The 139,496-nt window shown below is 46.1% G+C and overlaps 1 protein-coding gene across 1 annotated transcript; it reads left to right on the top strand.

Annotated features, from left to right (window-relative positions):
* The first annotated feature begins 25,839 nt into the window (after positions 1 to 25,839).
* Positions 25,840 to 139,144, top strand: FNDC1 (fibronectin type III domain containing 1). The gene is made up of 23 exons (XM_070461325.1): positions 25,840 to 25,951; positions 53,959 to 54,153; positions 56,514 to 56,600; positions 57,026 to 57,094; positions 75,738 to 75,944; positions 81,673 to 81,771; positions 83,365 to 83,485; positions 86,982 to 87,169; positions 87,903 to 88,010; positions 91,215 to 91,403; positions 92,917 to 95,562; positions 98,032 to 98,132; positions 100,027 to 100,138; positions 101,033 to 101,446; positions 109,624 to 109,692; positions 111,475 to 111,639; positions 113,837 to 114,067; positions 120,322 to 120,430; positions 127,279 to 127,358; positions 131,236 to 131,265; positions 132,257 to 132,418; positions 136,166 to 136,288; positions 138,358 to 139,144. The coding sequence occupies exons 1-23, from the start codon at positions 25,840 to 25,842 to the stop codon at positions 138,471 to 138,473; spliced, it is 5,733 nt and encodes a 1,910-aa protein (XP_070317426.1). The 3' UTR covers positions 138,474 to 139,144.
* Positions 139,145 to 139,496: the final 352 nt, after the last annotated feature.

Here is a 139,496-nt window from a genome sequence, read left to right as displayed (position 1 = left end):
TCAAAATCGATAATTTCTTCAAGTTCTCCGAGCAGCCTGACTTGGTTTCGGCTGCTTCCATTTACCCGGATGTTATATCATACTCTCTGCTCTTGCGTGCATCAGTGGGATTTGGTACAAAAGTAGCATTTCATGTCAGGGCAGTTTGTGTGCTGCACGTAAGAATGGGCATGAAGCAAGGGCAGACTCCAGTATGTTCATCTTTGCAGAGATTTACACCCATTATGGTAGTTTCAAAGTACAGAGAATCTATTAAAAATTTAAAATGAAACCCCTGTCTTAAGTTTGCATATTGAAAGCATCATGCCTCATCCATCTGAAAGTGAAAGTCGCTCAGTTGTGTCTGACTCTTTGCGACCCCATGGATTATACAGTCCATGGAATTCTCCAGGCCAGAATACTGCAGTGGGTAGCCTTTCCCTTCTCCAGGGGATCTTCCCAACTCAGGGATCGAACCCAGGTCTCCTGCATTGCAGGCGGATTCTTTACCAGATCAGCCACAAGGGAAGCTCAAGAATAATGGAGTGGATAGCCTATCTTTTCTAACTTTATTTAAATAATGTGGGAGGAACAGAGTGATGTCAGTGCAGGAAAAGAGAAACTGAAGTGAGCCAGGACAGGTTCTCAGCTCTGAGAGTTAAACAGCTTCCCTTCCAGCCTTTTCCACACAGCAGTATTAATGAGATTATCAATTGAAAGGTGAGGTCATCTGAATTGGCGTCTGGCCAATTAGTCTGTGTCCGCGTCTATTCTGGGATAGCATTTCCACCCCGTTCTTTGGGGCTCGTCCCCCAGGTTGGGGGGAGCAGCTGTTCTCCAACCTGGCTGCCGCTGTGGCTGGTCGGGTCTGGCTGGGCCAAAAGTTTTTCCACACGGCTCCTGGCCACAGTCAATTCTTGCTCCAGGAATAACCAGACCCAAAATAGGACTGAGTTGTTTCCCAGGAAATTTGCAAATGGTCTGAGGAGAAGACACCACCTCGTGGGCCTAGGGACTTTGAGAGGGAAAACTGGGGGTGTTTCAAGGGACCACTGACCCCCATGTGTTCTGGGGAAGAAGAGGGAGCCAGTCTGCAAAGGGGAAAGCAGAGTGAGGCAGACACAGAGGGTGGGCGGTAGATGGGGGACCCTCACGGCAGCGGCTGGTCCCAGGGGGCCATGTGCTTTCTGATTTGGGGTTTTGTGAGTCTCTCCAGAATCCTCCCGCCAAATTGACATCTCTAACTCCCATAAATCATCATACAAGTAGAGGGGTTAGGGCTGATTTCTACAAAATTATCTCGTTTGTACAAGGAATTCTCTGCCAAAGGAGATGTGGGAGACAAAACAAATCAAAAACTTTTCTTTGTGAGTTTAAACAACAACAACAACAACAGGCATAACCTACAGATGGCATTTACTCAGACAGCGGTTAATCACTTTTTACAACCTTTTTGAATGTGAATTCACAGGGAGAAAGCAGCCACCTACACCCCAAGGAGAGAGATCACTGTGAGGAAGCAAGCAGGCACCTTGATCTTGGACTTCGAGTCTCTGGAATCAAGAGAAAACAAACGTCTGTTGTCTGGGGTAGTCTGTTGTGGCAGCCGAGCAGATTAGCCCACCATCCAATCTGATCTGCTTCCCAGGCCATCTTTCTGCAGGGGAGCCAGGCTGTCGGCTTTGCGGGTTCTTGAACATGCCTTGCTTATCCCTAGGCCCGATTTATGAGCCGGGTCTGTTATTTATACCACCCGTTCCCTGGCATGTTTTGTCATTTGGTTAGGCATGATCTTTCCCCCTTCCCCTGACTGCTAAACAAAGATGCAGGAGGTTTGACAAGCAGCCCCTGGTCGCTTCCTCTCGGTCCCTGCTGGGTTTCATAGGGCACCACAGCTGTTATTCTATTCACAACTCACTAGAGTGTGGTCCTTCGGTCTATTGTCTGTCCTTAAATGTTTCTTATCCGAACCCTCAGGGTGCTGTCTCCATTTCTAGTGGCCCCTGATGCATACTTAGCGGCTCAGTCTTGTCTGACTCTTTTGTGCCCCCAAGGACAGGAGCCTGGTGGGCTACAGCCCAGGAGGTTGCGAAAAGTAGGACACAGCCGAGCGACTAACACATTCACCGCCTCCTTGACCTGCTGCATTTCCCAGGACAGGGACCACGCTGTATCTCTCCCTGTAGGTCCAGGCTCAGCAGGACGCCTGGCATTTTGTAAATACACATTTTTTTTTTTTGAAAGAATGGATGGATGTATAGTCTTGAGGGAATTGAAATTCCAAGTTTATAGACACAAAGCCATAATTTCTGACAATTTAAACATTACCAAACTTTCCTATCCAAAGGTAGGATTTCTCTCTTGATGCAAAGCTTTGCGAGTAAACTGGATTAGACATCATTCTTGGAGTAGGCTTGCTCGACACGCTGATTCTGACTCTTCACCCTGGTCTCTCTGCCTGACTCCTTTCACAGGGCACACACTCCTGTCAAGGTCAGAGTCATTTACAGAATCTGGGATCAGCCATCTTCCCAAGCGTTACACAGAAGAACAAGCTAGTTTGTGACTCCTCGTGTGCTGAAAAGGAGATGAGGTTTTCTTTTGTGGCTGGAGAGAGGCGAGAAGGTTTGGGTGGAGCAGTCTGGGTGGAGAGGGGAGGCGGGCAGCAGGATGACTGTGGGGACTCTTCTAGAGATAGATGCTTCAGGCTGATGCTGGTGGGTCAACGGAGCTGCTTCCTGTGACCTGCAGCCCGGGTGATGTGGCTTTTGGAGGCACAGAAGCTCAATCCCCCAAAGAATTAGGGGACCATTCTCTTCCCTGCCTACCCCATGCTCAGCTCAGCAGCAGGAAGCCCAAGGCATAGGATGTGGGAGGTAGAGATGCCATCACATACTTGTGGGCAGAACAGACTGGGGTGAGAGGCAGAGAGGGGTCCTGAAGCCTGGGTCCCGATGCCTCTAAGCCTCACTCTTCAGCTCAGTGAGGCCCTGGGACACTTCCCGTCCACAAAGGATATAATTTTTTTGTTTTTCAGGAAGGTCAAATGGTCTTAGAGATACATCTGATAAGGCCACATCACTTCACAGCATCTTGAGCGGCCTGCATCTCAGGTATGATTGTCCCTGTGTCTCCTCTCCTCCCGCGCCTCCTCCAAGGGTCCCGTCTCTCATAATTAACAATAGTGTCTTTCCCTTCCTCCCAACTCTTATTTCATTTATTTTCCCACCCCTCAGTTTAGTACTTTCTTCTCTCTCGTCTTGCATATTAGTTTTGTTTACTCCTCTAGGTTATGAGGGAGTCTTGAGGATGGGGACCCGGTTTCACTTTTTTTTCTCAATGCCCCAAACATCTAGCACATTCTGAGTGCATGCGGGCTCAGTTGCTCTGTCGGGTCCGATTCTTGGCTACCTATGGACTGTGGGCCGCCAGCACACAGCTTGATGTTCCAGAATTGTCTGCTCCCTGAATGAATGGCTGGAAACAGAGTGATTTCCTACAGAGACGGGCCCTGTGGCAGGAAGCAGGGCGTTTCCTTCTATCCGAGTACAGCCCCCCGTGGTACTCTTTGCTGTTCAGTCGCTAAGTCCTGTCTGACTCTTTGTGACCCCATGGACTGCAGCACGCCGGGCTTCCCCGTCCTTCACCATCTCCCGGAGTTTGCTCAAACTCAGGTCCATTGAGTCGATGATGCCAGTGGTGGGACTTCGTTATTTTCAAACAAGGCATTCTTTTCTCCTTCTACTGTATACTCTCTATGCTCCTTGAAGACTATAACTAGTGAATTTTGCAGAGAGAATCTCTGAGATCTATCAACTCAGCTTATGCTAGAAGTGTGTTTAGAGTTCTGTGAATAACTTTTTCTTCTCACATATCTTTTTCTTGCACATAGTAGGCATCTGATGGAAGTTTGTTCAATAGATGCAAATAAATAGAAACTAATAAAAAGAGAAAACTCTTCTTCTTTGAATAAAAGGATGAACTCGGATTATTTGAACCCCTATCAGGCTTAGTTGGGTTGAACTACCCTCTCTTTGGAACCCATGGGACGAGAAGGCGGAACAGTTGCCAACAGCTCTGCTCGCCCAAGTGGAGGCGGCGGCGGCTTCCCGGCTGTCTCGTCTTTACCGTGATGGCTCTGTACTTCCCCCTGGTGGCAGGTCTGTGCACTGCAACTGATGCTTCTGAGGCCCAGGGAGGTTCGATTTGACTGGAACCAACTTTAAAATCTTGAAGGATTTTTTAGAGGTTTTTGATTCCAGTATTTCTCCAGCTAGCGCTTATGACAGATTTGGGAAAGTCTCTGAATCCTCTATGAGATTAAGGCTTTGTTTTGACTTCAGTGGTAATCTAAAACAGGAGCATAGTCTGTATTAGGTGGATGGCCCCCTTTAAACACTATCTGGCTGTACTGTTTTCTCATTTGTGATTGTGGTCAGGCTGGGGCCAGGTGTTACGGCGAGGCCAAAGGAGACCCAGTGGGACTCAGGCTCCCTGCACCCACACAGGTTTTGCAGGCAGCTACTGGTGGCTCAGCGGTGAAGTGTTCACCTGCCAATGCAGGAGAACCTGGGCTTGGCCCCTGGGCTAGGGGAACATTCCCTGGGGAAGGAAATGGAAACCTATTCCAGAATTCTTGCCTGGGAAATCCCAGGGACAGAACGAGCCTGGCAGACTCCTGTTCACGAGGTTGCAAAGGAGTTGGACACAACTTAGAAACTAAACAACAATTACAGTGGAAGCAAGCCCGACATAAACGCACGTACTGTCAGCACAGGACGAGAAAAAGAAATGCAGAAAATCAACACGGCTGTCTGAGGAGGCCCTACAAATAGCAGTGAAATGAAGAGAAGCAAAAAGTAAAGGAGAAAAGGAAAGATAACCCATCTGAATGTAGAATTCCAAAGAATAGCAAGGAGAGATAAGAAAGCCTTCCTCAGTGATCAATGCAAAGAAATAGAGGAAAACAATAGATTGGGAAGGACTAGAGATCTCTTCAAGAAAACTAGAGATACCAAGGGAATATTTCATGCAAAGATGGGCTCAATAAAGGACAGAAATGGTATGGACCTAACAGAAGCAGAAGATATTAAGAAGAGGTGGCAAGAATACACAGAAGAACAATACAAAAAAGATCTTCACGACCCAGATAATCATGATGGTGTGAATCACTCACCTAGAGCCAGACATCCTGGAATGCAAAATCAAGTGGGCCTTAGGAAGCATCACTACAAACAAAGCTAGTGGAGGTGATGGAATTCCAGTGGAGCTATTTCAAATCCTAAAAGATGATGCTGTGAAAGTGCTGCACTCAATATGCCAGCAAATTTGGAAAACTCAGCAGTGGCCACAGGACTGGAAAAGGTCCGTTTTCATTCCAACCCCTAAGAAAGGCAATGCCAAAGAATGCTCAAACTACCACACAGTTGCACTCATCTCACATGCTAGTAAAGTAATGCTCAAAATTCTCCAAGCCAGGCTTCAGCAATATGTGAACCGAGAACTTCCAGATATTTAAGCTGGTTTTAGAAAAGGCAGAGGAACCAGAGATCAAATTGCCAACATTCGCTGGATCATTGAAAAAGCAAGAGAATTCCAGAAAAACATCTATTTCTGCTTTATTGACTCTGCCAAAGCCTTTGACTGTGTGGTTCACAACAAACTGTGGAAAATTCTTCAAGAGATAGGAATACCAGACCACCTGACCTGCCTCTTGAGAAATCTGTATGCAGGTCAGGAAGCAACAGTTAGAACTGGACATGGAACAACAGACTGGTTCCAAATAGGAAAAGGAGTACGTCAAGGCTATATATTGTCACCCTGCTTATTTAACTTATATGCAGAGTACATCATGAGAAACGCTGGGCTGGATGAAGCACAAGCTGGAATCAAGATTGCCAGGAGAAATATCAATAACCTCAGATATGCAGATGACACTACAAGGCAGAAAGCGAAGAACTAAAGAGCCTCTTAATGCAAGTGAAAGAGGAGAGTGAAAAGTTGGCTTGAAGCTCAACATTCAGAAAACTAAGATCATGGCATCCAGTCCCATCACTTCATGGCAAATAGATGGGGAAATAGTGACAGACTGGGCTAAAGTATTTATTACTTAATATTTTAATATTAATATTTGATATTTAATATTTTTCTGGGCTACAAAATTGCTGCAGATGGTGATTGCAGCCATGAAATTAAAAGACGCTTACTTCTTGGAAGAAAAGTTATGACCAACCTAGACAGCATATTAAAAAAGCAGAGATATTACTTTGCCAACAAAGGTCCATCTAGTCAAAGCTATGGTTTTTCCAGTAGTCATGTATGGTTGTGAGAGCTGGACGATAAAGAAAGCTGAGCACTGAAGAATTGATGCTTTTGAACTGTGGTGTTGGAGAAGACTCTTGAGAGTCCCTTGGACTGCAAGGAGATCAAACCAGTCCATCCTAAAGAACACCAACCCTGAGTATTCATTGGAAGGACTGATGCTGAAGCTGAAGCTCCAGCACTTTGTCCACCTGATGCAAAGAGCTGACTTATTGAAAAAGACTCTGATGGGAAGCAGGAAGAGATGGAAAGCAGGAAAGATGGAAAGCAGGAAGGATGGAAGGCAGGAGGAGAAGGGGGCAACAGAGGATGAGATGGTTTTGGAAGGCATCGCTGACTCAATGGACATGAGTTTGAGCAAATTCTGGGAGACTGTGAAGGACAGAGAAGTCTGGCGTGCTGCAGTCCATGGGGTCACAAAGAGTCGGACACGACTGAGCGACTGAACAAGAAGCAGAGGTTACCAAGTGCGTGAAAACTAGGGCAGTCCCTGTTCCTCTCACGTGTAAATTAGCCCCCGGTCTCCACACGCGGACATTTTACGATCGCTCACCTCCTCGCGCTGGTCTAGGGTTGATTCCCTCCTGAACCACCCATTAGATGCTACCATATGCTGTCCTCTGCCAGCCTGGCCTGGGCTCCTTCTGCTGATGTCCGATTGGCCCAGACGCACCACGTGGCCAAGCCTAGCGTCAAGAGCGTGGCGAGTAGACGCCACCTGGCCGGGCAGGAAGCAACCGCAAACTCGCAGCGCGAAGGGGTGCGTGTCCAGGGCTTGGGGACTCTGGGGGGAAATCTCCCCCACATCCCAAACGCAAGGACAGAGGCAGTGGGCCCATCTTCACAGGACTCGGGGTCTGCGTGGGGGGGTGGACAGACCGGAGATACACAGTCAGCATCATCCTGGGTCAGAGCTGAATAAACCCAACAGTGACCCACCTTGAGCCCCCGTGCGGTGGGCGGAGGCGCCAGCAGGCAGCCCCGGAAAGGTGATCTGCGAGGCGGAGACCGTGGCAGCTGAGCGGGGCAGGGTCTCCAGGGCCGGCAGCTACACTGGAGGGGTCTGGGGTTGGGAGCGGGGAGGCCCAGGGCGTGCCTGGTGGGTATCAAGGAAGAGAGGTGGCAGGTGAAGCCACCAGCTACAGCCGATTGACGTCACTGCAGACAGGGTGGTAGCACAGTACTATTATTTTTAGTCACTTTCACATTCTTGCTCAGGTAACTCGACATTTTACTTCTAATAGCCCCAGCCAGTTTACTGGGAAGCTCTGCAGTTGGCAGTTTAGCGGTGCAAGTGACACAATAGAATGGAAAATATGTGGATGAATTGGTATCACTGGTCTATGGATAATTCGTTTAACTTTTTTTTTTTCCCCAATTTCAGAGGCACGTTTCTATCCCCATGGGTGTTACCTTTCTTATCCCAATTATGTGGTCAAAGGGAAAACACGTTTACCGCTGAGGAGATTGCAGCCTCAGCTTTTCAGATTAAGTTCAGCCCAAGGACACTGCCAATGTCAGGAGCTGAAATTACTGGAGATGTATTTATGATGGCCGGCAGCCACGGCAGCAGGAGTGGAATTTTGTTTGAGGTTGTAAAGAAAAAACGCTGGAGGATTTATGGAAGCACGCATTGCCCGGGTATCTCTGTAAAATGTGTATAATGGATGCTCCGGCGATGAGGGCACCGGGTGGCAACTTTATTTTGCTCTGCACCTAAGGACCCAAGCCTGTGAAAGGTTCCCACCTCTTTTTCCACCCTTTAACTCTCTGCTCCTCTCTTCTCCTCAGCTTCCTTCTGTTCCTTATCCTCTCCCTGGCTTTACCCTAAAAGGGGACGTAGCTCTTTCTGCACCCTTGTGAGTCCTGTTCGTAAACTCTGAACAGAAATGGACAGGATCAGTTGTGGTTCAGTTGAGGAAAAATTATGGGCTGCTTTTCCAGAGAGGCAGGCAAGATTTTTCCATAGGAGGTAAAAAGAAAATACAAGGGGATGGATCAAAAGCTAGAGTTCTTAATATAATCTTTGGAACGAGTGTTTTTAATACAATCTTTTTTTATTTCTGTGTTCCCCTACTGCCCGTGTTCCTGGCATGTATTCTGGGGTTTGGCATAGAGGAGTAAGAGAGGGGGAAAGCAGCGGAGGCAAGACAGTTTCCTCATTTTTAAAGCTTCTGTTTGAGAGAGGCAGAAAGAGAGAGGGGAGACTGCAAAATATCTACTCAGCTAATTGCACAAAAATCTAGCATAAGGATGCTTCCTGACGCACTGTTCGAAATTGTGAAATGGGGACTTCCCTCATGGTCCAGTGGCTGAGACTCCGAACTTCTATTGCCGGGGCCCTGGGTTCCGATCCCTGGTCAGGGAACTAGATCCCATGTGCTGCAGCTTAGAGCCTGCAGACTGCAACTAAAGACCCCCCATGGCATAATGAAGATGCAGCCAAATATTTTTTTTTAATAGTGAAATGTTGGAAACAGCATATGTATTCAATACTAAGTATGTGTGTGCATGCTCTGTTGTGTCTGACTCTTTGTGACCCCACAGGATTGTAACCTGCCAGGCTCCTCTGTCCACGGAATTTTCCAGGCAAGAATACTGGGGTGGGTTGCCATTTCCTCCTTGGGAGGATCTTCCCAACCTGGGGATCAAACCTGCATCTCCTGGGTCTCCTGCATCGGCAGACAGATTCTTTACCTCTGTGCCAACTGGGAAGCCCAAGCCCATTGATGAGGCAGTGGGGTAAACTTATGGTGGGGGAGTGACAGCCCCCCTCTACAGGCCTTCCCAGCCCTCAGCATTTATGACTCAGCAGGTCTGGGCTTCCTCGTGGCTCAGCTGGTAAAGAATCCGCCTGCAATACAGGAGACTTGGGTTCGATCCTTGAGTTGGGAAGATCCTCTGGAGAAGGGAAAGGCTACCGACTCCAGTATTCTGGCCTGGAGAATCCCATGGACTGACTGAGTGACTTTCGCTTTTCAGGTCTGGGGTGGGACCTGAGAACCTTTATTTCTAACAGGCTTTCGGGTGAGCTGTTGCTGCTGACCTGGGAGCACCTTGATATCACTTTGAGAACCACTGTTCTAAATTAGGAGAGAGGTGCTTCAAAGTTAGAAGTAGTAGTCTTCCTCCAACTTTTCCGAGTTATCTAGAATAAATGCTCCTTTAAAATATTAAAGATAAAATATTGTAAAAGAATTCTGGAATTTTTTATGAGACCAGTTTTTTTTTTTCTTAAACTACGTAGCATATCTGCATGAATAAATATTATTTACATACTATCAATATTTCCAAATACCTCTAAATTGAATTTCAGATAAAATTCATTCTCTACTTTGTGTCCTAGCACCTGCCAGCTGACATTTGTGTGTGTTGACAACCATGATTTGCGTTATGTGACATTTTGCAGTTTTAGTTGATAAATTCTTGGCTCGAATCCATGGCTCAAAAAGTCACAGTACTGCTGACATGATCCATGAAAAGATCTCAGTGAACCGGAGGGGTGCACACCCTTGTCTGAAGTGTTTTTAAGCATTTTCTTCTCTTCCCTCTGTTTGTCTTACATTCACGGCCAGTGAATCGTGGGGCACTTCAGTGCACTTGGCCTCAGAAGTTCTTTCTTCACCTGTCAGGTCAGTGGGGGGCGCTACACTGGTCAGTGCTCACATCCTCTTGGGTCTTTTCCCTCCACGCCTGTGGGCTTCCCGACACTTTTTAAAGGATTACCCTTGGCTACGGGAACAGCTTAGCCCTGACACTCACAGACCCAGCTCCCTGGTTCCTGTGGGACCACCCTGAGGTGTAATTCATCCTCCGAGGTTCCTCTGAGGGATCAGGCTGCAGTGACCCTCTGTGTGTGATGGCTTGAGACTGAGCCTTTGCTGGTCCACCCACCCCTCTTCCATCTTGCCTTCCACACTTTCCATTGGCCCTGGGAGCAATGCTTTTACAATCAGCACATTTCTTGCACATGAGTCTTCATTATGGGGTCCACATCTGGGGTATTCTGTTTAAGTCACAGGTCCCTGCGTGGTGAAAGCATCAGACATACCTAAGTATATGTAATCTACACAGGATTATTGTCAAAGATAAAAATGCATTGGTTGATACTCTGCTGACCAATAAGGACATATAGAGTTATAAGGCACAGTTGATGGCCTGGAGGGAATCAAAATCTTCTTTGGGACATGTAATGCATGAGCTTCCCAGGTGGCATAGTGGGTAAAGGGTCTGTCTGCAAATGCAGGAGATGCAAGAGATACGGGTTCGATCCCTGGGTCGGTAAGATCCCCTGGAGAAGGAAATGGCAACCCACTCCAGTATTCTTGCCTGGAAAATCCCATGGGCAGTGGAAGCTGGTAGGCTACAGTCCATGGGGTCGCAAAGAGACTTCACTTCACGGCTATGCCATTCTTTTTAATGTTGTGGCCTGCCCACTTCCCTCCTGTTTCATTCCCACCTGTGGGGTGCTGGAGGAGCCAAGTGGTCCTGTGTCCCAAGCGTGGTGCAGAACTCACAAGGGAGACCCACTAGTGTGAAGGATGGTGTGGTCAAGGATGTGAGATGTCTCAGTGGGGCCTCATGTGGTTAGATGAAACAGTCAGGTGGCATCTTCCCAAAGGCGGTGCAGCCTCTGAGCTTCCTAAACTTTGGGAAATGAGGGGAGTTAACTGAGATTATGACCCTTCATCTTGATAGGAGGAGGCGTCAAAACAGAAATCCAGGTAACGTACAGAAAACAAGAACTGAGACCCAAATGCAGCACCAACACCGGGGGCAAGCGCCCAATCGATGATGCTGAGGCAGCTGTTATGCTGAGCATATGACACTTTTACGGGTGCAAGATCTGCAATGCATGTGTGCTCCAGAAAGTCTATCTTAGACCTTCAGGGATGTTTAAAAATTGATTAAACCAACAAGTAGGAAAAATCCTGTGCAAAAATCACACCCTTGTGGTATACTTTGCTTGGACTTGCTCCACTTTTAAGCTTGTCCAAGGCCAGGTAATCCCCAATTCAAGCCTGGTTAGAACTAATCACAAGAGTTTTGTCTAACAAAGCAGAGGGAGATCAGCCCTTTCACAGCAAAATATTCAAAGGATTTAGTTCTTATGCATATGAAGGCATCCTACTTACTGAGTTCCTGATCTGGCCCAGAGGTGTGATGGCCCTGTGACCTCTTCAAGGTAAAAAAGGGTGAGGGGCCCGTTTGCCTAGATAGTTATTCCTCCTTGTTATTTGCCTTGCTAATTATTAAGAATAGGAAATAGGTGAATCCTTTTAAGGACTTTGGCTAGTCTAGAGTACAACCTGAGAAAACCAAGGTTTTTATGGTAGATAATGTCAACAGTGATATTGACAATGACTTGTTGACAAGCCCCTTGTGTCTGTCAGGGTTTGATCAGAGAAGAACACCCACTAGGGGAGATAACTATATCTCCCTTCTGTCTGCCTAGCATCTGTTTGTATACTTATGGACGCCTATCTATAAATATAGAAGTACACATACATACAGACAGATAGAGTAATAGAGATATATACATAAATCATAAGGGCTCAGTTATAGAGATTTGACCATTGACCACAGGCAGTCCTGGGAGCTACTGCAATGATCTCTCTGGGAACTCTTGCCTATGTGTGATGCTAGAGCTTGAAGTCTGAAAGGCAGGCAGCAGGGAACTTCAGATGGGTGTAAAATCTTGGAAACCAAGAGCAAGTTGGAAGCCAAGGACGCAACTGGAAGCTGTATCCATTTTCAGGACTTCAGACCTTGATGGTTGGGGGCCTGTAGGGTCTGGGCCCTTTGTCACTCGGCTAGTCACTCTGGCCCAGGGGAGAAGCTGGAGGGGGTCTGGGGATCAGGGTTTTGGCAGGGGTCCTCTCCTTCTGGAAGCTCAGTGGAATAATCTTTCTCAGTCTCTAGAGGCTGTGCACATTCCCTGTTTGGTAGTCACATCACTCTGACCCCTGCTCCCCTGTCATGCATCATTCTCTGACTCTCTGTCTCATTTTTCCATTTTTAAGGGCCTTTTAATCACATTGGGTCCAAGTAACTAATCCAGAATATTTCCCCCATGGCAAGATTCTTAGTTAATCACACCTGCAGGATCTGTTTCTTCTCGGCAAGGTTTCACCCTCACAGGTTCAGGAGATGAGGACATCTTTGGGGGTCATTGTTCTGCTCCGGCAGGGGGTGGGTTTCAGCTGTCTCTGCCACACTCCCATAGAGAGCTCTGAATGGCCTGTGCTTAGCTATACATGTCACTGAGGTTTACTTAGCTCTAAATGCTGGTGAGCACTTACTGAGTAATGTAGGGCAGCGGTCCCCAACCTTTTCAGCACCAGGGACCGGTTTCATGGAAGACAATTTTTTCCACGGACTGGGGGAGGGAGGGATGGTATCAAGATGATTCAAGCACATTCCATTTATTGTCTGCTTTATTTCTATTATTATGATGTCAGCTCTACCTCAGGCACTAGATCCCAGAGGAGGGGACCACTGCTTCACTCTCCAACCTTTGATGGGAAGCACCAGGAGGAGGCTGGAGGGTGGGAGGTGCTGATGGCAGGCTTTTTACTCCTCCCTGTTGCCTCCCTGTTGGGTCACTGTGGGTTGGCTGCATCTCCACCAAATGCCAAAAGTTGACTTTCCCAAAAGCCGTCTTCTCCAGGTCCCTGAGGCTCCATGGTTCCCTGCTCTTGTTGATCCTGCATTCAACCCCATTCTTTCCCCAAATTCTTCCCTCCCTTTTGTAAGTAGTCTGTTCAGACAAATTCTCTTCTAATGCCAGGACCCTGGTGGATACAGACCATGTTCTTCCACATTGTTTTAAACAACTTTATACATGTACATGGGCTTTTCAGGCGGCTCAGTGGTAAAGAATCTGCTGGCCAGTGCAGAAGCTGCGGGAGAGGTGGGTTTGATCACTGGGTCAGGAAGATCCCTGGAGGGGTATTCTGGCTGGGAAATCCCATGGACATAGGAGCCTGGCAGGCTACAGTCCATGCAGTCACAAAGAGTTGGACATGACCGAGAGGCTGTGCGTGCGGGTATACATGTGCACATAGGTATACACATACATACTAAGCTTTGATCAGGGTGTGTGTGTATGTGTGTGGACTTCCTGGTGGCTCAGACGGTAACGCGTCTGCCTACAGTGCGGGAGACCCGAGTTCGATCCCTGGGTAGGAAGATCCCCTGGAGAAGGAAATGGCAACCCACTCCAGTACTCCTGCCTGGAAAATCCCATGGACGGAGGAGCCTGGTGGGCTACAGTCCATGGGGTCACAAAGAGTTGGACAGGACTGAGCGACTTCACTCACTCGTGTGTGTGTGTGTGTGTGTGTGTGTGTGAGAGAGAGAGAGAAACACAGAGGAGAGAGACGGACAGACAGGCACACACACAGACAGACGCTGAGAGTTCACAGAAGTCATAACCCTGCCCGAGTTTTCCCCTAAGACAGAAGAAGACCTGATCCCACTGGAGACATTTTAAAGAAACAGCGGAAGACAAAATTAAAGTCATCCTCTTATCAAATCTTATGAGGCTTCCCTGTTCCATATACGTCTTAACATTTTTTTACATCAACATTATTAGACTTTCCACGCTTTTCTGAAATGTCCTCTAGTCACTTACCAGCTTGTATGAGACATCACCCTGTGTCCATCTCATTTCAATCCATTGATATTCTTTGCTGCCTGGAATTCTGGGGTCTGGATTTACAATCTTGAACCAGTCCTGTATTCCTATTATGTGTATTAATTACTATTAAGAATAGTATTACAAAAATATTGTTTACCACCTTCGTGACACCTACGAATAGATTCTCTGGACGGATGACTGACACAGAGTTGCTGTCACAGAACACAGGTTGATCTCGTGTGTTTTGATCTTCTGACCCTTCATTCGTTGAGGGCGGGAGGAGAAGGGGACGACAGAGGATGAGATGGTTGGATGGCATCACCGATGCGATGGATGTGAGTTTGAATAAACTCTGGGAGATGGTGATGGACATGGAAGCCTGGCGTGCCCCAGTCCATGGGGTCACAAAGAGTCGGACATGACTGAGCGACTGAACCGAACTGAAGCCTTCATTCTCTTCCTTTCTGATAATAGCACCCCTGTTTTCCTTTGGGGAAATGGAGATACAGTAAGAAAACACCTCAAATGTTTGTCTTCTGCTGTTATTTAAAAGCAAATACAGAGTAGCATAGACATTAAAACAGAAAAAAAATCATTAAATATGGGGCGGAGCAGTCTTGCCAGTGTGGATCAGGAGAAAGATTAGCTCAGAATTAAGGTGCATACAGAGCATGAGTCGTCAGTAGAATGATGATGTGGGGATGAATTAGAGCTAGATTATGAAAGAAAAAAAAAATAAATAAAAGCAAATACAGTGGGGGCTTTGCCTGTCCTGTCAGGAAGAAGCTTGGCATCCTGTCCGCTTGTGGGGAGGTGGAGTCATGTGACAAAACCAAGCCAATCAGGTGCTGCCTCCTGAGAAACACAAAAAATGGAAAACAATTGGGGATGATCAGTGCCAAAAGGGGTACCTTAAAGAATCTGGCTAAATGTTTCTGCCCTAAGGCTCTGCTGTTCCATTTTTGTTATTTTTCAGTTGCTCAGTCGTGTCTGACTCTGTGACCCCATGGACTGGGGCACGCCAGGCTTCCCTGTCCTTCACTATCTCCTGAAGTTTGCTCACGTTCACGTCCATTGAGTCGGTGATGTTATCTAACCATCTCATTCTCTGTCACCCCCTTCTCCTCCTGCCCTCAATCTTTCCAGCATCAGGGTCTTTTCCAGTGAGCTGGCTCTTCACATCAGGTGACCAAAGTATTGGAGCTTCAACTTCAGCATCAGTCCTTCCAATGAATATTCAGGATTGATTTCCTTTAGGATGGACTGGTTTGATTTCCTTACTGTCCAAGGGACTCTCAAGAGTCTTCTCCAGCACCATAGTTCAAAAGCGAGAACTTGTTATTAATCCTATTCTCCTAATGCTGTGCTTTCTAGTTTTTCTTTCAGATCTAGCCTGGGCGTGTCTTTCTTGTTTGTCAATAATAAAAAGAATATGTGTATTTGATATTTTGGCAAATGCCTCTAGTTGCTCTCCAAGCTGAAGTAACAGGTTAAACTTCCACCGACAGTTGGAGGCTTTGGGGCTTCATTCTGATTTTCTTTGAACAGTTGGGTGGTGTTACTCAGTTTTTCTGAAACTATGGCACTTTGATTCCTGATAGAGTGATTTTATTTCCAAATGAGTGAATGAAATGTCACTTTCTCCAGTGGGTTGGCCAATAAGTAACTTATTTATTATTTCTAGAATGCGACAGGCTTGTATTATCCTGCCAGAAGTATAGCTGAAGAAATGGCCCAGGTTCAAGTTAATTTTATTTATAAGTGGAGTGGTTCACAAAGGATTTGAACCAGAAACTTGGACTTGAAGTATTCCAAAATTGAATATTCTCACATGGTCACCTTAGCAACTGTAAACAGTGACATAATCATCAAGTGTCAGCAAGAAGAATAGGCAAGTATTGTACAAAAAGTTCCTCTAATTCATATCATGTTTGCCAATTACTTTATTCTTATTTTAAATATATATTAAGAAAACTGTCTGTAGAAGCAGAAGGCATATGAATTTGAAGGCATTTGAAAAAATCAGATCCTCTATGTGGGCAAATACCATCACTAAAACAATACACATGGGGTTCATTGCCCCAGGTAATTTATGGGTAATGGGAACCATAAATAAAATTGAACAATATTGAGAACTTAACTACCAGGAATTGGATGTACCAGGGTGAGTATGGAGAAATGAAGTTATGCCTTGTATATTCATATACAATTACCACATTGGCTGTCAAATATTTTGAATAGCACTCCAGCTCTTAGGTAAAACCTTGCAAAGTCCCTGTGCCACTATTATAATTCTCTCTCCTCTGGACATTTTCCATTATTCTCTAAACTTCAACAAAAGTAGGTAGAGAGAGGGGAGGAGATAAAGTCAAATATGCTTTTCCCCTTTGACAGCCAATATGGTAATTGTATGTGAACAGACAAGGCAAAATTAAATCGATGACCACTGTGTGTTATATAGACTCTTAGAAAGGAGGGTCACTTGAGTGATGAAGTTGTGTTGTCTTGTTACTAAGATACGGGGAGAAGATTGCCTTTCACATGACAAGCAATGCAACTGACAACAGAGAAATTGCCAAGTGCCTGAAATAGATAAAGGTTAGTTGCCAAGTCTGCCCGTATAGAGAGCTGAGGAGAATGGAAATCCCATGCTTCTCATATTTCATGATCGAGAACGGTGTTTGCTGTGTGGAGCTTTTCATTTTTTTTTTTTAAACAAGAGGAAATCAGGCAAAAATTTAATAGCATGTATTTGTGGGAGAGACCCAGGAAAACTGAGTAACTCCGAGAAGATCTTTATAGATAGTATTCATCAGTTTCTGGACTCTGCCTTGTGTTTTGAGTTTCTTAAGACTTTTTAAAACATGAAAGGATATTAAGCTTTATCTAATACTTTTTTTCTGAGTCAGATAAGAAGAGCATATGTTCTTTCTCCTCTAATCTATTAATGTGATAGGTTGCATTTATCTGGAAGATAGTGAGGGATGGAGGAGCCTGGTGGGCTGCAGTCCATGGGGTTGGAAAGAGTCGGACATGACATAGCGACTGAACAACAACAATAACATTTATCCTAATGTTAAACCTCCGCCTGAATCCCTGGGATGGAGCATATTTGGACAAGATATATTTTTGTTTTTATGCTTGACTGAATTTGATGTTAAATGTTTTTTAGGATTTTTGCATCAATGTTTACCAATTATAATGTCTTTAATTTTCTCTTATCATGTCATTTTTTGTCTAGTTTTGGCATTTAGGTTAAATTAACCTCATGGAATTCTCCTGGAGGAGCAGCTCCTCATTTTACATTTAGAAGATAGGAATAATTTTCCCTGGAAAGTTATGTAGAATTTGCTCATAAAATTGGCTGACCTTGCTATTTTCTTTACAGGAAGATTTTAAACAACTGATTAAATTCCTCTAATAATTGTTTCAGTAGGACCATTTGGACCTTCTCTTTCTTCTTGAGTCAAGTTTAGTAAGATAGTTTCCCAGGAATCTATTGCATGTAAGTTTTCAAATTTATTACCATTATATTTATGAGCAGATCAAGTAATTATGATGAACAGATAAAACAATCATATAATTCATAGTATTTTCTTTTGCTTTAATATTTGCTGTTTACGCAATTGTGTCTTCCTTTTCTAACTCCTATTCACCCTTTATTTGTGCCTTCTTTGCTTTTTATTTGTCTGGAAATGCCTTTATTTAGTTTGATTCTTGAAAGATAATTTTGCGAGGCACACAACTCTAGACTTGAGGTCATTTTCTCTCAAAGTCTAAAGATGCTACTCCCCCATCTTCAGGCTCCTGTTGTTAAGATTGCCCTTCAGCTTAGTCCTTTTGTCCGTGTTCTCTTTCTTAGTATTTTTGCTCTTTGTATGGATGTGCTGCAAACTTGGTAACTTCTTCTGACCCGTCTTCTAGTTCTCTAATTGTCTCTTCTACTATTCCTAATCTGCTCTTTAACTATCCACTCAGCTTTTATTATCCATGGTAGTATTTTTCATTTATGAGTTATTTCACCTATTGATCAAATCATTATTCATTTTTTATTTTATTTTTACTTCTTTAAATAGATCACATATAATCATTTAACATTTTGAATCTAATCATCTCATATCTAAAGTACTTGGGAGCCTAAGTCTTGTTTCTGCTGACTCTTCTCAGGGTGTTTGGGGTGCACTTTTGTTTGGAGAGGTTTTGTGTTTGTTTTGTAGAGATGGAAGATATCTCTAACTATAGGCTGCTGTAGTGGTTGGGGGCACTTGAATTTAGTCTCTGCCTTTCGGTAAGCCCAAAGATTAATCTTGGGGCCCCATAAAAGCTTCTTATGCATCACCCCATACCACACTCTGTTAATTCTCACAGTATCCTCTCTACACATTTACTTCTTTCCTGAACCCCTCACCCAGACCTTTGTGCTTTCTTTTCTGGATTATGTCAGTAGCCTCCTTACTGCCACTCTGCCTGAGTCCCTGCCCATCCAATCCATTTGCCCAATTCATCTTTCTAGAGTACAATTCTGATTTTATAGTGTAAATCCCTTAGGATTGTATTGCTTCTCACTGTTTTGAAAGTCCTGCCCCTAGGTTATCTCACTTGTACCTCATAGTAACTTTGTAAAGATCAGCTGGCAGCTTTCTGTTTAGTGCCTTCCTCTGGCCTTCAGAGCAAATCCAAACCCCCCAGACTTGCCTTTACATCCTTCTATTACCACTGTGTCCTACCTTTGAAACTGTATGACTTAATCCCTTACACACATCACAGTCTAAACAACTTGAAATTTTCAGTCTTGAATGGATGATTCAGGCTTGGATGGATGAATGCAGCCCTGGCCTGGTAGCAGTGTCCACATCTGGTGGGCATCAGGGCCAAGGCAGGGGGTAGATAGTGAGGGGTGCAGCTCCTCAGTCCACCAGGGGAGCAGCCAGGGGACGTGTCTGCTCCCCCAAGCTGCGTCCAGATTCCTGACCCACAGACACTATGAAGAACACTTTAGGAGTATTGCTTTAAGCCACTAGCATTTGGAATAAGTGGAATGCAATCTTTCCAAAAAATAGACCAAAAAAAAAAAAAAAAAAAAAAACCAAGCAGAAATACAAAATATCAAGTCTGAAATATCCTTGGGTAACCATTCAGTCATGGGTATGAGATGGGGTCAGGCACAGGTAGGTGGAAGGTGGCCAGATACGTGTTTTCTTAGCACACGGCCGGGGCCAGCTTCTGAAACTGCCCACTGCAACTTGAAGACCATACTTTCTGAGCCCTTGTTTCACCCCCATTTATTAACACCTCCCCCCAGCTGGGCCCCTCCAATCACACAGAATTAGAGTGGATGCGCCCGATGTCTGCGTATGGAATGCACAAACAGGGTTTAAAGCATTGGGGACAAAAGGAAATAAGGTAGGGGTACAGAGAGGCAGGGCTTCCCTGGAGGCTCAGACAGTAAAGAACCAGCCTGCAACGCGGGAGACCTGGGTTCGATTCCTGGGTCTGGAAGATCCCTTGGAGGAGGGCATGGCAACTCACTCCGTATTCTTGCCTGGAGAATCCCATGGACAGAGGAGCCTGGTGGGTTACAGTCCATGGGGTCACAAAGAGTCAGACACGACTGAGCGACTAAACGCAGCACAGGGAGAAGCAACACTGAGAACAACTCCTGTGAGCTTCGTGGTCTAAGATCACGGCCCTCTGGATTGTGACTTGTTTCTCTCTGACCTAAGCATGAGCTCTTTGAGGCAAGGGCTGCCTGAATCTCAGCCACATTTGTATCCCCAGACCCTAACACATCACTTGACACAAAAATATCTGTTCAATAAAGGTCCTATAAAAGGAATACACATCGAAGAATTGATGCTTATGAACTGTGGTGCTGGCGAAGACGCTGGAGAGTCCCTTGGACTGCAAGGAGATCCAACCAGCCTATCCTAAAGGAAATCAGTCCTGAATATTCATTGGAAGGACTGATGCTGCAGCTAAAGCTCCAATACTTTGGCCACTTGATGCAAAGAGCCAACTCATTGGAAAAGACCCTGATTCTGGGAAAGACTGAAGGTACAAGGAGAAGGGGTGGCAGAGGATGAGATGGTTGGATGGCATCACTGACTCAATGGACAGGAATCTGAGCAAACTCTGGGAGATGGTGAGGGACAGAGGAGCCTGGCCCATGGGGTCCCAAAGAGTCGGACATGTCTTAGTGACCGAACAACAACAACAAAGGAATACATTAATGAACGATTTCCCTCAATAGAGCCCAAGCCCTAAGCTGGTTGACAAGAGATAGAGGACAGAATTGGAATATTTACCTGCTTCCATTTGTAGTAGATATGACTTATGACCCCATGATACAGGTCTGTCGGCTTGTCTATCATGGCAATAGAAACATTCTCAATTAGAATATTTAACAGTTTCTACACTAGGCTAGGTGTATGATGTCTTAATCCTTTATGTTTCATGAAGTCCCAGGATATCTGTATGAAGGAGAACTTGCCTTGACAGTGTTCTGACAGAGCAAGTCAGAACTTCTGTGCAGAGGAAGCAAGCTTCAGGCATTGATGGATTCATAACAGTGTGTTTAAGGAGCACCTTCCGAACTCCAGAAGATGAATGATGTAGTAGTCAGGTCTTGGTAAGTGCTGGCTCAGAAGGATCGCTCACCTTTTGGACGACAAGGAGGTGTGTCTGATAAATGTAGTGGACATGGGGCAGGCAAACGTATTTTTATCTGCACGCTCTGCCTTGGTCCTGATGAGACTCTGATGGTTGCCATGGAGATGCCACAGTGATGCCTTGGTGCCATGGCAAAGACATTCACTTGGGGTCAGATGCGTGAGCTGGACTCTCACCATCATGGGTCACTAGTGGGGTGGACAAGACACATTCCCTCTTGGGGCTTTGGTTTTCTCTCTGTAAAATCACAGTGGTGCCTCTGAGGTTACTGTGGGACGTGGAACAAAATGGTCACTGCTCTAGACAACTGGATGAAACATTATTTTACTTTGCTTTTCTCTTCCCCCCTTTCCCCTCTGTTTATGGAAACCAAGAGGCTGATGTTTTTCTCCAGGTCTGATGTGCTTGAATGAATACTCTCCCCGCATCACCCCAAGTGGGCATGAGTGTGTTTTCTCCTTCATTCTATTTCTGTGTTGAGTCTTTTAAACATCGTGTGCACATTGCCATTATGTAATAGGTATTGTACAATGTCACAGTGAAAATACACCGTCAAATGTACAGCTTAAAAAGGAACAAAAGAGCCACGAGCCAAACCGAAGCCAGAACAAGACTTGATGTCAGTCGACAGTCTGAGACACACACTGTCAACACCCTTCTGGAGTTGGTCCTGGATGGCATTTGAACTTGGTTTCTGTTTCTCCACACGAAACAGAAGAGCATTTTAATCTACTTTGCCACGTAAGAATGCCATGACAATGTGTACGGAGAGTGCTGAACTCTTTGAATGCATGGTTATTTAAAAAACTAACTAGAACCAGAGATGGTGTGTGTGGACACAGACTGATTTGCTTAACTAGGCATAAACCATAGAAATAACTTGGAGGCAGGCTAGTAAGTGATCGTAATTAAATAGCTGATGATCTGCCTAGCCCAAGAGTGACATTGCTCTGTTTTGCTTTGGTAAACAAAATAGAGCAACAACTAGGAGCTTGAGAAATTATGTGAAAAAATAATGAAGTCTATCTGGACAATTGCAACAATAGAATGGGCAAAGAAATGACCGGAAGGAAGGACACTGCAGACAGCTTATATATTTGAGACCATCACATTCAGGATAGATGACCATGGTTCTTAGGTCAGGTGTCTTGAGGTCTTTTAAAAGGTTTTAAGGAGATCAAACCAGTCAACCTAAAGGAAATCAACCTTGAAGATTAATTGGAAGGACTGATGCTGAAGCTCCAAAACTTTGGCCACCTGATGTGAAGAGCTGATGCATTGGAAAAGACCCTGATGCTGAGAAAGATTGAAGGCAGGAGGAGAAGGGGATGACAGAGGATGACAGGGCATCACCAGCTCCATGGACATGAATTTGAGCAAACTCCAAGAGATAGTGAAGGACAAGAAAGCCTGGTGTATCTGAAAGAGCCACATGCACCCCAATGTTCATCGCAGCACTGTTTATAATAGCCAGGACATGGAAGCAACCCAGATGCCCATCAGCAGACGAATGGATGAGGAAGCTGTGGTACATATACACCATGGAATATTACTCAGCCATTAAAAAGAATTCATTTGAATCACTTCTAATGAGATGGATGAAACTGGAGCCCATTATACAGAGCGAAGTAAGCCAGAAAGATAAAGACCATTACAGTATACTAACACATATATATGGTCTTTAGAAAGATGGTAACGATAACTCTATATGCAAAACAGAAAAAGAGACTCAGATGTATGGAACAGACTTGTGGACTCTGGGAGAAGGCAAGGGTGGGATGTTTCAGGAGAACAGCATTGAAACATGTGTATTATCTAGGGTGAAACGGATAACCAGCTCAGGTTGGGTACATGAGACAAGTGCTCGGGCCTGGTGCACTGGGAAGACCCAGAGGGATCGGGTGGAGAGGGAGGTGGGAGGGGGGACTGGGATGGGGAATACATGTAAATCCATGGCTAATTCATATCAATGTATAACAAAAACTACTGTAATGATGTAAAGTAATTAGCCTCCAACTAATAAAAATTAAAAAAAAAAAAAAAAAAAAAAAAAAAAGAAAGCCTGGTGTGCTGCAGTTCATGGGGTTGCAAAGAATCAGACACAACTTAATGAAAGAACAACAACAAAAGGCTTGAGAAAACTTTGAAGTTTCTTTTATGACTTTTAAGATTAAACACACTCTCAAGTTTGTAATCAAATCAGGATTCAGACTCATAAAAGTTAGTTATTTCATTTACTATTGAACAGTCCATGGCGAGTTGTTCTGATCCAAAATGGAAAGTTGTCATACAAATGGAGAGTTGGGGGTGATTTCACCTCAGACTTTACCCTGAAATGTCCACAGAAGAAAGTGACTCTAATAAGCTGGGGAGACAGGTGAATGCATGCGTGTTTCATGAGGAAGGAAGGAGGAGAGAGAGGAAGAAAACTGCCCTTTGGTGAGCCTTCCTTGTGAGCTTTGCTTCTCATGTGATCATTTTATTAAAACCAAATCCAAAATTGAAATCCTGAAATAACAAACATCCTGGTGGAGAATTAATAACTAGGGTAAGACCAGTAGGACTTTGGGTATTGCCAGTTCTCTTTTTCCCTCTGCTCCCTCTCATCCAGTCAGTCAGAAAATCATCCAACCTGCATCTTCAAGCTGTACCCCGAGTCTCACTGGTTCTCATCCCCTCCATGGCTGTCCTTTAGGTCCAAGCACCATCTTTCCTCACCTGGGTCATCAGAGCCTCCTTACTGCTCTTTCTGCTTCTATGTAAATCTTACAGTGTCACTCTTATGGTCAGAATCCTCCAATGCACCATTTCCCAGAATAAAAGCCCAAGCCCTTACTGTAGCCTGCGACATCCTTACTGTGATGCTCCTCATCTTTTAAAACTCATCTCCTGCTAACTTGTAATCACTGCTGTTTTTAGTGTTTTAGATCTGCAGTGCCTGGAGCAGTGTCAGGCATGAAGCAGATACACAATAAATATTGATTGAATGGACGAAATGAATGGCAACTGATCAATCAGCATTTCCTGGAAGTCAGTCTAGTCAAAGCTATGGTTTATCCAGTAGTCATGTATGGATGTGAGAGTTGGACTATAAAGAAAGCTGAGCGCCAAAGAATTAATGCTTTTGAATTGTGGTATTGGAGAAGACTCTTGAGAGTCCCTTGGACTGCAAGGAGATCAAATCAGTCAATCCTAAAGGAAATCAGTCCTGAATATTCATTGGCAGGACTGATGCTGAAGGTGAAACTCCAATACTTTGGCCACCTGATGTGAAGAACTGACTCATTTGAAAAGACTCTGATGCTGGGAAAGATTGAAGGCAGGAGGAGAAGGGGATGACAGAGGATGAGATGGCTGGATGGTATCACCGACTCGATGGACATGAGTTTGAGTAAGCTCCAGGAGTTGGTGATGGACAGGGAGGCCTGGTGTACTGTAGTCCATGGGGTCGCAAAGAATCGGACATGACTGAGCGACTGAACTGAACTGAACACTGTGCTTGGTACTGTGATGACCTTTTTGGGTGGCAGACAGGATATAAATAAAAATCTTTATTCTCATACTCCTGCAGATAGGGCCAGGTACTGGTCAGGACTCATAGGTTATGTGGGATAGAAACCCCACTCTAACTTAGCCAAAGGAAAATTTGTCTCCCGGAAGCAATCTTCAGGAAGGGCAGGGCAGAGGTTGGAGCCCAGGACTTGCCCACCTGCGCAATTCTTTCTCCCTAATTGGTTCTCCTCCATCTGGGCATCTTTGAGGAAGGGCATATTTCAGCCTACCTCAGACTTTTTCACCAGGTCCAATGAGAAAAGTCCTGACTTTGACTGACCTGCCTTGGGCCACCCGCGATCCTTGGACCAACTGGGGTGGGAAAGAAGGAGGTTAAGAGGGGACCCTACCGGAGCCCCTTGGAGTAGAGGAAGGGGTTACTGTTCCCGAAATAAAAGCAGAGAGGAGGGACTTGCTGGGGAGACAAATACCAAGGCTCCATGAAACAGTGGGGAAACATTTCAAATCATCAAAATGATTGCAAATTACAAGAGCTCTGGGAGCTCACAGACCTTGCAGAATAAAGGAAGAACGAATCCTCACTGGGACCCAGGGGAAAGTTTTCCGGAAATGCAAACCGTAGGATTCTGTCTTTGCTGGGTGCTCACGGGGGCAAGAGGTACCTGCCAGGGCTTAACGGCGTGGATGCGTTTCCTTTCAGAAAAGAGACGCTGCGTTTCACTTTTTCATCAGTCTAGAATTCGTCTGACAACCTTTCCCTCTCTGCAGAAGGACACGGGTCAGGGGACCGTCACAGTGGAGAGCTACCTCGACCTCAGGTTGTGAGCCGCAGCCCCACCGGGACGGCCAGGAGGCTGCTGGCGACCCCGGCACCTGCGCGCAGAGCGCGGAGCAGCCGGTTGCAGGCGTCCGGGTCACCTCCGGGGGCGCTCCCAGTCCGCTTCCAGGCGGGGAGCTGACCACAGACAGGTGGAAATCGGGATGGGGAACCCTAAGCCGTGTTACCATCACAGAGATCCCAGCAAGCGAGAACAGGCCAGCGCTCCGCCTCTCCGCGCGTTTACAGAACGCTTCCTTTGAACCCAGTTCACCGGCTCCGCACAAGACAGCCGGGAGCATTGGTGTCCAAGGACACGAACACCCCCTCTCTGATGCGGGGTGTGGGGAAGACGGGGGTGAGCCGCAGGGGCGACCACCGCGTGCTGATCGAGGTGAAGGAGCCTGGCCAGGGTCCCCACCGGGGACGCCAGAGGTCTTTATTTAAGGTGCAGAGGCACACCTGGGCTTGGCGACGACTGGACGTGATGGGCCCTTTCCTGAACCAGTAAACCCGAGGAGGTTAGACACCCGGGGCGCCCCGCAATCCCTGCGTTTTCAGACCCACCCAGCGGTTTTCCGCCGCTCTCGGGCACCGGGAGCCCTGGCCTCGCGCCCCGCCCGCCTCGGGCCGCCACCCCCGCAGCCCTCGCGCCGGCAGGGGGAGCCCGCGCGCGGCTAAAAGGCGCGGCCAGCGGCCGGCGGCCTCAGTGCGGAGCGCGGCGGCCGGGGCGCGGGGCCGGGAGCTGTCGGCCCGGGGCCAGGGGCGCGCGGGCGCGGCGCAGAGCGCTCAGACGCACACCGACGGCGGGGACCCGACGGCAGCCCCTCGGCGCTCCCGGACTCTAGCCCAGCGCCCGCCCGCCCGGCCCAGTTGGCCGCGCACCCCGGGGCTCGCGATGGCCCCCGAGGTCGGGGCGTCCCCGCGCGCGCGGCGCCCGCTGCCCTGGGCGGCGCTGCTGCTCCTGGCCGCGCTGTTGCCGGTCGTCTCCCCGGCGGGGGCTGCTCCAGGTACGCGCAGTCCCAGGCTCGGCCGCCGGGCTCTTGGCGCCCCTCTGTCCACTTTCCGTGCGCCCCTTGACCGCCTGTCGCTCCGGGCACCGCCGCCCTCCATGCTCTGTACTGGCTGCGTGTCGGGTCCCTAACCTGTGCGTCCTCATCGCTCGCGAGTCCCGGCGCGGAGGGGCGACTGGGGACGAGGGGTCTGGGTATTCGGTGCCTCGCGCGCGGGAGGCGAGCGCAGGGACACGGTTAGCCGCAGGGGACCTCAGCTTCCTCGGTTTCAACTTTGCCGTCGAATGCCCGGAATCGGGCATTCAGGCAAAGAATAGCTGAGGGGCGCGGGAGGAAAAGAAAAGCGACTTGTCGGCGCTGAGGTGGGAGTGGGGGCGATGCTTTCCTTCGCCCAGAATTTTCCCTCCGGGGGCATCCTTCTTTTCCTCCTGTTCACCTGCCCCCGAGACAAGGATGCCTGGTGTGTGGTGGACGGTTCCCCGGAAACCAGAGGGAGGCGGACAGGCGGGATACGTCGACGAGCGCTGGGAGAGCCGTGAGCCGCCGCGGGGCGGCCGGGTACCTTGGGGCCCAAGGGGAAGCCGCGCTCTTAGGGTGCATCTCAGTGGGAACTTTAGACCTGGGAGAGGACTTCTGTCTTGAGAGGAGAGAGAGGGAAATTTGGAGTCGGTTCGGGAGGACCTCACCCTTCCCCTAAGACCGAGGCTGGGCACGGGGTGGATGCTTTCTTCGGAGGCTGAAATGTGAGCAACTGCTTTTCGGAAAATGCCAGCGCGCTGTGTTCACGTTTCTCGTAGGTTTCCCGCAGAGAGAGAGGCAAGGTTTTTCGTCCCCAGGCCGTTGGTGGCCTTTGTTTCCACCTCCTGTGCAGGCATTTTCACAGGACACCGCCTGGCTTTTATTTATGCCAGCGGTTTGTAGGAATCCAAGAAATGGACATTTTTGTTGATACTGTTCACTCCCAGCTGGGTTATAAAAATGTCAGATGCGATTCCAAGGAGGGCTACTTGCTTTGTGAGACTATTTCGTGTCTCGACTGCCCTCTTACTACAAGTGAAAGGGGGAAAGGGCCACTCTGCTTGGTGACTTTTTGGTGGGTGCCTCACATGTAACGCTTGCTTCAGGATTATGCCAAGTGCTGAGATGCCAGAATGTCACTTGTTCATAAAAGGCAGCTCCAGCTGTGGGTTTTTTCCTCTCTGTTAGTTACTTCTAGGAAAGCATTGTCTGAATATTTTTTATAGTATTTTATCAATAATAAGACTATTTTAAAAGCTTTCGACTCCCCCACCTACAACCCATGGCTTTTGTTTCCCCCTCTAAATTAAAATTCTTTGAATGTTGAAAGAGTTTTTGTATCAGAAAACCGACCGAAACTGGAGCCGGTGCCATGCTGGCATTTTACAGCCTTGGACCTGCTAGACTGCACTGCCACCTGCTTGATGGGTTACGTTTGAGTGGGTCTGAAGTCGGGGTGGCTTGTGATTGCTGCCGGCACCCAGCTGTGTTCCGTGCGGCTTCTTCCCTCGCCTTCTGCTCTATAAATCACTGAGCTGTGGAATGTTGGAGCTGGAACGCTTGCTGGCACTTCTCTTTACTGTGTTGACGTGGGATTTGCAGGAAAATGATGACCAGACTAGAGCAGACAAAGGAGGACAAGCGTATTTTGAAATGCATATCCACTGATTTAAATGATAGAAGGAAAGGAACAGATGTAACCTGCCGAGAGCTCCCCATGCTGGGGAAGAAATCGGGGTCACAAAATGCATTTCATCTGCTTCTCCGGAAGGCTTCCTGTCTGTCTTGCTGTAATAGCTGCAGTCACTGCCCCAGACTTGTACTCTGGATGTTATAGCAGCGCTGTGAGCACACTGCTTCCTCTCTGGCTCAACTGATGCACTGGCTTAGCAAGCTTCTTGAGTCAGAGCCTCTCCTAGTCCCCAGACCTGTGGGACCAGAATCCCTGCAACGAAATCCCCCAGAAACAGATTCCTAGTGGTGGACCCACCACAGCTCAGAGGAGCTTTCTGTAAAGCAGAGATGATTTGCAGGGCATGCTGAAGACCTAAATAAACCGTTCATCTTGATGGTCAATTAAAATGTAAAATGAAATAAGCAAGTGATGCCTTTCACCCCCTCCGCCCTCCCTACAATAAAATACAACCCAACCATTAAAATTATGATTGCACTTGTCAGTCTGATAAGATAGTTTTCTAGAAACCATATGAGAGGACACACACACTGTTATATATTTATAATGGTTATCTTAGGGTGGTTTGGGGTGATTTATTTTTCTTTAAAGCTTGAAAACTCAGGGAATCCTCAAGGTCAAGCGATTTTCAAAGTAATACTAAGATACTATTTGCCTTTTTCACAGTGTTGGTATCTGTGGAGACAGTGCAAAAGTTTAGTGGGGAAACTGGTGGTGCTTTAGGGTGAATCTTGGCATTGGTCCCCTCATGAACTCAGGGTCATTGCATCTTTCAGACTTAGGGAGAAAGGATATGCTAGTTTCAGTGAAGAATGTCCTTGGTGCAAAAGTAAAAATGATAGATTTTACCAAATCTCTACCCTTGTATGCATGTCTTTTTAATATGCTGTGTGAAGAAATGGGAAAGGCATGATTAGTATTTCTGACAGCCCACATTCATCAGTGAAGTGGAAGTGTTAGTTGCTCAGTTATGTCTGACTCTTTCTCACCCCATGGACTGTAGCCCTCCAGGCTCCTCTGCCCACGGGGTTTTCCAGGCAAGAATACTGGAGTGAGTTGCCATTCCCTTCTCCAGGGGATCTTCCCGACCAGGGATCAAACCCGGATCTCCTGTACTGCAGGCAGATTCTTTACCATCTGAGCTACCAGGGAAGTTCATTGGTAATTGTGCAGGAAAGCAGTTGCGTGATAGCGTGAGGTGTGAGCTGAACTAGCTGCTTTTTTTCCCATGGAACACCACCTTAACTAGAAAGAATGGCTGCGAACAAGCCAGTTAGTTTGACTTGGGTATTTGGCAGACATCTCAAAAAATGAACAAAGGTGGGCTGCTGCTTCTGGTAAAATAGCTGCTCGTATGTCTTGCCAGTGAGAAAATTTGAGCTGTCAAGTGAAAATTAGAATTTTGCCAAGTCACCGCCAACATCCTAAGCTTGAAAGTGTCCCACTATTTAGGCAATTTTCTAACAAGATAGGTGGTGATGTAAGTGATTTTGGAATACTGTGTTATAAAGTGTATCAATGTTTAGTTGCTTGCACAGACAAGGGAACTGGTAAATCCAGGTGACTGATGCACAGAGTTACGAAAACTTGCCTGGCTAAAAGATCCATCGAAGTTCAAAATAGCCCAGTGGATTTTTAATGTTAACAAAATGTGAGAAATTCTTTATATGGTTTCAGATTATACACTGCAACTAACCTTTAAGGAACTACTACTTGATGAGTTTTGGTGTAGTATCAAAGACTTTCCAAAATTATCTGTAAGGCTATTGAAATACTTTTCCAATATCTGTATGAGGCCTGATGTTTTTGGAGGACTCCAGCGAAAACAATATACTGCAATAGGTTGCAATTGGATAGGAGATCCCACTGTCTTCCATGAAAGAGATTTGCCAACATGCCAAAAATGCCATTCTTCTCATTATTTCTTTTTGTTTTGGAAAACAGTTTATTATAAAATCCAGTTTGTTATGACAGCTTGTAATGGTTTACATTGCTATTTCAACATGAATTAGTAGGTATGTAGATTAACCTCTTCCAAGATTTAATTTCTAGTAAGTAGACATAAACATAACCTCAGTGAGATCCTCATTAATTTAAGCATAGAAAGGAATCTGAGAATAGGAAGTTTGATGACAACAGGTGTATAGAAAGGAAGTAGGTTCAAATCAAGGTGTGTGGATTTGTCTTCACGCTGTCGCCGTTCACCTCTCTGTGACCTCAGGCCAGTTAGTCAATCCCCATTAGACCAAGTAAATGGAAAGATTCCTTCTGCCCCTAGAAGCCCTCAGAGGCTCTCCTGTGACCCAGGCTCCATGTAGCTCTTAGAGTTTCCCTCCTCCTGTCCTCTGAAAGGAGGGGGTGAGCTCCCTCTTTCTTTTTATCTTGTGCATTGGACCCCCTTCCCTCAGATGAAAAAACTGTTTTTTGCCAACTGAGCACAGAATTCATTAGTAGTGTTTAGAGGCTGTGACGGAATTGCAGAGCGATAACTTGTGTCCCTGGAAAGTTATCACCGCTCAGTTCCAGGGTACCATCTTACCAAGACCGTTCCTAGCTCTGTTTAAGACCTAAGGGCCCGTTCCCTGAAAAGTGGCCTGGGTGGGGATGAGGAGTGGAGGGGTGCATTAGTTTCCTTTTGCTGTTGTAACAAGTTACCGCAAACTTAGTGGCTTTAAATAACACACATTTGTTATAGTTCTGGAGGTTAGAAGTCTGAAATGGGCCTCACTGGGCTAAAATCAAGGGTCGTGTTCCTTCTTGGTGCTTGAGGGAAAATGCATTTCTCATCCTTTCCAGCTTCTAGAAGTGCTGAGATCCTCAGTGGTGGCCTCTCCAGCAATGACCTCACTCTGCTTCCATCCATGCATCACTTTCTCTAAACTTCAATCTCCCTCTTTCGCTTATAGGGACCCTTGTGATTACATTGGATGGTCCTTAACTTAATCACATGTGCAAAGTTGATTTTGCTGTGTGAGGTCACCCATTAACAGGTTCTGGGGGTTAGAACATGCACATTTGGGGGGGGGCATTATTCTGCTACTGCATGGGGTGACAGTGGGGGGAGGTGATTAGACGCACTGATTTCAGGAAAGTCTACAAGACTTTGCTGATAAGAAGCAGGTCCTTTTCATTGGTCCCTTTGGAATTTAGGAGTTTCTTGAGTTACAATAAAACTTCTTATCAGAAGCTTTCATTTCAGTTAGAAAATATGGGGGTGAGTATTTAAATATATGAAGATAAAGGAGAGAAAAGAATCTGTATGTATATGTAATCAGATGTTTAGCCATAGAATATTTATGTTAGGATACACCTGAAATTGAAAACTTGGCTGCCTTTGGGGAGGACTGGGTAACTGGGGGGTGGGGATGGCTATTTCATTATTTTAGTAGACAACGTTAGAGCATTTAAAATCAGGGAGATACTGGTTAAACAGATGGCAAACATCCTTTTTTCCTTCTAAGACGTTATACTTGTCTTTTCATTTTTTAAAATCTTTTATTTTTTATATATATTTATTTTTTCTATATATATATTTATATATATTATATATATATATATATATATATATTTATCCTTGTCTTAGTTACAAAGAAGATGGATTTAATTTGGGGGAATTGTGTTACTATTATCATCTTATTAAGGAAAGTTCTCCAGTATGGATCAGATGGTTGAAATTTAGAAATTTTGAATAAGGAATTTTTGTGGCCCTGAGTATTAGGTGACGTCATGTGGAAGACACTTTTTTTTTTCTCGCAGTTTCTTTCCTCTTCGGCTCCCGGCCTGGCGTGCGGCAGTGTTTGCGGCCCACGGCCCTTAGAGGGCGCTCCGGACCTCCCGCCGCGCGGCGCTGCCCGCTGGCCCCTCGCTTTGCGTTCCCAGTGGTTGGGGGGCTTTATAGAACACACGTTCAGTTACCTGCTTTAGTTTTCCCTTAGTGTTTTGCCTCCCCCCCCCCCATTTCTGCTACTCACTGAAGTTTCCTTCAGATATTAAACTAGGATGGACACATCACTCATTGTGATGCCTGCAAGTTAGCAATTTTCACCTGACCGCTGGTGAGAAAGAACTTGAAGCCTACACCTAAAGCTGAGGTCAGCAGCACTTTTTAGCTGCTGGGGTACCCCTGGAACCTGCAGGTTCCAGCCAGAGCTGCAGCAGCTGGAGGATGGGTGAGGACCGGGGACCCCAAGGGGTGGTGCCTGCCTTCTGGGTGCTGGAAGTCAGTTTTGGGTGAGTTTTAGTGAAACTGTCTCTCTCAATATCCACCCCCGGCCACACTCTGCGGATTCTTTTTTTATCCAGGGAGACAGATGCAAATCCTAAGATGGGTTTAATAAGTGCACCGAAATAACTCAGTTCAGTTCAGTCGCTCAGTCGTATCCAACTCTTTGCAATCCCATGGACTGCAGCACGACAGGCCTCCCTGTCCGTCACCAACTCCTGGAGCTTGCTCTAACTCATGTCCATGGAGTCAGTGATGCCATCCAACCATTGCATCCTCTGTCATCCCCTTCTCCTGCCTTCAATCTTTCCCAGCATCAGGGTCTTTTCCAATGACTCAGCTCTTTGCATCAGGTGGCCAAAGCATTGGAGCTTCAGCTTCAGCATCAGTCCTTCCAATGAATATTCAGGACTGATTTCCTTTAGGATGGACTGGTTGGATCTCCTTGCAGTCCAAGGGACTCTGAAGAGTCTTCTCCAACACCACAGTTCAAAATCATCAATTTTTCGGCCCTCAGCTTTCTTTATCGTCCAACTCTCACATCCATACATGACTACTGGAAAAATTGTAGCTTTCACTAGACGGACCCTTGTTGGCAAAGTAATGTCTCTGCTTTTTAAGATGCATTTCAGGGTTAGAAGGCTGTTTTACGTGGCCAGATGGTTGGTCCAAGCCAGCAGACGTGGGTCGCAGATGCACCTGTGTGGCTTGTGGGAAAAGGGTGGACAGTGGGTCCCTGCGCCCCCAGGAAGTGGCTGGAACCAGTTAGCATCATGTTAAGCAATCCAAGCAACTGTGTAACCACGGCTCCTAACTTGAGATGACTCCACGTTTGTCCACCCATGCAGTCCCACCAACAGTCACTGCAGCTGGGCTGCCCAGGGTTGGGCAGGGCCAAAGAGGCTGGAGAGCTGAGGGGGCACGTGTGGTTTCCTGGGAGCTCAGAGGAACAACCCCAGCCCAGGCCAGGTCAGGCGAGGGCGGCTGGGGCGCGTGGGCCCCGCGAGCTGCCATATGAACCAGGCCAGAGTGCCTCTTAACACCAGTGGGTCCTCTGGGGCAACAGAGGGGAAAGCGGTCAGCACCATCTCCTGAGGCCAGTACCACCTCATCCTCGTAGAGTTTTATGAAAATAAAATCCTCTGCCGAGAAGGCTCAGCCTGTCCACACGGGTGATGGCCTGGCTGTGTGGCTGTCGCCGGAGGCTTCCACCTAGCACGTGGAGAGTGGAGGCCAGCCTGTCCCACTGAAGCTGGGACGGGGGTGGGTGGGTGCAGGGTGGGAGTGTGGGGGTGAAGGGGGTTGGGGGGCTTATTGTGCTCGCTGTGGGTCAGTTTAAAGAAAGCTTTAAGGGATTGTTGCCCTAGACAGGAATGTCAGGGCTGAATGGACTGTACCCGGTGGGTGGTCGATTTAGGGGGTGACTGTCAGTTCAGAGATTGCACGTTCACACCTAATGACTTTCCATCCTTATCTATCTGTAAGCGCTACTCTTGTTCCATCATATGTTCCATCTGCAGCATGTTTTAAAGGGAAATAACTTATTATTCTTAATAAATCTTATGAAGTCCACGTTTTTCTCACAATCTGCTTCTTGTTCACTCATGGTGTATAATTAAAACAAGCTGTGAGTTTCATCTATATTTCATAAACTCATATCTTACATGCAATCCATGCTTCATGCTTCATCCATTCTGTTTGTTTTTCTTGTGCTTTATGGCAGATTACAGTAGGGCTTTGGATGACATTATAGGTGTAAAAGATTCTTTTTTTTTTAATGGTTTTTAGAAGTTTTTGTTTTCAGGGAGTTGTAGATTCCCTTTGCAATTGTAAGAAGTAATGCAGAGTCGGTGTCTGTCTTCCAGTTTCTCCCCCAGGTAATATCTTGCAGGGCTGCAGCGCACTGCCCTGGGTGGGCAGCTGACGTTGGTGCCATGCGTCAACTTTATCCAGCATGCACCAGCGTCATGTTCTTTTGTGTGTGTGTGTAATTTCATCGCACGTGTAGCCTGTGCGACCATCACAGTCGAGATACAGAACGTTCCGTCAGAAAGACCCCCCCAACTCCCCTTCGGCAGCCACGCCCATCTCCCTTCTTCCCCTCCTTCTTGGCAACCACCAATCCATTCTCCATCTTTGTAATTCTGTCGTTTCAAGAATGTTATATCAGGGACTTTCCTGGCAGTCCAGTGATGAAGGCTCCACGCTTCCACTGCACGGAGTTCCGGAGAGGGTCTAATCCCTTGTTGGGAAACTAAGATCCCTAACTGTGTGCATACTGTGTGGCATGACCAAAAAAAAAGTCACATCATATCAATGGGCTCGTATATGTAATCTTTTGAGATTGACAAAAGTCTCTTTTTAAAAAGTGTATGTGTTAGCCCATTCTGCTTGAGATCACAGCAGTTAGTTTGCCCGTATTTTCTGTGTGTATTAGATATTCTGGTGAGGAATCTGGCAGGGAAGTACCACGCCCACCCTGGTCCACGCCATCTACCGGGATTACTGCAGTAACCTTCTCACTGGTCCCCCTGCTCCTGCCCTCTCCCCCTACACTTTGTTTTCAAACCCCCAGCACAGTGGTGCTCATGATGCATGAAGCCACATAACATTCTGTCTCTCTCAGATAAAAAACCAACCCCGAGCAAGTTTTCGAGGCGCTACACATAATCATCTTCTATACCAGGCCCTCCCTCACCTTCAGCATCCATCCCCGGGCCTCCTTGCTGGTTCCTTGTGTGGTAGGCACCTCCCGGCCCCAGGGCCTTTGCACTTGCAGTTCCATTGGTCTGAACAACTGTCCATAAACACATATGGGATAGCCCTCATCGTGTTCAGGTTCTTTATGGGATGTCATCTTCTCATGAGATCTCACTCCCCACCATTTAACAGTGTAATCTTACCCCTACCCTGCACCGCTTCTTCTCCCAGCTTTATTTTTCTCCACCACCTCTGTCTCTACCTGAGAGTGTGTCTGTTTCACGTGTGTGGTGGTAATTGCCCGTCTTCCTCCTCTGGAACCAAACCCTGTGTTAGGTCAGTTGTGTTCACCAAAGTCTCCCCATTGCCTGGAATGCTGTCTGGAAATAGGGGATGCTTAGTGAATATTCACTGAATGATCGATGTGCTTTCTCTGGTGTTAATTACATATGACATTTGTTGTTTGCTTTTCAGTCGCTAAGTCGTGTCTGACTGTTTGAGACCCCATGGGCTGCAGCACATTAGGCTTCCCTGTCCTTCACCATCTCCCAGAGCTTGCTCAAACTCATATCCATTAAGTTGGTGATGCCATCAAACCATCTCATCCTCTGTTATCCCCTTCTCCTCTTGCCTTCAATCTTTCCCAGCATCAGGGTCTTTTACATGGTAGGTATATTCATTTCCTAGTCCTTCCAGTGAATATTCAGGATTGATTTCCTTTAGGATTGACTGGTTTGATCTCCTTGCCATCTAAGGGACTCTCAAGAGTCTTCTCCAGCACCACAGTTCAAAAGCATCAGTTCTTCGGTGCTCAGCCTTCTTTATAGTCCAACTCTCACATCTGTACATGACTACTGGGAAAACCATAGCTTTGACTCTATGGACCTTTGTCAGCAAAGTCATGTCTCTGCTTTTTAATATGCTGTCTAGATTGGTCATAGCTTTTCTTTCAAGAAGCAAGTGTCTTTGAATTCCATGGCTGCAGTCACCATCCACAGTGATTTTGGACTCCAAGTAAATCAAGTCTGTCCTGCTTCTACTTGTTGTGTGTGTTGACCTGATGCCAGCTGGGTGTGTGAGGTTGGTGGGTGTGGGGCAGGTGCCTGCGCCCCTCTCGCCCGAACTGGTGGAGTCAGAGGTGGGTTTGGAGGCGTGTTGGAAGTCCCACCCGCGGTGAGAGAGAAGAACTTTATTTACACGGTTATTGTTGTTTAGTCACTAAGTGGTGCCCAGTTCTTTTCGACCTCATGGACTGCAGCACGCCAGGCTTCCCTGTCCTTTACCATTTCCCAGAGCTTGCTCAAACTCATGTCCATTGAGTTGGTGATGCCATCCAACCATCTCAGCCTCTGTCGTCCCCTTTCCCTCCTGCCTTCAATCTTTCCCAGCATCAGGGTCTTTTACATGGTAGATACACTCATTTCCTAGGGCTGCCGAGACAAAAGGCCACAATCTGAGTGGCCCTTTAAACAAGAGAAATTTATTCTTTCATAGCTCTGGAGACTGGAAATCTGAAATCTGCAGGACAAGGTTATATTCTCCCTGAAGACTCTAGGAAAGAATCCTTCCTTTTCTTAGCTTCAGGAGGTTTCCAGAATCCTTGGTGTTTCTTGGTTTGTGGACGCATCACTCCATCTGTCTCTTTTGTCACATGGCATTCTCTCTGTGTGTCGTCTTATGAGGATATTGGTCGTATGGAATCAAGGCCAACCCTAGTCAAGCATGATTTCATCTTAATGTGATTACATTTGCAAAAACCTGTTTCTAAATCCCATCCACAGGTCCTGGGTGTTAGGACCCAACATATCTTTCTGCAGAACACAGTTCAGCCCACGGCATGTGGTATGCCTACATACCAACATGATTCCTTTTCAGTCGGTGAAAGAATTCACACAGCCTCCAACACTGGCCCGGAGCTGAGACGTGGGCAGATGTGAGTCACTGTGTTGCATTGTGTGCTGAACTGTCAACCCAGAGCTTCAAACACCTACACACGTTCAGTGAGCTGCATTCATAGATCCAGCCTGGCTACCGCCTTCATTCATAAAGTAAGTGATTAAATAGTTAACTCAGGGAAGTCCCCTGAGAAGAAAATGGCAACCCACCCCAGTATTTTTGCCTGGAGAATTCCATGGACAGAGGAGCCTGGTGGGCTACAGTCCATGGGGTCTCAAAGAATTGGACATAACTGAGCGACTTTCACTCGCTCACTTAGGTCTTCTATGGGCAAGGAACTCTGCTAGGCTCAAAGACACAGGCTATAAAGACTTATTAAAGGAGCTGGAATTGATATAACAATAAACAATGGCATCAAGTGTGATCAGTAGCACATAAGATCATCTAGTACTTTCTAACAACTTTCACCCGCCAGAGAGTGTTAAGTTCTGAATGTTTTTACACTGATGTACCTAGAATTGAAGATTGACAAGTGAGTGAAGTCACTCAGTTGTATCTGACTCTTTGCGACCCCATGGACTATAGCCTACCAGGCTCCTCTGTCCTTGGGATTTTCCAGGCAAGGGTACTGGAGTGGGTTGCCATTTCCTTCTCCAGGGGATCTTCCCAACCCAGGGATCGAACCTGGGTCCCCCGCAGTGTAGGCAGACGCTTTACCATCTGAGCCAGCAGGGAAGGTTGACAAGGGGAACCACCAAATTTGTCCAAGGACTTGGCCTGGTGGGTGCACTTCGAAGCTGATGCAGTCTGCATTATGTTCTTGTTTAGTAAAAGTTGGGATGTGTGACGGTCTTTCTTTTATCTAGGCTGTGTTCCCTAGTGGAGATGTCTAGGTGGCAGCCTGGCTTTCCCAGAGTGTCTGACTCACTGACACTCTTTGTGTCATGGAAAGCCACCACGTTTTCTTTCTGCTGTAACCACCCCCTGGCCCTGCTGCTTTTAATACCATTTTCTGTTGACTTCACTGGTGGCTCAGCTGGTAAAGAATCCGCCTGCAATGCAGGAGACCTGGGTTCGATCCCTGGGTTAGGAAGATCCCCTGAGAAGGGAAAGGCTACCCACTCTAGTGTTCTAGCCTGGAGAATTCCATGGATTGTATAGTCCATGAGATCACAAAGAGTTGGACATGACTGAACGACTTTCATGTCACTACCCTACCTAACAATTTCTTTCGATTATTTTCTAATAGACTGGGAAGGATGAAGCATTTGCTTATGTTGAATAACTCTCAGAATCCATAAATGTACCTACAGATATTGATGCAAACCACAGTGAAAGGGAAGAGAAAAGAGGGATGGAGAATATGATGCTCCCTGCCTGAGACCTGGGCTGATCCTGTTTTACAGTTGTCATGAGGACACTTTGACTCTAACACCCAGGAAGGAAGTCTAACACTCATCTCACCTCTAGGAGATGAGACACGGCTATTGTCTGAGCCTACTGTGTGTCTCTCTTGTGTCTTCGAGATCCCGTGAGAGGTCTCTGGGATGAGTTCCACAGGGTCCACTGATGCTTTGAAGTAGTAAAGAGTTTTTGTTGCAGGGAACAACTCAGGACATTCTGAGGGATAAAGGGCAGACGGGATTAGAGTTTTAAGAGATTCAGTTCAGTTCAGTCGCTCAGTCGTGTCCGACTCTTTGTGACCCCACGGACTGCAGCACGCCAGGCCTCCCTGTCCATCACCAACTCCTGGAGTTTACTCAAACTCAATGTCCTTTGAGTTGGTGATGCCGTCCAACCATCTCATCCTCTGTCGTCCCCTTCTCCTCCCACCTTCAATCTTTCCCAGCATCAGGGTCTTTTCAAATGAGTCAGTTCTTTGCATCAGGTGGCCAAACACTTAAGAGATTAAGTCCAAACATTTAAGAGATTAATGTTCTTTTAGAATTCAAGTTGTGGAAGGCAGTGGCCAGTTCTCCACTCATGGGAGCACTGAGGCCATATTTGTTCTCCAGTCATTCCTAACCTTCTGACCCTTGATCGTGTGTATTGTTAGTTGCACTCAATATATCCGATGTTTCACGTCAGATGCCCTTGTTCCTCTTCTCAGATGCCAACAGGGTGTTGCCCTCAGAAGAATGAACACCTCTGCATTTTGTGTATATCTTTGATTGCTTATCTTGTATCCCAGGGCAAGGCCTTGCTTAGTAATCCCGTCACCCAATTGACACATTCATAGGTGCCCACCCTGAAGGTTGGCTCAGTGGTAAAGAATCTGCCTGCCAGTGCAGGAGATGTGGGTTTGATCCCTGGGTCAGGACGTTCCCCTGGAGGAGGAAATGGCAACCCGCTCCAGTATTCTTGCCTGGAGAATCCCGTGGTCCATAAGGTCACAAAGAGTCAGACATGGCTGAGCGACTGAGCATGCATGCACATTTGAAGGTGGAGGACCCTGTTGGGGTTTGACTGGGGAGAACCATCTAGTCATGGGAAGGATTGAAGGCTATTTTAGACACATCGCTGATAGGCAGACTGAATAGGGGAAGTGGGATTAGATGACCCAACTTTCCTCTCAACTCTCAAAATTTAAAAATTTTGAATAAGTACATTCTGTGAATTAATTCCCAAGAATGAGGAAGGTGAAAACCCAAAGCCCATTCATGCTTTGTGAGGAGGGAGCACTGGCCCAGAGTCCAGGTACTGGGAATCCGGCCGGGTCATTTTCTTTTGGGTTGAAATTGGTGACATCTGTGGCTCTTCTTCCTGTATCTCATATTTGTTGAGTGCTTTATGATTTTCCTTCACATTTTATTCTCACATCAATCTTTTGAGGGTAGCTGTAACAAAGGAAGAAATTAAGTTTAATATTTGCAGAATGAAACTTCAGTGGCGTATTTGCTTGGTTTGGGGCTTTGAATAGGGAATATACATGTTGTGCTCAATCATGTCTGACTCTTTGCAGCCCCATGGCCTGTAGCCTGCCAGGCTCCTCTGCCTATGAACTTTTCCAGGCAAGAATGCTAGAGTGGGTTGCCATTTCCTACTGCAGGGGATCTTCCCGACCCAGGGATTGAACCCACATCTCTTGCATCTCCTGCATTGGCAGGTGGATTCTTTACCACTAGCACCACCTGGAAAGCACTTGAATAGGGTGGACATGTCCTAATTACAGGTGGAGAAAAATGGGCTCTTCTCTGTCTTTACTTGACACTGATGGATATTCTCTTCTTCTTGAAAATCTCTCTACCCCTGTCTGCCACGATGCAACCTGAATCCTAGTTCTCCATTTTATCACTAATATTTCAGATTTAAAACAACTTTGAGTCGTCCTTTAGACATCAGTGTTCTTTGGGTTCCACCAGAGATGCTAAGTAGATGGTTGAATAACCCTGGTGCTCAGAGGAAAGGCTTCGGGAACTATCAGCACATGAATGGGGTTTTCATTCCTGGGACTGGATGTGCTAACTTGGAGAAGGCCCGGAAGTGCACGCGAGAAGAGAGTGGTCCAGAGCGGGGCTTGGAAGCACTTGAACCTTTGAGTCCTGGCGAAGGGGGAGGAGCTGAGAAAGGAGACCAGCGATGGGGAAGAGAAACCAGGGAGCAGCGTGCCCTAGAAGGCGGAACATTGTGGGGTTGGAGGACAGGAGAGGTGCTTTCAGGAGGAGCATCATTCATGTGGCTGGAAGTAGGGTAAGTCCAGGACCAGGAACGAGGATTCGGCAGCGTGAGGTCCTCCTGACACTGACAAGATGCTCGTTCAGTGCAATGAACTCCCGTGTCCCTGTGAATTCAGCTTCCACTGATGACTCTCAGTCTCGTAGCTTTGGCTCTGATTTCTCTCCAGGCCTCCACTTATTCCTTGCAGCTACAGTCAGGGCTGAAGGCAAGCTGCCACAGTAGGAAGAGCATGGTCTGTGGTTTCAGATACGCCTCGCTGTGACCACTGTCACCTCGTAGCTGCGTGCCCTCGGCAAGTCACTCAGCTCTCTCAGACTCAGTTCTTTCATTTTTGTTTTTGGTGGCGCTGGGTCTTTGTTGTGACATGGTGGGCTTTCTCTAGTTGCATCATGCGGACTTCCAGCTGGCTCAGTGGGGAAGAATCCACCTGCCAAGCAGGAGACATGGGCGCGACCCCTGAGTCAGGAAGATCCCCTGGGGGAGGAAGTGACAACCCACTCCAGGGTTCTTGCCTGGGAGATGCCATGGACAGAGGATCCTGGTGGGTTCCAGTCCATGGGGTTGCAAAGACTCTGACATGACTTAAGCGACGTAGCCTGTGTGTACGAACTCTTTTTAACCACCTGTGGGTCCCCAGTGCATAGCTCAGAATCTGACATGTCGTAGGTACTCAGTAAATATCTGTTGCAGAAGTAAATGAAATGACTGGACTTGGTAGGCATGTACCATGTGCTCCTTTCCTTTCTTCACTCTAGTTTTCCCTTTCCACAAATGGTCCCATTGCAGTACTTGAACTTTTTGCTTATCGGGTGTGTTGTGAATGTTTTCATGTCCACTGCTAGTTTATTTGCCTCTAAACCCATTCATAACCAGTAAGCTATTATCTGCAATATTAAAAGATTTTAAGTATGAAAATATATTTTAAAAAGTGATTATCCCCAGCCATCTGGGTTGTCACTAGATCCGTGTGGCTGGCTGCTGGTCCTGTCTGCCTCAGTCACCCTGTTTTATACCTTCCTCTCCGTAGCATTTTCTTGGCCTCTCTTCCAAGGGTATTTTTTAGGGAGCTCTGAGTAAGATGAGTGGTGATTTTAGCGACAGTAATGCCCAAGTATTTAACATAGTTAGACAATGACTTTCACATTTTGGGACAAGGAATGAATTTTCAAGGAGTTTTTTTTGGCTGGTGTGTCAAGCAGTTTGTAGTAGGCTGAATTTAAGCTGGACCAGCAAACAATGATTATTCTTTAAGAAACTGTTTCTCAGCCACGAACTGAATTTGAAGAATGTGCAAAAGAGCCCACAAAAACCTGAAAAGTACTGGTTTCTGGGTTTCTGCTGCTGGTCAAGAGCAGGCAGGAGTCCTGTATTCCCTTCTCTTAGGCATTTTCTTTTCAGGGTCCTTTGCTTTCTTCTGGTTGTCATAAATAAGCATATCTATGGAATTCCTCCAATTTCATTTCCCTGAACCATTCTGGGGGCTTCCCTGGTGGCTCAGCAGTAAAGAATCCACCAACAATGCAGAGGACACTGGTTCCAGATGCCAGTTCGATTCCTGGGTCAGGAAGATCCCCTAGAGAAGGAAATGGCAACCCACTCTAGTATTCTTGCCTGGGAAATCCCATGGTCAGAGGAGCCTAGTGGGCTATGGTCCACAGGGTCACAAAGAGTCGGATACGACTGAGCAACTAAACTTTTACTTTCATTACACATACGGTGTTGTCCCTGTAAGGGGACATGACTGAGCAGCTAAACCACCACCATCAAACCATTCTGGAAAGCTGGTGGTTTCGATGGGGAAAAATTCTTGTTTTTGTCTTGAAACAGTAGCTTTTGCTTACATTGCTTCCTGAATAAAATGGCCAAGGGCTGTACAACTTTAACTACTAATGATCAAGTTCTGCCAGCTCTGCTGATTCAGTTCATTCTAATTTCTGGCTGCATCAGTGTCCTTATTCAAGTCTGTGACATACTGACGAATAAAGCACTGACATTGTCAAAATCAAATTCTTGGAGTGGATCCCTTAAAAACAACAAACAGGAAGAAATAAAAGTTAAAACAAAGCAACCCTCATTTAGAAATTAAGAGAAGAAAATGACTTGTTTTTATGGACCCCGATAGGATGTTATCAAGCAGCAATGAATCACGCTAATAACATGGTATCTGGTGAGCAGTGGCTGAACAGGTTAACGAATCGTTTATCTTACTCATCAATAAACTCAGGGGCAGAGAGGCTCACAGGGACCCAGTATTTTCACTCTGCCACTGCAGGCCAGGTCGTCATTCTGACTTGTCACTTGATTGATGCTGAGAGATGGCTGCTGCATCTCCAGGTATCGTATTGACATCCCAAGGCAGGATTAATGGAGGAAGAAATAGAAGGCAAAAGCACAAGACAGCAGGTCTTGACCCGCCCCTCCCTTTTTTTTAATGCTTTCCTGGAAGTGGCAACAGTAACTTCCTCTTAAATGTCATTGGCTTGAATTGACCACATGGCCATCCCTCACTCAAGGGAAGCTGAAGGGTCATGAATATTTTGTATCCTCGCCTCTGCTGTAGAAGACAGAGAGAGGAAGAAGCAGCTGGTCATGGCTCCTTGGTACCCAACCCACAATGTCTGTGCAGCAGTTTCTGAATTCAGTGCAGACTGCTAAACTGTTCTTAATTAGCTGGGAAACTTGGCTGGCCTGGGACTAGTAAAAAATTCAACTTAAAACATCTCAGAAAACATCTTGCGGGCAAAGGCAAATTCATTTTAAGAGTGCCCTTTGGGCTTGAGAATTGGACTTTAGCTTTGCCACTTGCTGTTTGTCATGAAGCAGAATTCTTTGCTGCTTCACTTTTTTGTGTTTTTCTGCTCTGCTGATATTCCCCAAGATGGTAGTGGGGCAGGGGGAGGGGGAGAAAGAAAGAAGATAATGGAGGGGAATAAAATGAGGTTAAACTAGATTAGCAAAATATTCTGGCTTTCTCTCTTTACCCCAGTTGTCCTCCAAATACAAACAACCGAGAATCCAGAACATTCTAAGCAAGGTTTGTCCACTTGGAGCTGTTAACCATTGAGGTGATGAGAGAGTGCTTGAATGACAGCCCTTGTTTACCAGCATCAGAGGACTGTGGCTGCGTCGAGGGTGCATGTGGCCTTGGGTGGGAGGTTGGGGGACCAAGGAGAAAGCCCTGCCCGTGTGACATCGGGCTCTTCCCCTCAGAAGTCCTCAAGTGCCCGCAGGAGTGCCTGGCAGCCTCGAGCACAACCAGCTTGCATTCATCTCCCAAGGGGAATAGTTTCCCAAAGCTGAGTGTGAGGATCAGCTCCGTCCATGACACGAGGCCTCCTGAAGCTGGTCCAGCATGGAGGACGTTTGCATAGGGACGGATGCCCTGTGGCGCTGACAGTCCAGAGGGGATGGAAAAGGACACAGACAAACTCGTACTTAAGGATCAGCCAGTGACTCGAGTTTTGAGATTTGGAGGCTTCACTATTTGGCTTCTTTGAGCTGATGGAGAAAAAAATGTGATTCACAGTGGTATGTAGTGACCATCTTGGGCCGTATAAGCACAGTGGCATGTATGCATGCGAGTTTAGCCTTTTCATCTGAGTGAAATGATGCGTTGTTGTTACCAAAATACTAGAAAATGCCCAAAGGGGCCAGGGTCTCAGATTTGGCAGACGTCATGGGTGAGATGAGTAACAGGACGCGGCTAGCCCCTTCGGTCATTGGGAAACCCGGCCAGGGGCTTCACACACACACACAAGAGTTGTCTGGGTCATTTGGAATCTCCTAGCTTCTCCGTCTACACCCTCACCAGGTAACTATGACGGGACATAGTTGCCATATTTGAGGGCCTGGGGTGGAATCCAGTAAGTCACTGTGACCGGGAGAAGTCGACTGGCTTTTGAAGACCATGAACCGAGGTTAAAGTCCAGAGATCCTCGGACACCCTTGATTTTCCCGAGGGACTTGGGACATCTGCTTGCCTCGGTGTTTCTCTCTGCAGGAGGCTGGCATTGTGTGGTTCCCGAGGGGGGTCAGAGGTTCTGTTGGCAGAGCTCTTTCAGCTCCCTGGAGTGTTTTTAAGTTTAAAGACTCCAATGACCTAGAGTTTGGTTTCACTTTTTATTGCAGCTCTCCCTCAAGAGCCATGCCAACTGTGGGGGACACTTTAATGGAACCCCATGCCTAGCGTGAAATGCCTGGCCTGTGAAAGCCAGGCCATTATTTTAATACCCAGACTCTGTCTACCCAGCCCCAGTTTTCCAGGTGGAAAGCTCAATCAACCATCTGTCAATTTTACTAGCATTGGTTTTACTTCCTACAGTTGCAAAACACCATGTACACCCCCACTCTTTTTTTTTGAAGGGAAGGTTCATAACTATTTAGCAAATAGAATTCCAACATTCTTTTGAAAAATTATTTAAAACTCAGTCATTTTGGTGTTTTGCCCACCCATTGCCAACCATTTGGATATTTCTGCATTTCTGGATCGATATTCCTGTGCTGTTTGGGATCTTATGGATAACTGTTGGATTTTTCCAACCTTCCTCAGAATCATAGTCAGACTTGTAGATCATGTTGCTTCTTCCCCCAAGCTACACTGCACTTCAGTACATCATAACCTTTCTTGGCATATCGATGGGATTTTTGGTCAAACATTCGTGGTTACACTGAGATTTGTGTTTTCTTCATTTCAGAGTCTGGGAACTATTTGGCGGTTTCCAGTGGAAAGTCAGAATTGAATTTCAAACAAAGAAGCAGTAGGGAGACTTACATAAACATGAAGGTTTTTGTGCATTAAAGAGCAATCCTTGGTATACTTAAGAAATAATTTTACCATTTTGGGGGTTTTAGGGACTGGTTTATTTCACAAGCTCTTAACATTCCTTTGGGGGTTTTCTCCGTAACCAGGGTTGTCCCCTCCTACTCCGCGGCCTCCCCTGCCGGACTGGGTGGGCTGCAGGGAGCTCTTAGCTGAGAATGGCAGCCATTCCTGGCTGGTGTTTGCCTTCATGTCTTTGGGCGTGTCTCCACTGGCAGCCTTTTGTGACTAAATGTACTGGCTGCTGGGGTAGCTTCAGAAAGTTATTTTTGACTTCCATAGAAGATTTTGATTAATAGGCTCTTAATCCGTTAGGTTCTGACTGCAAGTGGCGAAAGCCCAACTTGAACTAATTTAAATCCCAGAATCCGTTGGCTCATGAAACTGCACGTTGGGAAGGGCAGTGGCTGAGCTGGTCTGAGGGAGCCCTAGACTCTTTCTCTCCATCCCTGGTCTCTTCTCCGCAGGACAATAAGAGCTGGTCACCCACAATTCCAACCAGAGGCTAAGGCAGTGACCAGGGTCCAGCTCCAATGAGAGTGTTTCCTGTGAAGACTTTGGGGCTGGCTGGGGTCACAGGGACAGAGGTCTGTTACCAGAAGAATTGGGGGAGGCTTCACTGGGTAGAAAAAAATAACGTGTCCATCACACAGTGCATTTTGGGTTCCCTGCTGTGCAGAGATTTTTTTTTTTTTTTTTTTAGGGTCTTGGAACTCTGCAAAGAAATGTAGTCTCTCTAGAGAGATTTTGGATTCAATTATTTTTACTCCAAGGAATCCTGAAGCGCTGTCTGTATGTGCTTAGTCACTAAGTTGTGTCCGACTCTTTGCGACCCCATGGTGTGGCCCACCAGGCTCCTCTGTCCATGGGATTTCCCAGGCAAGAACACTGGAGCGGGTAGCCATTTCCTTCTCCAGGGGATCTTCTGGACCGAGGGATTGAACCTGCATCTTCTGTGTCTCCTGCACTGCAGGCAGATTCTTTACCCACTGAGCCACCTAAATGCCACCAACTCCAGTGAAAGATGGCAGAGATGGCAGCTGAGAGAACCCTGACCCCCTCTGGGCATTTGAATGAATCTCTTCCGGCTGAGGCTAAACAGGATGAGCAGAAAGGGAGGAGAGCAGTGTGGACTTCAACTCTTTCCATCTCATTTAAGCCACGAGGCTGAGAAGCCTTCACTCTTGGACTTTACACTTTCCCCAGGCCTTTTATGATAGAAGGTACTTACATTGAAACTTGGTATTATATCTTCAGAGTATCTCTGTGCTGTTGTTTCATCTCATTGCTTAAATCCTGTGGGCTGTTTTGGATCCCATGAGCTTGGACAAAATTTGAGATTGAAATAGAAAAGGCCAGAAGTGGATTTCCAGGCTAGAGGTCAACTTGGCTTTGGAGTTGGTTGAAGAATGAGGCTTCTTCTTTTCAGAGCTTTTGGAGGGGGCCTGGGGGGGCTCCCCACCTATGATCCCAAGAGGGTACATGGTGGGACAGTGATTAATACTGGGGGAGGCTCTGAATGAGGGGGAAGTGGCCTGGTCCTCACTCTGAAAAGGCAGCCACAGTTGACCTCAGACTGATGGTCGTGACCGGTGGGGTGAGGGAACAAGCCCCTGGGATGCTCGGGAACTTCCACTGTCCTCTCCCCACGCTCCTCATCCTGCGCTCGCTCTCCTGCTGAACATGAGCTGATTGGAGGTGTGAGTGGTGACAGCCCAGCCTCAACGCCTCTACTTTCTCCACGCGGAGGCATTTATGGATTAGCAGAGACAGGCACATTGGTCTCCTCTTGGAGTTCAAGGCTGCTTCCACTTTCCACTCCTGCTTGCCTGTGGTGGGGTTGTGGGGGTGCTCTGGGTGGAGGCCAGGCTTGCTGCTCTCACCACCCCCACTGTGAGGCAGTGATCCTGAGCTGATCTACTCTGCAGGCTCAGTTGTGTCCACCTGAGTGTTTAGAACTGGAGAGGGAAGGGGTACAGAAAGCTCCACAGTGGTCACGCTCTAGATCCACCTTCTCCAGGGCAACGTCATCAGTAATAAACCCGAGGGTTTGATTTTCTGACTCCTGGCTTCCCTGGTGGCTCAGTGGTAAAGAATCCACCTGCCAATGTGGGAGACATGGATTTGATCCCAGGGGTTGGGAAGATCTCCTGGAGAAGGAAATGGCAACCCACTCCAGTATTCTTGCCTGGGAAATCTCATGAACAGAAGAGCCTGGTGGGCTATGGTCCATGGGGTCACAAAGAGTCAGATACTACTTAATAACTAAACAACAACACCTGCTTTCTTAAACTGATTGAGCTTAGATGTTCATAAGGACTGCCTTTGTCCCTCATGCTTCAAATCCAGGGAAAGCTCCTGCATACATTTAATCAGATGAGATAAAAATTATGCATGATTTGTTATTTATCAGCTCAGGAGTAACATATAGGTCCTTTTTCATTACTGTCCAATCATTGCTATTTTCATCATTGTCCATTGTGGCTATTTAACATAATCTATAAATTGTGTAGTACATATCGTGAGTTTTGAGAACCAAATAGATTTTTCAGATTTGATTTTCAAGTCAAATCAAACTGCTATTGCCTGAGTCATTTTTCTCAGTAAGTATTACTGCCTCAGAACATACTGGCTTCTACCTATTCAACATTTTACCAGTTGGATTTTCCACCTCGGCTGTGGGGTATAGCCTCATTGTTGATGATGATTCTGTGAGTGGCAGCTCCATCCAGTGCTGTCACAGAAATGAAAGAATTTGAGCATGTTTGTCAACTACTGTTTTGTTTGTAGATGGTGGGTTGGCTGTAAATCCAGCTTAAAGTGTTCATTTATCCTCTGATGTTTGTTGAACTCTGTGCGTCAACACTTTGGTGTAGCAGATTTGGCTAAAGTCCATCAAGTTGGGAGGCTATGATGCAGCTGAAACAGAGGAAGCACGCAGGTGGGTCAGTGGGGGCTTCACAACTTCTCCCTCGCATCTGCCATCCGTCTGCCTTCCTTTCTCCTTTTCCTTGTCTGAAGAATGCAAACAAGCACCTGTATGATATTTTTTTTAATGCAAAACAAACAAACAAAAACAACACTTTGGATCAGAAAGATTCACTTACTATTCTGAATCATAGTCTTAAGCATTTCTCCATGAATGGTGCCTTTTTGGGATCATTCTTACCCTTGATTCATTGTATTAATGGATTCTGAGCTTTTCTTCTCTTAATCTGAGAAATTGCCCTTGGTAGAGCTCTCTTTCTAGAAGCATGTTTATTTCCAGCCCTTGTGGATAGGCCTGTACCCCGAAGGATGGGTGGTGTGTCTGCACCAAGAATCTTGAATGTGTTCAGTTTGAAATTCACACACACCTCTCAAATCGGCAGTGGGGACTTGGTCTGGGATGGTTAGGTCAGAGCTGAGCACATGGAAGTCATTGGTTCTATGAGCAGAGGAAGCCGAGGGAACACCTTACACTCCCCTCCCCAGATCCACTTGGGTCTTCTCTACTTCCTTGGAGCCCAGGCCAGTATTTTCACAGCCACTGGGTCTCTTGGGGGAGAGAGGGAATTTTGGAGGTGGGAGATGAGCCCTTGAACAGATCTGTACCGTAAGCCTTTAGGGGCTGGGTTAGTCCTGGTTCTTCTCCAGACTTTAGCCTTCATCTTGACCTAGAGCTCTTTCGGATGGACCGAGACTCCCATGGGAGTCTCAGAATTGAAATAGGACATTGGGAAGTTGTCAGGATCAGCAAATAAATGGTTGCTCCCGGAGTTAAGGTAGAGGTCACCAACTGGCGGCCAATGGACTGAGTCTGGCCAGCTGGTGTGTGTGTGTGTGTGGTTGTGTGGGTGTATATGTGCTTCTTCATATAGTTTTTTTTTTTAACACTTAAATGGAGTATAAAATGGAGAAATATATAAAATGGAGAAATTTCACACAAAATCCAGGATTTCTAGCTTCTTAGAAAAACCTCCAGAATATTGGACAATCTGGGTCCTGAATTCCTTTTCGTCAGCAGGTGCCAGAAACAAACTAAATTGTGCCTTCATATAGCGTGTGCATTCCTTCATATGTCTCCACTTATTTGCTCCATCTTCCTGGTCCTCGGGGGGACACTTGGCTGACCTCATCAGTCCAAACTTAGCGTCTTTTCGTCAATCTATCAGTCATTTACGTGAGTACTGAGTGTGTGGTCAGTATCTGATGCCCAGATAGGTGCCAGAGTGGGGAGGTGGGGATGGCGCCCTGTCCACTGTGAATAAATGCACCCTGTACATGGCGGGCCAAGCTGGCCACGGGTACCTAGCTCTGCACTCAGCCTTCTTGAGGGCTTTTGTCAGCCCCAGAGGATCCCTTGAAGCTGCTCTGTGGACTCTCCAAGGATTGACATGGAGGAGCTCTTGGAATCTTGGAACCATCCTTAAACAGATGTGGATCCATACTGTGGCCCTTCAACTGAATTGGCCTCCAGGGCCCTCTTGAATGAGAGCAGGAGTTTGGAGCCTAGACCAAAGTGAGAATTCCGGGTGCCAACTGTCCCTTATTTTTCATTCTCAAACAGATCAATAGGGGCCTCAGGGGAGCCATAGCACTGAAATCTAGCTTGGCAATGACCAGGTATCTGAAATGTCATCAAAATACCATTTTGCCACTTAGTACCTGGTAAAATATTCTTGACTCTGGATGGGGTTTACTGGTATGAACTGTGGAATGAGTCTGCAGTGGTATGCGATTGTTTGAGTCATAGCAGACGCTGCTGGCTGCTGCTTCTGTCTTGAGCACCTTACCATCTGTCTCCCTTCAAAGACAGCCTTGACTGGGGGGAGATGGGGAAGGACAGGGACAGGAAATTCTTTGTACTTAATCTAAAATCCTGGCGGCTGCAGCTTGAACTCACTTCCACATTTTGCCTTCTACGGAGATGAGAAAACAGCTTGTCACGGCCCTCATGTGTTGAGTACGCTTTGTGAGGTCACCTCCCAACGTCCCCTGTATCGAGCCGTGTAATTCCTATCATGTTGACTTTGGGCTTGTCCTTTTTCTCTTTGGAGAAGCAGTTCATGGGGTGTGTAAGCTTTAAAGAGTATACCCCTCATTACCTTAATCAGATGAGGATCCTGAAAACTGTTCCAAGAGGGTTCTGTGCTTCATTTATCTAGCAGTGAGGATGGTCTATGAACACTTACAAATAAGTAAGAAATCACTGTCATGTCTCAACTTTATGCTACTAGAATGGTACTCCTGAAACACAGAACCCAGAATGCAGTTTGCAGACCCTGAAACCCGCTTCACACTTCCTACGTTTCATTTAAGGAATGAAGTCATGAGACCTACCAAATGATGATCAGGGATAGGAAACATCGCCATGTTTCTAGTCCCAAGAATAAGTCTTCTGTCGAGTAACCCAGGTGCATGCATGCACGTTGATCTGCACCTGCCTAGAGCCATTCTTCCTTAATTAGAGGCTGGTTTGATGGATTCCTGCAAAGCTAAGGCATGTAGTGAGGAGTGGACCTGGAGCGACCACAGATTTCCTTTCACCCGTCCTTCCTGTTCTTTTCATCCAAACTTTTCTGAGTGAGGCATGGGTGCTGTTGACCAGGCAGCGTCAGCAATGACATCAATTTTAAAGGTCAAAGTTGATGAGAATCCAGGGAATGATAATGCCCCTTAAGTCACTGTTGTATTGTGTGTAATTGGCCTGATTTGTGTGTGTTGGGGGTGGTGTCGGGGAGGGGTTTTGGCCTAAGGTGTTTGGAGAACCTTAAATTCAGGACTGATTTTATAAGGCCGTTGACCCTAATGCGTGATTTCAGGATCCCCTAAAGGCCTTTGTGTTTCAGAAACGACCTTCATTAGGTAACTCTCTAAGTCCTAAAATGTCACTGCTAGAAAGTTGTTACTTTGGCCCAACGGCTTCCCTGGTGGTTGCTCAGATGGTAAAGAATCTGCCTGCAATGCGGGAGACCAGGGTTCAATCCCTCGGTCAGGAAGATCCCTTAGAGAAGGAAATGGCAACCCTCTCCAGTATTCTTGCCTGGACAATCCCATGGACAGAGGAGCCTGGTGGGCTACAGTGCATGGGGTCGCAAAGAGTCAGACACGACTGAGTGACTAACACTTCTACTTCCCTACTTTGGCCCAAGATTTTGTTATACAAATGTCAACATCATTCACTTACTCCATTCCTTCCAGGGAGAGGAGCCAAATAAGACAGACAGCAGGAGGTGAAGTGACTGTGGGTGAGGGCAGAGTGCCCCTCCGAGGGGAAAATGGTCTGAGAAGGTGGGATAGGTGGTGGACGGAAAGGGTAAACCCAGCTGGAGCTCTCACGATTGGTTTTAGGATACTAGTGGCTTCCTAAATCAGGTTTTCATGGGTGTGGTCATGGATCATTTATGAGCAGGGGCAGAGTCCAAGGATCTATGAGCTGTGGGGAGAGCCAGGCATTGCAGTTGGACACAGCAGGGTTTGCATTTGGTCCTACCCCTGTACAGTTGTATGACCCTGGACAGGTCTCCTAACCTCTCTGTTCCAGGCCTTGCTTGCTGTCTTCATCTGCCATATGGAGGGAGTAAACAGCACCTCCTGGGTTGTGTGTGTTAATAGCATCTTATGCAGTGTGAGTTTCAGGCAGAGGGTGGTGGGTGGTAGGCACTCAATAAGCCCCCTTTTCTTGTCCATTTCCCACTCCCATTTTTATACTTTAGAGTTGGTTTACACCAGATGGCTTTTTTTTTTTTTTTGGTGTAAAATTGCTGACAGTTACTGTGTTGAGACACACTGATGGTTCTTGATCACTGGCAGGGGGAGAACAAGCTAAGTCTTGTGAGGACACCTTGGAAACTGATGGGGTAAGCGGAATGCAGTGATGTGCATTCAGTTTTGATGACCCAGGGGGATCTGCCTCTTGTTCTTCTTTATTTTCCTCATCTTATTGGAGCTCCTTGAGGTTCTCAATGTCCCCCTTACCCTTGGCGGATGCACCATTTGACCACAATTCTCATGTGACTTAGAAATGATTCCATGCTGTGTCCAAGGACAGAGATGAGGCAGAGCAGGAAAGAACAGTGAGTGTATTTATGGATTGTTCCTTTTGGATGTCAGTAATGAACGGGAGTCATCTTCAGACCGAGGTCATTGTGTACGGATTGAATCACTTGGGCACAGTGGAAAACATGAGGTGTTAGGGCCTCACAAATCTCACATTAGAGACTATCTGTCCAGGATCGAACTTTCCTAAAGGGAGGTTTGGAACTGAGCTGTAAAGAAAAGCGTTGTTCACGTATTCATTCATTTGTTTTCTTCCTTAGGAGACTCACCCAACCATTTCGAGGTGTTGGAGTCCTTGCTTTGTTTCCACGATGTTTTGGTCAGGGTGAAGAACAGGATTCTTGGGAGTGATTTCTTCTATGGCAGGAAATGGGGACTGCTGCTAGAGAAGGTCAAACCCATGGCAGAGAATGGGGGGAAGGTTTTCAAAGTGAAATCTTGGAAGAAATAAAAGAAACTGAGGAAAGGGAACTCCTGTCCTCCAGCCAAGAAAATCCTGCAGATTTCCTTGTAGGCAAGGAAGGGTTCATGAGAATTAAGGCAGAGTCGCCCTGATTGCTAATTTTAAATATCCAGATGCTACCAAGTGGGCTGTCTTTACTGTCTCCTCAATTCAGAATTTCCCCGATGGCATTAGGCTTTTTGTCCTTGATTTCTCCCATCTCACGTTTACAGGCCCCTCACCTCTGATGTTGGGGAAGAAATGCTTCCTGGGCTTTGCTCTGTGCCTGTCCTCTGACATTGTGTTTTTGTCTCCAAAGTGGACACGCTTTCTCTGGTGCCTCAAAAATTATGGTATTCATACTCTATTTTTTCATTCCTTGACTTTCTTTAGTGGGATCCCAGGAGTTCTCTCCTTTTCTTATCATTTTCCTCCTAATGCAGCGGGGTAATTTTGGGAAGAATAAGGGATGTATGTTAGAATCAGCTCTACTTATTTTGTTCAGAATCTTCATTAGTGTTAAAGATCACATACTAACCAATCTATGTGTTGTCGTGAAACACTCCCCTTTCCTTCGTTTCTATGAGAGTCTAAATTCATTTTTCTAAGTGTTCTGAAGTTTAAATGTTTCTAGGTTTTTTAGGTTACCTTTTTTTTGCCAGCTAAGAATGCCTTTCTTTGGTAAATAATCAGTTTCAGATTCAGGTTTGCCCCTACGTTGACTGTTGTGTGACTCTTTAGCATCTATTTATATCACGTTGCATTGTGATATCAGTTATATTATGAGCTGAGAGGGTGTGTTTGACAAAACATTATGTTTCATTTTGGTTAGTTTGGAAAAGAACACTATTTTGGAACTTCATCAATGAAGATAAAAATGTTGTGCTTCTTGATAATTTTTCTGTCTTCTTCTGGGACAAAATATGGAAACATTTAAATTAGCGACCTGCAGCTAAAACCAGAGGTTTGCCTCTCTTTCAAGATGTCGATCTTGATTTGTTTTCTTTGTGGAAATGACTGATTCTCTACCCTGCCTTTAGATACAGTGGATATTCTTCCTGATCATGAGAGTTTTATGTTGTTCTTCTCAGGGTGGTTTTAAAGATTGTCCAGCTGTACCATGCCAAATCCTGAGAATTTATTAAATATATGAATGCTTCTGGAGAATATGTCAGATTACTATTTTGTTAATCTTGTCCTAGCAAGGCAACACAATCAAGCTGGGGAATGTCTAGAATTTATTTTGATTTGTTTCACTTTTGATTTAAATTTACCACTCACAGTTCTCTGAAATGCATAAGAGGTTGTGGGTTTGGTATGTTTGTTTTTCTGTCACACTATAATGATGTCCAAACATGACGGTACTTAAAAGTCTTTAGGATCAGACAGATGGAAAGTCGTTTGCTCTTTCGCTAACCATGTCAGAGAACATTGGAAAAAATTCGTTTTCCCAGTCTGCCCTTCCTGTAAGTTGATAGTTGTGCTGTTTGCATAGCTGACCACCCACTGAAGCCAAGGCATGTGAAACTGCTGTCCACTAAAATGGGCCTGAAAGTCACATGGGACCCACCCAAAGATGCTACCAGTAGATCCGTGGAGCATTACAACATTGCCTATGGGAAGTCACTGAAAAGTCTTAAATACATCAAGGTGAATGCGGAGACGCACTCCTTCCTTATTGAGGATGTGGGTAAGTGACACTCTGTCTTGTTCCCGGTCAGAACTAACTGTCCACCTCCATTCTCCTTCCATTCTCAGGCTGACTATTTGGGAGACAAAAATGGCACCCACTGGTTCTTTGGTTCTTGGGTAGCCAAGGTTAAGAGCCTGTTAAACAACAGCCTTCATCTTGCTCATGAGCTTCCCATCCTGCATTTGAATTCCTGGATCTTTCTCCAAATTGATGTAGGAAACAATTCTTAGTTTCTGGATGTGCTTTTGGAATATACGTTGATTCTTTTTTAGCTCATAGAAACTTGACTATTGGACAACTTTGTAGTCTGACCTTGAGATTTCTAATTTATAAACCAGTTTATAATTAGGGATTAGTTAAACAATGTGTCCCTGTAGGGGTGTATGGTGTGTCTTGCTTTGCCACATCTGATTCAGATGTGGCATTAACATTTCTCCCCATTAAATTTGCTTCTGGAAGTTTGGAGTATTTAACATGTTGCCAAATATATTGTTGTATCAGTGCAGTGTAGGTGGTTTTGAACTTAAGCTTTGAGCTACCTCCAGTGGATCCCCTGTATTCCCCTTTCTTAGTCCCTCTGGCCTGAGACCCCATATATTCTACAGTCATCCCGTGGTCCAACCTTAAGATGGATCCTACAGAAGTCACAGAAGTACTAATAAAAATAAATGACCCCCCCCCCAAAAAAAAGAAGTCACAGAAGTCAGCACCTGTGATAAGCAGGTGCCCCCAGCCACGTTAGCATTCTGCTGCCCTCCCTCGGTGGATCAAAACCAGCTCGTGGCTCCTTAGTTTCCTGGTCCAGAACACTTAGTCCTTCTCCACCTCCTGCCTTGTGCTATTAGGCTTTCTGGGAGCAGAGAAGAAGGTACACAGGAGGGAGACACAGATTCCCGTCTTCATGGCTCCAGCTAAACGTACATTTCTCTGAATCTCCTCCGTATCACCAGGGCCCCAGAGTCTGACCGTGATGTTAAGTGGAGATCTTATCCCACAAAGGCATGAGCAGGGTCCCAGTTTCTTGCCCAACCTTTGGGTTGTTAGGTTGACTGCAGAGAAGAAAAACATGCAAAAAGAAAGCCCTAGAACTCACTGAAAACCAAGAGTATCCCCACCCTTCCCCTGCACCCCGCCCCCGGCAACTTCCTGATGAAAATCAGTTTTCTGAAGCAAAACAGAGACACTTGGATGAAATGTCTTTGAAATACGAATAAGCTCAGAATGAAGAAAGTGCTGGCGATGCCTGGTTTTGCTTTTTGTCCAAACCTACAGCATTTCCCGGTTGGTCCAGCAGGTCGTGCCAAACCTTCAAGGCCACCAAGTCCCACCGTGGTCAGACAGAAGGCAGACCAGTCTTGAGCCCAGTAGGGGTCCCAATGTGTTACTGGTCCTGGACCGCTGCCTGAGAACTGAAGTTTTGTGAAAGGGATGTTCGTCACTGGGAGAAATGCAATGATCATTACTGCCTTTGACAGAACTCTTACCCCTCCAGTGCTTTATCCCCTCAAATGCCCACAAACTTTCATCTCTTAGAGGAATTGGCACCTTGGCTTATCTTTCACATGATAATAATTCATTTTGAGGAAAACCAGCATTACCAGAGTTTTGCTTTTCAAAACTGTAGGTTCAAGGTACCCTCGCTTTGTAACATGGTGTCTGGGTTTTCTTTTGTGTCCCAGCAATTTCAGGATATCAGCTAGAGACCTTCATTATGTAACCTTGATCCCTAGATGCATGTCAAAAAGTGCAGTCCAGTTATTTCAGGCATAGCATTTCCAAGGCCTCGGGAAATGCTTTTTCTAGATCTTTTGACTATTTTGTTGAAATAGTCAAAGAAAACCTGCACACATAGTAAGGGAAATATTTTGTTGTGAAAAGAAGAAAATTTCATGAGGTTCTACTTATTGCAGTGTAGATTTCCCATGTGCTAAATTTCATGAGTTACACTGAAATGTTCTTACAATTTTTTTGGAGGTTGCCATTGGGAAATAGTCTTTGTCGTTACTAACACTGTAGGTTAAAACATTATTTTGTGGACAGTGTGTGTCTGTTTCCTACATTGATTTCAAAAAAAAACTCAAAAGCTATTTTTCTTGACTGCTCATGAATCCAGGTTTATTACACATGTCATGTGCTTTGTACTAAATAAATTTTGTGTTCTTTTGGTCAAGTGTGCTTCAATTGCCTGAGACCAATGTTAGTGATTTTGATTAAAGAAAAGAGAGAAGGCTATAGTTGGAGTGACCTCTTAATTCGGTTTTTTATATTTTGTTGTAACTGGTATGAGGAAGACAGTGACTTAAACTGTCATTCTTGGAGATTTGAAACGGTGGCTTGACATGAACCGTGTGTTTCAGAACCGGGGGTAGTGTACTTTGTCCTGGTTACTGCAGAAAACAGCAATGGAGTGAGCCGTCCCGTTTACAGAGCGGAGAGCCTGCCTGGTAAGTCTTACCTTAGAATTGGAGGCTATATTTTTGTGACTTAGATTGGGAAAGTCTTTGCCTCTTCAGGTCAATGCAAATTTAGAATTCATTAAGGAGATCCCGAACAAGAACTTTTTAGACTTGCATAGCAAGCTGGAAGACTGCAAATTAGAGAGATTTATCCCTTCTTCTAAAGTACTTTTGATGTAGGTTACTAGCATTTTGTCTTAAGTTTGGGGGTACTCACTACAGTTAACCATGTATAAAAGACTGAAAATATGTGTTGTCCATATAGTTTAGGGGTCAGGTCACTTGTATGGCCTGAGCAGATCCTTTGGCAGACTGTTGAGAAGACCATTGAAATGTACATTGAGGGATGAGTGAAGTGTGGAAAATCCAGTAGTCCTCCTTTCTAACGATCAAGTTGCATTTTCCTAATTTAGGAGGTGAATGGATCAAGATTGATGGTTTTCCCATTAAGGGTCCAGGACCATTTAATGAAACCGTCACAGGTACTACTTGCTCATTCGGTTCATGTCTTCACTGAAGCACCATCTCGAAAGAGGGCTGTGCTTCTGTCACACACATGTGCTCACAAATCTTCATTTAGTTCCCATCGCTAAACTAACACACACGCCGCACAGTTTTGGTCGATCTGCACTGCACTGGATGGACCAGACTGCAGCCAGTATTGCTCATTCCTCACCGCTCCTTCATGTTCTGGTGTGGGGGTATGTCCTTGTCTATATCCAGGGGTACTGTTGCTCTGTTAACAGGCAAATATGGTGGTTGAGATGGCAGTCCTGGCCCGATGAGGATATTTACAGCTCTTCTATGTGTGGATGCAGAAACGAATGGAGCCCACCAAACAGTGGCTTTATTGGCTAATATGCTGCATCCCGGCTTTCTCTCTTTTCTGATGCACGGGATACTTTGTGATACGTTCGATAACCTGCCTCCCATCTCTGCTCCATATTTGTATTCATGTGTGTTTTATCACTTGGATGTGGATGTTGTCTGACCGTATCGTTTTACTTGTTGAGAGAAGTGTTGACATTTCTTGTTGTGTCTCTTGAATATGTTTAATTAATGGTTAAACAGTAATGCAAAATGAAAGCAGTTATTTCAGAGTGTGGTTGAGTAAATATCCTAAAGGCAATGTGGCAAGGCGTGGTGTTTTTAAATACACCAATCTGGTATTATTGTTGAGAGGAAGGTGAGTATGTCTAAACCAGTGACCATAATCTGCCTCTTAGGTCAGATTTTGACGGGTGTAGGCAGTTTTCAAAGACCGTTTTATAAAAATAGGGAATGGAAGAACAAAACAGCCTGAAAAGGAAACTGGATTTTGGGAAGGGTGATGTGTTCTTGTTCAAAATGCGGGACTTGATGTAACGGACCTGTCTTATAGGTGATTGGTGATGAGGGCAAGAGGTAGGCATGGGTTGGGAGCCATGCTGAAGAGTCAGAGTTGAAGTAGGAAGAGTGATGAGAGGCTGAGAATTAGGAGAGACAACAGTAAGGCCAAGGGTCAAGCTTTGGAAGACATGAACAGTGAAGGAGTCCAGAAGACTGTACACCTAGAAAATGTGCAACATAGGGAGGGTGTTTATTTTGGAGGTTGTCTACTCCTACAGACCCACATGTGAACATTCACAGGCACATATACACCTTTTACTGACAGATACACTGTGCCTTTGAACCTTAGACTTTGTCTTTTAAATAACCATTTTATTTTTAATCATCTTCCTGATAAAGCTTTTGAATGGCAGTTTTAGAATGAGTAATATTTATTCTTAAGTAGTTCATTTCTTATGCCATCTTTAATAGAAACAGGCTTGTGGGTGTGTGTCCTTTCTGAGTAAGCATGTGGTATAGAAACCCTGGGAATTGAGAATCACAGACAATTACAGCCCAGTTCACTACTGGATTTATGACTGTGAGATCCTTTAATCTCTCTCTGCAGGAGCCTCTGTGGGTTCTTGATGCCAAAGAATGCTCTCTATAATATATAACACTGTATTTGTCATACATGGTGTTAAGAAAGATCCTGGAGGAACTTTTTTAGTGTATGATGTAAAGCAGAGCTTTAATAAAATGCATATCCAGAATGAATAAATTTAGCTCCAGAAAAAAAAAGACATTTCATTGTTAATGAAAATAATAAAAATAACTTATGAGAAATTATCAATAAGTGACCAACGTTGCATCTGTACCTTTTGAAATAAGGCCTGGTAAATAGGCTATGCTATTGAGGAATGGTTAATATATGATAGTCCCATTAAACAAAAGAAGCACTATTTTTGATTTGCACATCAACATGGTAGAATGAACAATGTCTTGCACTTATATATAATACTTTTTTCCCCCAAATGTATCTACAGGCTATTTTGATGTAATAAAATACACAGTCTTTAAATGCAAAAAAAAAACCCCAAAAAACAAAAACCGCCCAAAAAACCCAACAACAACAAAGGAAGGGATTTGTCCTAGAAACACAGATATTAGCATCTGCACCTGGTGTGACACCCCAAGGGTTGGCTCTCATTCTTTGATCTATAATACCTCACTTTCTTCCAGTGTTTATTTGAAACCATAGGAAAATCTATTCTTTTATTCTGCTGGAAACCATGGCTCCTGTTCAGATTTCAGAAGGCCTCTTTGCTGGTTGGAAATCTATCTTGACCTCATTGTCTTTACTTAAAAACAGAACTTTAATTATGTAATTAATTCATTCAGTGCCTGTGGTTTTCCAGGCACAATTCTGGGTGCTGAAGATACAATAGTGAATAAGATTGACAAGGGTTTGCCTTAAGACTATATTCTAGTAGGAAAGAAAGACAGTAACTGTTGTTGTTCCGTTGCTAAGTCGTGTTTGACTCTTCGCCACCCTATGGACTGCAGCACGCTAGGCTCCTCTGTCCTTCACTATCTCCCAGAGTTTGCTCAGATTCATGTCCATTGAGTTAGTGATGTTATCTAGCCATCTCATCCTCTGCTGCCCCCTTCTCCTTTTACCTTCAGTCTTTCTCAACATCAGAGTCTTTTCCAATCGGCTCTTTGCGTCAGGTGGCCAGAGTATTGGAGCTTCAGCTTTAGCATTGGTCCTTCTGATGAATATTCAGGGTTAATTTCCTTTAGGATGGACTGCTTTGATCTCCTTGCTGTCCAGGGGACTCTCAAAAGTCTCCAGCACCACAACTCAAAAGCATCAGTTCTTCAGTGTTTAAGTTTTCTTTATGGTCCAGCTCTCACATCTGTACATGACTACTGGAAAAACCACAGCTTTCACTATATGAATCTTTTTTTGGCAAAGTGATGTCGATGGCTCGGCTTTTTAACATGCTGTCATAGCTTTCCTTCTAAGGAGCAAGCGTCTTTTAATTAATGAATGGCTGCCTTCATTGTCCAGAGTGATTCTGGAGCCCAAGAAAAGAAAATCTGTCACTGCTTCTATTTTTCCCCCATCTATTTTCCATGAAGTGATGGGACTGGATGCCATGATCTTAGTTTTTTGAATGTTGAGTTTCAAGCCAGCTTTTTGACTCTCTTCTTTCACCCTCATCAAGAGGCTCTTTTGATCCTTTTCACTTTCTGCCATTAGAGTGGGAAAGAAAGACAATAAGCAATGTAAGCAGAGAGTCAGGCATATAATCCGTATGAGTTTGGTAGAGATGCCATAACAAAATATCAGAGACTGGTTATCTTAAACAATAGATATTTATTTCCTCACAGTTCTAGCAGCTCGAAGTCCAAAGATGAAGGTGTCAGCAGGTTTGATTTCTCACCAGGTCTTTTTCTTCGGCTTATCTTTCCTCTGTGGCCATGAATCCTTGGCTTCTCTGTGTCCAGATTTCTGCTTCTTCTAAGGATACCAGTCAGATGGGATTAGGGCCACCTTTGAAGCTTCATTTTAACTTAGTCACCTCGTAAGGCCCAGGCTCCAAACGCAGTCCCATTCTGAGGTAATTTGGCTTAGATCTTAAACATAAAAATCTGAGAGGGGAGGGATACAAAGTTTAACCTGTAACATGATCATAAATTCTTTGAAACATGAGCAGCACTGTATACAAAACAAGATGGCGGCACCAGGCTGAGACCCTATGGGGCTGTCTGGGACGCCACACGAGGGGGATGAAGAATGTGTGGTGAGTCCTGGAGGCGGGACCTGAGTGATTTTCAGATGGTCACTCATACAAATGTGGATGCTCTTATAGGACTAAGCAAAAATGCAACTCTAGGGCAGAAGTTTTGGCTTCCTCTTTGGTCGCTCATCACATACCTTTTTGTTAGAAAGTGGTCTCGGCATTTAAATGTAAAATCTCTCCTGTTGAGCTGTAAACCCATATCCCTTTGTTTTGTCTTTGGTGAAAAGATGTTACAAGTCCCTTCACATATTGGAATCCTACTCTCCAGCTTTTCTGAAGACTTTTCTGAAGTTGTTTTAGCTTTTCTTCTGTGACTGGATCTGGGGGATCTGCTCTGTGCAGAGCCGGGCACCGGGGGTCAGGATGATAACCCTGGTCCATCTCTGCTTCCAACCAGACCATGGGCTCAGAGGGCAGTTCATGGGCTTTCACCAAGCTGTTCATCTGGGAAATTTTAGCTCTCAATAGGCTCATAAGTATTTTTAGTAATGTTGTGGATTTCTAAAAATCGAATCCTTTGTGCTTTCCTTAAGCGATGGAGCCCAAACGAGACACAGAACTGAAATAAAAGTTTGATTTATACTTCATATTTTCTTTCCATTCTATTTTAGTTCATGAAACTTACTAATTTTTTTTTTTGACAGTTAAATTACAGCTCAGACTCATGTTTAGCGAAGAGTTCACAATTGGAAATTAAAAAAAATTACTTATTTCTGGCTGTCCTGGGTCTTCTGCTGTGCAGGCTATTCCCTAGTTGTGGTGTGCACCTGAATCCAAACAGCTTGAAGGCACGTGATTCATTATGTGCATCTCCACATTTGTGTCTTGAATTGCATAACTTCAGTGCTGACAATCCATTTGACAGTCTCCACTCCTGTCCCCTAGAATGGAGCTGCTCCCCTCCAAAACCTAGAATCATGAAATTCCCCATCATCTCACATCTTCAATGCCCTCATGTCATTAGACTGTCCAGGCTTTGGGTCTGTAGGCACTTCTCATTGCCAGACTCCAGAAATTGTCTCCTGGCTCATTTCTGGCTTATTTTATCTTGGTCCCAGCATTTCACCACACTCATGTCAGCACGACCATGCCAGCCGCCCCCTATCCCTGGCTCTCTGGTTTTCTCTCCTGTGTGCTAATTGCTGAGCCTGCGGGAGAAATAAGAACTAAGTTCATCCACATTGCAACAGCTTCCTATAGCTGGTTTTCTAAGTTCATCTGCACCCTAGGTTCTGCTTGAAGATTATTCTGTTTGTCCTTTCTCAGTTTCCTTTCTTTCTCTCCAAAACTTGGCCACTTTCTTCAAGTCCCTTCCTCCACCTGCCTTCCTCTCACTTCCAGGTGACCTTGCTTCCCGTCTCCCTGGGAAATAAAGGTCTCGGGGGTGACATCTCTTGTCTCCCTTTCCTTGACTTCTAAGCCTTCATGGCTTCCTTCCCTTCTCCTGGCTCTGAGGAAAGGTTGCTCTTACCGCTTCTCTCTCAGGCTGACTTCATATACAGAAAGCTTCTTTGCGAGCATGGCTAGGACCCAAGGGCTGTTATGGATTCATCTTTGGAGCCCTCCCCTCCGCTATCCGTCTAGCCAAGGCTATGGTTTTTCCAGTAGTCATGTATGGGTGTGAGAGTTAGACTATAAAGAAAGCTGGGCGCTGAAGAATTGATGCTTTTGAACTGTGGTGTTGGAGAAGACTCTTGAGAGTCCCTTGGACTGCAAGGAGATCCAACCAGTCCATCCTAAAGGGGATCAATCCTGGGTGTTCATTGGAAGGACTGATGCTGAAGCTGAAACTCCAATACTTTGGCCACCTGATGCAAAGAGCTGACTCATTTGAAAAGACCCTGATACTGGGAAAGATTGAGGGCAGGAGGAGTAGGGGACAACAGAGGATGAGATGGCTGGATGGTATTGCCGACTCAATGGACGTGAGTTTGGGTGGACTCCAGGAGTTGATGATGGACAGGGAGGCCTGGCGTGCTGTGGTTCATGGGGTTGTAAAGAGTTGGACATGACTGAGTGATTGAACTGAACTGAACTGAACCTCTGCTGTAGGACCTGGCTCAAAAGCTAATTTGGGCAGATGTCAAATTATTTGACAGTGAAACTATGAGACCTGAAAACTTAAGCTTGGCATCTTTCACTTCTTCCTTGGCACTCCTTTCATAGGACATATCTGTGGATGTACCAGGAAGGCTGTCCAAGCATGTGTTTTGGTCTTTTCTATCAGTAGTTCATCAAAATGAGCACCCATCTTCAGGTGCCTTTTCCCTAGTTTGTTTATGTAGATGTGACTGGTGTGGAATTTAAAAACTCTAATCCCACTGTCTTGAGATTGCCTCCTCCCCTAAACTCTTGGCTTAAGAGCATAATGAATCCACCCAACTATAACCATCTCCACCACTCACGGTTAGGCCCCAGAGTCAGGCTCAATCAACAGTGAGACCCTTCAGACGTCTCAGTCATACAATGATGGGGCTCCCCAAGAAGGCTCCAGGCTCCTTTCTAAGAACCCTCTCAGGTTCTAAACTTCCTTCTAAGGTTCTAGGGTTCCTTGCAGGATTGACATTTCATGAATTGACAACACTAAGGCCCTCTGAATGAGTGATCCTAAGCTTGGCAAGCTGTTGGGAACCATTGCTGAGACATGGCTGTTTGCCTTGGTCTCCACCCTACTTAGAATGTTTTAGGCCAGCAAATCCCGAACTCATCTTGGCCAAGGAAGAAACACTGAATTCTAGATTCTGCCTGTTGACGTTGTGAGTGAATACACAGAGGTGCACAGGATAAGGAATCGTCTCCAGTGATATACTGGATGTGCTGCTTTCCTTCTCTGGGTGCAAATGGCAGGCTTTCTGCCAAATGAGCCAAGGAGACACCATGTTAACTCACTTAGACTGACCCGTGTCCGTATGACTGGGTAAGAGGAGCCACTGCGAACCGCATCCTGCATCGCTTCTGCCCTGGGGACACTACCCTGTAATCTGGAGCAGGATCCTGGCTGCCGCGGGCTGGACTTGAGCTTTAAGTGTTTCCCGCTCCAAAGTTTTAAAATTAATTGTGAATCAAAGACCGTCCTCTTTTCATATACTAGTTTCAATTTAAAAAGTCTCCGGCCCACAGGGGATTAATAATGTCTGTGACATTATTTTTCTCAGTAGCTCTCTCATGCAATTATTAGAGTTTTTACAGTATGCAGTTTGGAGGGCAGACCTGGTTTCTGGCTCCTGACCTGGGTGGGGGTGAGCTCCTTGAGGGCAGGGCAGCAATGGTTTACTCATCTTTGTATCTCCAGAGCCTGGGCCAAGCACAAAGTAGGCGCTCAAGGAATGCTCACTGGGTGAAATGCATTTAGAGGCTGCTTCTGCCCCATCCCTGTGCCCAGGAAGTTGAATGCCAGGAGCTCGGGCACCTCCATCTCATTCAGCCACCGACTGTGGGGGTGGCCCTGGCAGGCCGCTTGGTCACCCCAGAGTGGTGTTGTCACTGGTCAGCGGTCCTGGCTCTTGCCTACTGTTTCTTTGGAGGGGCCTGGGTGAAGGATGGCATTGAATGCATTTGGAGACTGGAGTTCCTCAGGGCTGGTTGCTCTGTGGAGTCACAGTTAGGCCCACCTGCCATGAGCTCACCTCCCTCCACGTTCAGATCTTTATCCCTCCATGGCTCAGATCTCTTTATCTGGGTGCTGGTTTCCAAGCTGCCTCTCACATTAGAATGTGGTTCAGTTCAGTTCAGTTCAGTCTCTCTGTCGTGTCTGACTCTTTGCGACCCCATGAACCGCAGCCTGCCAGGCCTCCCTGTCCATCACCAACTCCTGGAGTTTACCCAAACTTGTGTCCATTGAGTCGGTGATGCCATCCAACCATCTCATCCTGTCGTCCCCTTCTCCTCCTGCCCTCAATCTTCCCCAGTATCAGGGTCTTTTCAAATGAGTCAGCTCTTTGCGTCAGATGGCCAAAGTATTGGAGTTTCAGCCTCAACATCAGTCCTTCCAGTGAACACCCAGGATTGATCTCCTTTAGGATGGACTGGTTGGATCTCCTTGCAGTCCAAGGGACTCTCAAGAGTCTTCTCCAACACCACAGTTCAAAAGCATCAGTTCTTCATGTGGTTAGAATGTGGTTAGACTTCACCAACCTCAGAATCCATTCTTTCATCCTAAAAAGTAGGCAAGAGAGACTTGCATGCAGATGTTCTTGGGCGGGACTCCTGAGTTCCAGCCCAGACAAGAATGCCATGGGAAGGACTTAACATGGGCCAACTGCCTAGAGGAGGCAGAAGTGGTGGGCAGTCTTCTCGGACACTAGGGCTGAAACCCACATTTTGCGGTGTTTCATCTCCCTGTCTACAATGATGAATGAGAATATCTGCACATAGCTTTTCTTTTCAGTGAATCCTTAAGACGCAGATGGCGGGGAGCGAGGCCCTTCCCTCCAATGGATGGGCACTTGTTTCAGAGGTTGAGAAGTGGCTGCTTTGACGGGGTGGGCAGGGGCTGTGGATGGCTGGGAAGATGAACTCGTGTGTGGACCTTGAGTGCAATGTCGGCCACCTTTGCCCCCGCCCCCTGGAGGAACCTGTGTAGTTAACAAACCCAGCGTCCTGGTGGGGCCAACATCTTGGGGGCTGGGTGCCATTTTCTGAGTATCTGTCACTGGCTTTTCTTTTGGTGTCTGAGTGCAGAGGAGGGCAGGGTGGAGCAGTGGGTGATGCCCCTGAAGAGAGATGCAGCTTCTTATAAAGGATCCCTGGGCCTGTAGATGTCATTCTAGAAAGAAACCACTTTCTTTGCTCAGTTGTCAAGCTATTCATGTATTGTAACTGGACCTTTCATTTGCAGGTGACATGTTGGATAGCACTAAAAACTGAGCTAACCAATAGCCGTTTACTTTCATTTCTAGAAGACAACTGCGTTGCTGACTCTTTGGCTCCCAAGTGAAATAAATGCAGAAGAGCTTTAGACGAAACAAACCAAACTGCAAAAACCTGGGAAAAGTTTTCCTTAGGATATCTAACACCCCCTTTCTCTTAGCTTACCTCGACCAGGAGGCTGTCTCTGTGTCCTCAGTGAGGTGAGGAAACGCCAGAGGTCCCCATTTCAGCCGTTGAGGAGCTCAGAAAAGGAGACTCGCTTCCTTTGCTTTCTGGGTTCCTCTGGGGCCCTCAGGAAGTGCAGCTGAAAACTGAAGCACCAGCAGATGTGTCCAGATCAGATGCTCCCATGATGTGCGTTTTCATCCTTCACGGAGCAACCTTTACAGCCGGTCCCCTGCAGGATTCCCCCCTCTTGCCTTCCACGCTGACTCAGTGGGGGTTGGGCCAGGAGTGGGGGGCGAGGGAGCTGGGCCCAGGCCAGGGCTCACCCTTGGTGCAGGTGGCTGAGGGCCTCGGCAACTGATATCACTGTTCCAGGCTTATTGGTGAGCCATGGCCCTGAGTAGGACGCAGGGACCTTCGCTAGCTCTGCCTGTGGGGCAGTGGAGAGACTGCTGACCTAACCTACAGAGAGTCCCCTCAAAGGTCTTATGATCTGTGAGACTGAGGCACGTGTCCATGCAGACGGTTGCAGGACTGCTGACTTCCTGTGTAGACTTTGCCCGCGTTGTTCGTGTCCTGCTGGCCACCGTCTTGGGGTGACTCGGCCTCTGCCGCCTCGGTCCTGTGCAGTGACATTGGTGGTGTAGTCTTCACTGATGTTCATAGCAGCACTGGGATCATGGCACCTTTGGGCTTGCCTGGTGGCTCAGATGGTAAAGAATCCGCCTGCAACACCGGAGACCCGAAGTTCGATCCCTGGGTCGGGAAGATCCCCTGGAGACGGGCATGGCAACCCACTCCAGTATCCTTGCCTAGAGAGTCCCCATGGACAAAGGAGCCTGGCGGACTACAATCCATGGGGTCTCAAAGAGTCAGACATGACTGAGTGACTTTCACTCACTGGGATCAAGGTCAGTAACTGATTGACCTTTTTGGATGACATCCTGGAACTGCTGACAGACCGGTCATCTTTGAGGCTTCTCAAACTGGGTCCTCAGAACTTGCGAGAACACAGCACTGCCAGGAGAGCATGACGGGAAGTATTTTCTTGGCAGAGACACCAGGCAGGTCCAACGGGAAGTGTTTTCTTGGTGGCCGGTCATTTAAAATGTTATTTTTGACTTTGAAAACAAACCAAAATATTATAGAGGAGTCTATAAAATTCAAATGCAATTTTGAGATGAAACCGAGATTGTGGATCAGTTACCAATGCTCCAGGCTTGTGGGGGCTGCGTTTGTTTTCTTCGCTGTCACATGAACCTCGGTGAAGAGCATGAGGGGCTCTGTTCAGTGGTAAAGTGATCCAGCGCTTTTGTGAAAACAGACAGCCAAGTCAAACAGGATGGTTGGAGTAGAGTGGTCCCAGGGCGGCTGGAGCATCTGCTTTGTTTCTGAGATGGTCCTGCTGGAGTTTTGAGGACCACGTTTGCGGCTCAGATGCTGGCAGCCCTGTGCCAGCCTGTGGGGTTGGCCTCTGACTACACTGTCCCTGGGTTCCCTGTGGCTTCCTCATCTGGTAACAGCCAGGATGTCCCCACATGATCCTAGGAAGCAGGGAAGAGGAATCCGTGAAGAACTGGGCAGGGGGCGGCAGAAACCTTGAACTGATGGCAGTGAGGTTTGTTTGCTTTAAAAGTTAGCTTTACACGCTTCATAAAGGACTTCCACAGTCCTAACATTACTAACATCATTAGTAATTGGCATTGATTCGCTTGGGGGCAATCAAGGTTCTTTGTTTTTCTTTCAAGATCTTCTCTTTTCTCCCAGTCCCTGAAAAAGCAGCAAGAATGGACTGACTCTGGTTAATGGCTTAGGGGCACTGTGCTAGTATCTCTGAAGGATGCTGAGATATGTGCCTATGACTCTAATTCTCCCCTTGGTGTCCACACTGCTGCCCCGGCAGGCAGCCAGGCCCTTGGAGACTGAAACATGGGTAAATTTAAGGGGAATGGTGTGATGAATGGCTTCTGATGGGATGAATGGACCCACATTCCCTGGAGGGCAGCCAGGCCCTTGGGAACTTAGCCAGCATCTTCTGAAGGCAGGGATGCTCGTGACATGACAGTCCTAGGTAGACGGTGATGCCTGGCTCTGCAGACCAGTCCTTCCCCAGAGGGGCCCCCAGAGGGACGCTCTCCCAGAGGGCCCTGTGTGTATGCCACAGTGTGGCTGCAGGTGACACCAACTCTGCAACCACTGTGAGCTTCTAAATAGGGGTGGAGAGGACCAGGGATGCAGCCCCTGGGTTCCAGTGCCAGCTGAGTGCCTGATGCTATCTGGCTGGGAGATTCTCCCTTACTCTCTCGGGAGATTCTCCCTTACTCTCTCAGAGCCTCACTTCTGTTGTCTGTAAATGGGGTGTTTACTGGGTTATCGTGAGGATGCTTGTCCAGTGCCTTACCTGGCAGGGATCCAGGAGATGGTGAAGGCTGGTGATGCTCTGACAGACACTGTTCGGAAGTGAAGGCATAAGATTTCCTGTGTCCTTCTCGGGCTTCCCTGGTAGCTCAGATGGTAGAGAATCTGCCTGCCATGCGAGAGACCCAGGTTCGATTCCTGGGTCAGGAAGATCCTCTGAGAAGGAAATGGCAACTCGCTCCAGCATTCTTGCCTGGAGAATCAGAGGAGGCTGGTGGGCTACACAGTCCATAGGGTCGCAAAGAGTCAGATATGACTGAGTGTCTAACACTCTCTTGTTAAATAACTGGGCTTGTCCAAGTAAATGACAGTTGAGTGCATCGTTAAATGTACCCGAGGGCCTTGATTGGAGAGGAGAGTGGGGCATTAAAGGGAGACTTTAGAGTAAGTGTTGCACACGTGGTTTTGGGGGAGAAGAGCTCTGGGAGCCTTTCAGAGGTGTTGCAGGGGGACTGACTGTGGGAATTCACCCGGGAAGAAGGAGCCGGTGGCAGACCAAGGCTGTCAGGCGTTGCCAACCTGCCCGCACTCTGGCCTAGGCCGGCATGGGGGGGAGGGCACCCAGACTCAGCGTGGGGGCAGCAGGCACGTGTCTGGTTCCTCGGTTGAGACAGCTGGTGTCATCTCCCCCTGCACCCCAGTGCATCTTCCCTCCCGCCTCCTGCCCTCTCACCTCTTCCTAATCAGGCTCTTTCATCGCTAGCCCACACAAGCTCCGGAATCTCACTGTCCTGGATACAGGTGGGAGGGGCTGTGTTTCCACAAGCTCCACCCCTCTCCCCAAAGGTGTTCTGATGCACAGCGCAGTGTGAGGACCGTGGTCCAGCCTCCTGGGCTGCATTCCCGCCTGCCCTCAGACCAGCGTCCCTGGTGGCCTTGAGGTCTGATGCCTGGGAAGGGTGGGGAGGCTGCCTGGGGCCGAGGCTGGGTGAGGGGAAGGGCGACTCTTACTGGCCCTGGGCTGAGGATGAGGGCTGTCTGCGTGAAGCTTGGAGGCCAGCACAGTGGGTATCAGGTGGGTCAGTGGGACAAACCACTTGCTCTCCAAAGCTCTAGACTGAGGGATCCTTCACGCCCTCCTGGAAACAAGAATGTCCTGCTAGTTGAAACCGGGCCAGGGAAAGCGGTCACCAGACAGCTGGGGCCATGGACTTTCATGCCAATGAAGAGGAGGGGCCGGCTCAGAGTGGTGTGTGGTTGTGAGATGCTGATGAGGATGAGGAATAGTGCTTTCTGCTTATGGTGCAAAAAAACCCACCTGGGTGTTGACAGCCTCGTATATGAGCAGGCTTTCAGGGCACAGTCTTTGGCAATACGTCCACTTCTATATAGTCCACGGGATTCTCCAGGCCAGAATACTGGAGTGGGTAGCCTTTCTCTTCTCCAGGGGATCTTCCCAGCCCAGGGATCAAACCCAGGTCTCCCACATTGCAGGTGGATTCTTTACCAGGTTCTTTGAAACACATTTTTTTTTTTTTTTTTTAGTGTCCACAGAAAACTCTGTGATGCAACCACACACAGCTCACCTTCTGAAAGGAGCCGCCCGCCCACCATGAATCTGATAAAAGAGGGTTTTTATCATGACCAATCACAAACACAACGAGCACTTACTGTGTCCTTGATAGATGTCAGGACAGTGTCAATGACAAAACCCGGAAAGCTAGACACTACCTGACCGAGGAGGAAGCTGAAGTTCAAAAGGCAGTGAGACGTAGACTCAGATTCAGACCCTGGCCTTTGAGCCCGTGGAAGCCCAATTCAGAAGCTACGCGTTTACCTGGCGCTGAATTGTAAACGGGCAAAGAAAGCATCACGTTGAATTTTGGATTTTTTTTGTGTTTGGAAAGAACAGATTTTTTGGACTCCCTACAATTTCAAAATACTTGCCAATTTGCATAGCTGGTGATATACCTCAGGGGCGATGTTCTAATTCTGCCTGGCTTTCAGATGTTTGTTGTAGTTTACCTGGGAATCATTTCACCTCACTGACCTGCTTAGTAGACGGTGTGTGATTAATCGCTGTAGGTCTTCTGAGATCAATTCGTTCTGAGCAACATCAACCTGGTTGAATGGTCTTCGGGGCAACGGAGGGACTGTGTCCTGCCAGGTTCAAAATATACTTAGCACTGGTGGATGTGAACATCATTCCTCTTGGCAATGGTGACTTCCTGTTTTCAGGAGAAAAGGCTTACAGGGACTTATTAGAAAATTTTCAGAAGGCTTCTGTGAGGCTGTCACACACAGCTTGGAGAAAACACTTAGAAAATCTCATTGCAAGGGAACTTGAACCATGTGAACAAATTTTCTTCATGTGCACATAGATTAAAAGAAGGCTCCCAGATGATCTAGAAAAGATCTATAAAAGCTAATTGACAGGGTGTTTCATCCAGAACATTAAAGAAAGGAACTTTTCAAAGTACTTGGAAAAATTGGGGTTGGCTTTAGGGCTGTGTACAGCAGAAGGACATTGTCACCTCACTCTGGTTTCTAGAGTCAGTGGCCTTCTCTGGTTGCTAAGGGCAACCTGCTGAGTAGCTTCTCTGGTTCCTTAGCTATGCTGTCTGATCCACTGAAAAACCGTATACGTGCTGGCCGGGTCCCTTCTCTGTTCACCTGGAACTATCCCAACATTGTTCACCGCCTATACCCCAACACAAAATTGTTGTTGTTGTTCAGCTGCTAAGTTGGGTCCAACTCTTTATGACCCCATGGACTGCAGCACGCTAGGCTCCCCTACCCTTCACCATCTCCCAGAGCTTGCTCAAAATCATGCCCTTTGAGTCCGTGATGCCATCCAACCATCTCATCCTCTGTCGTCCCCTTCTCCTCCCGCCTTCAGTCTTTCCCAGCATCAGGGTCTTTTCAATGACTCAGATCTTCGCATCAGGTGGCCAAAGTATTAGAGCTTCAGCCTCAGCATCAGTCCCTCCAGTGAATATTAGGGGTTGATTTCCTTTAGGATGGACCAGTTTGATCTCCTTGCTATCCACAGAGTTAAACAAACAAAACACATGCCTGCAAATATGAGGCCTACTGTGCAAGGCATTATGCTCACACTTGGAAGGGGGCCTGTCCAGCTTAGAACCCATGTTTCACGTTTATTAGCAGAAGAGATTGGGTGGCTGGTGAGATGGCTTGAATGGATGGGGTCTCGGTGGACGAGCGGGGAGACTGGCATCAGGGCAGCTGCATTCAGCTCGCTGCTTGCTGCTTAGCCATGTGGCCTTGGGTCAGGTGCTTCACCTCTTGATCCTCAGTTTTCTTGTGGGGATTATGACATCTGGCCTTCTTGTCTGGGAGATGTTGGAAGGACAGTTAAAATGAACCACGTGAGAGCGTGTAACCAAGTGTGAGGTTCTGTGTAGAAGAGGCAGTGTGGTTGGTCCAAAGGGCTGGTCTCAGCCCTGTTGCCAAAGCTTGCTCAGCAGGCCTGGCTCTGTTCCGGAACCCTGGTGTGGAGGGTTGGACGGCAGCCCGGAGCCTGTGGGGGGAGCCCATGCAGTCTGAGGGGGCCACGGCTGTCCCTGCCACTGGGCAGTGTGGCTGAGATTTAGTGGGCCTGGCCTGGGTCAGGATCTCAGGCCAAACCCTGTGCCGACTGGGACGGAGCCCCTTGTTCTTGGAACCTCCCCCGTTCCTCTTCCTCAGGGACCCCGGCACTTCAGGACATCCCAGTGGTCTTTTTCCTTCTTTCTGCTTGTTCAGAATTTTGCTCTTGAGTGTCAGGGGTTATTTGTTCTGGAGCATAGGCCCACCGCATTCCCCAAATGAAGAAGACATGTTAGTCGCTCTGTGACCCCATGGACTGTAGCCTGCCAGGCTCCTTTGTCCATGGGATTCCCCAGGTAAGAATACTGGAGTGGGTAGCCATTCCCTTTTCCAGGGGATCTTCCCGACCCAGGGACTGAACCCGGGTCTCCTTCACTGTCGGTGGATACTTCACCGTCTGAGCCGCCAGGGAAGCCCCAAGGCCCCGAGGCGAGGCCTGCTCTCCACCGATGCTGGTTCCGCTGTAAAGTAGATGCTGGGCGGGCCTCAGGGCGGGGACTGGGCCACAGAGTGGGGAACACCACCTCTGCCCAGCGATTTACTTCTTAGCTGAATCTTGTTAGACCCACACTATGCATGTGTTTTCGGTCAACTTGCCCGTGTTGCTGGAGATCATCCCAGAAGTCCCAGGCCGATGGGGGCAGGGGGGCCCTCTGCAGTGGTGGGGAGAGTGGCTGTGTCACCCGGGGCTTTAGGACAAGAGAGATGAGGGCAGCCCTGAGGCTGGGCACATCGGGGACAGCACCGTGGACACCCACCGCATTCCCTGCTGCCCTGGGGAGATAGACTGTGGCCACTGTGGGGGTTGAGGGGAGCCTGCCAGTCCTGCTGGGAAGAAGAGCAGTGCAAATGGCCTGTGGCAGCTTGGGCAGGCGTCATTTCTCACGTCCGCATCACTGAGGGTCCCTTGAGGAGGTATGAGCTTTTCTTAAGCATAAAATGAATACCGTGTATTACTGGCAGACCAACCTAGACAGCGTATTAAAAAGCAGAGACACTACTTTGCCAACAAAGGTCCATCTGGTCAAGGCTATGGTTTTTCCAGTGGTCACGTATGGATGTGAGAGTTGGACTGTGAAGAAAGCTGAGTGCTGAAAAATTGATGATTTTGAACTATGGTGTTAGAGAAGACTCTTGAGAGTCCCTTGGACTGCAGGGAGATCCAACCAGTCCATCCTAAAGGAGATCAGTCCTGGGTGTTCATTGGAAGGACTGATGCTGAAGCTGAAACTCCAGTACTTTGGCCAGCTGATGCGAAGAGTTGACTCATTGGAAAAGACCCTGATGCTGGGAGGGATTGGGGGCAGGAGGAGAAGGGGACGACAGAGGATGAGATGACTGGATGGCATCACCGACTTGATGGACATGAGTTTTGAGTAAACTCCGGGAGTTTGTCGATGGACATGGAGGCCTGGCGTGCTGCGATTCATGGGGTCACAAAGAGTTGGACACGACTGAGTGACTGAACTGAACTGATTGGCAGACATAATTTGTAAATAATTTATTTTCTATTGAAGGATAATTGCTTTACGGTATTGGTTTGGTTTGTGCCGTACATCAGCATGAATTAGCCCTAGGGGTATATAGGTCCCTCCCTCTTGAACGTCCCCCCCACCTGCCGCCCATTCCCACCCTCTAGGTTGTTTCAGAGCCCCAGTTTGAGTTTGCTGAGTCAGAGCAAATTTCCATTGGCTGCCTATTTTACATATGGTAGTGTATATGCATCCATGCCACTCTCTCTATACGTCTTACCTTCTCCTTCCTCCCTGCCACCCTGTTCATAAGTCAGTTCTCTAGGCAGACATCATTTTCACATTATAGACTTCTAAAAAGAAAAGCCCTGTTGCCTGCCCAAAGCTGGACACTCTGGAACCAAACACCAGCCTCAGGGGCTTCACCTGGGAGAGGCTGTGGGCTCACTCCTCTGAGGGGCTTCTGTTACAACAGTGTGTTTTGGTGGTGATAGTTCGTATTGGAGGCATGCAGAGTAAAATGTGACTCAGATGTAACGAGAAAGAAGCCAAGTTTTGTGCTTCCTTTAAAATTTCCTCTCTCGACTTCTGTTCCCCTGCCTATGGCTCATGTCACGTTTCTTTCATAACTTTGCATAAAGCTGAAAATGACTCAAACACTATTCCTGAAAAGTTAAACTTGGTTGTATATTTTGTTCTGATGCATGTCATCCAAAAACGTGCTGACTTCAAAAACCAAACCAAAGTTTCATCGAGACTAAGCATGCCACCCCTTGTCCAGATTTTCCATCTCGTAAGTCGTTTTTACCAGATATTTTCACTACCGGCTTTTGAAAAATGATTCCTACCCTAGCCCCATGTGGACAAGGTCTGTTCAGCAGTGACACATGCTGATGAAGAAAATCCACAGTCACCCACAGATAATGCAAGTGCTTAACGAGACTTGGCAGTCTGGATCTTTCTAGAAACATTGAGCATCCTGTTCTAGGAGTATGAAGGAAGAGGTCCCCACTGGGACTCATAAGAAAAATCAACTCATAGGATTAATGTAAGAACTCATTCAATGAATCAGTACTGTGCTGTTAATGAATTGGACTATTCGTACTAAACACTTTAGACAGTTTTTTTCTTTTCAGTTATAGAGATGAGCATATTTGTCATTTCCATATTGCTTGGTGGTCCCTAATTTTTATAGAGGTTAGATTCTTGAAGTGGAGAGCCCCACCTCTGAACTTGGAATAACACTGAGTTCAGTTTAGTAGAACCCCAGTGAAAGTGGTTACACTCACGTCACCAGGGAGCAAGACAAAATTTTATATAGTTAGTTGATTGTGCTATTGGATTAAAAACAAAAAAATCTCAATAATCACTACTTTGTATATTGGGGAAAATATTTGTTGAACCGTAATATGATGTTCTCTTAGCAGCCTTTAAGAATGAGGGTGCCCAGTGACTGATTAGGTAGCTCCAGCTAATATACAAAAGGATATTCCTTTTGGTTCAAAGACACAGTCAGGTGACTGACTTCTTGGCATAATCATCTCCAATGGCTAGTATTGTGCTGTTGAAACTGACGCTAACTCATGACATTTTGTTTTGTTTTAGTTAGTGTTAAAATATTCACTTAGAAAAAAAAAATATTCACTTAGGTGGGAATTTTCCAGTCTAATAAAATTGGAATTGGTGATGGGGTGATGTACATAGTGGAGGAAGGATGCCCGGGAAACATACCTGGCTTACATAGCCAGAGAGACACTCACTGGGTCACTGGGTCTCTGGGTCCCCTGAAAGGGCTAGGATGTGGCCTGCTGTCAGAAACAGGCACTGTAGTCATCACATAGTCTGTAGCTCTTGTTCCCAAACGTATCGTCAGCTCTTAATCCACATAAAAGCAAAACTTCGATCACTAAGTATTGGCCTTGCTTTGAGAATGTTAACAATGAGAGTGACTCCTGAGACTTATCAGCTTAGTAAGAGTGCTGGAAATGGACTGATTAAGGAGGAAGGCAACAGTAGATGTGGGGCATAGCAGCAGGGTTTGCCTGAAGGGGCATGACTTGGACATGCCAGAGAAATTAAGATCAAAACCAGAAAGCAGGATCGAGCTCTTAGCGAGTCACCATAAAGACAAGGAAAGCCCAGTTTTTTTTTCAAACTTATAGTGGAAAAGCTTCCAGGAAGACAGTTAAAAATAGCATGAAAGTGTGTTTGCTATATTTTACGCTGACCCTTTGCTTTCACCAGGGGATATAGAGTTTTTGGCTTTAAGGGGGCAAGAGGAAATAGATGAAAAGGAACATTGTAAAGCATCAGGATTTTTGGCTGGCAGTCTCACACATGGTATGTTTTCACTTTAAATCCTTGAGACCTCTCAGCCTCCTGTGTGGGGTGGACACCAAGTGTCGATACCCTTGGGGGAAGAATGTTCTTACTAGAACTGGTTACCCAAAGTGGGTGTTGGGCACGCTTTTCCCTCCTCTGTTGGGAGCTCCGGGGTTTGCTGTTTAATGGTCTTGTGTCGTGTCCTCTTTAAGAAAAGGACGTGCCCAACAAGCCCTTGCGGGTCCGAGTCCGCTCATCCGACGACCGACTGTCCGTGGCGTGGAAAGCACCACGCCTGTCTGGAGCCAAGAGTCCACGCCGATCCCGGGGCTTCCTTCTGGGCTACGGAGAAAGTGGCCGGAAGATGAATTACGTCCCACTGACGAGAGATGAGCGAACGCATGAAATCAAAAAGCTAGGTGAGTTTCATGTTCATTGTTGTTCGATGTCTTAATGATCTTGGCGATCATTTTTAGATTTTGAAGCTCCGTTGAACAGAACGTGGTCTTTCGGCTAGGATGTCCATTTTCCAGGTGTTACAGTTTTTCAGATATTCACTGTTTGTTCTGTCCTCCCTCCATGCCTCCATCCTTTTCACCTTCATTAGTGGTGGGACAAGGCCGCCCAACAAGTGCCCATCAGCGACTTCCCGACCGGGGTCATGCTGATGCCATGCTATGGGTCAGTTTTCTGGATGTGCGGGGGGTCGGGGACGGTTGGTGGTGGGGGGTCGGGGACGGTTGGTGGTGGTGAGTCTAATGCTTTTTCCATCTTGGCTCTGAGTTCATCGTTTAGCTTTTTTAAAATATAATTTCATTTGTTTACTTTTGGCTGTGCTGGGTCATCATCGCTGTGTGGGCTTTTCTCTAGTTGTGGCGAGTGGGGGCTCCTCTCTCGTTGCGGTGCACGGGCTTCTCCTTGCAGTGTCTTCTCTTGTTGTGGAGCATGGGCTCTAGGGTGTGTGGGCTTCAGTAGTTGTGGTGTGTGGACTCTAGAGCGCAGGCTTAATAGTTGTGGCCTACGGGCTTAGTGGCTCTGAGGCCTGTGGATCTTCCTAGAGATCAGGGATCGAACCCATGTCTCCTGCGTTGGCAGGCAGAATTCTTCACCACCGAGTCGCCAGGGAAGCCCCATCATTTAGGTTTTTAAGCTTCATCTTAGATCCTGGGGCACTGGACCTTGGGTCCCATCGAGATGAAGTGTGGTGGCAGCTGATGGAGTCTGTGGACCACGCCTGCCCTCCTTCCTCTTTGCAAACTCTCACTGGGTGAAGGAGGCATTGAAGCATTGGCCGTGGAGGCTGAAGGAACATTTGCTGGGAGAGGTTATGAGCTTGGTTGCTTGGTTCGAGGCCTGCTCTCCTTGCTCATCAACAGGCCTGGAGAATGGACACGACCATGCTCCGAGGTGGGGCAGCGATGATCCCTTGGTCCTGGCATTCCTTGGGGGTGGACACCCTGCAGCACTCCTAGAACACTGGTGCTTTCCCGCCTTCCTTTACGCCCCCCCATCTACATGACGAGTTTGGCAGGAGGCACTGGCAAGCGTGGCTGGGCCCTTCCTTCCGCGTCCTCTAGGGGAAGCCGAGGTGCAGAGCACACAGTCTGCTCCGCTTCTCTGTGCCCGAGTCGTGGGGGGCCCAGGGGTGCTGGGGCCATGAGGCCCGTCTGCCTCTGGGGTTTGGTATCAGAAAGCGCACCTGCCCCAAGCTCTCCAGCTCGGTGTGTTCCAGCAAGAGGTGCTGTGGCCCCCCGCTTAGTCTTGTCCCCTTCCTAACTGAATCAGTGCTCAGGCGAGGGAGAGGCTGTGATTTTACTGGGTCCTGCTGAGACTCCAGGGGGTACTGGGGTCTCATCACGACGCAGTTGTGGCCCAGCTCCCAGCACACGCAATGAGAGGCCGGAGGCTACAAGGGCAGGTTTGAGCTGCTGGAGGCGCTGAGCGGGAGGCCGGCCTGGATTTCCTCCCCGAAAGATCCTCGGAAGTTACCTTACTGCTCCGCTCAGACACCTGCTATTGGAAAAGTCAGTTGGGCATTCCCAGGGCAGGATCAGCCTGGCATCCTGTGGGCTTTACAGGGTCTCCACGTGATGGCACAGGCAGCCATGAGTCGGGCATGGCATCGAAGCCTCAAAGTAGATGCTAGGCTTTTTCCAGCATCTGTGTGCTCCAAAGCCACCACTAGGGATTGCGGGAGAGACTGGAGAAATCTGAGTGGTCCATGTTTTGTGAAGGCTGGCTTCAGTATTAGCAGCAAGACCCAGAGCTAGAGGCCTGACACCTCATTCATTCATCCATCCATTCCGGGGCCTGCCCCTAGCCCTGAGTGGTTGTGCTGTGCTGGTTACGTGGCGGTTTTGGGGAGTCAGGCCAAATGCTACACAGAACATCAGCAGAGAGCCGAGTCCCCTTCTTTGCGTTGCTGACACTGCAGGGGAGCACTGTGCCAGTGGAGAGTGTTCACTGCTCGGAGCTCTTTCCTAGACACCACACATTCAAGTGTCCTCTGGTGTCCACGAGTGTTTCATCTGACTGGTTCTGTTCACTTTTTGTTTCCTTAGTAGTGAAGCCCTGGCTTGCCTGAGCATAGCGGAAGGATGTGTTTTTTTTGCTTCCTGAACTTGAGCAAATGTTGGCACTGAGGTGAGGGGTAGGCCCCAATCCCAGCCTGAACAGACAGCTCAGAACTCCACCTGCTAGTTTTGGAATGTTCACCAAATAGAAAGTGTTGGATTGCCATCGTGAAGATCTACGTGACCACGTAGGAGGAGGTCTCACTGGACACTAGCTCATCCTGTCTGGGAGGATGGGGCGATGTGGATTCCCGGGGATGTCGGAGTGGCCTGCTGTGTTCGAGGATGCCGGTCTCCTTATTTTATCCTGTGCAGGATTTTAATTCCACTGGTAACAGAGATGCCACGGAAAGCATGGTACTGCAGGGAATGGCCAAACCTTAAGGAAACTTGGGGAGAAAAATGGGCCTGTGGTCCCGTCAGCAGAAACCCTGGCCTCGGAGTCATTCATCAAACACATCTTCTTGGGCTTCTTCTAAGTCAGGCAATGTCCTGGCATGGCCTCCCCCTAGTCCCCCACGGGGGCAGATGGTACCCAGAGTGCGTAGAGATCACTGTTGTGAAAGCAGCTGCAGGGGACAGAGAAGCATTGGGGGCGGGCGGCTCTCTGGCCTCTGCGAGGCGCCACCAGTGTTGAATCTTGTCGTCAGAGGAGCCCCCGGGGGTGGTGGGAATACGGAGGGGGAGGAGGTAGCCAGCCGAGGAGGTGGGAGCCGGACAGTAACGAGCCTTTGGAGTGCTTCAGGACATTTCCGCCGACCTTCAGGAGTCAGTTTCTGCCATGTCACACTGAGGTCAGGAAGTGAGGGGAGTCGGTGGCTCTGAGGAGCGGGGGTGGGACCTGGGGCCCCAGGGGTCCCCTGGGTGGTGATGCTGCGCTCGTTTTGGAAATTTTGTTGCTACTCTATTCAATGCTAAAGGAGCATGGGAAGAAGTGTGCTTGTATACCACTGGGTCTTTATGGTATTTCTATGAAAAAGTGGTGAACTGCGGCATGCCTAGCTGTCAGGAGCTTTCTCAGCCCAGGGTCAGTGTCCCGTGGGCTCTGGGCTCTCTGCCCCTTCTCACCTAAGAGCCCAGGGCTTGTCTGAGATCAGCCTAGCATTTGGGCCATGTCCTTGGGGTCATCTCACCCCACTGAGCTGGCTCCCCATCCATGAAAAGGAGACGATGAGAGTGTCTTCCTCGTGGGGCTTTGTCGGGACTAAGGGAGGAACTGAGATAAAATGCTTAACCCACACAGAGACTAGACCCGGCACACATGAGCCAGTGTTAGACTGTTAAACAGTGCTGCCTGTTTCTTGGAGATCATCCCAGGCCTCACTGGCTTGGAGAGCACAGCAAATCAAGAATCTGGGCATTCAGCAAATCAAGAACTTTAACAATTATATTGCAGACATGCAGAAGAGTCCGTCGTGGGAAACTGGTCTTTTCTTGGTGGTTCCTGATAAACGATGAGCCACCGCTTTCCACATTTAGTTCTTTATACACATTCCTGGATTGTGAATTAAGCAGTAAAATTTTTCTTTGTTGACGTTTGGTGTGCTTGTCAGTAGCGCCAAGAGATTAACAGATCTGAAGGGACTCCAATGTTGAGACATTTAACGTTCTGGGAATCCAAGTGTTACAAACTTGATCCTTCCTTTTTGTAAAACATAACATTTCAGAATTTTCTGAGAGAATAAGATGTGAGAGCCTCAGCCTCATAATGTACTCTGGCCGCAGTGTGAGTCTCATTGCCCTATGTATGCATGACTCAATGGACATGAGTTTGAGTAAACTCTGGGAGTTGGTGACGGACAGGGAGGCTAGGTGTGCTGCAGTCCATGGGGTCGCAAAGAGTCAGACATGACTGAGCGACTGAACTGAACTGAACTGATGTACGTATAGATACACAGAGACCACGCAGCTTGTCACATGTTACTCCTTCACTTGAAATGAGATTAGTCTATAGAAGTTTACATAAACAGGGCTCTCTGTGTGAGTCTTTTTTGAACATGGGTCTCCTTTTATGTTTACTGTTTGTAAAAACAACAGGTTTATTCTGCCATTGCCACATGGACTTTCCCCATTCCAGCAGGCAGGCCACCAGTGTTATGCATTTTCTTTAGGATCTTAGTGAAACCTTTCTGGGCTTCCAAGGTGGCTCAGATGGTAAAGAATCAGCCTGCAATGAAGGAGACACCAGTTTGTTCCCTGGGTTGGGACGATCCCCTGGAGAAGGGAACGGCAACCCGCTCCAGTCTTCTTGCCTGGAGAATCCCATGGACAGAGGAGCCTGGTGCACTGCAGTCCATGGGGTCACAAAGAGTCAGACACAACCAGGTGACAGAGCACACACACATGCCATCTTATTAATGTGCTGACGTATTACCTGATGGTATAATTATCCATATGAGTAGTATGTCAGAATTGAAGTGAAAGTGAAGGCGCTCAGTTATATCTGACTCTTTGCGACCCCATGGACTGTAGCCCGCCAGCTCCTCCGTCCATGGAATTTTCCAGGCAAGAGGACTGCAGTGGGTTGCCATTTCCTTCTCCAGGTGTAGTATGTCAAGTGGCCTCATTTTTACTCTTGAACTGATCAAGGCTGCTATAGGAAACAAGGATGATAGAACTTGGAGTTGGGTATTAGCAACTTTGGATTTAGGGAAGGTTACGAGTCCTTCTTACCCACTCCAGTGTTCTTGCCTGGAGAATCCCATGGACGGAGGAGCCTGGTGGGCTGCCGTCTATGGGGTCGCACAGAGTCAGATACGACTGAAGCGACTTAGCAGCAGCAGCAGCATGAGTTCTTTTAGGGATGTGACTTTGGGCAAGTCGATCCATTTCTGTGGTTTTCTGTCCTCATTCGTAAAATAAGAAAGTTCAAATTGGAAGATAGCCAGAGTTGTACCTGGGTCTCAGACTCAGTGATTCCATAGTACTTGAGAACTGTAGGCTTTAGTTCTCATAGTTTATTTCCAAATAATGTTTTCAAGTTTAGATTATATTGGATATTAGTGGGCCCAATGTACAAGTTGAGGGGGGTGGGAGTGGGGGTGAACGAGAGAGAACAATCTAGAAATAAAGGGTGAGTTTAGATTCCTCTGTTTGCTCTTAGCTCATCTTCAGAGACGCCGTTCTGAGGATTTCAGTTCAAAGGCCACAGCGTCCCACTTGGGCTGAGATGTCCCACGTGGTGGACTTGCTACTCTTTATCTCTCTCCTCTTTATTTGATGACAAATAAAAACAGAGACATTCCCTCCTCTCTGTTTGGAGGTAAAAAAATATTTAGGGAATTACATGGGAAAATGCATTATTCTTTTCTTTTTTTAAACATTGTTCATCTTTCTTTGATGCTGATGCAATAGAAACCCACTTTTTCAGGGGTTGTACGTAAAAAACACTTCCACGTTTCCTGACAAAAATTGTGTTCTGTTTGAGTTTAGTTCCTACAGTTCTCGGTCTCATCTGTAGTTGTCCTGAATAAGTTAGAATGCCAATAAGATGAGAAGGGAAGGAGGTAAGGGGAGGGGGACACCGACAAGCGAACCAGCAGCAGAACCTCATCCCTTGCTTGTTGGTCTGCAGCCTCCGAGTCGGTGTACGTGGTCTCTCTGCAGTCCATGAACTCCCGGGGGCAGAGTCAGCCGGTCTACAGGGCTGCCCTAACGAAGCGGAAGATTTCAGGTATGTCTCCAGGGATGCATCTGGTAAAGCTGTAGTCTAGGGCTTGGCTGTTTTCAAATGATGCTGGCCGGGTGATGACGTACATGGATTTTATTGGGTATACGAGGAAGCAGGGGGCAGACTTGGTCACATTTTGGAGGAATGCGTGTTTCTTTTCTACTCAGGCTAGAGTGTTCCTGTGATACAATCTATCCCTCTGTATATTTGAATGCCTTCAGATTTCTCATGAGAGCCCCAAGCATTTATTCCACTTACAGGCACTGTCTGATTCACGCATAAATTGCCCTTGGTGATAGACTGGGAACGAAGAGAGACAGAAGGGTAGGTGTGGACGGGGCAGCACACAAGATATGCCCTCACACTTTATTTCAGCTAAAACTGCCTAAAAATAGCATTGAGAAGAGTGAGGAAAAATGTAAAACTGGCTTGCTGATAGCCCGGTCATTGGTCACTTACTTAGGGATAGTTTTTTCCACATCTGTTCACAGATGTTTTTTATATCAGTAACAGATTACATATACCTTTTCTGGATCACATGCCTTAATTTAAAGAGGCAACCTATGACATAATGGTGTTCGTGAATTCACAATTTATTTAAATAATATATTTATCTGGTATACTCATATAGATAGTTACTATAATTGTACATTGTATAACAAAAGTCACACATGTATGATATTTCACATTTTAAAAATTCTTATGGTATAATGATGTTCATGAATTCACAATTGATTTAAATAATATATTTATATGGTATACTCTTATATTGATAGTTACTGTAATTGTATATTGTATAACAAAAGTCATACATGTATGTTTCACTTTTTAAAAATTCTTTAATTGCTGCTCTAGAAGAAGTCCCTGTATCACTTTTCTAAAGGCTACATAGTTCAGCTTCCCCTACTTGTAGTAAAAGCCACAACCTTTTGAAACATGATCCCTGAAAGTTGAAATGACAAAACAAATGAAAAAACCGCAAAACTCCAAGAGACTCAGAAAAGCAAAACTGAAGACATCTTGTGAGTCTCAATGTTACAGACTACACATAAACTTTGTGACTTTAATGTAGTCCATTGGAAACTGGCAAACTGAATTCTCTTTTCTGTCTGAATATAACATTTAATCTGCTTTGGAATCATATATTCTAAATTGTGAGGACACCGAACTCAATGTGATTTGTGCAGTTGTTGAGCTAGAATTTTTATTTCATGCCATAATCACCCAGGACATGCTCTGAATTGAACTTTTCTTCCCCAAACTTTTGCTTCCTGTAAAAACAGTATTATTTCCCAGAAACTCAGTGTATACTGGGAAAGCTCTGAGTGATCCAGACCATCTCTGACCAAGGCAAAGCATCTGCTTTTGCACGACTGTCCTTATGTTGATTGCATTAGGCAGCTTAGAATGTGTTTAAGAAGAGGAAGAAAGGAGATTTTTGGTTTTCTGCATTGACCAATCAAATAATTGCTTGACTTCCTATTCATTTATCTACATCAAGCATAAGCAATTTAAAAACTAGGCTCGGGACCAGCGGGACTCAGGGCAGAGCCTATTGTAGGGACAGCCTTTCCACATGCCCCACTGTTATTGCAGAAGAAGAGGATGAACTGGACGTACCTGAAGACATCAACGTCCGGGTTATGTCGTCCCAGTCTGTGCTGGTAGCCTGGGTGGATCCTGTTTTGGAAAAACAGAAGAAAGTTGTTGCATCGAGGTACTTTTCCTTCTTTCTTTCTCTTTATTTTCTGTATGAGAGACATGGTTTTTCTGGCCCTGAAGATACATGTATTTATTTGAACGACTGTATTTTCAGACATACATGAACGCCAACCTCATTTGTAGCTGGCGGGTAGACTGTTCTAGGACAATCTAGCTGATTCCATGGGTGGTACACATTGCCCAGAGATCAGATGTGGCAGCAGGCCCTCACATCTCATCTGTTCATAGTCTGATCTTGTGTCTGGGATTTTCCTAGATTCTGTTTCATTCTTTGCCCCCAGTGTTGCTTTGTCTCTTGAATGTTCTGTTCATGCACAGAGGATGTGGGTCCATTTTAGGAAGAAGAGCCTTACCATCTTCACGGTATCTGGGGATAGTGGCATCAGGAAGGGTCTTGTGTAGAGTGGTAGGCATGTGTCTAATGCCTTGCGCACAGTGACTCCTCTTTAGATGGTCTTCAAGCCTGGCTTTTGTCCTATGTAACAAAATGTGCTTTATTTTGTCTTAACCCATGATGTTATTCTCTTCTGGTTTTTATAGTCATTTGCAATAGTAATGGAGGAAAAACCAATCATGAGGTTAAAATAATTTTTGTGTTAAAAAGGCCACTGTTATTGTTCAGTCCTTAAGTCATGTCAAACTCTTTGTGACCCCACGGACTGCAGCATGCCAAGCTTCCCTGTCTATCACCATCTCCTGGAGCTTGCTCACACTCATGTCCATTGAATAAGTGATTCCACCAACCATCTCATCCTCTGTCGACCCCTTCTCCTCCTGCCTTCAGTCTTTCCCAGCTTCAGGGTCTTTCCTAATGAGTCGGCTCTTCTCATTAGGTGGCCAAAGTATTGGAGCTTCAGCTTCAACATCAGTCCTCCCAATGAATATTCAGGGTTAATTTCCATTAAGATTGACTGTTTTGATCTTGCTGTCCAAGGGACTCTCAGAAGTCTTCTCCAGCACCACTGTTCAAAAGCATCAATTCTTCAGCACTCAGCCTTCTTTATGGCCCAACTCTCACATCCCTACAGGACTACCAGAAAAACCATAGCTTTGACTATACGGACCTTTGTCAGCAAAGTGGCCACTGGTGAATGCCATTTCTAGTTAGTGGTAGACCAACAGTCATAAAAATATGCATTAAATGACTAGCACACATCCAAGAGAAAGCACACAGCCAAGAGAAAGCCAAAGACTTGGTGGTCTAGTCATTATATATTATTTTTTTAACCTATTTGTAACCAGGGAAAGTGAATATACTTTAGGAAATGAATGGAATATAATGCTGAGTATATATATATAGTATATAGATGTTATTCTACATTTTATATATTTATTATATATTATTTGTACTAGCTAGAGCTTCTGTCACTGCTAGTAAAAAAAGACATCTGCTTCTTGTCAGAGACCTCAGAAGATGCATAGTGGTTCTCTCCCAAGCCATAGGGCCTCCCCCAGCAAGAAGTGCTCCTGATCAACATGGATTTTGATTTCCAACATTCTGATGAAAACAAAAGAAGACTTGAGTTTTCTTGGTAGAACTCTTACTGCTAATTGGTGAGCTGTGTCTGCAACTGAGGGCTTCCCTGGTAGCTCAACTGGTAAAGAATCTGCCTGCAATGCGGGAGACCTGGGTTCAATCCCTGGGTTGGAAAGATGCCCCGGAGGAAAAGGCTACCCACTCTAGTATTCTGGCCTGGAGAATTCCATGGACTGTATAGTCCATGGGGTCGCAAAGAGTCAGACACAGTAGTCTTACGCTAACCAATGAAATATCATGATGAGTAGCACACCGTTTAGGCATCAAATGCCATCTACTCTAAGGTGGCCACAAAGAAAACCTCTGAGAAAAGCGACTCAATGGACGTGAATTTGAGCAAGCTCCAGGAGACAGTGAAGGACAGGGAAGCCTGGTGGTCTGCAGTCCATGGGGTTGCAAAGTGTCCGACACGACTGAGCGACTGAACAACAATAAATGGTGTTTGTAACTTGTAACGTCGAGTGTTGAGGGTGTCTTCTGCCTGGGACTGACAGATATGACTGTGTTGGGTCACATGGTACTCCTCTGCCTGATAATCACACAGCAGAGTTCCTCGTGTAAGCGGCTCTCTCCTGCTCTGTTTGTGGTGCATTTTTGTTCCATCTCACGGTAACAAGTCTACTCAGAACTTTACTACAGGCTGCCTTTCCTTACAGAACTCAAAGAAAACACGCCTGCTTTGGTACCTAGTGAGTCTTGTCTTTCTTTTCTGGAGAGCCAAGGTGCTTTGGGCTGGATCTGGTTCTTAATATTGCCCATTCCACACCAGGTACACACACACACACAGCACATACACACCCCTGCCACATATACACACACGCACCCACCACGTACACACACACCACGTACACACACACCACATACACACACAGATACCATGTACACACACACACCATGTACACACACAGATACCATGTACACACACACACACCACGTACACACATACTACATACACACACAGATACCATGTACACACACCATGTACACACACAGATACCATGTACACACACACATACCACGTACACACATACTACATACACACACAGATACCATGTACACACACACACCATGTACACACACAGATACCATGTACACACACATACCACATACACACATACTACATACACACACAGATACCATGTACACACACACACCATGTACACACACACCACACAGAGACACACATGTACACACACATCATATACACACACACACCACATATACACACCACATACACACATAGATAGCATGTACACACACACCACCATGTACACACATACTACATACACACACAGATGCCATGTACACCCCCCCACATACATACACACACCACATACACACGCAGATACACACACAAACACCACGTACACACACACACCACACACACACCACACACACACAGATACCATGTATACACACACCACACAAAGACACATGTGTACACACACACACCACATACATACACACACCCCACATACATACACACCATGTACACACATACCACACACACACCACACAGAGACACACGTGTACATACACACACATCACGTATACACACATACCACACACACACACACCATGTACACACACACACCACACAGAGACACACGTGTGCACACACACACACCCAATCCCCCCTAATAAGGCACTTGCCTCATAAAAAGAGTCCCCCCTTATTCCTCCCTTTTAATCTCTGCTTGATCTTTTGAGCAATAAAATGTTTTGGTCTTGAAAAGACACTAAACTGTCTTTCCTGGGCTACTTTAGACACACCTCCCTGGAACTTAATTTTGAACTAATAACAAAATCACAAGTTTAGAACTTTCTCTTCTTGATTTCACCACTTACCTCTGGAAGGCATCACTTACGGGGAAGGGAAAACACCAAGGACAGCAGTGTCCACCTGCAGAGCGCCGGTCAGCTGGGTGTGTGGCTGCTTTGCATTTTCTTACAGGCAGTACACCGTGCGCTACCGGGAAAAGGGGGAGTTGGCGAGATGGGATTACAAGCAGGTCTCCAACAGACGCGTGCTGGTTGAGAACCTGATTCCAGACACCATGTATGAATTTGCAGTCCGCATTTCCCAGGGTGAACGAGACGGCAGGTGGAGTACATCTGTCTTCCAGAGAACACCGGAGTCTGGTCTGTATTCAGAATGGCTTTGGACTTGCAACTTGGGAATTACCCCTAAAAGGAGATTTAAAGACACTTCAGGGAGCCATAGTGATAATGGCCAGGAGAGGCATTTTTCAAAGTAGCATTACCCCTAAATCTTGTGAGAAGCTTCCTTGGGTCCATGCTTTAGCCTTTACTGGCTATTTTCCTGAGCATGTTTTTCTGACATGTGGAGCGCATTAAAACCACGTGGAGCCTTCATAAATTCCTGCTGTCTGTGTGAACGCCCCTGTGTGACAAACACATGGTTCCAGAGTATTGGAGAGACTCTCCTTTCTTAAGACTCAAGTTGTGCTTGATTCTGAGGGAGAAATTTGTTCCATATTCAAGGCCACAATTATTTTCTTTTAAACTGTGTCTTTAAAAACTTTGTCCAGAAAAAAAAACCCAAAATTTTATCCAGAGGAAGTTGGAACTGGATTGTACTGTTCTTTGTATATTTCAGTATTCGGCAATGAGAGAAATTCTGAATTCCTAAAAGCATTTCCCGCTGTGTGTCTAACTCCTCACTCTATGAGTTGGTAAAGCTGACAGAAACTGCTAAATACACAAAGAGCAAGTGGAGAATTTTCTCTCATTTATAATAAAAATTAACACAGTAGCTCTGCAATGAAACATGTGTATGTAGGGACCATATGTCATTTTCTTTTAGAACACCCATAAGGGCCTTTTTAAACCTTGGATTTTTGTCCTTTTATAGCTCCTACGACAGCTCCTGAAAATTTAAACGTCTGGCCAGTCAATGGCAAGCCTACAGCTGTCACTGTAGCCTGGGATGCTCTGCCTGAGACCGAGGGGAAAGTGAAAGGTAGGAACCCCATGACTGAGAGTATAAGGCCCACATGGGTGTGAAATACCCAAAGGGAACTGTGTGCATTGACTCTGATAAACACTGGTTCTAATCGCAGGCTTGGCGACTGCAAAAGCAACAGGGAGGTAACATAAGGATTTGGAATGCCAACCCAGTGGACAACGGTATTTCAGCAGGGTTTTCACTGTCAGTTAGATCGGGGTCATCATTCAGATGATTTTCCATCGCCCCCTGTATGCAGGGATTCTGATGCTACTATCAAGAGGGCTGTTGTTCATTGTATGGATGTGACATCATAACCTTTAACCAAACAAAGTGACACCTTGTTTTTCATTCTATGGATCTTTTCATTGTGCCAGTTAAGATCATGGCAGGTCAGACTGAGCAGGAACCCCATGGGATCATAAATGTCTTGAATGGGCTACAGATATTTGTTGTTATTGTTCAGTCACTCAGTGGTGTCCGACTCTTTGCAGCCCCATGGACTGCAGCACGCCAGGCTTCCCCGTCCTTCACCCTCTCCTGGAGTTTGCTCAGATTCATATCCATTGAGTCTGTGATGCCATCCAACCATCTCCTCCTCAGTTGCCCCCTTCTTCTTGAAAATTAAAATGTGATATAGATTTTTTTTTCCTATTTGTCAACATTTTTAACAATTGCATTTTGGGGGGGGTGGGATTTGAAGAAAAAAATGACCTTAAAACAGGAAAAAAAATACTGTAGATTAAAAATAATGAAAATAGAATAAAATAGTCACAACCAGATAAATTTTAAAATAGTGTGTTGAGAACATTAAATAAAAGCACAAATGATTTCTTTTTAATGTCAAAACATTCAGAAACCTGTTGGAAATCTACTTGGAGACATTTAAAAGAGTGGTATTAGGAATTAGGCTTCCCAGGTGGCAATGAAGAACCTGCCTGCCAACGCAGCAGATGTGTGTTCAGTCCCTGGGTCAGGAAGACCCTCTGAAGAAGGAAATGGCACCCCACTCTAGTATTCTTGCCTGGGAAATCCCATGGACAGAGAAGCCTGGTGGACTACAGTCCATGGGGTCGCAAAGAGTCAGACATGACTTAGCAATTAAATGACAATTGAGGGTTAGGGTCCGGCTCTACAAATGTACTCTAAGGGTACTTTTTATTGTTGCTTGATTTTGGAAGAAAACTTTAATATGCAAAGTTTGTGTAAGCTGAAAGAAATTCAGCAAATTATCATTGATCTCCTTTGAGAATTTCTTAATTAAAGAAAATGGATGGTTCTCTTTTGTATTCAACCTTAAGTTACCTTTGCTAATCTATAAGGATATCTTTTCATGAGACAGTAAAAATTACAGAAGGTAGAAGAAACTATTTTCTAAAATGCAATGCTTTTTTTTTATGGGTTTTTAAATAATATATTGTACTATTCTTGCTCATTTTTTTTGTTGGAATAAATCAGAAACAAATGAAGAAATAGTTGGCCCCTTTTAATCATTTCTTTTATGACAATTTGAACATTGGCTTCTGTATTATTATCATGATGCTGAAAAGACTTCTGAAACCTGAATAAAAACATATTTAGCTGACTACTTTTTTTAGTTATAAAAAAAAGTCAATAATTGTTCCTTGGTGACCTTATTACCAAGTTACTTACTTTTCCCCCACATTCCCACATCTTACTTTACATTTATAGCTCTTTGGCAAAAGAAACTCCCTGGTAGTCCATTAAATATTGCCAGAAGTAATAATAGCTACTGAGTTTTTATGTCCAAAAGAACTCATGTACCTCACTAACCTAAAGGTATAGTGGTGGAATTGTAAATTCACAATTATCCTGGGGCATTTTTTACATCTGAGAAAAAGAAAATGTAATAAAAGAATATACTTTGACATAGTCAAATTTTTTCCAGATGAATTGAATCCATAAAAACAATCTGAGTTACAAAATTTTCTAGACAGTGGGTTTTTTAAATTCTTACTTTTGACCACCACAAATGACTAGTTAGTTCATTTTCAACAAGAAAAGAATGCTGGTTTATTTATTTATTTTTTTCAGACAAATGCTGAAAAGGATTTTTGGATGAAAGTTTTTTAACTAATGTACTTTTTAAAGATTAGAGCTTAGGGAAAAAGGAAAGACCATCCATGCTTCCCTAAGAAGTATGATGGTTGCATGGTTATTTTGTAATTCATTTTTTCCCCCCCGTTGGTTAGCTCCTACTCATATTAACTCAGTAAGTTATAAATCTTGAATTACTGGCAGGAAAATATTCATCACAGTTTTTAGTTGAGGATGAAAATTATGCCTCAAAACCTTGTTGTTGTTCAGTCGCTAAGTTGTGTCTGATTCTTTGCGACCCCATGGACTGCAGCATGCCAGGCTTCCCTGTCCTTCATATCTCCCTGAGTTTGCTCAAACTCATGTCCATTGAGTCAGTGATGCCATTCAACCATGGTATTGAAGCCTTGGAATGGATGGCTTCAAAACATGGCTTCCTTATGTTGCAGTATTTCCGCATAAGTGCAGAGATATATTAGTTCCTTGGACTGAATTTGCTGTGATTTTCAAAGCCCAAGGCATAATATGTTTGTAGATATAGGGAAACATTAAACATCACCTAAGTCTATGTCTGACTCAGCAACTTGTCCTTACAATTTTAAAAACTGTGAAAAATCCTTTTCCGAATATATTAAGAACTTCCCTAATTCCTACAAAAGTGAAAATATATTTCAAATATGGAATTTATCTGGCTAAATGTACAAATACAAACAGCCCCGATTCATAAAATAAAACTCTTAGAGGTGTCAGCAGTTATTCAGAATCAGTTCCTAGAGGTTGTCTTTCTCCACCCCCCACCCCCGATTTCTTCTATTCTGGCTATATTCTGTCCTGGTAAATTAGTAAATAAACACAATGAGGAAAAAACCCAAACAGTGTAAATATTTTTGGTACATTGTATGAAGACTGGCCTCCTGGGGTCCATATGCTGAGTTTGCAGTAAATGGAAAATTGCCAGCTGATTGACGGTCTGGTAGCCTGATTGAGTCGCCGGTTCACCTCCTACTGTGTCTTTATGCTCCAGCTGCTGACTTGGCATGCATAGCTAGAGTATTAATTTTAGTAATGCGCATTCTAATTCATCCTGCCCGTACAGTCTGTCTGCTGGACACAGGACTGTTTTCAGTTTCCTCCTTCCAACCGTCTGCCAAATCATTTCAGAGTACATTCTTTCATATGCCCCGGCTCTCAAACCATTTGGAGCGAAGTCCCTCACCTATTCTGGAGAGACGACGTCTGCCCGGGTAGAAGGTCTGCAGCCTGGGGAACGCTATCTTTTCAAAATCCGGGCCGCCAACAGGAGAGGACTGGGGCCTCATTCCAAAGCCTTCATTGTTGCTCTGCCACCAAGTAAGCATGATGTGTTTGTGACTCTCTTTCTCTCTCTCTTCATTACTCCTAATTCTGGTGTGTTATTCTGAATCATGCTCATGGGTTTAGAACTGCTCTGTTGATGAATTGTGGGGTTAAAGTGCCATTCTGACATCTAAAATATTTTCTGTGGTCCCTTCAGAAATTGGTCTCCCCAAACCCTAAAATGATATTGATTGCTAATGACATTAATGATTATTATGATATTAATTACATATTATGTGATTAATGTATTCATCTGTGATTAATCTTATATCATTGTGTAATCTGGGGTTTATGACGACAGGGGAAGAACATTTTACAGGCATAATGGGACATTTTTAGTTGGTCCCATTTCAGTGAATAAATAAGACATAAAATTTTTATAGTTTGTATTCCATGGTTTTGGAGTGCAGCAGTACCCGGAAGAATTTCAGTTACCTTGTTTATCTGCTCAGTATCAAAACCCAACAGGTCAATAAAGTCCAAAACTGGAGTGGGATGTATTTTCCTTCCTGCTTCTCTGAGTTTGCAACAGATGTTGGTAGCTTTCTCCTTCATTATATGCTGTGAGGATCCACAGCCTACTGCAGTTCTAGCTTCAAAAAGCTGAAATAAATGAAGTTTGCTCTCTCTGGATCCCCCAGTGCTATAATAAATCCTCCCCTGACAGCATCCTTTCCTTGATTCAACCCTGCTCTCCAGAAAGAGTAAATTGTAGGGTACACATAATATAATGTTTTGCCTATCCCAAGGGTCTTTTTATTTTAGGCTTTATTGTGGGATTACAAATGTATCCATCATTAAAGGGATTTTAAGCCATAAAAAAGCAAGTAAGGACATGTCATGAATAGAGAAGTCTTTGTAATGCCTCAAAAATGACAAATGTGTAACTCACCCCACTTATTTGCAAATTACACACAACACATCTTTAAGTAGAGATCACTGAAGAATCTGTACCAGGCTTATGTGTATTTCTTGCCTACACTGTAAGGAACAGCTATACTGCATTTGTAATATCTTGACATACTAAGAAAATTCTATATAAGATTTTGTACTTATGAACTCAATGGATTACTTCAAAGCACTCATTTTAGAATTCCTTCAAATAAGCTGTGGCATAGCCTGATTCAATTTATAGAAACTCAGCACACATATTCTCTAGGACTACATTGCTTATAGCAAAATAGAACTTTAAAAGTTATCAGGGCTTCCCTCCCGGCTCAGACTGTAAAGAATCTTCCTGCAATGTGGGAGACCTGGGTTTGATCCCTAGGTTGGGAAGATCCCCTGGAAAAGGGCATGGCAATATAAGGGCTATATTGCTTAAAGCAAACTAGAACTTTAAAGGAGATTGCTATAATTGAGAAAATAATGTCCAGTGTCTAAAGGAGGAGAAGTTATCAGTTTTATTACTAGTGTCCAGCACCTCCATACTGCCATCTTAGTCATTTTTCATTGCCCATCTTTCAAATTGCTTCTTTGACAGCAAATTCTTTAAAATCTGTTACAGCCCCTACCAGTGAGTCTGACGTTCAACGGAAAACAGACACGGAAGATCAGCACAAACCTGAAAAGCCTGAACCTTCCTCATCTCCTAAAGCGCCAGCTCCCTCAAAACATACTCACTTGCCCGTTTCTCCCCAAGGGAGAAATGTCAAGAGCCCGCTTCTCGACTTGAAGAACAAAATATTGGCTAACGGTGGACTGCTCAGAAAAGCCCAGCTTCCCCCCAGGAAGAGCGGAGGTTCGGGTGTTCAGTCCACAGAAATCACCGACGAAGAGGAGCCGGATTCCCGCGGGGACCCACCAACCTCGCCCCCAGAGACCGAAGGCCAGAAGTCCCAGCAGAGGCCACCAAGCAGACCTGTCCACCCAGTCCTCGCCGCCGGGAGGACTCCAGTGAGGGCCCGCGCGCCCGTGCTGCCGCGAAAGGAAGGCATGGACCAGCGCGGCTCCTCGCCCACCTCCCCCCCTCGTCCGGGGGTGCCCCCCTCCGCATCTTCTTCTGCCTCCCGTGCACCCCCCGAGAGCAGCGCTCACCGCCTTTCAGGGGGACCCTCCTCCAGCCGGCCTTCCAGCTCTACTGATAATGACTCAGTGGGTCCAGAGGAGGAGGAGACCCCTGCGCGCTCCCCGCACCCCAAGGATGCTCTGTTGGAACACCTGCCGGGCAAGAGCGCGGCGCACGCTCGGCCCGCCCTGTCGTCCGGCCGCCACCCGGCCTGGAGCGCCCTGCGCGACCGAAGCGTGGCGCACCATGGCACGAGACCAGCCTTGCCTGCCCGGAGGGCGCCCCACTCCGAGGATAGGGAGGAAGGTTCCAGGGCCTCAGCCCCACCCTCGAGACTTTCTCCATCTCCTGGGGGGTCATCTCGGCTCCCGATCACCGAACCACAGCCCGGGTCTCCGCTCTCCCGGGGCTGGAAGGAGGGTCAGGACGCACTGGCCGCCAGGTCCAATGCGCCGTCAGGGTCCACTCGGCCGTCCGCGGCCTCCTCCCGTCCCTCCTCGAGGACACAGGCCTCTGAAGGAGCAGGTGACTCCGATGGCGATGGTGACAGTGATGCGGAAGAGGGAGGGAGGCCAGCTGCAGCCACTGCCCCAACGTTTAGGTCCCGGCTGCCCGCAGGCCCTCCAGTCTCTGGACACTTCAGTTCGCTCAGAAACAGGCCCTTCGCTGCCCACGGCAGATATCCACACAGGTTTGGCAACGGCCGGGGACCCCGGTTGCACCCCTCCAGCTCCCCTCCGTCCACCGCGTCCCCCCGGGTTCACCCCAGAGTGGATTCTCACCAAGCTTCTGACCGACGGCACGGCCCCGGAGGCCAAGAAGACAGCGAAGAGGAGGCGGAAGACGAAAAGCCACTTCCTGCCACCGTGGTGAACGACCACGTGTCTTCCTCCTCCAGGCAGCCTGCCTCCCGGGGCGCGGACCATCTGAGAAGAGGCCCCCAGAGAGGGGCGAGCCTGCAGCGGAAGGAACCCCTTCCAGAGAACCCCAAATCCGCGGGCACTTGGGCCGGGGTGTCCCCTCAGGCCAAACCTCCGTCCTCTAAGGCTCAGGATTCGCAGCAGAGCACAGACGCGGGTGCGGAGGGCGGGTCTCCCAAAACGCAGCTGGGTGGCCGGCAGCCTGGGCCACGGTTCCCGCAACACCCGGGGCCCACAAGGATGGGTGCTGGGTCCGCTGCTCTGGAAAAGTCGCCCGTCCCGGCGTCCCAGCCACAGCCCCACGGCCCACAGAGCAAGGAAGTGGGGCGTTCGCCTTTCAGACCCCAGCCTGCGTTCCCCTCCGAGGCCGGCCGTCCGCACCCCATGTCGCAGGAAAGCGCCTCCTTCTCAGACTCTTACTCGTCCAGAGGCGGACAGTCCTCCCGTGCGGCGTCTCCCCGGAATCTGGACGACGACAGCGCAGAAGCGGAGACCGGGGGCGTCCGGGCGCCCGCGTACTCGGCAGGTGCCAAGGACGCCACCCCGTCCCTTCCCAAGCACCGCCAGGTGGAGGCTCAGGCAGGAAGCGCGGGCGATGGTCACCTCCGCAGGCCTGCGGGCAGGCCCGGCAGCCTGCACCCCCACGCCCGCACCAGGGTCCCAGGCAGAGCAGGGCCCCAGTGGGCAGGGAGGAAGGACGGGGCGTCCCAGGCCTCGCCAATCAAAAAGGAGCCGCTGCCGTCCAAATCGCAGCAGTCGGTGTCAGCCGAGGAGGAGAATGAAGACGTGATGTTCTTTAAGGGAGGAAAGGACAAGGATCCGCAGTCTTCCTCTGCTCCGAAGTGGCCCTCCTCCTTCAGCCCCAGGGGTGGCAAACACGTGGACGGGACCCTCGCTAAGGGGGAGACGGAGCCAGCCATCGTGCTGGCGCCCCCCAGGGTGGGCTCCCCGCAGGACGAGAACGCCACCCCGGTGAAGCGGCCTCTTTCTCCACCTCTGGGCAGCTCCCCGAGAGCCTCGCACCTCCCGCCCAGACACCCGGCTCGCAGCCCCGCCGCCACCCCGAGTCCCACGGTGGGCACCCCCCCACCGCCACAGGTCACCACGCGCGCGCCCGCCCCGTCCGCCCCCACCACCCCGATGCTCTCCTTGCGCCAGCGGATGATGAACTCCAGGTTCCGGAACCCGTTCTCACGCGCGCCGGTGAGACCCCCTTCGAGACCAGGTGAGTTGTTTTTACCTGAACGTTGTCTTGACGGTTTTCAGCAGGGTTCATAGCAATTCCCGAGAACCTTTTATCTTACGGAGCATCTGCTCTGTCTAAGCTTTGGGTTAGGAGCTTTGAGATGTAAATGCGATCTCATCCTGGTAACCATCTCCTGGATTTGCGTTGCTTCTCCGGGTCTTCAGATGAGGAAGCCGGGGTTTAGGGGTCTGAGTGGCTTGCTGGAGGTCGAGGTGGCTGAGCGGCCGTTCCGATCCCAACACCGACTCCACAACCCACTGGTAGGTGTGTGTGTGCGTGCTCAGTTGTGTCCGACTCTTTGCCGCCTGGTGGACCGTGGCCCACCAGGCTTCTCTGTCCGTGGGATTCTTCAGGCAAGAATGCTGGAGTGGGGTGACATTGCTATCCCATCGTGCTTCTCTGAGTCCTTAAGCTCTAAATCTGTGAATGTGTGTCATAGCCATGATGCCACACTCAGGTTCCTATGTTTTAGGTTGTTCTTGTGCCAGGGGGTATTAAGGAATCCACAGGAAGGATTAGTTCCTGTGGAGGGTGGAACTTGTTCTGGTTATTCTGCATGTAAACCTCTCAGCTAAAAAATATCTTGGGACAAACTCAAATTATCTTGGGTGAGGATTGCTCAGATGTTGCAATCACTGAAGGTTGTTTAAAACCTCCAGAAAAGACTGTGAGAGGATGGTCGCACAGAGGAGTAACTTGCTGATGTGTGACTTAGGTTTTGGGCAGCATGTAGACAGCTGTGAGCTGGAGTCTATGTGGACCCCAGAGCAGGAGCTAAGGTATTTACCTAAAATCTGCATTTGGTTAAGTGGTGCCTTGCACTCCTCTTGCATGGATTTGGGGCATAATAGGACATTCTTGATTAAATGTATTAGCAGTTGTTAATCCATGCAATATACTGTTAATTTAGCTCAATGTAAAGCCCTAGAACAGTGCCCCAACTAGGAGGTCAGTTTTCCATTAAAACAGACTGTTTTATGCATACTTTTTTGAACTGTGGTGTTGGAGAAGACTCTTGAGAGTCCCTTGGACTGCAGGGAGATCCAACCAGTCCATCCTAAAGGAGATCAGTCCTGGGTGTTCATTGGAAGGACTGACGCTGAAGCTGAAACTCCAATACTTTGACCACCTCATGCGAAGAGTTGATTCATTGGAAAAGACCCTGATGCTGGGAGGGATTGGGGACAGGAAGAGAGGGGGACAACAGAGGATGAGATGGCTGGATGGCCTCACTAACTCAATGGACTTGAGTTTGAGTAAACTCTGGGAGTTGGTGATGGGCAGGGAGGCCTGGCGTGCTGCAATTCATGGGGTCGCAAAGAGTCGGACATGACTGAGCGACTGAACTGAACACCCCAATAATAGATGTAAAAGTCACATTTCCTTGTACATAGTAAAAAAGTCAATAGATTCTTAATTTTCATTAACCACTTGAGTGAGAGAAATGTCTCTGACCTGCAGATAGCTGTTGGGAAGCCCAGGCAGTTTATCTGGTGGGCCAAGCTAGAGCAGATGCTTCCAGCGGAGGCCTCAACCAAACTGCAGGTGATCAGAAAGTGCAGGAGGTGAAGAGAGAGGGCAGGTGCAAGCAACAGTCGGATAGCAACTAAAGGGCCTGCTACCTCCTCCCTGAGCAAATCCTTCTGCGGCTCCACTGAAGTCAGCAAGCTTTGAGTCAGGACTGTGTGTTTATACTCGGCGATGGATGATCTAGACCCGAGTCAGCTAGAGACAGTGGTTGTGTTTAGTGTAATCTGCGGAGGAGAGCAGCACGGTATCTCGTAGATGTCAGAGAGAATTTTCCCTGTCCTTCCAACTCTCCCTCCCTCCACCTTCCAGCTGGCTAAAATAAAGCTACAACTGTTGCTGCTGCTGCTGCTAAGTCGCTTCAGTCGTGACCGACTCTGTGCGACCCCATAGACGGCAGCCCACCAGGCTCCCCCGTCCCTGGGATTCTCCAGGCAAGAACACTGGAGTGGGTTGCCATTTCCTTCTCCAATGCATGAAAGTGAAGAGTGAAAGTGAAGTCGCTCAGTTGTGTCCGACTCTTTGCGACCCCATGGACTGCAGCCCACCAGGCTCCTCCGTCCATGGGATTCTCCAGTCAAGAGTACTGGAGTGGGGTGCCATTGCCTTCTCCGAAGCTACCACTACTACGGTCTTAAACTTTACCTGGAAATTTTACTTACGCCAAACACCCTCATTCCCCTAATAGTGTAGAAAACTGACTGTACCGTACTCTTCACAGACATTCTTATTTGTCACGTAGAAATCACAATTTCAGTCTATCATTAGCTAATACATTTGAGCTATTGGTTCAACATTCTGTTTAGTGTTTCTGTTTGAAATGATATGTTACTACTTACAGGGTGGTATGAAGCCAACTTTCCAGGAGTGTTGAATCTACCAGCTTCTGTATTTTTTGTTTGTTTTTTTGGGACCTTGTAGGTTATAATGGAAGACCAAATGGAGAAGGGAGAGTACTTCCTGGTAGTAATGGAAAACCAAGTCGACAAAGAATTATCAATGGCCCTCAAGGAACAAAGTGGGTAGGGTAAACTTCTTTACACATACTAGTTGTTTTCATGCTGTTTGGGAAGAGAAAAGTGGTGGGCGTTGTGTAATAAAAAATGAAGCAGTCTTTTTTTCTCTAGTTTTAACCACTTGTATGTCAGTATACTTATACTGTATTGTTTCTTCCAGTGCTTGGAAAAGGCTTTGATTCTCCTGAAAACTACTTTGCTTTCTTCTCATAGCTAATTAGGTCAGGCATGGGCATTTGTTCCCATTCTTCTTGACTGTTTAAGAAAGTCACACAAGTGTTTAGGCCAACTAGTCAGACAAAACCTGAGGCACAGCCTCTCCAATGAATTTCTGTTTTCCCACTCCTTTTAGCTTTATTTTATTTTTTCTTTATGGTTCAATTAAACAGAACACATATTTTCTGTAAATTATCTCAAATCCTTTGTAAAAGGAAGCAAGATAAAAACTGAACCAAAACAAAAATCTCCAAATCAAATAGGCAGTTTTTATCAGATCACCTTTTAAATCTTCCAATAATTCTTGTTTGACTGAAATAAAAAATAAGTATTAGTACTTTATGTATGTTTAAGCTAAATGACTTTAACTTCCTGGGGTTAAGGTAAATGTTTAGGAGTTTTTGGTGGGTTGAGGGTGATGGACAGAACACTTAGAATGTTCAGAGATTTAAAATATTTTTTCAAAGAATCAAAAAGATTATTCACAGTGGAATTCCCAGTCAAATTTTCTCATTTATAGCAGTAAGATTTAGGAAAACATATTGATGAACTTCAAAGAATTTTCCGTCACAGGTAGCCTCAAGATACATTTTATCATTTCTCAAAGGAATAGAAATTTATAGAAAGAAGAATACATATAGAAGCAAAGTGTCTTTGTAAACAATTTTGAATTGAAACCGTATGGAGTAGATTTCAAAAGTAGGGTTTATTTGTGTAAGTTTTAATTACTGAGATAGTACCCAGCAAGTGGCCTGCTTGCAGGGATTCCTCCAGTGACTCGGCTGTCCAGAGTCATGGTTTTCAAACACTGATGGGCGTCAGAATCCCTGGAAGCTTGTCAGTATGATTTGGTTCGGGCCAGGTAATTCTCATATCTGGCAAGTTTCCAGGTGAGGTTGGGGAAGCTGGCTCAGGACCATATTCTGAGAACCACTAGTGCGCCACATGAGTTGTTTCTTAACAGAGATAATAATGCCTTTTGTCCAAGTTGTATAATTCCTTAGAACATGACAGTTTTTCGTGTGTGCTATATTAGGCTAATTACAAATTAAACTGGTTTTGATATAACAACTTTGATTTTTAACACACAGCAAAATGGAAACCCGTCGTGTTCATGGCAAGAATATAAGCAATTCAGAAATGTATAAAAAGATAATAAGCATCCCAAATCACTTCTCAGAAATAACCACTATTAACAGTTTGGGACATATCTGTCCAGAATTTTCTCTCTACACTTTTAAGCTTATATATACAAGTGAATATACTTCATTTTGCAAAAATAATCAGTCCTTTAATCTATGTCTGCATCAGGATATCTCATGATAAATTCAGAATTTCCAACTCCTTTTCACTGGCTGTACAGTATTTCACTGTATGGATGGGCCATGATTTATTTAATCTTTTTCCTCCATTGATGAACACCTAGGTCATTTCCTGCTTTTGACATACAACATACTCAATGTTAAAAGTATTTTGAACATCTTTTGAATATTTGAGGAAACTTGAAACAATTTATGTTATATGGACAAACAATTATGAAATATGACTGTACTTTATTCCTATTATACCTTATTAATGATGCTGGCAAAAGTAATGTTTCCTATTCCCCTATATTCATGTAGTTGGATTAATGTGAACGTTTTGAAATGTTCAATACATCCTTTAATCTGTGTCATGGATTTAGGTCGTGGATCTTGATCGTGGGTTAGTATTGAATGCAGAAGGAAGGTACCTACAAGATTCACAAGGAAATCCTCTTCGGATTAAACTAGGAGGAGATGGTCGAACCATTGTGGGTAAGTGAGAATGGTTCTCAGGGAACAAAAGTGCCCTGAGTCATCTGCAGGGTAACAACTTCTCTCTTCCTCCTCCTCGTCATTTTTAACGGGGGTCCTTGGTCCAGTTACATTAACCATATGGCAAGGAGGTGCCTTGGAAGGGGTGGAGCTTAGCTTCTTCCCTGATCCAGCTGTCTTCCTACAGACTCCACCCTCTAGAGGAGGTGGCTCTTGACTTCATTCTTGGGATTGGGCAGTCCAGAGCAGACTTCAGCAACACCACTTCTAAAGTCAAACCCTGCCTGCTGCCTGTTTTTGTATAGCCTGTGAGCTCAGAATAGCTTTTACATTTTTAAATGATTGCCAAAGAAATCATAGAATAATATTTGTGACATGTGAAGATTATATTACATTCATATTTCACTCTCCATACACAAAGTTTTCTTGGAACACAGAAACGTGCATTTCTTGGTGTACTGTCTATGTTTTTTGCTCTATAGTGGCAGAGTTGAATAGTGGCAACACAAAGCTTAAAATATTTACTCTCTGGCTCTTTGCAGAATAACTTTGCTACCACTGGTCCAAAGTAACACTTTAGTCTGTAGTGGTAGGAATAAGGATGGGGAAAGAATCACTTTCCTTCCTAGAAACTTAGAGTTATTGCAGGTAATGGGGCATAACAATGAGGTATTTGTATACTTTTATAAACTAGTATAGAGTAACGGGCAATATAAAAAGCCCAGAAGTTTCTGGATAGTAGCAGGTACTGTGACCTCAGCTGGTATCCTTTTCATTATTTCTTTGCCTTTTATTGATTAAAATATAAGACATTGAGTAGATACTTTGCACTTGCCTTTTACTTCCCCAGATTGTTTCACCTGGGTGCATGGCTTTTATTTGATTTCGTTTCAGATCTGGGAGGGACTCCTGTGGTGAGCCCCGACGGCCTCCCGCTTTTTGGACAGGGGCGCCATGCCAAACCCTTGGCCAGTGCCCAGGATAAGCCCATTTTGAGTCTTGGAGGCAAGCCCCTGGTGGGCTTGGAGGTCATCAGAACAACCACCCAAGCCCCGATCACAACCACGAGACCTACCACCACGACCCGTCGGCCCACCACGACCCGTCGGCCCACCACGACCCCTAGGCCAACCACCACCACCACTCGCCCAACGACCACCCGGACCACGACCCAGACAACCACCACCACCACCCCGGAGCCCACAACCCCCGTCCCCACCTGTCCCCCCGGGACCCTGGAACGGCATGACGAAGATGGCAACCTCATAATGGGCTCACGTGGGGTTCCGGAGTGCTACCCTGAGGAAGGTAACCATCTTTGTTCTGTTGAAAACTCACGTGGTAGAGTGGCATTTCAGAGGGGGTTGCAGAGCCTGCCGGATGCAGTGAGTGAGGCGTACAGCTTCAGATCTAAGTGGGCTTCCTCTGTTTTATCTGGCAACCCTTGTCCCCACCCGAGTCAAAAATTTGTCTGAAACATGAGACATTGTTGGTTTGGACCAGCATTTCCCAAAGTGTATTCCACTGGATATTTGTAGATCATGCATGCATGCCAAGTTACTTCAGTTATGTCCGACTCTTTGTGACCCTGTGGTCTGTAGCCGCTGGGCTTCTCTGTCCACGGGATTCCCCAGGCAAGAATACTAGAGTGGGTTGCCATTTCCACTAGTAGATTAGTACTTGTTACAATAATAATTTAGAGAAAAAGTTCTGTGATTAGCTATGTGATTCAGACAAAGTTAAAGGAATTTCTGACTGTTGGACTCACCACTGAATAGTCTCATTGTGAATTTCCAAGAATAGTAGTATTTCCCAAGCATGTTTGAACAGCAATCCCTCAGACGGTAAAGAATCTGCCTGCAGTGCAGGAGACCTGGGTTTGATCCCTGGGTCAGGAAGATCCCCTGGAGAAGGAAATGGCAACCCACTCCAGTATTCCTACCTGGAGAATTCCATGGACAGAGGAGACTGGTGGGCTACAGTCCATGGGATTGCGAAGAGTCAGACATGACTGAACGACTAACACTTTCACTTCTTTCCCTTTGAAAAATGCTTATGCTTACATGACTTGGCTCTCACGGGAGCGGGGCTGTCCGCTGGCTATGACTGAGCCCTTTCCTGATCTGGGACACCCAGTCCCAGCTGTCCTGTATCCCTGCTGGGTCTTCTTACTGAGAACACCCCTCCACTGCTCCCCTAAAGAACAGAACCTGGGGACACTTTGGGCCAAGTCACGGTGGAGCCGAGATGCTATCATCTTTTCTGCTTGTCCTTGTTCGCACTGCTTGGGGGGAGGTCATCTGTATTTGCCTCAGGCTCCAGAAGGCAAATTCATCTCCTTCCCCTCAGGCTGAAGTGAATTGCCATGCAGGCTGTAAAGCTTCTGTCTTTTTAAGCTAATGCAGAGTGAAGACCCTGCATTTCAGGAATCACAGTGTTCCCTGAATTTGTAGCGCACCATCATTCAAACCTAATCACTCTGAACGTGAATGCTGTCTCCAAGTTGAGAATTCTGCTTGAAGTTAGTCTTTCCACGAAAAAGTTCCAAATGAACAGGAACATCTGACGTATCTGAAAAATTCACACCAAAGAACAGGAACATACTGAAGAAGAGGACGATCGGGAAGAAAATTCTGACACCACCAATTAAAAGTGAGTACAAATTTGAATTTACCTTTGGGTTTCTGGTATGAAAGTATCTTGTACTTTCCTTGGCTTCTTCAGCATACATTGGTGTGGTTATTATTTAATTGAAGTATGATTATAACATATTTCTTTACTTATAGGTTATAAACAGAAGAGTTGCTGTTTGGATTTGCTTCTAATTACTACTACTATTATTATTAATATTTTAAATTTTCTTTCGCTTTTATGTAGGTCTTTTTGTTTCTTTTCATGTTCTTTTCATTTACTTTGTAATTTTGGACTTTTAGTTGCCATGAAAGTCAGATTCTTGATATTTTTGTCTCTTCTTTTCTTTGCAAATCATGATAGAGATGTATATGTTTTTACTTTACTCCTGTGCATTTGTCTGATAGCCTAGTCTAAGCCAAATTAGTGTCTAAGGTTAGTAATAGTTTCCCTCTAGATAGCATTTTGAAAATAAGGGCAAAGTCTTGGAAAAAGTTAAATTTGGGGAGAGCACTATATCTTAATTACATGTCCATAATTTATTATTTAAAAATACTTCACTACACCTTACCTTCCTTTTTCATTTCTGCTGCTCCACTAGCAATTTCATTAAATATTTTCTTCCTAATATTATTTCTAATCATAGTTGTTTCTATTTATGAAAAACATCTTTAATAATGGCTTTCTTGACATAAAAATCACATGCTATAAAGTTCACCCTTTTAAAGTGTACAGAGTTTAGCGTATTCATAGAGTTGTGCAACTTTCACCGTTATCAAGTCCCAGAATATTTTCATCACCCCATGAACAAACCTTATACTCATTAGCAGTCGCTCCCCATTCCTGCTCCTCTCAGCTCTGGGAACCGCTCATCTCCTTTCTCTCTCTCTGTTTCTATTTGTCTGTTCTGGACATTTTGTGTAAATGGAATCCCATGTGAAATGTGTCCTTTTGTGTCTGGCTTCTTTCACTTAGCATAGTTTGTTTTCAAGTTATCTGTACTTCATTCCTTTTATTGCTGGCTAATACTCCATTGTGTGTAAAGACCACATTTTATCCATTTAGTCTATTATGAATAATGCTGCTGTGAATATTTGTGTACACATTTTTTTTTTTGAATATCTCTTTTTAAGTCTCTTGTGTAGAGTTGTTTTGTTGGTTGGTAACTGTGTTTAACTTGTCTCCCTACTACTTTTTAAAAAATTTTAGTGGGAGGATAATTGCTTTACAATGTGGTATTTGTTTCTGCCATACAACAGTATGGATCATACATACATCCTCTCCCTTTTGAACCTCCCCCCCACCTCCTGCCCCGTCCTGCCTTGCTGGGTTGTCACAGAGTACCAAGTGGAGCTCCCTGTGTAATACAGCAGCTTTCCACGAGCTATCTGTTTTGCATATGATAGTGTATGTTTCCATGCTACTGTCTCAATGCATCCCACCCTCACCTTCCCCTACTGTGTCTGTAAGTCTGTTCTCTATGTCTTTGTCTCTATTTCTGTTCTGCAGATAGGTTCATCAGTACCATTTTTCTAGATTTCATATATATGTGTTAATATTCGATATTTGCTTTATGTTTAACTTTTCGAGGAAGCGCCACAGCACTGCACTATGTTCATTCCCCGCCAGAAATGTATGAGGCATCCAGCTTCTCTCCATCTTCACCAGCACTTGTTATTATCTGTTTTTTTCATTCTAGCCATTGTAGCTTGGATTCCTTGTACTACACTATTTTATAGGAGGAACTTAGGCATCCATGGATTTTGGTATTCACAGGGGCTTCTGGGCCAATTCCCCATGTGCACCGTAGTTCAGTCAGTGTACACTCACAGGTGCTGGGGTTCTGTGTGTACACATGTGTGCTTTTTACAAAGTGCGTTTTGGCCATGGCGCTTTGCAGCCTAATCACCCGAAATTGTTGTAAGGATGCTGACTTAGACCCTCTGCCGTGATCACTGTGAGAATACCCGCCCTTCTGAGACTCCCCTCCTCAGCCCCCAGCTAGGCAACCGTTTGTCATTACCTTCTGTTGGCAAAGTCCTAACATTTTGTTTCTAGACCTCCAATTTTTTTTTGGACTTTTATTTTATATTGCAGTAGAGCCAGTTAACAATGTTGTGGTAATTTCAGGCGATCAGTGAAGGGACTCAGCCATACATGTACATGTATCCATACTCCCCCAAAACCCCCTCCCATGCAGGCTGGCACATAATGTTGAGCAGAGTTCCCTGTGCTGTACAGTAAGTCCTTGCTGGTTATCCGTTGTATTAATAACTGTAGCAGTGTGTACATGACCATCCCAAACTCCCTGACTATCCCTTCCCTTCCCACCCCCACCCCCCGCCCCCCGGCAACCATGAGTTCATTTGCCTTTGAATCATTTGTAAGTTCATCTGTATCATTTCTTTTTAGATCCCACATATAAAGGATGTCATACAATGTTTTTCCTTCTCTATCTGACTTACTTCACTGGATATGACACTTTCCAGGTTTACTGATGTTGCTGCAAACTGCAGGATTTCATTCTTTTTAATGCCCAAGTAATATTCTGTTTTTTATATGTGTGTATATATATATATGTACCACATCTTTTTTATCCATTCCTCTGTCAATGAGCATTTAGATTTCTAGCCCTCCAATCTTAAAAATCATATTTTCAAGTATGTTAGTCTTGGCTCTCCTGGTTTTATCAGTCCCCTCTTTTTCTTGAAAACGCTGCTTTAACAGTGTTCTGGGAACAACCTTGTGTCATTAAATTATTCAGTAATTTAAGCATTTTTTTCTAGATACCATAGTTACACATATTCCGTATGCATAAATGCATATTATGTTTGTTTCCAGTGTATTGACACCTTTTCTCTCTTTACACACACACACACACACACACACGCATGCACAATTTATTGCTTGCTGTGACTCCTCTATTAAGTAATAAAATCCTTGCAGTAGAGACAGCATCCTCTGTTTCATCTCAGATTCCTTGTGGTACCCAGTTATGCATCTTTGGATATCTAAACCATACCCTGAGCCATAGGCATGCTCCGTTTTCTAACAGAGAAGTTAGAAAGTCTTTTGAGAAGTCTTTTTACCAGTGATTCTTTTTTTTCAGGTTCCATTTTGACAGCAGATCTGATGGTATCGTGTGTGTTTGGAAATGTTATACGCCAGCTGAACATCTTCAACAATTTGTAACATGACCTTGGGGCATGTTTTAGAAGAACATCAGTCATTATGGAAAACAGTTCCCTCCTGTCACAGCTCACTCGCAAGACAGAAATACAAAGAGAATAACTGAAAGTTCACTTGAGCTGGACCAACCAAATAATCTGCAAATATCCTTGGGTTTCAAATAACTGTAATTTACCTTCTCTCCAAACTTTTAGTGAGAAATCTACTTGAACAGTTTTTTTTTTTTTCAATCTCTGTAACTAAGACCCAAACATTTTGCACTCTATTTTTTTTTTAAATTTCATGACTGTTTGGATAAAGCTACTCGAAAAATATACATATATAAACTGTACCACATGGTTGGTGGCTGGCTGCTACTTTTATTTGAAGAGGTGGAAGCTTTTGACATCGATTTTGGTTTGGCTTAAAAACATTCAGTTATATGTAGCTCCAGATACTCCACATTGGCATTCAGGTGGGGCAAATTCTGAGGGTCAACTTTTCAAAAAGAAAGAAGGAAATGTGTTTCATTACATCTGGAAGTTTCTTTGACTTGGAATCAAGATGGTGCTATTTTAGAAAAATTATCTCTGACTTTATTTGGTTTTAAAACAAGAAAAGGAGCCCTAAACCACTCAGTAAGGTGTTTACTTTTGCCAGAAGGCTCAACGGTCACTCGTCTCAAGAAGTGATCCAGGTTCGCAGGTGAAAGGCATGGTTTCTGTGGTCTGGTGCTGGACCGGAGTGCTTCAGCTCCTTGAGGAATTGTACTTAGTATCAGGAATCCACAGAGGAGGCCCTAGACTTGCCCTCTTTCTCATTCACTCTGGACTGCAAAAGTTGTACAATTTATTCATTTTGATCTGACCAAAAATAACGAAATGAAATGAATCTGAGCTGATAATAAGCCACAGGAGGACTATATTCTTGAAAGTTAATAGACAAGGGAAAGAAAATGGTGTCATGGAAAACAACAGCAAGATAACCCCAAATGCTAGGTGGTGTGAACTCGAAAACTCTGATTTAAACCAGCCCAGAAGTAATTCCTCTTGGATCCAGGCATATTGACATTGGAATGAACTGGAAAAAAAAAAAATCTTGTCTAATCGTTTTTCTCAAAATGCCCATTCTGAAAAGGGTGGATCTTTTACAACCTCTCTTTGATGACATTTGCTGGCCACATCAGAACACACCCAGCATCACCACCTCCATGGTGAGGAGGCCCATACATCTCATGGGCCTCAGGTATCTACGGGGCTTTTCACTATGATCCAGAGGGGCCAGACAGGCGAGGCGAGGTCGCCGTTGTCCTCCGCTGCTGGAGCTGTTCTGGCAGCATCACATTCATGAAGTGATTCGAAGTAGGCTCAAAAAAGCCTAATAGAAGGATTCTAGTAGAATATTTCAGGGGAATGATCAGTTATTTCCTAACCATAAACAAAATTCAAAATTGGTGCTTGTAATTTTTTAGTGAAGGGGTTTATATACTTTTCTAGTTCTATTCCCCCTTCATTATGCTGCAGAATGATGATTCTAATAAAGTGCCTGAAGGTTTACAAGCAAAAGACGAGTTCATCCAACTTTTAAATAGTGGAGGCAGGTTGATGAAGTATAAAGTATAAAGTCTTTGGAACCGAGGCTTTGCAGTTCAGTTCTGTTTTAGCTCTTTCTCCTTTACCAGCTGTGTGACTCCAGGCATGTTATAAATCCTTGGTGTCCTTGGCTGAGAAGTGGGTATAATCAACCCCACGTATCTGGAGATTTATGTGAGGATTAACTCAAATAATATATAACTGACAGTGCCCGATGCCCCAAAGGCATGTGATACATCCTACTTCCTGCTTCCTGTCTCCTCACTCACCCTCTCTGCCTCTTAAGTGTGCCTTGGATTGAGAGTTCTGTATAATTTGCTGCGGCTTCAGGTCAAAGGAAGCGAAGGAATTCTGAACCTTTTTTTTTTAAATTAGGAAATCTTTTGCCTCAATATTTCACCAACTGCAGAGAAAGAATCTCCTTTTTTAGCTGCATCTGTCTCCCCCAAGCAGAGAAGTCATGTATGGATTTCCTCCCATCTTCCCAAAACAGCTTCTGCTTAAAGCAGTACCCAGCTCGTGGAGGCAAAAAACTGTTTTTTTGCTTCAATCACCCACTTGTTTGAACCAAGTTTTCATCCATGCTCTTAATCAGTTTTGTTGTTTTTTGTCACTAAGTCGTGTCTGACTCTTTCGCAACCCCTATGGACTGTAAGATCTTCCCTAGTAGCTCAGCTGGTAAAGAATCCACCTGCAGTGCAGGAGATCCAGGTTCGATTCCTGGGTCGGGAAGATCTGCTGGAGAAGGGATAGGCTAACCACTCCAGTATTCCTGGACTTCCCTGATGGTTCAGCTGGTAATCCGCCCGCAATGTGGGAGACCTGGGTTCGATCCCTGGGTCGGGAAGATCCCCTGGAGAAGGGAAAGGCTACCCACTCCAATATTCTGGCCTGGAAAATTCCATACACTGTATAGTCAATGGGGTCGCAAAGAGTCGGACACGACTGAGCGACTTTCACTTCTCTTCATGGACTGTAACCCTCCAGGCTCCTCTCTCTATGGTATTTCTCAGGCAAGAATACTGGAGTGAGATGCTATTTCTTTCTTCAGGGGATCTTCCTGACTCAGGGATCAAACCACGTCTCCTGCATCCCCTGAACTGCAGGTAGATTCTTTACTGCTGAGCCACCTGGGAAACCATTAATAATAATCATTTGGACAATGGTTCTTATAATTAGGGCTTCCTGGTGGATTAAAAAAAAACAGATATAAAAGACTACAGATTGCAAAAAAAAAGGTCTACAGATTGCATGTATAGGATAATTCTGTAGTCATAGCAGATCTAGTGGCTTTATAAATAAAACCCAACTTGTTTGTAAAGAGATGTTTATAATCATTGGAATATTATTTCCAAACTTCATAGGCAAGTTAAGAAGTTCTAATCATTGCAGATTTAGCTCCTGAGTCACTGAGAGGGGATGGAAGCTTAGAGGGAGCAGCGAAGCCAGAATAGAACAGAGGAGAGGCAGGAGGGCACCTGGATCATGTGAGTGGCAAGACCAGGGGATGGAGAGAATGAGTGAAAAATCAAAGTGAGTCGCTCAGTTGTGTCCTGCTCTTTTCGAGCCCATGGACTTGCAGCTCTTCAGGCTCCTCTGTCCATGGAATTCTCCAGGCGAGAATACTGGAGTGGTAGCCATTCCCTTCTCCACCCTGGGATCGAACCTGGGTCTCCCACCTTGCCGGCAGTCTCTGCAGTCTGAGCCACCAAAGGCCATGAACAGTGGAGCTCCCTGCCCTCGGAGAATGTCTGTTCTCAGGCCTGCCCCCCTCCCCCGCTCCCTGCCCCCCTCCCCCGCTCCCTGCCCCCCTCTTTGCCCCCCCGCCCTGGTCCGGAAGAGCGCCCTCTGCTGGAGGGTCGGGAGCGCTGGGAAGTGTCTTTTCCAGTGCACCCTCCTCAGCACAAAGGAGAGAATCCCGTTCCACCTCCGCGTTCCGAGGCTCTTCCTCCTGAGGAAGCTGAGGCGGCCCTGGCAGGGGAGGCTTATCCCCCTGGAAGCCAGCAGCACGGGGCTGGATCGCCATGCCACTGGCGCCATGCTGAGAACAGAGCCCGGGGCATTTGCTGACCGCCCTTGCCTTCTCCTTCCTAGATGATTTCTCGGGGCTGGAGACGGACACGGCAGAGCCCACAGAAGAGGCGTACGTCATCTATGATGAAGGTATGAGTGATTCCAAGCACATCGCCGGGGGTACTTTTCTGATGAGGGAGGCTGATGTTCCTTACTCAGTGCATGCACAGTCGCTCAGTCGTGTCTGGCTCTGCGACCCCATGGACTGTTAGCCCACCAGGAATTCTCTGGTGGAATCCTCCAGACAAGCATACCGGAGTGGGTTGCCATTCCCTTCTCCCGGGGATCTTCTCCACCCAGGGACTGAACCCGGGTCTCCTGTGACTTACGGCTTGGCCGGCGGACTCCTCAGGACTGAGCCACCTGGAAGCCCTGGGAAGGCGAGGTGGGGTCAGTGGATGGTCTCAGTTTCTGTTTCCCTCGGAACTTGCGGCTGGAGGGCACCGCTTCGAGAAGGGTGGTGCTACTGCCCTTCCAAGTTACCTCCCCTCGCCCCATACAGATTTGACCCAGAGGAGAACTATGTGCTTGACACACAGATGCAGCCTCCAGACAAGACCCCGGGGCCCCCTTCCCTCCTTCCCGAATCTTCTCCTCCTGCTTTTGGAAATTCTGGAGTTACTCCAGTCTGAGCCCCCCTCCCCCACCCATCCACGTTAGTGAAAACGACTTAGTTTAACCCAGTTCCAGCTTCCCTTCTTGGCTCTTCTCACTCTCATTCTTTCCTGTCCTTTTCTAATTACATTAAAAAAGCAATGCGGTAGATGTGCTGATTATTTTAAAAAATCAGATTTTTTCAAGCGAAGGTGAAGTTTCTAAGATGAAGAAGGTCACTCCATTCACAGTAATCACTGCTGTGATTGTACTTACCTCCCTGTGGTTGTTCTTGTGTTTTGTAAATTGCCTCCGAAATGGAAGGAAATTCGAGTAGAAAGCTTGTCCCCTTTGCAGCCTTTGACACTTGGGGTGTCAGCCTCACTAATGTGCTCAGTCTGCCGGCTGCTGGTTGTAGATTCAAGGTTCTTCAGTCACAAATGTGGGAATAAGGTCACCTCTGATGCAGTCACGGTCTTCAATGTAGTGATTTAATCTCCCAGTTTAAAAAAAAAAAAAATCAGACTTGAAAGAAAAACAGCAGATGTGAGAAAGCAAAGGAAGTTTTCTTAGCACCTTTGGAAATAAAACTTTATGATTTGGAGCTGTTGAAAAGGGAGCAGAATTTTCTTTTCTTTTTTGTTAATGGATTAGTTCTCTTAATAGGATTAGTCCCACTTCCCCCTCAGAAAATAACCCGTACGCAGGTGACAAATTTTTTAAAAATCGGATTTCTTTTCTTGTGTGACTCTTATGGCTTTAAAAGGGAAGACTGTTTAGACAGAGAATGGTCATGGACCAGTAACAGGAGCATGCTAACCTGGGTAAGTTCTAAGGTTCTGTCCAGCTTTGATTCCAAAAATCTCATTTTTCTTGTCATGTATGTTTCTTTTTTACTTTTCTCCTTCCTTTCTTCTACCTGCAGCTGCTTTTCCCTAAGGACTGAAAAATGGCGGGGTTGGGGGGGGTGGTATTGTTTTGTTAGCAACAAATTCTGTTCAGTCATAGAGTTTATTCTAGAGTCTGCTGCTGCTGCTAAGTCACTTCAGTCGTGTCCGACTCTGTGCGACCCCATGGACAGCAGCCCACCAGGCTCCTCTGTTCACGGAATTCTCCAGGCAAGAGTACTGGAGTGGGGTGCCATTTCCTTCTCCAATTCTAGAATCTGTTTGTGTGCATATACACTTTAGTGTCGCGTTCAATCTTAAGGTATCTTTTGATGGCACATGGTGCCCTTTTCTGGACGTGCTCAGTTACAGAACCATCGTATCATTTCAGATTACGAAGCTGAGACCTCGGGGCCGCCGCCCACCACCCAGCCCTCCACAACCACCACAACCACCACAACCACCACCACCATGCCGGCCGTCATCCCGCCTGAAGGCTCCATCATTTCCTACCCCGAAGAAGAATTTGATCTGGCTGGGAAGAAACGTTTTGTCGGTAAGTAGAAGTTCCTTAATCAGAGAAGCATGAGTTTGTAGCTCTCATCCTTTGAAGAAAAGCAGAACGCATCTCTCGGCTTGGCCGTGGCAGCTCGTTTGGAGCAGAGGTTTTTCCCAGGGTGAGGTCTCCACTTGAAAAGTCAGTGCGTCAGTCCTGTTTAGATGCTTTCTAAACGTGAACTTGCTCTCTGCAGAAGTCAGGGGAGCAGGCTCGCAAGAGAACATTTGGTATCTGATGGAGCAGAGTTTAGAGAAGCTGCCTTGTGTAGATGAAGAGTAAGAGACACTTGATAATCATCAAGTCCCGGAAATATAAGTATTTTTGTTATAGCCAACTTTTCTGAGATGAGACTTTTACTAGGCCTTGCCTGCACATTGGTTTTGTTTGTTTGTTTTGTTGTTTTACTTATTTATTTAGGCTGCTTCGGGGCTTAGTGGTGGCATGTGGGATCTAGTTCCCCGACCAGGTATCAAACCTAGGTCCCCTGCTTTGGGAGCATGGTGTCTTAGCCACTGGACTGCCAGGGAAGCCCCTGTGTGTTGTTTGTTAACTTCTTCCTAAAAGATGAGCAGATTGTTGAATTGAGCTACTAGTATATCTTACAGTCTCAAAGAGCTGAAGCTGTTTTCTTGAGGTCATTTCCTATAGTTTTCATTAGCTTTAAGAACTTGCGATCTAGAAATTGACCATATTCCTCTTTCTCAGTTATTAAAACAGTTTCAGGAAGAAATTCTATGTCACTAAACTGTATTTCATTCCCTTTGGGAGCCTTCTTTTCCCATGCCCTTAATGAACTTTGCTAACAAGGCAGATTAACATATCACTAAGTGGAAAAAAAATAATTTATTACTGAGTGGAGACAGGCAACAGCTTAAACTAATATCACACTTTTCTGTTTCCAAAACAAATGTTCTGCCATCAGCGAAGAACAACTCTTGCCAGCCAAGATGTAGTATTGAGTGTCTGAACTACTCATACTTGAAGAACAAGAATCTTAATTGGAAGGAGGATTCCTGAGGCCCGTGGTAATGCTGGCCCATGGCATGCCTCGGCCTGGCTGAATTCACCGAATGTTCTGACTTTTCTCTCTGTGGTTCCATGACAGAAATTGAAATGCTTTCAGTGCTATTATTAGCTGTTCCGAAGACCTCTTCAAAGACTGAAAGGCTTACTATTGTCTGGCTATTTTCATATGCCTATAACTTTATAAAGCACAGTAGACAGCTCCCCCAAACTTCCTGATCAAATCCATGCACAAGCTCGAAACGCCTAATTTTGTACGGATTATTGGAAAACAGAGGACCATAAAAATAGCTTTCAGTTCTAACAGCCACTGGGAATGAGAGGCTGTATGAAGAGATGCAATGGGATGTTTAGAAAGTTCTAGGAACTGTTATGTGGGAGCACTTGGGGGTCTTGAATGTGTAAAGCCCCAAATCCAATCCTTTGGCTTTTCTAAGTTCTAGTGCATATATAAGAAGAAGTCTTGTGGGCTCCTTCTCAGCACCGCTAGTCTCAGCTGGAGCGTGGGTTATCAGTTCTTATCCTGCCTTAATCCTGGGGCCCTTGTATCTGCTGAGATCATGTGTGTAGGAAAAGCTTGAAGCTATCCATAAATGCGAGCTGCTGTTACCGTCCTGAGCGGTAATGTTGTAGAAGGCTGTTCAGGCCTGGCCTGTGCAGACATTTCAGGGGGTTATGTGAGTCCCCTGATGTCCCAGGGGAGGCCAGCCAGGACTGAGGCTAAGGTTGTACATCTTGGCTTGTGTATGTTTTTTTTTTTTTTTTTTTTTCTGGTCCCAAGACAGTCTAGAGAATGAAATGTGTTGAGAGAACTCCAAATTGGATTCAATTGTACCTTTCCAAGTTTGAGGGCACAGGAATGGCAGAGTGCTGCAGACTTCTACTAGACATTAAATTTTAGTTTGGAGAGGTCTCAAAACCACTATGAGGGCATCGATGTTGATGGGGCAATGGGATCTTTTGAAACCACCAGATTGAAAGATATAATAAATACGTGGATCCTTTCAGGAGAGCTAGGGATGAGCACTTGTGTTTGGCCTCAGGGCTGATGACCCTGGATGTTTAGCAGAAAGAGGCTGAATGTTGGGTCTACTCCATGGAGCAGACATCATGTTTCTGCCCTCAGAGAAAGCCTTCAGCAACCCAGCTGGGTATCCTTGTTCTCTTCCAGCTCCTTACGTGACGTACCTAAATAAAGACCCGTCTGCCCCATGCTCTCTGACTGATGCTCTGGATCACTTCCAAGTGGACAGCCTGGATGAAATCATTCCAAATGACCTGAAGAAAAGTGACACGCCCCCTCAGCATGTCCCCCGCAACATCACTGTTGTCGCGGTGGAAGGCTGCCACTCATTTGTCATTGTGGACTGGGACAAAGCCGCCCCAGGAGATATGATAACAGGTGAGTCCAAGGCAGGTGCTCAGAGTTTCTGTCGATCTGCAGGTGGGAAATACAGACAATAAGGGATGAATGGATGATGGATGAGTGGATGGATGGAAGATGGATGGATGGGTAGATGGATGAAAAATGGATGGATGGATAAATTAATGGATTGGATGAATGATGGATGGATGCAAGGATGGATTGATAGATGGATGGGTAGGTGGATGAAAAATGGATGGATGGATGGATAAATGAATGGATTGAGTAAATGAATGATGGATGGATGCAAGGATGGATGGATGAAAAATGAATGGATGGATAGATTGGAGAAATGAATGATGGATGGATGCAAGGATGGATGGATGGATGGATGGGTAGATGGATGAAAAATGGATGGATGGATGATTGATGGATAAATAAATGAATTGGAGAAATGAATGATGGGTGGACGCAACGATGGATGGATGGATGGATGGATGGATGGATGGATGGATTGGAGAAATGGATGATGGCTGGAGGCAAGGGTGGATGGATGGATGAATAAATAAATGAATGGATTGGAGAAATGAGTGATGGGTGGGTGCCAGGATGGGTGGATCAGTCAGATAGCTAGATGGAGAGATGCATGGATGAATTGGATGGACGAATGCAGATATTCTTTTTTAAAAGGATGAAATAGAGGCAGTAAGGGGAGCCTTGCAGGGCAGTATGAGGAGCACTGGATGGAAGTCAGAAGTCCTGAATCTTAGTCCCAGATGGGTTTTGTATGACTTGGAGCTACTACTTCATTCTCCCTGGACCTTGGTCTCCTCCTATACAAAATATCGTTAGGCCTCTTACCCTGTAATCCTGCAAGTAGCCCGGGAGTCTTCGGGGCCACTTGTCAGATGAGCTCCTGCAGTATGGGTAATGGAGCGCTCCTACTGCGCGCTGCCCGGGGTTACGATCAACCCTGGGGTCGTGACTCAGGCTCTTTCCGGGCCAGCTCGGTGCTTCCAAATCAGTCTTGGCCCTTGCTGAATTCCTTAGGTGGGAACTGGATGTGAAGGAGAAAATGCCTAGGGATCTTGAGCTTCCAAGATCTTGGTCTGTGAGAAGTTCATGTGTTCATTCGACTCTGCCAAAGACATACTTGAGGATAAATTTGTTGAGATGAGTTCTTACAGAAAAGAGTTAATGTTTTCTTTGGATAGACACCCATCTTTTGCAGATGATTCCTTTTGGGTCAGTGAGTTATATAAGAAGAAGGAATGTGTGTGTGTGTGTGTGTCTCAGGACTGGGGATGGTGGGATAAGTCAGAGTTTGACATAGTATGTGACTACCATGCTAGTGTCCTTCATCGAATTTGAAATTTCTAATGCTTTTGCTTTAAGTCCCCAGTATGATCTCTTAAAAGGAGAAAAAAATACCCAAGCACAGCCAGAGAGCTATTTTTTTTTAAATGAAGTTTGCACAGCAGCCCAAAAGTCAGGGTAAAGGACACAGGACAGAATGCCTGGGTATTGTGCCAGGCAAGATGGTAAGGCCATGGAGAGCCAGAGTGCAGATCAAGGGGTCTGAGTCTTGGTGTAACTATACTTGCTGGTCCCCTAACCTACAAGTTGCTTGGACTGCTGGGGCCAGCTTCTGTGGTCCAGTGTGTTCCTAATAGAAAGCAAATAAATCAATGGAAGGAAGAAAGCTTGTAGTCAAAACAACCAGAAAATCCTTTTATGAACTGAATATGATTTTATGAATGGCAATTTTGAAAAGCAAGCAAGCAAGCATACAGGGAAAAAAGAAATCATGGAAAACCTTATCTTAAGCTACTTAGCTTTTGATCTTTTGCATAACAGATGTTACTTAACATAAATATACCCCTGTGCCCTGAGCCACGGGGCTTCTGAGAAACAGAAGGATGGATACAGGATGAAAGGACCGGCAACCTTAGACATGCCCCCTGGGCTGGAGCGTGAGGAGCCTTCGGAGAACTGTAAATGTCGCGGGACTTAACTCCGATGCAGTTCCTGTATCATCCCATAGAGGGCGTGCTTCTGAAACACACGCTCCTGTTAACCTTGCATCGCCGGCCTTCCGAAGCTCCCGAGACTGGGGTCATCTCATCGCCACACACCCCCATCATCGAATCCCAAACCAAGTCCCAGGGCCATAATCACGAGTACTCATGCCACGAGCATAAATAATAAGGTTGAGGTGTTACTGGGTTTCAGGTCCCAATAGAAAGTTATGCCAACTCCTGCCAAGCTGCTTACTGTGGAGTATCTCAGTGCACGACAGCCCTGTGATATGCAGAAGAAGCATGTTAGACCCTAGAGGTTAAAAGAGAAAAGCATGGGAGTGCTGCATCAGTTAATGAATCAGGCACCAGCTCTTTTAGCTGTAGACCGATGAGGAAGTGGATGGCCAGATGCCTCCTAGACCCAAAGGGAAGATCACACTTCCCGGCCCACTGCAGGGCGCTGGGTCCTGGTAACTGTGTGAGATGTAGAGCGCTTTGCTGATTTCCACCAGCAGTTCTTTTCTTTCACGCGCAGTTGAGTCAGCGTGTAACCAGATGTTGGCCAAACGACACAAAACTCCTGCAAGGTAAATAGGTCCACGACCCGTTGCCTACCCTGATCAGTCCTAATGAATGAGGCTGTCTCTTCATCAGCAGTGACTCCATGGGAAATCACCTTCGTGGTGGTCTCTGAATCTTTTCAGGACTGGTTTTGATAAGAACAGAGAATGCAGGAGATACATGTGCTCAGCAAGCACATTATAAAAATCCAGACACAAGGATGAGCAGGGAAACCTGAGTAGTATATGGGATGAAGCACAGCATTCTAATGGATACGAGGTCAAAGAGGATGAGCCGGGCTGACCCATCGAAGCCAGGGCTCCTTGGGCACATCCGCCCCCGGCTGGACCATCGTTGGGTACAGCGTTACTGTCAGCTCATGTGGCTTGAAGACGTCACCATCCTCAGAGGAGGAGGGTACCCTATGGAGAGAGCAGCAACACTTCCCAGGTCCTGTGAAATAACTGTTGAAAAAAGAGAAGAAGGAATTTCTCTGAAAAGGCTTCAGAGCCCAGAGCCCCTATTTCTGCTCCCCGCGTGCTGGGGAGGAGCTATGTGACTCTAATCCATTCTTCCCATCACCAGAATAGCCCTTGGGGAGGCGATCGGCGAGAACAGGTTGTTGAATAAAGCCATTTGCCTCTTCGATGCCTTTGATTTTCTTCATCTTCTCCTCCTTGACCTGTGATCTGATTCTCTCAGCCCAAGTTTTCCTCACAGGCTCATCCTCTTTGACCCAACATTAAAGATTGGAATTGCTTAAGGCATGGTCCTCAGTCGCTTTTCTCCTTCAGTTCAGTTCAGTTCAGTTCAGTCGCTCAGTCGTGGCCGACTCTTTGTGACCCCATGGACTGCAGCATGCCAACCTCTCTGTCCATCACCAACTCCTGGAGCTTACTCAAACTCATGTCCATTGAGTCGGTGATGCCATCCAACCATCTCATCCTCTGTCATCCCCTTCTCCTCCTGCTTTCAATCTTTCCCAGCATCAGGGTCTTTTCAAATGAGTCAGTTCTTCCCATCATGTGGCCAAAGTATTGGAGTTTCAGCTTCAGCATCAGTCCTTCAGTCCAGTCCAGCTAGACAGTAGCCTCCTGCTCACCACAGCTAGAGAAAGTCTGAGTGCAGCAATGAAGACCCTGGAGAAAGAAAACATAGAGTAAGAAGAAAAGCTTCAGCTTCAGCTGAAAGATTTTACCCACACACATGTCTTTTTAAAATGTATATATATATTTACAAGCATTTGAAATTTTTATTTGTTTATTTTTGGCTGCGCTGGGTCTTCATTGCTGCACTCAGGCTTTCTCTAGCTGTGGTGAGCGGGGGCTGCTGTCTGGTTGCTGTGTGTGGGCTTCGCATCGCAGCGGCTGGCTGCCGAGCAGAGGATGTGGGGCACATGGGCTTCAGCAGCTGCGGCCTGAGGGCTCTAGAGTACAGGCTTGGTAGTTGTGGTGCCTGGGCCTCGTTGCCCCTCCGAATGTGGGGTCTTCCTGGACCAGGCATTGAATCTGTGTCCCCTGCAATGGCAGACAGGGTCCTGACCGCTGGACCACCACGGAAGTTCCGATGCACATGGTTTCAGTGCCTCTTGGTGGTGAGTCATTGGTTTGTAGGTCAGGACCCAGCATGCTCGCCTCTGAGCCTCAAACTGAAAAATCACGGCCACTTGACATTATCATCCGTCATGTCTCCAAAGCTTCTCAGATTCCGCCTATCCAGAATCAGACTCATGATCCAGACACACACCTGCTCATCTGGGTTTTCTGTCTCACTCTCCGTCCATTCTTGCAACCCTGAAGCTTTGGAGTCATCTTCCAATCTCCTTTGTTTCCCCTCCGTATTCAGTTCATCACTCAATCCCATCACCATTTCCTTTCAGATTTCTCCTGCACGCATCCACTGCTCTCCATTAACCACCCCGGCACCTGAGCTGTTGTGACCACTCACCTGGATATTGTCACAACTGTCCTGCTAGAGCATCCCCTCCATATACCACACCTGTCTGGTCCTCCGCTCGGCACCAGAGAGATACACAGAAGACAGTCTTCTTGTGTCGCCCCTTGAATGTCTTCCTTTTCTTCTGGAATGAAAAGCAAACGCCTTCATAACCAAAGGGCCTTGCATTTTTGTTGTTGTTGTTTGATGCTTTTTTTAGCTTCGTTTCATGTCGCCCTTCCCCTCACCTGCCACTTTGAGGCCCTCCTGCCTCCTGGTTTTTCCCTCGCCTGCATCTTTGCCCAGGTGTTCCCTCCACCTGGAGTTCTCCCTGCCTCCCACCATGCATCTTAACTGCTTCCTATCGTTTAGTTCGGAGAAGGCAATGACACCCCACTCCAGTTCTCTTGACTGGAAAATCCCATGGACGGAGGAGCCTGGTGGGCTGCAGTCCATGGGGTCACACAGAGTCAGACACGACTGAGCAACTTCACTTTCACTCTTCACTTTCATGCATTGGAGAAGGAAATGGCAGCCCACTCCAGTGTTCTTGCCTGGAGAATCCCAGGGACAGGGGAGCCTGGTGGGCTGCTGTCTATGGGGTTGCATGGAGTCGGACATGACTGAAGTGACTTAGCAGCAGCATCCTTTAGTTATCATCAGCCCGATTTCGTGGTCCTGGGAAAGCTGTCTGTGCCCAGCTCTCCCCACCCCCACGCCCCAACACACAGCCCTCATCAGGCTGTATAAATAAGCAGTATAATCCTATTTGTCTGTCTCCCTTGCTGCTCCTGGAGTTTTCAGTAAAACGAATGATCATTTAATCTCTAGCACGTAGTATACAGTAGCACTGACTTGCAGGAGGCACACAATGAATATTGGTTGAATGAATATACAGTAAGCACACAATACATATTTGTTGAATTAACAGATATGAACTTGGACCAGATATTTGACCTCTAAGAATCAGTTTCCTCCTATGTCAGAATGGAGACAGACAGAGAAACCTAAGGTCAGGAGAATTCATCAAAGTAAAACCCAATCCAAAGTATTTGGCGTTATGTTGGGTGCAGAGGAAGTACTTGAGAAATATTTCCTTAAGACCAGCATAAAGGATGTGTGACGCTGCGACAGGACTGTCACTCAGCTGTCCGGGGCGGCCTGGCAGGCGGGGCAGGTGTCAGGGTCCAGAGTCCCTCTGCTGAGCTCCATTAACAGCAGAGAAGGCAGAACTGCCTGGCTGTTGTCACTGGACGTCATGGTCGAGGGCAGGCAGAGAGCTTCAACAACTACACACCACAGGAGCGTCTGTAACAAGAGGTGAGAGACCTATGGAGTTTGGGATCTTTGAATCACAAGACACAGCACTCACCATCAGAGATGGTGAAGGACAATTGTATATGCCTCTACCAGGAACTTCTCAAACACTTGTGTGGAGGTCACTGCTCTTTCCTTTTGCTGTGCGTTCATGGTTAGATGTGATTCGTTCCGAGGAGATGAGGAAGCCCGGGACTGTGGGAGATCAGGAGAAGGAAGAAAAGTAGGGGACCGGCTAGTCGTCAGGAAGTGTCTCTGCCCGTTAACCTGCATCTGGTATCGGCAGTGGGCACCAGCGTTCTGCCCGCTCCCGACCCGACACACTGCTTGCTCCCCTCCTAGACTTCTCCCACAGAGCTGCCCCCACCCCACGGCTCCTTCCACCCTCCCCTGAGTTATGCCTCTGGGGTGATGTGCTTCCTTGACGCTCACTGGGTTCCGCCTTCTTTCCTCCTGTAGGTTACTTGGTTTACAGTGCATCCTATGAAGACTTCATCAGGAACAAGTGGTCCACCCAGGCTTCATCAGTAACTCACCTGCCCATTGAGAACCTGAAGCCCAACACAAGGTATGATGCGTCCATCATTTATACACAGGAAATGAGACCTGTGTGCGTGGTCACGGATATCCTTAGGTTGAAAAGGAAAGGACTGACTAAAAGTGTTCTTACGGTTTCTTTTGAATTCTCAGTTGTTTCTCGTAGACTGTAAGTGAATACTTACCATGTGTCATGTTCTTTTCTTCGGAGAAAGGACTATCTGCTTTGTGATTGTTAGGTGATTGTGTTTATATTTTGTTCCCTGTTTTCCAGAGACCGAAACTGCCTACAGTTGGGAAAGGAAAGATTGTTCTGTGTGTTGAAAGGGAATCCATCTATTTGCAGTCACCAACATGGTGACTTTATGCAGCACAAGCTTCGTATGTGACATTAGTGGAGCAGCAATTGAGAAGCATTTTTTATTGAAGTATAGTTGATTTACAATGTTTGTTAATTTCTGCTGTACCAAAAAGTGATTCCGTTATATACACACACACACACATATATACATACACACACACATTCTTTTTTATATTCTCTTCAATTGTGCTTTATCACAGGATATTGAATATAGTTCTTTTGCTATACAGTAGGACTTTCTTGTTTATTCACTCTATATGTAATAGTTTACACCTGCTAACTCCAGCCTCCCACTCCATGCCTCCCCCACCCTTGTTAACCACAGGTCTGGGTCTCTGAGTCTGAGAGTCTGTTTTTATTTTGTAGCTAGGTTCATTTGTATCATATTTTAATTTCTGTGTATAAGTGATATCATGTGGTGTTTATCTTTCTCTTTCTGGCTTACTTCACTTAGTACGATAATTTTTAGTGCCATCCATGTTGCTCCAGATGGCATTGTTTCATTCTTTTTTTATGGCTGAGTTATATTCCCAGTATTCCACTGTATATGTGTACCATATCTTCTTTATCTGTTCCTCTGTTGATGGATATTTAGGTTGTCTCCATGTCTTTGCTATTGTAAATAGTGCTCCTATGAACATAAAGCTACATTATATGCCCAGGAGTGGGATTGCTAGATCTCACTGTAATTCTATTTTTAGTTTTTTGAGAAACCTCCATGTTGTTTTCCGTAGTGGCTGCACCAGCTTATCTATTTCTACCAGAGGTGTGGGAGGGTTCTGTTTTCTCCACACCCTTTCCAGCATTTGTTATTTGTAGACTTTTTGGTGATGGCTGTTCTGACTGGTATGAGGGGGTACCTCGTTGTAGTTTTGATTTGCATTTCTCTAATAGCTAGTGCTGCGATTCATGGGGTCTCAAAGAGTCGGACATGACTGAGCGACTGAACTGAACTGAACTGAACTGAATAGCTAGTGATGTTGAGCATCTTTTCATGTGCCTGTTGGCCTTGTGTATTTCTTTTGTGGATAAATGTCTATTTAGGTTCTCTGCCCATTTTTCAAGTGGGTTGTTTGTTTTATTGTTGTTGTTGAGTTGTATGAACTGGCTAAACATTTTAATAGCTGGTACTCAAGCTCTATGATGTATAAGTTCACATCCTTCAAGAAAGATGTATTTTACATGTTAATATCAGCTATAAGATGCATGGCTTCCTACATGGAGAAGTGGGTTGGCAGCCAGAGGGTCATCTGGGAGTGAGTTTTTAGCCCTCAGTGTGAAATGTGCAGAACTTGTCTCAAGGGTACAAACAGTGTGTGTGTGCATTTCCTATTTTATATTCTCTGGTCTTGCTGGTAACAACCATCAGCAAAGCTTCCATCCTTGGTGGGTGAACGTGGGCAGAACACCAAGGACACAGTGGTCGTGCTGTGGTGTGCTCGTAAACTGGCTGTCTGGGGAAAAAAAAGTAACAGCTGCTTTATGGTATTTGCCAATTTCAAGCTAGGCTGGGCCTGCAGAATTGCTGATATTTAACGATCGGCTCTCTGAAGCCTGTAGTGTGGCTCCAGCACACCATCTCAGGTCCAGCCACCATATTTCCACAGCAAAGTGTTCCGAATGATGTGATTTGGGCCCGAGGTCTCCCATTTTTTTTTTTTTTTTTTTATACAATCAGAGGAACACAGAGGAGATTGGAACAAAATGCTCTCCTTAAACAGAAATGTTGAACCTTAAGCAGAACTGTTGAAAGGGATAGAAACTGGACAATAGCCTTGGGCACCGAGAGACTTCTGAACTAGCGGAGAACTTTGCTCAGGGCCTGTTAATGCCCTGGGCTCGCTTGAACTGAGCTTTCATAAACTATTACAAATTTCAGGATTCAGCAAATTAAAAAATCAGGAAATTGAGAAAGCCCTTTTCTTAGCTCTTCCCTGATAGTAATGAAAAGTTGACTCATTAAACCAAGAACAAAACTAAAGAAAACAAAGTCAGCATCCCATTTTTTTTTTTAAATTGTGTTCAGAGTGAATGTTTTTACAGCACAGCCTCAGGAGCAGCTGAAAGAGGCCTTAGAGAAATCTGGCCTCCTGGCTACTTGTAAATCCCGGACCCCTGCTGCCCCTTGCCCCCACAGCCCAGTTTTCTTGTGACAACTTTTGGTACCAAACTGATGTTGAGTCTTGAGTACTGTTAGGGGATGGTTATGTGGGATGGTTTATTCATTCTTCCAAAAGGCATGAATGAGTGTCCACAGCTCACTCAGTGAGAGCTTCCTGAGTGCTCAGGGCCAGGCCCCGAGATCCAAAGAGGGAAGAGCCGGAGGGGTCGGGGAGGGGCTTACAACACGCCATGGCCCCTCATGGCACTCACAGTCTGACAGAGACTGACAGTTTATAAACACGTAGATATGGACTTTTCCCGACCAGCATCCTGAGGAAGAAGTACCCTGTGCTGTGAGTGTGTAATAGGGGGCTTTTTTCCCTGAGCTTGGGGGTAAGGAAGGGGCATTCAGGTGAGGAAGATACGCAGCATTTGACCTGGAGAAGGTAAGTGAGCTGTCAAGTTGCTTGAGGCAGGAAGGGTATTGGGAAGCTGGTGCGTTTGAACAAGAGCAGGAGGCCGATGTGGCTGGGGGGACGGAGGAGAGAGGGGGCTGGCAGCTGGAGCAGCCGGTGGCAGATGGGCCCCAGGGTCCCCTGAGGCTTGTGTCCTGCGTCCACCCATGCTGGGGTCCCTGGGAGATGGACTAGGAGCGGCAGCGGCCACTGGGGCTTCTCCCCACGCGTGGCCTTCCGGTCTGTCATCCTTTGGAGGGAGAGTGCTTGCTGGCTTCCTCCTACGAGGACTTCCTTCAGACCCCTCCGTGCCTGCGTGCGTGCTAAGTCACTTCAGTTGCATCCAACTCTTTGTGACCCCAGGGACTGTAGCCCTCCAGGCAACTTTTCCATGGGATTCTCCTGGCAAGATTACTGGAGTGGGTTGCCATGCCCTCCTCCAGAGGATCTTCCCAACCCATGGATCAAACCCACGTCTCTTGTGTCTCCTGCATTGGCAGGCAGTTTCTTTACCCCTAGCGCCACCCGGGAAGCCTAAAGTATAAAAATCTGTCACCATGGAACCTATTCAAAAGAAGGTGCCAGTAGCTTGTATAAGACAAGGCGTGGGATGCTCTTGTTACTTAGGTGACACAAAGATACTTCAGGGTATGGAATATATATTTTAGTCTGTAGAAAAAAATTAAATGTGGTTTTCAAAATTTTACTTTTTTTATAATTCTGTATTGTTTTTCAGCTCAGCATATTTATTTATTTATTTTTTATAATAAACATTTTTTTAAATTTGTTGGAGGCTAATTACTTTACAATATTGAAGTGGGTTTTGTCATACATTGACATGAATCAGCCATGGATTTACATGTATTCCCCATCCCGATCCCCCCTCCCCCCTCCCTCTCTACCCGATCCCTCTGGGTCTTCCCAGTGCACCAGGCCCAAGCACTTGTCTTATGCATCCAACCTGGGCTGGTGGTCTGTTTCATCATAGGTAATATACATGTTTCGATGCTGTTCTCTCAAAACATCCCACCCTCGCCTTCTCCCACAGAGTCCAAAATTCTGTTCTGTACATCTGTGTCTCTTTTTCTGTTTTTCATATAGGGTTATCGTTACCATCTTTCTAAATTCCATATATATGTGCTAGTATGCTGTAATGGTCTTTATCTTTCTGGCTTACTTCACTCTGTATGATGGGCTCCAGTTTCATCCATCTCATTAGAACTGACTCAAATGAATTCTTTTTAACGGCTGAGTAATATTCCATGGTGTATATGTACCACAGCTTCCTCATCCATTCGTCTGCTGATGGGCATCTAGGTTGCTTCCATGTCCTGGCTATTATAAACAGTGCTGCGATGAACATTGGGGTGCACATGTCTCTTTCAGATCTGGTTTCCTTGGTGTGTATGCCCAGAAGTGGTATTGCTGGGTCATATGGCAGTTCTATTTCCAGCTTTTTAAGAAATCTCCACACTGTTCTCCATAGCGGCTGTACTAGTTTGCATTCCCACCACCAGTGTAAGAGGGTTCCCTTTTCTCCACACCCTCTCCAGCATTTATTGCTTGTAGACTTTTGGATAGCAGCCATCCTGACTGGCGTGTAATGGTACCTCATTGTGGTTTTGATTTGCATTTCTCTGATAATGAGTGATGTTGAGCATCTTTTCATGTGTTTGTTAGCCATCTGTATGTCTTCTTTGGAGAAATGTCTGTTTAGTTCTTTGGCCCATTTTTTGATTGGGTCATTTATTTTTCTGGAATTGTAGCTCAGCATATTTAAACTTACTTTGACACAGTAGGTGGAGTTCAAATGGAAATAAATCTTTAGAATTGGGCCACATGGGCTCTGTGGAGGAATGGAGTCACTGCGTGGACAGGAGGGTCGATTTGGAGAATACTTAGGTTTCAGGGTAAAACAGAATGGATACAACTAAGAAACTGGAGTAGGCTCTTCCAGCCAGTGGATCACCCCTCTGCCGTCTCCTCTTCCGCACAGGGTGCTTCCCTCTTGCTTCCAGGGATGGCCTGAGAAACATGCAGCAGAAATAAATGTCCCCGGTAGCCTCTGAATATCAGTATCACGCCCTAGGTTTCGATTTCTTTTTTTTAAGGAAAAGGCGTCTGTAAAGTTTGACTGTTATCATTGATGTAGGCCAAACCCCCTGTTTGAACTGCCAGCGGAGTTTGCCTTAAATAACTCCACGCCTGCTGAGTTAGAAGTATGCACAATTGAGAACACACAAAGTGCTGAGAGAATTGAGATTTGGGAGCTCATATGTTCTTAATTGTGCATATCTTTTTTTTTTTAACGAAATTTTTTGTTTGTTTGTTTAATGAAATTTTAAAAAGGATTCTGTCCTAAATGAGATGTGAATATACTTTCTTGAAAAGCTTAAGAGAAGACTTGATTTTACCAAATGGACTTTTTCTTTGCTCTCTGTTCAATCAAACCCAAAGTCAAATACCTCCGCGTTAACTGTGAGGCCAGAGGCTCCCCTGGGGACCTCAGCTCAGATGCTCAGCAGGCTCGGCGCCAGGGCAGAGGTGCAACAGACATGCGCCTTTGCTCTCTGGGTGTAAATAGTTTTCCTTTTAAAACTTTAGTGCATCTTAATTAGTGAATGTGATCTGTGTGTCTGATTTAAACATAGGGTCTTGTAACACTGAAGTGTAGCTCCTATTGCCCAGAAGCCAAGGCCCCTTCTGAACTCTCTGAGGTGGTGGACACACTCCCCTGCCCAATTTTTTTTTTTAACCCTCTTTCTTTACCTGGAAGCAGTTAGCGACTGTATGTAATAGTTGCTCAGTCATATCTGATTCTTTGCAACCCCATGGACTATAGCCTGCCAGGCTCCTCTGTCCATGGGATTCTCCAGGCAAGAACACTGGAGTAGGTTGTCATTTCCTTCTCCAGGGGAATCTTCCCGACTCAGGAATCGAACCCAGGTCTCCCGCATTGCAGGCAGATTCTTTATGATCTTAGCCACCAGGGAAGCCCCAGTTAAGGACTAAGAGGGCACAGATAATACCTAGGATTCCAGGGGGGAGGACAACATAAAGATTAATCATAGGTAGAGTAGGTCTCAACTGTGTTGGCTTCCAGTATTTTCTCATCACTGCTTTTGGTCCTGTAGCTCACGAGAGTCCAAAGAAAGATGCTCTTGGACTCCTGACCGAACTGGCTTATCTCCTTGTGGATGAACAGGCTGATTCAGACCATGTGCTTTTTCTAGCACATTCTCTGTTCCAAGACAAAGATTACTCCCCAGCAGAGCCTCTGCAGGCCTTTTCCGCTTCCCCTTCCTGGACTCGCTTCTCTTTCCTTGAGGCACAGAGGCTGGAGACTTGGTGATTTCAAGGCTCCAGAGCCAAGCGTAGCACTGTCCTGTGCCCAGAACATTGCTGTCATGTTAGTTCCCCGAGGAGGCCAGCCTCTGGACGGGCTCAGCCTCTCCCTGCCAACAGCAGGTTGCATCATCATCAATCCGTCAGACATCCTGCTTTTATACACAAAGTCCAGGGATGAGACTTAGGCTAGAACTGGAATTCTGCTCGGTAAGCATTTCTTCCTGCTCTAGCTTCTCCTTCTTGCTGGTAGAACTCAAGATGAGACGAAAGCGGACCATACCATCCAACGGCAGGCCTGCAGAGCGTGGCCTGCATGGGGCGGTCGAACCCTTGATGCTCTAAATAACACACACAGTCCAAGTGACCTGTTTGCCTAGTACGCCCCTCCGTTCCTAGTGGGAACATGTCTATGCTGTTCATTATGCTGTCCTGAAAAGTTATTTGAAAATGAGAAAGTTTAGAAATAACATGAAGAAATAGCGATGGTGTATGCATTTGTGAAAAGATAAGACTCAAACCCTAGAACAGAGTGAGTGCTCAGTAGTTTGGCTGTCTCATTACACAAAAATTAAGCAAGGTTCTTTTTCAAAATATGTTTTCTTCGGATTTCAGGTATTATTTTAGAGTTCAAGCCAAAAATCCTCACGGCTATGGACCTGTCAGCTCTTCAGTCTCATTTGTTACAGAATCAGGTATGGGTGACGTCATGCTCTTTTTTTTTCATGTTCTGAAAAACAAATAATTTGAAATCAGGCCTATAATAGAAAACTGAAGAAGCAAACTTCTGTTTAGTCAGTTCTTATTGGATGTCACTTTATAAGATAAACATGATTTTCTTTCTGCTAAGTTAAAACTTGGATAATAAAAGTAGTCTTCACTGGAACTGCTTGAAAAGTGAAAAGAGCAAATTCCAATGAAAAGGGAAGAAAATCTAGTTTTTAGCCATGTGGGAAAGATAACTTTGAATCCATCTAGTTGCAGAGGTAATTTCTTTATTGTTGTTGCAAGCAGCCGAAGGGCACACATGTCATGTGATCTGAGGGGCAGTTGCTTCTTTCAATCAGTCAGATCTCTAGGATGCTTCCTTTCCTAGGAGACAAAGATATCTCTACTTAATATGGAGGGTTTAATTAAAATGCTATCCATCCTGCAAGCAGTGTCACTCAGAAGATGTCCCTACTTTGGGTTGCTGGTGTGCAGAGCTCTCAGAACCTTCGGTGAAGTGTTCCACAGTCGTGGTCTGAAGCAGTACACACAGTGTCCCATGGTGATGGTCTGAGGCAGTACACACAGTGTCCCGTGGTGGGTGGTGATGGTCTGAGGCAGTACACACAGTGTCCCATGGTGGGTGGTCATGGTGTGAGACAGTATACACAGTGTTGGGTGGTCATGGTCTGAGGCAGTACACACAGTGTCCGGTGGTGGGTGGTCATGGTCTGAGGCAGTATACACAGTGTTGGGTGGTGATGGTCTGAGGCAGTACACACAGTGTCCCGTGGTGGGTGGTCATGGTCTGAGGCAGTATACACAGTGTTGGGTGATCATGGTCTGAGGCAGTACACACAGTGTCCCGTGGTGGGTGGTGATGGTCTGAGGCAGTACACACAGTGTCCTGTGGTGGGTGGTCATGGTGTGAGGCAGTACACAGTGTTGGGTGGTGATGGTCTGAGGAGGTACACACAGTGTCCCGTGGTGGGTGGTCATGGTCTGAGGCAGTATACACAGTGTTGGATGGTGATGGTCTGAGGCAGTACACACAGTGTCCCGTGGTGGGTGGCCATAGTGTGAGGCAGTACACAGTATTGGGTGGTGATGGTCTGAGGAGGTACACACAGTGTCCCGTGGTGGGTGGTCGTGGTGTGAGACAGTACACAGTGTTGGATGGTGATGGTCTGAGGCAGTACACACAGTGTCCCGTGGTGGGTGGTCATGGTCTGAGGCAGTACACACAGTGTCCCGTGGTGGGAGGTCATGGTCTAAGGCAGTATACACAGTGTTGGGTGGTCATGGTCTGAGGCAGTACACACAGTGGTGGGTGGTCATGGTCTGAGGCAGTATACACAGTGGTGGGTGGTCATGGTCTGAGGCAGTATACACAGTGTTGGGTGGTGATGGTGTGAGGCAGTACACACAGTGTCCCGTGGTGGGTGGTCATGGTGTGAGGCAGTACACACAGTGTCCCGTGGTGGGTGGTCATGGTCTGAGGAGGTACACACAGTGTCCCGTGGTGGGTGGTGATGGTCTGAGGCAGTACACACAGTGTCCTGTGGTGGGTGGTCATGGTGTGAGGCAGTACACAGTGTTGGGTGGTGATGGTCTGAGGAGGTACACACAGTGTCCCGTGGTGGGTGGTCATGGTCTGAGGCAGTACACACAGTGTCCCATGGTGGGTGGTCATGGTCTAAGGCCGTATACACAGTGTTGGGTGGTCATAGTCTGAGGCAGTACACACAGTGTCCCGTGGTGGGTGGTCATGGTCTGAGGCAGTACACACAGTGTCCCATGGTGGGAGGTCATGGTCTGAGGCAGTACACACCGTGTCGGGTGGTCATGGTCTGAGGCAGTACACACAGTGTCCCGTGGTGGGTGGTGATGGTCTGAGGAGGTACACACAGTGTCCCGTGGTGGGTGGTGATGGTCTGAGGCAGTACACACAGTGTCCCATGGTGGGTGGTGATGGTCTGAGGCAGTACACACAGTGTCCCGTGGTGGGTGGTGATGGTCTGAGGCAGTACACACAGTGTCCCGTGGTGGGTGGTGATGGTCTGAGGCAGTACACACAGTGTCCCATGGTCATGGTCTGAGGCAGTACACACAGTGTCCTGTGGTGGGTGGTCATGGTCTGAGGCAGTATACACAGTGTCCCATGGTGGGTGGTCATGGTCTGAGGCAATATACACAGTGTTGGGTGGTCATGGTCTGAGGCAGTATACACAGTGTTGGGTGGTGATGGTCTGAGGCAGTACACACAGTGTCCCGTGGTGGGTGGTCATGGTCTGAGGCAGTACACACAGTGTTGGGTGGTCATGATCTGAGGCAGTATACACAGTGTTGGGTGGTCATGGTCTGAGGCAGTACACAGTGTCCCGTGGTGGGTGGTGATGGTCTGAGGCAGTACACACAGTGTCGGGTGGTCATGGTCTGAGGCAGTACACACAGTGTCCTGTGGTGGGTGGTGATGGTCTGAGGCAGTACACACAGTGTCCCGTGGTGGGTGGTCATGGTCTGAGGCAGTACACACAGTGTCCCGTGGTGGGTGGTCATGGTCTGAGGCAGTACACACAGTGTCGGGTGGTGATGGTCTGAGGCAGTACACACAGTGTCCCGTGGTGGGTGGTCATGGTCTGAGGCAGTACACACAGTGTTGGGTGGTCATGATCTGAGGCAGTATACACAGTGTTGGGTGGTCATGGTCTGAGGCAGTACACAGTGTCCCGTGGTGGGTGGTGATGGTCTGAGGCAGTACACACAGTGTCGGGTGGTCATGGTCTGAGGCAGTACACACAGTGTCCTGTGGTGGGTGGTGATGGTCTGAGGCAGTACACACAGTGTCCCGTGGTGGGTGGTCATGGTCTGAGGCAGTACACACAGTGTCCCGTGGTGGGTGGTCATGGTCTGAGGCAGTACACACAGTGTCGGGTGGTGATGGTCTGAGGCAGTACACACAGTGTCCCGTGGTGGGTGGTCATGGTCTGAGGCAGTACACACAGTGTCCCGTGGTGGGTGGTCATGGTCTGAGGCAGTACACACAGTGTCCCATGGTGGGTGGTCATGGTCTGAGGCAGTACACACAGTGTCGGGTGGTCATGGTCTGAGGCAGTACACACAACTGGTTCACGGTGGCAGTTCCTGGGTTGGCAGCCTCTCTGTACAGGAAGCCAGGTGGGAGAGTTGGTGCCCATGGTCCCAAGACAAAGACCTCGAGAAGCCCAGCAGTGTCAGCTGCACACTAGTGTGGCTCTTGCTTCCATTTGGTTAGATCATTCCCTACATGTAGCTTGATCCCAGAACATTTGCTGTTGGAAGATATTTTTAAATGCAGTGATTTAAATCTACTAAATCAAAATATATGGAAAAAGTCTTTTTTGAGAATATGCTTTATACTGGAACTGTTGGCAAAGGACTTCAAAATTGGTGTTTTTACCTGTTTCATCTAAGAAGTGTGTTTCTCATTAGTAATTAAGGAAGAGTACAAGGAAACCTTTATCAGTGGTTAATTTGCTACAATAATGTGTCTATGTTCATGGCTGCATTTCCTAAAAATAACATGGTCTTTTGGCAACTATCGGAATTAACATGATAAAGGTCTATAGAAAAAAAAAAACCCAAATAATTCAAATCTAAATAGTTATCAAGAAACTGAGGGCTGAAATTGGAGAGTAGAAGGATATAAATGTAACTTCTGAGACTGTGATATAAAACTTTTAAAGTATTGGTATATGCCAAATGAATTTTACACTTTTCTTTATCTATTCAACTTGGTTAGCCCTTTCAGTTACAAAAAATTTCCATAGTTATGTGGTTCCATGACATAATAGTGAAATCAGCTGTTTCCTTTTCATTCTACAGATAATCCTCTTCTTGTCGTGAGGCCACCAGGTAAGTTTCTCTTCTGGATAATCTTGACATTCTAATAACCAAGTTGGATACTGAACATGAGATTGTTAGGGTTACTCACAAGTAGACATGCCAAACCGTTTTTGTATTGTCATAATTTTCTGACAGCTTCTGTGGTTTCTTTGCACCTGCTCTCCTAATCTAGGGAAAAGAACGGTCTGGAAATTGTTAAATAGGGCCCTAGTAGACCATAGCTGGGCTTCCCTGGTAGCTCAGCTGGTAAAGAATCCACCTGTAGTGCAGGAGACCCTGGTTTGATTCCTGGGTTGGGAAGGTCCCCTGGAGAAGGGCATGGCCACCCACTCCAGTATCCTTGCCTGGAGAATCCCCATGGACAGAGGAGCCTAGCGGGCTACAGTCCACGGGGTTGCAAAGAGTCAGACACGACTGAGCGACTAAGTACAGCACTGCACAGACAACAGCTATAAAACCACTGTGGGCAGCCAGCCACCTATGAAGCGGTAACTGTTTTCCTAACCTCCTTGAATATTTTAAATTGCTGAAAAGATAACAAAGTGGATTAAGAGTACAAAAATGTTTACTTTGTTTTTCAAATAAACAGAGAAAAACCTGTTGCCTAAGTTCAGGACAGGTCTTAGGAGTGACAGGAACAGTAGGCACCTGTGCTCAGGGGCTTTGAGGGGGGCAGGTAGGATGGTATGACCCCCAAGGTCAAACGTGTCATCATAGCTTACGCTCCTTGAGGCTGAAAGGTTTTTTCTTACTCTGAGAATCCTTTATGGATATGCAAACAGTTCAAATATCTTCAGGTGTGAGGAACTCCCGAGCTGTACTTCAGTACAAAGAAAGAAGAGAAGAGAGAGCACACCCATCAGGAGATGGGAAAACTGCTCAGAAAAGCCCCGCAAGGAGGGCAAGGCCCAGTGAATAAGCCGACATGTCTGGTACTTTGTACAAGGGTATAAACACAGTGAAGCACCATGACTTGGAAGATGTGCTTTGTGTTGTCCAGGTGGTGAGCCCATCTGGATCCCGTTTGCCTTCAAACACGACCCTGGCTACACGGACTGCCACGGCCGACAGTATGTGAAGCGGACTTGGTACAGGAAGTTTGTGGGAGTTGTTCTTTGCAATTCGCTGCGGTATAAGATCTACCTCAGTGACAACCTGAAAGGTAGGTCTTTGGGGATGGCACGCTATGAGAAGGTATGAAAAGTTTCTAGTTGATCTGATACTAACTTGACATAGCAGGTGCACCAGAATGCATTTGAGGTGTGGACTGGTCATGTCTCAGTCTGGCTCAAATGCAAACCAGTTTTGCAGGCTCTATGCTAGAGTGACCTGTTTTCACATTGGTACCCAGGAATATATGTATATATCTTAAATCTACTTTTTAGGAATGAAGTCCAGAATACTATTAGAAAATCAAAGGCCATTTTTCTTTGTTGTTGATTCTATAACAGTAGGCATGCATGTAAGCTGGAATTATTGAGGACAAGTCCACACTATGGTCTTTGCCTCTGGCACAACTTTACAGAGAAAAAAATGTAGATGGTGGAACATAGATGAGCTGCACTCTTTATTCTGTGTCCAAACAAAAATTCCATTGTTTTCATCATGGTAGGGGATTCAAACAGAGAATAACATATGTACTTTGAGCTCCTAACATTTCAAAATGCCATTTCTACCCAGCTGGCTTTGTCTCACCCACCTACACATAATTGTTTTATATTGCAAAATTCACACAACCTTTAATCTTTTAACATTAAAAAAAAATTTTCTGCAGTTGGTTTATATTTCATCATAGGTCGGTTATTTTGTTCTTTTATTTCTTGCTAGTGATCATCATTTCTCGATAATGTCAAAATCTCCCCAACCATCCCCCACTCCAGCAGTTTCTCAGTGTTTATGCCTCTCCCAGCAACCAGTGTCTGTTTCTCTCTGCTTTTTTCCCTCTCTCCCACACTGCCCTTTTCCTCCTCTGCTTCAGAATTCTTGGGAGAGGTTACACAGGCATGTCTGATATCTCAGGCTTGAGAGAAACAACCCGGCCCTACTGTGCAGCCCTGGTTCAGGACCAAGGACAGCACCTCCTGCTACAGACACGCCCTACTTCTAGTTACATACGAACATAGGTCCCACTAATTTTACACATATTCATGCTTTTCATAATGGTTTCATAAAATATTCTCTGACCATCAGAGCTTCCACCTTTTTTTTTAAACCAAAGAGTAGAAAGGTCTCTCATTTATTGGCTGAAAATGCCTATAATATTAGTAGTTTCCATTTAAGGAACACTTGCTAAGTATGTAGCATACATGATCTCAATAAACCCTTACAATGCTTTGAAATCAGTGCCATTATCACCATCTTTCAAACATGGAAAGTATGACACACAGTGTAAGTAATGCACCCTCTTCAGTTCAGTCACTTGGTCGTGTCTGACTCTTTGCAACCCCATGGACTGCAGCACACCAGGCTTCCCTGTCCATCACCAACCCCCAGAGCTTGCTGAAACTCATGTCCATTGAATCCGTGATGCCGTCCAACCATCTCGTTTTCTGTCGTCCCCTTCTCCTCCTGCCTTCAACCTTTCCCAACATCAGGATCTTTTCCAATGAGTCAGTTCTTCGCATCAGGTGGCCAAAGTATTGGAGCTTCAGCTTCAGCATCAGTACTTCCAATGACTATTCAGGACTGGTTTCCTTTAGGATTGACTAATTTGATCTCCTTGCTGTCCAACGGACTCTCAAGAGTCTTCTCCAACACCACAGTTAAAAGCATCAATTCTTCGGTGCTCAGCTTTCTTTATAGTCCAGCTCTCCCATCCATACATGACTACTGGAAAAACCATAGTCTTGACTAGACAGACTTTGTTGGCAAAGTAATGTCTCTGCTTTTTAATGCGCTGTCTAGGTTGGTCATAACTTTCCTTCCAAGGAGTAAGTGTCTTTTAATTTCATGGGTGCAGTCACCATCTTCAGTGATTTTGGAGCCCAAGAAAGTACTGTTTCCCCATCTATTTGCCATGAAGTGATGGGACAAGATACCATGATCTTAGTTTTCTGAATATTGAGTTTTAAGCCAGCCTTTTCACTCCCCTCTTTCACTTTCATCAAGAGGCTCCTTAGTCCTCTTTGCTTTCTGCCATAAGGGTGGTGTCATCTGCATATCTGAAGTTATTGATATTTCTCCTAATCTTGATTCCAGCCTGTGCTTCATCCAGCCTGGCATTTCACATGATGTACTCTGCATATAAGTTAAATAAACAGGGTGGCAATATACAGCCTTGATGTACTCCTTTCCCAATTTGGAACCAGTCTGTTGTTCCATGTTCAGTTCTAACTGTTGCTTTTTGACCTGCATACAGATTTCTCAGGAGGCAGGTATGGTAATCTGGTATTCCCATCTCTTTAAGAATTTTCCAGTTTGTTGTGATCCACACAGTCCAAGGCTTTGGCATAGTCAATGAAGCAGAAGTAGATGTTTTTCTGGAATTCTCTTGCTTTTTCTATGATTTAATGGATGTTGGAAATTTGATCTCTGGTTCCTCTGCCTTTTCTAAAACCATTTTGAACATCTGGAATTTCTTGGTTCATGCACTGTTGAAGCCTCGACTGGAGAATTATTAAGTACTTTGGAGAATTATTTTGCTAGCATTTGAGATGAGTGCAATTGTGTGGTAGTTTGCACATTCTTTGGCATTGCTTTTCTTTGGGATTGGAATGAAAACTGACCTTTTCCAGTCCTGTGGCCACTGCTGAGTTTTCCAAATTTGTTGGCATATTGCATTCAGTACTTTAACAGCATCATCTTTTAAGGTTTGAAATAGCTCAACTGGAATTCCATCACCTCCGCTAGGTCTGTTTGTACTGATGCTTCCTAAGGCCCACTTGACTTTGCACCTCATGATGTCTGGTTCTAGCTGAGTGATCACACCATCATGGTTATCTGGGTAATTAAGATCTTTTTTTGTACAGCTCTTCCATGTATTCTTGCCACCTTTTCTTAATATCTTCTGCCTCTGTTAGGTCCATACCATTTCTGTCCTTTTCTGTGCCCATCTTTGCATGAAATGTTCCCTTGGTATCTCTAATTTTCTTGAAGAGAACTCTTGTCTTTCCCATTCTATTGTTTTCCTCTATTTCTTTGCATTGATCACAAAGGAAGGCTTTATTATCTCTCTTTGCTATTCTTTGGAATTCTGCACTCTGATGGGTGTATGTTTCCTTTTCTCCCTTGCCTTTAGCTTCTTCTATTTTCTCAGCTATTTGTAAGGCCTCCTCAGACAGCCGTTTTGCCTTTTTGCATTTCTGTTTCTTGGGGATGGTTTTGATCACTGCCTCCTGTACAATGTCATAAACCTCTGTCCATAGTTCTTCAGGCATTCTATCAGATCTAATCCCTTGAATCCATTTGTCACTTCCACTGTATAATCCTAAGGGGTTTGAGTTCAGTCATGCCTGAATTGTCTAGTGGTTTTCCCTACTTTCTTCAATTTAAGTCTGAATTTGGCAATAAAGAGTTCATGATCTGAGCCACAGTAGCTCCCAGTCTTGTTTGTGCTGACTGTATAGAGCTTCTCTGCCTTTGACTGCAAAGAATATAATCAATCTAATTTTGGCATTGACCATCTGGTGATGTTCATGTATAGAGTCTTCTCTTGTGTTGTTGGAAGAAGATGTTTGCTATGACCAGTGAGTTCTATTGGCAAAACTGCTGTTAGTCTTTGTCCTGTTTCATTTTGTACTCCAAGGCCAAATGTGCCTGTTAGTTATCTCTTGACTTTCTACTTTTGCATTCCAGTCCCCTATGATGAAAATGACATATTTTTTTGATGTTGATTCTTCCAGTTTGTGCAAATTTCTAAATCAGCTGTATTTTTGGGCCAGTCCCTGACTCATCAAATTCCTTCTTGCAGATACATTCTACAGCATTGGGGACAGTTGGGGAAGAGGCGAAGACCACTGTCAATTTGTGGATTCACACCTTGATGGAAGAACAGGGCCTCAGTCCTACATAGAAGCACTCCCTAACATTCAAGGTAATGTGAACAAAGGCCTGATCTATTACACTGGCGGTGGGGTGGGGAGGAGGGCTAACCTAAGGAGAAAATTCACGCTATCTCTGCCTTTGGTTTACCATTTGAAGATGGATGTTAGCAGCATTTTTGATCATAAAAATAAGGAATCAACAAAGTACTCCTACCATGTGCTGTATTTGGAGTGAGCCTTGGAGAGATGGCTTAGACAGTAAAGCATCTGCCTGTAATGCAGGAGACCTAGGTTCAATCCCTGGGTTGGGAAGATCCCCTGGAGAAGGGAATGGCAACCCACTCCAGCATTCTTGCCTGGAGAATTCTGTGGACAGAAGAGCCTGGTGGACTACAGTCCATGGGGTCATAAAAAGTTGGACACAGATGAGTGACTAACACTTTCCCTTTCACTTCGGAGAGGTAGGGATACAGAGGGATACAAGACCTTATCCCTACTTTCAGGAAACAGTCAGAATTGGAAAGAGAGGATAAATATATGAAAGGTAACCAGAGCAAACAACTTAAAGTGCAAACAATGGCAAGTTGTGTCACATGACTGTCCCATTATCAGGTTTATCAGCTAATTGTGCAGATTATAGTCAGTCTCTGAGTTCAAGAGAGGCAAGCCACTTGAGGCTGCCAAGGGAAGTTTTCAAAAGAGGCAGAGTCTGGGCTGAGTCATAAAAATTCATGCAAAGATTAGAGAGTCTTCCAGGTGGAGAATGGCATGAACAAGAGTACAGAGAAAGAAAAAATAAACGCAAACCAACCAGGATATGTCTCAGGAGATTGTGTATCAATTATTTCATGATGGCATTGTAAGAGGAAATAAGTATATTTATCTCAAAGTTAACAATTTGTAATATGTTATTAACTCCAATAAAACAAGTATATTAGGCTGGGTTCTCCAGAGAATCAGAACCAACAGCAGAAAGATAGAGACAGAGAGACAAAGAGGAGAGAGAGAGAAGTAGAGAATGAGATTTATTTTAAGGAACTGGCTCATATGGTAGTGGAAACTGGCAAGTCCAAAATCTACAGGGTAGCCCAACAAGGCTGCTGGAGACCCAGGGCAGAGCTGATGTTGCAGGTCGAGTCTGAAGGCAGAATACCCCTGTCCTCGGGGAAACTTAGTCTTTTTCTACTACAGCCTTCAACTGATTGGCTGAGGCCCACCCACATTATGGAGGCTTCATTGCTTGCATGCTCAATCACTCAGTCATGTTTGAATCTGCTACCCCATGGACTGTAGCCCGCCAGGCTCCTCTGTCCATGGGATTCTCCAGGCAAGAATACTGGAGTGGGTTGCCATTCCCTCCTCCAGAGGATCTTCCTAACCCAGGGCCTGAGCTCACATCTCCTGTGTCTCCTGCATTACAGGTGGATTCTTTACCGCTGAGCCACCAGGGAAGCCCATGGAGGCTTTGTTACATAGCTGCAGTTGAGGAAAGCGTTGACCATGAGTGACTGAACTCAATCTCTACTCCTCTCTCCTCCCTGAGGTTGGGGGTGGCACGGAAGCCCCCACCCCATATTCCCATGATTGGTCCTCTGGTGACCAGCCCTTACCCTCAGGTGCTTTCCAGAAGCCACTTCATTAACATAAGCCCACGTGTGGTTGAAGAGGTTTATTTTGAAATATTTCCCAGACACCTTTATTGCTCTTCAATTCAGTTCAGTTCAGCTACCAAGTCGTGTCCAACTCTTTGCGACCCCATGAACCACAGCACGCCAGGCCTCCCTGTCCATCACCAACTCCCGGAGTCCACCCAAACTCATGTCCATTGAGTCGGTGATGCCATCCAACCATCTCGTCCTCTGTTGTCCCCTTCTCCTCCTGCCTTCAATCTTTCCTAACATCAGGGTCTTTTCAAATGAGTCAGCTCTTTGCATCAGGTGGCCAAAACATTGGAGTTTCAGCTTCAACATCAGAGTTATTGCTCTTACCACTCAGGAAATTCCAAGGGTTTGGGGAGCCTTGTGCCAGGAGTGGGGATGAAAACCAAATATCCATTTTCTATTATAAATCACAGTGTCACAGATGCATTTTCTTTCTCTCTCTCTTTTTAACCTTCCAGGCTACTATCGCCAGTACCGCCAGGAGCCAGTCAGCTTTGGCAACATAGGTTTTGGAACCCCCTACTACTATGTGGGCTGGTACGAGTGTGGGGTCTCCATCCCGGGGAAGTGGTAACCGCAGGAAGATCGTGCTGGAAGCTCGCCCTGCCGACCCCCTCGTTACCTTGAATGAGGGCCTGCCAGCAGGAAAAGAGGCAGTGTCCAAGCCCCACTGCTGTCCCCGGCATCAGCAAGGCCACACAGTGGACACTGGACACTTCAGGCATCTTCAATCTGGAGCTCAGTCCTACGTCTCGGCCTGGACCACACACCGGCTTCAATGTTGCTGTTAACTTTGCTTCTCTACAGGTTTTACTTACAGCAGCATGTCCCAGAGATGGCACAGACACTCAGCTACAGGGATGCACGGTGTGATTTTCAACCTCTTTAGGCCCAAAGTTCAGATGCTTCAGTATCTCCAGGGATCAGTATCAACATGCTCAGCTCGCTTCATGCACCACCCGCTTTCTTTTTTCTCACTGGACTCCTCTCAAAGTAGCTAAATTTAAGCTTTGGATCCCTCTCTATGCAGTAGAACTGAATTATTAAAAACACCACCGAAGGAAATGTAGCCTACTTAAGATTTATTCTGTGGACTTACCCACCGCTAGACCAAATGTATCAAATTTTACTTGTAAATTCTCAATTTTGAGATATATATATATGTATATATGCATATACATATCTACACTCATCTGCAAGGACATTGATTAAAATTGCTAAATTTGTACTTGTTCACTCCATAAATGTGTGCGGGACTTTTTGGAGCAGAGGCGCTGTTTACGAACATTTTCTTAGAAGGCTTCAGAGAATATGTATTCTGTATAACATGGCAAGAATGGAAAGGTGTGGGTTCTTTCCATGAATGCTGCCAAGCCCGGGAAATGACTGGGATGTAGTGATGCTATGAGCCAATAGCAAACTGAGTGATTTCCACCTTCCACACCCATGTGAAAAATGAACCGGAGGGCTCTGTGAGGACAGATCTAGTGTGTTTCCAGATTAAGATTTTAGGTCCCAAATGATTTTAAAATCCAGTTTAAAAAGACTCCTTTCCCCTTTCCTGCTGAGCCCAGTGTCTCGTCCTCAAAATATCTTA

This window comes from Odocoileus virginianus, chromosome 34 (assembly GCF_023699985.2).
Source record: "Odocoileus virginianus isolate 20LAN1187 ecotype Illinois chromosome 34, Ovbor_1.2, whole genome shotgun sequence".
In the NCBI taxonomy this organism is placed as follows: Eukaryota; Metazoa; Chordata; class Mammalia; order Artiodactyla; family Cervidae; genus Odocoileus; species Odocoileus virginianus.
This window is presented reverse-complemented; position numbering and strand designations above follow the sequence as displayed.

Excerpts from the sequence above, each read along its gene's own strand:
- FNDC1 (XM_070461325.1), top strand. The coding sequence starts at position 25,840 with ATGGCCCCCGAGGTCGGGGCGTCCCCGCGCGCGCGGCGCCCGCTGCCC. Across the intron at positions 114,068-120,321 it reads CCCAGGAGATATGATAACAG|GTTACTTGGTTTACAGTGCA; the intron begins GTGAGTCCAAGG and ends TTCCTCCTGTAG. Across the intron at positions 127,359-131,235 it reads CTCATTTGTTACAGAATCAG|ATAATCCTCTTCTTGTCGTG; the intron begins GTATGGGTGACG and ends TTCATTCTACAG.